Source organism: Bombus impatiens, unplaced genomic scaffold, assembly GCF_000188095.3.
Source record: "Bombus impatiens unplaced genomic scaffold, BIMP_2.2 scf_0640, whole genome shotgun sequence".
NCBI classification, from domain to species: domain Eukaryota; kingdom Metazoa; phylum Arthropoda; class Insecta; order Hymenoptera; family Apidae; genus Bombus; species Bombus impatiens.
In genome coordinates, this window is record NT_177059.1 from 1,445,319 (window position 1) to 1,589,497 (window position 144,179).

The 144,179-nt window shown below is 36.7% G+C and overlaps 3 protein-coding genes across 4 annotated transcripts in view; 2 read left to right on the plus strand and 1 right to left on the minus strand.

Annotated features, from left to right (window-relative positions):
* Positions 1–730, plus strand: part of LOC100747612 — a 2,734-nt gene extending 2,004 nt beyond the window's left edge. The window contains exon 5 of the mRNA XM_012389216.3: positions 527–730. The gene's annotated coding sequence lies outside the window, so the exon portion shown is untranslated. The remainder of the gene's footprint in view (positions 1–526) is intronic.
* Positions 731–1,076: 346 nt separating this feature from the next.
* LOC105681183 lies at positions 1,077–1,656 on the plus strand. The gene is made up of 2 exons (XM_024369809.2): positions 1,077–1,310; positions 1,413–1,656. The coding sequence occupies exons 1-2, from the start codon at positions 1,077–1,079 to the stop codon at positions 1,563–1,565; spliced, it is 387 nt and encodes a 128-aa protein (XP_024225577.1). The 3' UTR covers positions 1,566–1,656.
* Positions 1,657–9,333: 7,677 nt separating this feature from the next.
* Positions 9,334–109,502, minus strand: LOC100740546 (neural-cadherin-like). 2 transcript variants are annotated; one of them, XM_033322514.1, is made up of 24 exons: positions 109,029–109,502; positions 23,720–23,863; positions 22,238–22,353; positions 20,720–20,884; positions 19,328–19,465; positions 18,588–18,774; positions 17,900–18,133; positions 17,508–17,680; positions 17,200–17,349; positions 16,604–16,909; positions 16,207–16,480; positions 15,894–16,102; positions 15,204–15,536; positions 14,908–15,114; positions 14,137–14,408; positions 13,847–14,052; positions 13,549–13,691; positions 12,758–13,369; positions 12,335–12,635; positions 11,910–12,099; positions 11,573–11,814; positions 11,104–11,319; positions 10,872–11,027; positions 9,334–10,720 (listed from the first exon to the last, which is right to left on the minus strand). In XM_033322514.1, exons 3-24 carry the CDS (start codon positions 22,289–22,291, stop codon positions 10,611–10,613), a joined length of 4,878 nt encoding a protein of 1,625 aa, XP_033178405.1. In that variant the 5' UTR covers positions 22,292–22,353; positions 23,720–23,863; positions 109,029–109,502; the 3' UTR covers positions 9,334–10,610. The 2 variants fall into 2 exon arrangements, with proteins under 2 accessions (XP_033178405.1, XP_012244764.1); XM_012389341.3 differs by lacking the exon at positions 109,029–109,502 and adding an exon at positions 96,953–97,004.
* Between the last annotated feature and the right edge of the window lie 34,677 nt (positions 109,503–144,179).

Genomic DNA, 144,179 nt, shown 5'->3' on the forward strand with positions numbered 1-144,179 from the left:
ACTGAACTACAATTTAGAAATCCAGACAATCTAATGAATTTAAATAATTAAAATCATCGTGTACCGTACACGGTCCAGTAATTTTCTTCTTTTTTCTTTTTTATGCGATTCTTCTTTTCGTTTCTCAAATTGAAACTTTACGCGTTAAATTTCCAGGAAAAGAAGTTTCAACAGTGTACGCTATTAATCCAATCTTTATCATATTTTATTAGGAATATTATTTGTCATTGTACAATAGTTATTCTGGCTTACTAGGAGGAACGATTAATACACGTTGACACAGTTCTATAAGTTTCTTAGAATTAGTCAGAAACTCCTTAGTTTACGAAATAAAAAATTAATCAGCGCGAGTCAATTTTATTTAAATCTGCAAATATAAATGTAACACGATGTATTTCGAATACAAAGAGGAGAATTTAAAACGTGTCCCGATATCGCGTACTCGAAAGTCTACACTGTAAAGTTGTCAACAATTTTTCCGATAGGAATAACTTAATCGTAATGATCATACGTCGTTTGTACTTAGGGAAAGAACTAATGGACTATTGGCTCTCTGTAAATGTAAAAGGAAAAGGATCAGTTTCGCAAATCCAGAAGTGACAGATTGGTTTGTATATAAATTTATGTGCAGCACAGATTCCTTAAGTAAATACAAGCAACCAGACACGTAACTTATTGAATTTCGTTGTTTTGTATTCGCCTATTGTATAACTTTTTACATTTATCGATGTACGTGTATATTTCTAATAAAGTGCATTTTTTCATACTGAAATTTTAATAATTTCTCATGAATCGTACCACATATAATGCTTCTTATCCGTATTTAAAATACTCCTGATAAATTTATATCGCCATATCAAAGGTTAAACATTTTTACGATTATTACATTTATTTAAGTGGAATGAATATTTAAAGATCAAAACTGCCATCTGTTTTTTCGATTATCGAACACCGATAATCGAAAGGTGATTCGTACAATACGTCTTGTAGATTAATTTGTGAAATACGTTTTAACGGGTTCTTTTTAATAATCTATTTGAAATATTTATTTTGAGAAAGAGAACTAGAAATAGAAAATGACAAAGTTGCTTCATACCATTTGGGCGCTCTTGCTAAATATTTTCGGACTTCAGATTTTCCGAACATGTTTCGCCAATGCTATGGAAGACGAAGATTGCGAATCGCTTCTATCAGGACCACCGTTTAGTTCGGTTTTCTTCAGCATTGGTATATACGTTATTATCGTAAATTCTACACTCTTTCCACGATCTTTTCACGCACCAAAAATCGTTTTTCTGATACTGTACGAGGTTAGTGTGATAACCAATTTTTATCATTCATCCTCTCAAACAATACCTTTTGTAACAATTTTATTTACCTGCCTAACTTTTCTGTGACTCGCTTATTTTTAGTTTTTAGCCACTGCATTTATCTTGGAATTCGCATTGGCCTGTATTTGGACACCGATAGACGTCCTCTTATCGACAACGTTACCGTCCTGTATCTGTTATGTAATATTACGATTCAATATTCCATACGATATTAGGAAAAGAGTAACATCTTAGAAATGTCATAAACATAATGGTTTAAATAGGTTAAAAATAATTGAAACGAATGTACACTTTACAAAATTAGATGGATATTTACGAGAATTTATTTGATTTTTAAAAAATAGACACTTCGACGGTTTGGATTGGAAGATGCAGCGGTTTCGTTTTTAACAAATAAATCTTGGACCATCGTTCTAACTTACACCGCGTCAATTACGTTTCTTATACTTACGCTTCACGTTGTGGATGCCGTGGATTATATTATTCTCAGGTACAATTTTCATTTATAATTACGACCAAGTTAAACCGATTAAGTTCATTATATCCAATTGATCGATTTGTTCGATTCTTTGCTTCGTTTACTCGGTCTACCTTGACTTTTTAATTTCTCTGATTTTTCAAGTTTCCTTTATTTGATCTGTGTTGCGATTCCCATACATTTTTCCCACTATTTTTCTACATTTTCTTATTTCTCTAGTCTTGTTTCCGAATTGTCTGTATAATATCCTCAATTTATCCGAGTCTTCGCTAATCAGAAATATAAACCTTCTTAAATATAAGAACTCTTAAGAAATTTCTTAACGTACAATTTCCTCGCACTCCGTATAACACAGAAAATTTATTGAAGTTAGTATATAAATCTTATTTTATTGATAGTATCTCTACATATATTTCGTTGTAATTAAACTGGTTTAATATCGAAATGAAAAATCGATTAGAGCTGTTGTAGGATCGAATTGCTTTAGAACTATGAGACGATCTTTCGTCGTGTGTGGATTGTTAATAATAAAAGTAACTCGTACAACGAAATTTTCTGTTCTAATGTTTCTGTGAAAAAAGAAAGAAAGAAAAAAAGAAATGATCAGTAAATGTAGTTAAAATACAATGTTATACGTACGTAACGTCGAATGTGAGAGGATCGAGAAAAATTTGCAAAAATATAACGAATGACATATTGCTGGATTAAATATATCACTTTAAAATTGAATCTGTTTTTCTACAGAGATTATGGAATAATGTATTTCTTAACTCACGTTCGAGAGAAATTATGGGCAAGAATGGAACAAGAATTTCCATTTTTAATCGAAGAAACCAAAGCGTGCCGTTGTAAAGTTCGTAGGAGAAGCAGTAAAAGAAGTAATAGTAAAAGTGGCGTTAATAGCAGTAGATAATTTTAATAATTAATGTTTTGAACGAAGTCACTCTAAGAGAGCGAACTGTAAGAAATATTTTTAGAATTATAAAGCATATTAAACGATAAATCAATCATTCGAATATATTACGCTTATTGACGTAATTTCAACCGGTTCTTGACTCTTAACTACATCCTTTCACTCATCTTCTCGTCATACTTATCTTTCACAGTCATATCCTCTAAACTTTTTCTCTAAACACGCATTTTCGCTGATAGTAATTTATTTTCAAAATGAACAGTTAAACAGTTGCACTGAAACATCGCAACAGTTAAATATCCGTACGATATTAAATGTTTGTACATCGCTAGCTTATTTTATTTTCATTATTTTTGCACGCTATTGTACGTCTATCTTCAGAGACGACGATTTAAGCAATTTTTCGAACTTATGCACAGTATAGGAAAAACATTGTTCGAAATGAAAAACGATGTATTTCAGATGTGAAAAAAAAAAATTAAATATTTGCGAGTGCAAGTATTCGTAAAGAATATTCTTTGTGTCGAATAAATCTATTCCTTCTTCGTACTTTTTCATGCTCCATCACTGCTATTTCCTTGGAATTTATGGAATTTATCTTCTATGAGGATGATCACAAGATAACGTTAGTTAGCGATTTCTGCAAAGCAAGCTACCGAAGCGTCCTGTTTTTTCAGGACAGAAACAAAATAAAAAAAAATAAATAAAAAAGAAAGCTCCGCTCTCCAGAGGCTTAAACCCAAAAACCGCATCATACAACAAAAGATGTAAAGCGCCGACACATAATACAGCATGGTTACGTCGTATCGCCGCGTATCCGTACCTTTGCCTAACATACCATTAGAAAAATTCATGTTTATTGTGAATAATGCACTTAAAAACTGTATTTCTGGACTAAATAAACTTCTTTGTAAAAAAAAAAAAATAAAAAAGTTAGCGATTTCTGCATTCTGCATTCTGACTAGGCAAAAGAAAAATATCGAGTCGAAGGGCGCGATTTCCAAAAAAAAAAGAAAAAACTGAAGAAAATTTATCTAGGGATTTATCTAGATTTGTATTGTTTAAAATACGACGGTTGGTTTATTTTTATGAAAAAGAAGGCATTTATTTCATTCCAACTGAAATGCAAAGTACAAATGGTATAGATAATATAGTGATAATAATGTAATAATTAATCGTTAATAAATATCAATTCAATTAATAATACGGTGTGTACCAGTATACTGTGGAATACTATATATACGGTAATTGTACTACACGGGATGTGTTCAGTGGCAGCGTTACAATCATTTTGTCACCGAAGTGTATATATTACAATGATTTATCCATTATCGCTGACCGACGATAATAAGTCGGCTCCTCGATTGTGCTTTTACATTTTCCTCGATATACTTTCTTTTTTCTTTTCTGTTTCTCGTGTCGCGCCACACTGATTCTTCGTTTTTATAAATTATCGAGATTTCTTCGGGAGGAAGGTCGCAGTGGGGTGGAGCGGTGACCAAGACAATGTGAAAAAGTACTTGCTTGCTCGATGTCCAGAAATATTTTTGTTGGATGCAATGCGACGTTAATTTGATCCTTTGTAATATGAAATCAGGGTAATACAATATTATCGAGTATATTAAATATTACAATATCGAAGAAAAATCGTATTTAAATGAATTGTAACATTAAGAGCAAGTTATATAGGCAAAAGCATGTATCTCGGATCTGAAGGGAATTTTGAAATAAAAATTAACATATTAATCGAAATATTATTAATCTATTAATAAAAAAATGTTAGGATATATTAATTAAAAATATTCTAATTCTTTGACTAGAATTACTTTCAAAGTTATTGTAACTAGATACTCTAAAAAAAGAGAAGACGGTATCGATATTCAAATTCTTGACTTCATATCGAATAGGAAGGAAAAGATACATCAAGTACGCATATGCAACCGAATATTCCCATCCTCGTGAGCAATGTTTCGTTTTTCGACGTTTTTCGCAGACGTGTTTCACTCGGTCGCCATCGCAAATACAAACTGCGTTCGTTGAAAAGCGTTCCGACGACCACAAACGAACAAAGACAGCTAGAAAGAATTCCGAACCCGGAAGAAAAAGTTTCTGTCGTCGCTGAGCATTCGATCAAAGCGGACTAGTGCCGTTGTAGATATTATCTTTGCGTCGTTCCGTTTCAATCTCAATTAGTTTGAGATCGAGGCATGAGCTGCTTCGGTTCTTTGTGCACGGTTAGGCAGTGCTTGGAAAAAAGTTTTACAGATATGTAACGTGAGTTCGCGTGGCTGCCATTTTTTTCACGTTTTCTCTTCTTGTACAGATTATTCGCCTCGATCGGAAAACTCGATACCTACGTTCGTCATTTTCCGATCTCAACATTTTGAGATCTTCTCAAACGTAAGTACGCTTCGCTCTTTCTTTTTCGATTTTTCTTTTTTTTTTTTTTCATTCTCGTTTACTCTTAAATACATTTCGACGTTCTTGTTCGCGTGCTAACTCGGTTTCGGTAAAAAAGTTGAGCCGTGTGTGCCTCAAATGGTACCTTAACTTAATATCGTTCGATCGACGCTGACCTTTGGGTCGTTCAAGCAATTCGACGGCTGTAAAGTTTATCATTTTCGAAATACATGAAATCTGGTGTATAATACAAACGATATTGCTTGAAAAGTAAATCGATCCTGAGAACGCTGTCGTCTTGTCAGGAGTATCCTTTTTTCTCTCTTTCTTTCGTATAAAAGATATGCTGATTCGATGAAATTAAATTCGTTTCGTACAATGAATTGTATTCTATGATCAGTGCATTGGTTAATACATACGTCGTGACGTTAAAAATAGAAATGACACAAGTGTTGGTAATTATCGCGTACATAAAGAAACGTTAAATATTCACAATTATTCTACAAAATTTACAGATTTCCTTTTTCTAGACTCACTTACTCGACATTCGTGACACGCTTCGAACATTTACAATGTATTAAGAAATCCGTTATTGCTATTATTCAAAAGTCAGGCTATGTTACTAATCGTTATTTATAAATATAAATAAACGGAAAATACGAAGAAAACGTTTCTAAATATACGTTAGAAACAGAAAGATTTATAAATATTCGCTGGCTACAGAATTTCGTATTAATTACTAAAAACGAAGCTACTTAAGTTTCTATTTCTTAAAAATAGAGATTGTTTTCGACCAACTACGAAAACGATCTTATGGAATGAGGATAAGGAACGTTTTCGTCGCAACGATCGTTTTCTTCTTTCTTCTTTCTAATCGATCCTTTCTCAAACTCGCGTCAACAGCTTCTACTCTTCTTCTTTTGTACGTTTCGCAACTAAATACGCTCCATCAGTGGCAAATGAAATCGTAACGAATACATCTTCAACGAATCTGACACGTTTTGCAAATATTATATATTTACATCGGATGGTTGGCGGGCTCTGAACAATATTTCCTTTGCACCTTACGAACTGCTTCCGTTTCAAAGTTATATAAAAATATATACTAACGAATATACGATACCGAGAGTTTCAGTTTAACGAAGATGTTACGATAAAAAACACAGCTTGCTAGCCCGTCGATGTACCATTTGTTTCATTTCGATCGCAAATATGAGATGTTTTCATATTGTCGAAGTGAATGTATTCGGCGTTATTTTACATACAAATTTTACTTCGCTTCGTAAGCGAAGGACATGAAATTTTTATAAGAACGAAAAAATTGCATAGGTTTTCGTTGATTTGCTGTTCGTAAGGTTCTGCGTCCTTTTAGGTATCGCGCAAGTTTTTCGAGGTGCCTAGGTCAAGCGAATGGAGATAGACGCTTCTTATCAAATTGTCGAATGACGCTGAAAACTTGCGCATTGTAAAAGTGAGTCTCGGAAGTTGACTTTACTAACATTTAGATCTCTTTAAAATTATGTTACACCATTACAGTTATATGTAATTACGCAATGAAGAATAATTATAGTCTTCGTTTTAACGAACGACGTTCTTACTATACCCACGTTTCTACTGCCTGATGTTGATAAATGAATGTACATACACGTTATGTTTTCGACAATATGTTGAAACGAACGTAATATTTCCTATTATCCTTTTAACGTGTCTATTATTTAAAAAAATGCCCGATAGTTTGATAAGGCTTCGCATTATCAAAGTGTACGTCTAATTGGGTTTGTTTACGAAATAAGGGCAGGTGTCCTAGAATAATGTATTTTCAGGGGACTTATTAATTCCTTCTTGCAAAGCCAATCTCCAAGAAATCGAGGATCGTTCTAATCTCCCGAGTTACTCTTTTCAAAAATCACGCGACAACCGTCTTTCTTTTCTTCTCCTTTTCTTCTTCTTTTTTCTTTTTTGCCACTGTACACACACGTGCGCGCTTGTGCGCGCTATTCAACTCATTATCAGTTACTCAACGATAAACCGTTCGTCCTCCTGTAACGCCAGTCCGTCGAATACTGTCTCTGCTTAGAAACTACTTGGCGGGGTAAAGTCGACGATAGGAATGGCCGGAGAAACGAAATGGTGTACTACGAAGGAGGACGGTGAGATAATGAAACAACGATAATTCAATGGTAAAGAACCTGTCGACATCGAGAAACGTGAAATGTAGCGGTCTCGGTATGTCGAGAAGGATAAAATCTATTTTGGTTGATAAACAGGCAACGAATTCGGATTAACGATCTTTGAGAAACACTCGGCTACATTTTGGAGAGTATAGAATGGAAAGTTTAATCGTTGAAAGAACGATTACGGATAATCGAAGTGATAATAGAAATTCGGATTGTTTGATATTACCAATGTTATGTTATCGTTAGAAACAATTTTATAAGAAGATATCTTAACAATATAGAGATTCGTTTAAGCTGAATATTTGAGAACGAAACGTTATCAATATCTAGAATCTTGTGGCAATCTATCGTAATTTAGTTGAGAATCGGCAGAAAGTCTCGCGATACTTGGACACGAAAAGTACAGGAGAAAAATACGATAAGTACAAGTTTGTTGATTTTCTGATCTTGAAGTTATTTGGTGGTTAAAAAGGGGTTAAAAAGAGAAGGTTATAGATATGTGATTAGTTGAGAGGGTATTGGATTCTAGAATTACTCGTATGAAAAACAAACGTGACTTATCGTTCTTTTCCTCCGTGATCTTCGAATCAAGTAATTTCAATAATCGCAAGAAAAGTGGGGACAGCGATAAGTTATCGTATGTACAAAAACGAATATCTCGGGCGAACATATAGGCTGGTAACATCTAGAGAAAAATAATGAAAAAAGAGATATTGGGGGAGAAATGTACGTGCAATGTGAACGTAGCTTAAAGTGAGATTTCGATGTGTTTCTCGATGTTCTTAGAGGCTCATGAGGAACAGACGTAAACGGACGTCGAAGACAACGGGCGCGGAAAACGTAATATCACAAACATTGCCGGGAAACGATACGCAAGACGACGAATCTTGGTAGGACAATTATACAGAGATGCTCGGTACCGATCGCGACACGTTACGAGCGGCACCGGCACACCGAAATACACGACGTTACTTACAATATTCGTACAAGTGCTTAAACACTACGCCCGGATCACTCGATCCGACGGGGCTTCACCTAATCGATAAATTGACTATTAATATTTCCGTAGAGAATTTTACAAATCAGTCGAGACAGATGCATGGAGATGCACTAGGTTGACGCTATCCTTATTATCGTCGTAGCATAAACGATTTTTCGCTTACGATCAATCAAGGGCATTGATCGAGCAACGAAATTATTTGCGGTATCGAACTCGCCATCGATGCTGCGACGTAGAAGGGACTTTTCGCGTCATTTCCTTTTTCGCACTCTCGCCGATTTTTCTCTTCCCTCGTTCCTCCGCTTTTTCTCCTTTTCATTCCTTTTCCTTCTCATTTTTCTCATCTTTCTTCTTTTTTCTTTGTTCGCCGTACTTTTTCATTCCATTGTTTTCTTTCGTGTAATTGCAACTTGTTGGCCGGTTCGACCATCGACAGAAAATAAATATTAACCCTACGTCGAGACTTGAATCGTGAGCTTTTCTCGACAACCGGCCCCACGTATCGTACCATTACGGTTCTTTTCTCTTCCTTTCTCTGTTTCTCTCTTTTTTTTTTTTGTTAATTTTTGTCTTTTTAATCTTCTTTTCAATGTGATTTCGTGTGTATGCGTTTTTTTCATTTATGTATAATATATATATATATATGTATATATATTTATATTCATATTTATATTTATACCGCTATATAATATTAATTATAATTACATACGCGCGCGGTAATTCTCAATTTGTTTATGCGGACTTTCATGCGCCGCACACGTTGCAGTACCCTTTGTCTTCCGCCGTGCGCTTCTCTCTTTTTTAACTCTCTTTCTATATATATATATATATATTTATTTATTTATATTTATTCATTTATTTATTTATATAAATCCATATTTATAATATATATATATATTTATCGTAATGTCAATAATAATACTATCAATAACTAATGTGGGTGACGGTGACGGCGACGATGACAACGATGAGGATGGTTCACGACTCGCGAACAACAACTAAACGTGTCTCTCTCTTTCTCTCTCTCTCTCGCGCTCTCTTTCTCTCTCTCTCTCTCTCTCTCTCTCTCGCTCTCGCTCTCTTTCGTTCTCTCGCTCTCTCTTAAATAATCCCTATTTTTAGTACGATAGACCACATTAGGATCGTTCGCATCGCGCGAACCAGGAAGGCGTCGCGAATGAACCATTTTACTCAAGATCTCTCTTCCCTTATACTCAACAACGTCAATATACGAATTCATGGTACGTTACACGGCGAGTTCCTATTAGCCGGTGCGCGTTCGCGGAAGAAACGAAAGAATTCCCGTCAGCTAACATCTGAATACGATGAATAAGTTGAGTGGGATTTAGAAGACGGATAAATGAGAAATGCCCTTGAAAGTATCATATACGGCCACTTGATGACCCAATGTAGATGAGGTAAAACGGAAACGATCTATCACGCGCACGGCTGGCAGTAGTAACGTGTTCACGAATATAATTCCAGTAGAACCGATGCTGTCGCGCCGATGATAATTTTAACCGATCGAATACCGAGACATCGAGAACGGTTGTACCGAGAAATAGTAACTATGACTGTGACTAAAAATAATGAATCGTACATATATAATATATATATATAGATTTATTTTATTATAATAGAAAAGTCTCGCGTGCAGGCTGACACGCGCGAATTCACTACGTATACGCGTAACGTGCTATACAGATAGGTATTACACCCTTCGAGAATTATGCGCCACCTACGGTGTGTCGTGACGATTGACCATGATTCGATAGAGATTCTTATTGCGATAGCGTTCGTTTGTTTTTTCTTTTTTTACGGCTGAGGGAAGTGGATAGAAAGCTGTTTTCGTGAAATCGACATCGACATCGACGAGTAGCTTCATTTTTATAAAATTTCGACCAGAGGATGTTAATTCTTCTCTCTCTTTCTCTCTCTCTCTTTCATTTTCTCGTAATCGCGCACACCGTGTGGCCGCCTCGTTCTTGTTCGCGTGTGCACATCGCAAAGAATATGCGCCTGGAAACGTGCACTTGTTTCATCAACAAAACGGAACGTCTTTGTTGCTCGAATAACGCAAAAAACACTGGTTTTTACGGTTTCTTCGATTCTGTCGTATGTCTTCTTTTTCTTTTGTCTTCGTAATAGAAAGTTCGTTCGAGCACACACGTTTCTTAGGGGATAGTCTCTTTCTTCATTTTTCCTTATTTCTTTTCTTCCTTCTTCTCTTTTAAGCTCACGCAAACACTGTTTCTTCGAGGGTGTACAAATCGTGCGAGCTTACAGATTGTAGAGATCCTTTACGATATTCTTAGTCTTCTTCTTCGCTTTCTTCCGCCGGTCCGTACATGTCGGCTAGCTTGTCGAATCTCGGTCCCCAAGCACCTAAGTACTCGTACTCGTGCTGCTCGTCGTCTGTTCCTGTTGATTTTAAAATAATTATTCACATATATCTTTCTTACTCTTATAGGTGAATCAAGCAACAGTCGAGTATCCTTTTTGCAAAGAATCTGTAATTGGTAATCTTAATTTCTATTCATTTTTAATATTAAACGAAAATAGAAGTACTTACCGGAAGCTAACGATGACAATGAACCTGCGATGCTTCCGCCACCCTCGTATGCATAATTTCGTAGATCATCGAACGGTGGTGCGTTTGGATCACTGTCAGCTCTCTTTTTGTGGTCTTCTATAAAGATGCCCACGTTTGGTTCTGGTCCTAGTGTGTCTGTAAAATATTTGCAATGGTATGAATATCCGATTATCCGTTATCTTGGATGTATATAACAACGAGGATTACTTACAGGGTATTTTACATGGTGGTAGCTTCCCGCCCATTTCTGGAATCGGGCCACCAATAGGAATTTGAAGCGGGGTAATGTCGAATGCGGTCATATCATCTTCTCCGCCACCCTCGTCATCGTAGTTGATGATATTTTCTCTCACGTCGTCATCAGGCCCAGGGTACTTAATATGAGATTCTCTTCTTCTATTATAGACGACAAATACTAAGACGAGAACTACAACGTAATACGAATATCATTAATCACTTTCTGTATTAGTTGATTTTTTAATTCTTTTGATGTTTTAATTATCTTTTTCGTAAAGATACATTTTCTTTTCATTTTTAATGGACGAGGAATATTAAAGGAACGATACTGATTAACTATAGTAGAATTCTTTTAGTCAGTGTGTAATTTTTCATTCTAGAAAGTTATGTTTCTTTCTGTAGCTTTTTACGCGTGTAATACATCTTGTCCGCGCGATACTTACCAAGAATAATCAAAAGACAAACTAAAATAGCTGCCAAAGCTCCCATACTGAGTTTCAATGTTTGTCCCTCTTGAACGAGCTCGCAATTTTCTCCCCAGAAACCATCGGGACAAATACATCTATATCTAAAGCGTGGATCTTGATTGATACATCTACCACCGTTCAAACAAGGATAATCTATGCATTCGTTTTTGTCCATGCATCCTTTGCTATCAGGCGATGGAATTCTTCCTTCTCCACATCTAGGAACATAGACAAGATAAGATTTATCAAATCATACGTATGTACACAAACATGTAAATTAAAGATAGCGTTCTTTAAATTTTGCAGTACTTACGTGCAATCATATTCGTTCCAAAGATCGATACATTCGAATGGTTCTGGACAAATGACGTTGGCACAGGGTTTATTCGAAGGACAGTTTCTTTCCAAATTTCTGGCCATTGTTGCTTGACCCCATTGTGTTCCATTCATAGCGGGTGGTAATGGAAGATGTTTGCCCTCTAGTCTTATGTCATCGAGACATCCTGTTCAAACGAAAAATTATATTAACTTCCCCCTCGCATCATCCTATGAACACTGAAGTCTTTTTATAATTGCATCTTATTTTTTGTATTTTATCACGTAATGCCTTTCTAACTATTTAATTCTGCACCTTTCTGTTCAAGAACTTTTGTCTATATATAATTGAATATGCCATTTTCCACAGTCTTTATCTCTATTCTTCTTCAATTTGATTATCGAAAGTTATAAAATGTTTACCTTTCTGATAATCCGCGTACACTTCAAACGTCCGAACTCCAGTGTACTCAGCCTTGCCGCCCGCGAAAACTCCTTCTTGTTTGTCAACCAATAGCCACTGGTGTCCTTCGAAGGAGAAAGTTTCATTGAATCTTCTTCCTTCACCACCATCCAATTCCAAAGTTGCAGCTGATCCGTATCTCGATACTCTAACTGTATGCCACTGTCCATCGTCAACAGCTATCGCAGTCAGCCATATGTCTCGTTCCTCGGTTCTCAGACTGTTCAAATTGTAACGGAAGTGCAGTCTGCTGTCCTTGATCTAGGAATTAAAAGATGCAATAACTATAATTGAATATTTTATTAACTTAATTAGCTAGTTTCCTTTCTTTATTTAAATGAATATTATTTTCACTTCTAAAATGTGATAACGTGAATAATCACCTCCAAAATAGCGTATTCTCTGTTATGCTGATCGCTGACCCTAAACAATTCACCATGGACCTCTCGGGTGCGGAATCTCAGTTGTACTTGAGTGGAATATTTATCCGGTTCGAACGACAACGCGTATTTGACATAACTTTGTGGTTTGAATGTCGTTGGTATAGTGGATGTCATACATCCTGGACCAGTCCATCCTGGGTTACATTGACATCTAGCTTCAGTGAAGCTTCCTACGCAAGTACCGTGTTCCCAGCAACGGAAGGTGGATTCCTGGTTGTTGCAGATTTCCTCGGTTTGAGGGCAGCCAGCTACGCTGTTTCTCGATAAACCAGGATGTGCTAGATCGTAAAGCTTGCTATTGTGAAAGAGGTTCTTGATGCAGCCATCGAAACCTTTACCAACTGGCATATGCTTCCACTTGTAATGAGTTGGATCGAATTGCTCGACGTATAAACCACCGATTTGAAGTGGTGCGTTAACGTTTAGATATTCGTTGAAGGGTGGTATGGTGCCTTGAGCTTGGCAACTGGTGTCGTTGAATTCTGGTGGCGTACCGTCTTCCGGTTCTGAGATATCCGCGGATTTGCAATAATCGATGATTAATTTCACCGTCTGTAAAATAAAATAGGATTCCGTGGAATTAATTATAAGGGATCGTTGTAAACTGGATGTAATCTAGTTATAACCTTATCCTTCTAGAAGAAGGAAATCATTTTAATAATTTTAATTTTATTTTCTCATTTTGACACATATAGAGATATTTAAATTATGATTTAAAAGATAATTCTGACCTCCGTGTTCCAAAAGATGTCGAGTCTGTGCCATTCTCCGTCGTCCAAAGTTCTTTTCGGCTTCACTTTTAACTCTAAAGTACCAGAACCGAAGTCTATCAACAGTCGAGGTATTCCACGTTCCAGTTCAACGGATATAAAATCTGCAAATACGTTCATTGCGTAATAGTATATTATTTCATTCGTTGCTGTAAAAATCGCTGATTTATTAGACTTAAATTCTGGCAAAGACATCATAGAGGCAGCTATTGATTACCTTAAGAAATCTATTGTTATCTTATGATCTATATTTGCTTACCAGAAACCATAATTTCGTCAGCCTCAGGAGGAACAATAGGCCCATTGTATAATAGTAATCCGTCGGGTTTCTTAGTGATGAATTCGAAGCTCAGATGACTGTTATCGCACATTTCTAGTGCAGGATACCAAGCCCAGCCATTTCCACGGAAACTTCTTGCAGTTTGCTGACATCTTGGACCATTATATCCAGCAGGACACTGACATCTACGTAATAAAAAATGCATTAAATAAAATTAATATGCTAGTACAATACATCACATGTTAAATTTCACCAGTTGTCAGACTTACGATAACCCAAATCGGCCTTCCACGCAACGGCCTCCGTTATAACAAGGGCTGTTTCTACATGATTCCCCTTTACTGAAGTTCCGAGCTCCGCATGTACATTCAGCGATTACATCCACCCGCACACCCACTAGGGCGGTTCTGTTTGCATTGACCATGTATGGTAAACTGCTAATATCCAAGGTGTTTGTGCAACTACCCTCGCATACTTCATTCTCGTAATAACACTCGTCGATGCCGACCATCGTTATGTTAATACCGACCTCTTTCTCGATCTAATTAAATTAAAATTATTTTTTAATCAAATTGTGTGAAATATATTTTAGTCTTTATTTAAGTTTGATTAGTTTTGCGATTTGGAGACCTTTCATTTATTACTATAAATTATAAAACAGGTCATTTCATGAAATCCTTGTTTCAGTAAAAACAATATCCAATTTATGAAATATTGTTATTGACCTCATTAAGTATTAATTTATGTAATAATATCGGATTGAACGTTGTTGATAATTTATTCATAATAGGATTTATCCCTAGTACGTAAAAGGGTCATGAAAAGGATGTATCTCTGATACAAAATTTTGCTAAAAGCTGAAATAATCCAATATTCCTATATTTATAATAATCTGATATTTTCACTGATATTCCATTTAATTAGAAGCCAAAAATATTCAATGGGAAGATTTAGAATCTTAAAATGACTTAGATGGCAAATTTTGAATTATTTACACTATAACAAATTGAAATGCCATGAATTAATTCATATTAACTTACTTCTTCACGATGCATTAGTACGATTCCATTCAATCTTACAGGCTTATAATACGGCGATCCGTGGGCCGCGAATCTGACGTCTGTCAACGGTGGATGCATTCTACGTAATTGAACGCTAAACACGTCTACATTTTCTCTATCGATATTTAACAAATGCGCCAATTTATCTCTAAATAATTCTGCTTTGCTACGCGATATAGTTTGTGACTGGAGGAGAAAAAATGAAAAATTCATTAAATATAGATTTCATATAAAAAAGAACGAGTTAATAGTGTACAATTAAATAGAATAATTACTTTATAATCCCAAACACGAATGAAATCTTCGTCTGTTATACCAGATATTCGAACCGAACCAGAATTTAATACAGCTTCGAAAGGAATCGTTTTCACCGTGACTGTCACGTTTGCTGGGACATCTGTTTGCGTGTGCTTCCGATCGTAGACTTTGAAACGTAGATGATATCTACCGTCGTGAATGCCTGATTTCATATAAATCATACCGGTGTCCTCATCTAGCTTGAATTGAGCGTGCTCTAAACCCTCCCAATAGAACTTTTTATCCGGTAGATCCCAATCGTCCAAATCGAATACGTAAACTCTGCCTATTTCTGTGTCTGGTGATTGTCCCTGTGAAACGAACTCGACCAAGTCAAATTATATGAACCTTTAATTATAATTATATATTGAATAATAACTTTGGAATATAATCTTTAACTCTTTGAGTATTCATTTAGCCAGATTAATGTGCTATTTCATTCTAACGTATTATAGTATTGAGTTTTCAAATAAGTACAGTAATTATGTAATTATAGCATAGTAATTATATCACACGTAAGTCACGTATGACAATAGTATCTTGATTTTATTTACATCTTAGTTTCTGGGATAAAAATTGATATTAAACAACACGAATTCCTTTACTTCCAAAAAGTCAAAATAAACAGAAAATTATGTGAAATTTAAATATAGAAATGAAATACATACTGCGTAGTTATATACAAAAATGTCCTTTGATCCAGGCTGCATTTTGTTATCGTTAATATCCCCGATAATAACAGTTAAAGTACTGGTCCCAGACATCGATGGAGTTCCTGTGTCTTTGATAACGATCGGTATCAAGTACTCCTTTTGTTGTTCTCTGTTAAACGATAGTAACGATGACACAATAGCCATGCCATCCCCGTTCGCTCCCTCTGCAAGGAAACAGAAAACCGGCGTTTGTTAGCGAGAACTATCGAACTACAACTAACAACGTTCCACTGAAACGGGAACGTAATGGGATTGGATTCAGACTCACTGTTATCGCTCTCAACTTTGAAACTGGCACGAATCACATCGTCTGCCTTTGGATCCATCCTGAAAGTAAACGGTGGTCCATTGCTCTTCGATCGATCGTCGTCATCCGTCGCTGAGATCTCTACTACTTTTTTCTGTTGCGAGTGTTCCTGTAGCACGGGTCTATAATCTTTCAGAAATCTTGGCGGATTATCGTTTATGTCGTGTACGATTACTGTTAACGTGGCTGTCGCTGTTTTAGGTGGAATTCCATCGTCGATGGCCAAGATTTTCACCTGAAACAAATGATTTTTAGTTTGGTTTGTCTCGAATCTAAGTAGTATAATCTAAATATTAAATAAATAATACAAGTTATTATCCGATCAATATTTTATAAACAATATGGTTTTACGATTTACCTGATGCCTTGGGGTTTCTTCGCGGTCGAGACTCCTCTGGATCGATACCGTGCCATTTTCGTTGATCGAAAATTGCCTCTTACGATCGGAACTTCTATCGATCGAATAGAACACTTTGCTCTTACCACCCTGATCAGGATCGGTGGCTGTGAATGTTTCGAGACTGCTTCCAATGCGAGCATTTTCAGGAACCGTGGTCTCGATATTCGCCTTCTCGAATTGCGGTTGATTATCATTTATGTCGCGTAGCTTCACCACTACCCAGGAATAGGCAACGTGATACTTATCGTTGTCATTGTCTTCGCCCTACGAGGTACAGGATATTACAGCATAGTATCACAAAACAAAAATCGTTGATTGAAAATATAGAAATACAAATAGAATGAGATATGTTTCTGAAAGATTGTAACACAAAAATGTAAGAAAACAACGTGACTCGTACTTTATCTTATAACAAGACGAAGAATGTACTAAATATGCTAGAAAATGATCTCATTATTTATGGAGAATGGGTATGGGAACATAGAGTAGGAAGATAACAGTAGATTTAAAAATATAAGTTATCTGTAGAATTGTGTAATTTTTTAATTAAATACCTTATCGTTAACTTGTATCCTAAATCTGAATCCGTTGCTCTGCAATTGGTCCTCGTAGTCCAACGATTGCACAATTTTCAAGGAACCCGTGCCATCGTTATTTCTTACCATGGTAAATTTATCAGCACCGTAACCACTGCTCTCGATCACCTGCGTTTGTAAATTAATACGATAAACGATAATTCTACAATTATTTTTCTTCGACCGTTATAAGAAAACTTTTTTGTTAAATCAATTAACGTAATTTCTTTAAGAAATTCGGGGAAAGATACGCGAAGGAACGATTCGAGTGACGCAATGAACAGTACCTTATACTGGAATTTATTGGTCTCATCCTCATCGTGTACAGTGACCGTAAGAATTGGCATTTCCGGCAAATCTGGACCTTCCGTTTCGTCTACCTCCGTAAACCATTCCTCCTTTGTGAATTGCGGAGGCATATCGTTTATATCTTTCACTCGTATAGACGCTGTCCCCGTCCCTAAATATTGGAAAAATGCCATCAAAATCTCAGTAGATTGTAATTGAAGCAGGAAACAATTTTAGATGGAAAATTTAAAATATTAAATACAAAAAGATCTTGAGATCTGATTTGAAATAAATCTGATATTTCTATCTTTAAAACACTTTATACTTTATGCGTTAATGAGTTAAAATTTCCAAAGATCTTTCAGAGGTTCCATTTTAATTTTTAACTTACCCTTTAACCCCCCTCCATCCATTGCTACCACTTGTATAGAATAATCTGGCGTGCGTTCTCTATCCAAACAGCATACTGCCGTCTTTATCACACCGGTTTCCGATTCAATTTCAAAAATTGGCGAGCCAGTTTCCTCCTCGATGACATTCTTTTCGATAGAATAAATTAGTTTTGCGTTTGTACCTTCGCTCGGATCGTCATAGTCGACCGCTGTCATCGTCATTACAACCATTCCTGGGGAAAAGTAAGGAAAAAACTGATCTTAATCGTTTGTATAGAAAAAGCAACGTAAATGATAAAATCTTTAACTGTAAAAAACTAAAATACTAAAGTACTTATGTACTATTCTTTCTTTTTTTTCTAGATAAATACACGTCTTACGTATGATGCTTTCTGTATTTATTTCATTTTTTTTACAAACAATGTATTTTTATCAATACATACCACTGAGCTGTCAATTAACAATAATCGTTTTCACACAAACCTTAAATTGATACTTAAAGATGTCCATTTGTTCTAGATTGCCAATCTAGATTATTAAACGTTATTTAAATATAAATCGTGTCTGTCCATTCTCATATTTTCAACAATGTATCACGAATAAATCATATATTGCAAAGACTATGTTAACACATCGTGAAAGAAAAAGCAATATTTCCTTCATAGTGAAAATGTAATCTAACTTTACCTGCCGTTCCGTTTTCCGTGACGTTCCCGAAATAAATGCCTTGTGGGAACGTAGGTGCATTGTCGTTGATGTCCTTCAGGTTCACTTGAACGTCAGCATATCCAACCAAACCTTCTCCGCCTTCATCTTGAGCAAATACAGTGAATCGCCACTGCGGTCTTCCATTTGGTTGATCCCTGTCCAGTGGCTGTGGAGTAACACCGAGATTACGACCCTAAGTAACTTAGGATGAGAGGCAAATCTAATAAAAGAAGCTTCGCTGAAACTTCTGAGCGATTTTTTCCTCTACGATACTTCTTGACGACAAAACGTACTTTCGACCGGGACTACGAATTAAATACACGATTTTATCGTCGAAAATTTAATTTCTTTCTTTCGCTGCTGCATTGTATCAGTTTTAAATAAACTTAAACCGTAACTTTCGAACGATTTAAATAACTTTTGTACAAAAGCAGCAAGAGGTGATTTGAAGTAGAAGTTTTAAGGTACTTAGAGAGGTGTTTTAATGGATTTATGAGCTTACGTAGAAATATTTAATTTGGCACGTGGAGTTTGTGGCGAGCATTCTCCTGTTTCGATAATTTTTTGGCATCCAAGTATTAAAATCGTTAATAAATAAAAAATTAATAAAGACAGAAAGTATTCGTTGTTAGCGATAAAAGAATCAGTAATCGAGAATTGAAGTTTCTACATACACTAATTTTGATTCGTGTTAATTAAATTTGGCAAATGGAACAAACCTTTAGAACGTAAATTTCTCCGCTGGTGCGGTTGATATCGAATTTGCTATTCGCTGGATTATCAGGATCGATACCCTGACCAGTTAAAAAGTAGACGATATTCTGTGGCCTATCCTTATCCCCATCAGTGGCTGTGACCTGTGTCAAAAATTCATTATCGATAAATACATTGTTTCAGCAATTTATTATTATAATTACCAGGTCGTTCTGCAAGCGATATCGTACTTGTACACATATGTAACTTGAAAATATTCCAAAAATTTAAGTCTAATAATTTTATAGTCATTTTTAACGAACATTTTTATAATTCTTCTCTTTATTATTCTTCAATTCCTCTGGCAGGAATTAGTTAACGTTTTGGATATCAAATATTTGTTATTCGTTGCCACATTCAGGCCTGCCATTGTGTTAAATTTCTTATTCTGTCAATCAAAATATACGAAACCCCGAAATATATGAAAACTGTATGAAATCAATTAAAATTTCGTTCGTGGAATAGAGTGGATAATTTCCACTCGTATTATTTTAAATACTTTTATTTTAAATACTTTTGGCTGGATTTGACATAAATATGTATACTTAAACGACAAGTTTAATAAAAATGTCACATTCGCATTTGTTTCCTATTAATTCATCTCGTCATACGTAGGTAATATAATATATACGACGAAAAATTTATACGCCATTGATCGTGATCTGTAGATTTCGTGTTTTACGTTATATTCTATGCATTATGTCCTATACTCTATGCTGCATATTTTACATTTCGTATTATGTATTCCATATTCTGCAATCCATACTTTATGTCCCATATACCTTGTTTTATTCGGGATTTTACGTTCTGAATTCTATATTAGCCCGTAGATACAACGTGCTGCTGTCCAAATACTATAATTTCCCTTTATCCAGAAGTTCGTGATAAAGGACATACAGGGAAGACATAACGATACCCTGGTCGTAATTGGATAAAATAAAAATCGAATTCACGTCGAACGATTTAACGAATCAATTCCATCAATTTTCCAGCTAGCAATTTTCCAGTATAATATCATTCTCTTACTATTATTCTATTTCTTTACCTGGGATTTAGGACGATCACGTTTGACCGAATTATACGTAAAGGTAATTGAAATATACGCAGCTTAGAAAGAGAAGGATTTATCGACTAGCTAGACAATTTAATTACGTTGGCGATTTCTGAAGATAAGAATTTGTCACGGCTCCTTTTTAAATTAAACTATCGTATATTCGGTAACGAATATCGAAGAATTCGTTGTAATATTTATCACTTGTGTCGGTTCTCCGACCCTCAAAGTATAAGATTCAATTATAAAGTGAGTACGAATCGCTTGGTAAATTATGCACCAATTTCAGAATAGATGGAATAATTACCCCGAGGACGCGTTTAGGCAAAGTCCTGTCATCTTCCTCTGTGATCTGCGTTTTGTAAGTCGGGCGCTCGAAGACAGGCGGATTATCGTTTACATCCTTCACGTGTATCACGACCGTCGTGTAATTTTCTTTCAAGTTATCAGACGCGGTCAGGCGAAGCTCGTACTGTAAGATTAAAGCAGAACAAGTGGATAACAGCGTTTGCAGCTGACTCGAGTTACTGCACCGACAGCGGTCTCTTTCTGGGAATAATGGAAATGCAACTTTCGGGCAACAATTTACGGATCGTAAAAAAAATAAGCAGTTTATTGTAGAAACAACGGAGGAAATAAATTATCGATAAAATTTCGGATGAATTCGACGAAACATACGTTTGACAGCGAAACTTATCTCTTGGTTACATTTTATAGATCAGAAACCAGCGGCACGCGAGAAGCTCGGTACGGGAAGTTCTGATAAAAAAGTTTATAAAGATCGAGCGCTGCTGTCTATTTAATGGACCAAAAAAAAGTTCATAAAAACGAGATTACTTTTTTTTTTTAATGGAAGTTATAAAAACAGTGGACTGATGAAACCGTTTTTAAAGCATGAAAGTCTTTTTTGCAGCAATACGTAGAATGGACGAACGAAGTTGAACAACCTTACGCTTTAATGAAACAAGGCAAAAAGTAAAAGATTAATCAAGTAAATTGGTGCTTTAATCCTCGCGAGAGACCATTCTCTTTTCTAATTTTCTAACATAAATTCGACGTAAAATTGAATATTAAGAATATAAAATATTTCATAATCGCGATAAAATATCAGATAGAACGTGAACATCGTGTACCTTGATTAATAAAACGAATTCATTTTACCAAATAATACGTACGACAAAGAACGATAAATCGTACGGTAATAGGGATAAAGCTATTTAAAATATTTCTAAACTATCGAATAACGTGCGATCTCGTGTAATTTTTTATTCTTCTGTATTCCTAATAATTCATACGACCGATTGACTCGATTAAAAGTAATGGAAGGAAGAAAATTAGAGGAGAAACGAAAACGATAAAAGTGGAATGCGAAAAGTTCGGAATTCATGAAGAACCGACCAAAACGAAGCGAATGTTTTGACGAAGCGACCCGCGCCAGGGTATGGGAATTTGATTAAAACGAAGCGTAGAGTGATCTGATTTCTCAGCAAAATTTACGATAATGTCATAGCTACGATACGTCGGAGCACATGAAACGAAAGACTTATTAAAGCAATGACAAATGAGCGGATAGGAAACGTGCAATAACCGCGGAACTTTTCGCACTATTTCACGGTTTTTATTGGACCGCGAGTGATAAAACGCGATGCTTGGGACACGGTTAAAAGGATTAAACAGGGACGTATCGAAGGCTTTCTCGCTCCTCTTTCTCTCTGTTTTATCTATTTCCCTGTGTTTTTGTTACTTCCTTGTTCTATTCTTCTGTATTTTTCTCCACCGCTGTCAGTGTCTTTTCTTTTCGTTCGTGATACCATGATGTACTAACCCTTTTCCTCGTTTCGTAATCTAATGCACCTGCGACGTAAATGGCGCCAGTCATATTCTTCACGGCGAATGCACCGCCTATGTTACCGCTCGTAATCTCATATCGAATACGCGAGGCTGTAAAATGCAGAGAAAGATCCTTTCAGATGAAATTCCTTAGGAGATTGCGATGACTCCGTTACCTGTCGCTCTGTCGTTCGTGTGTCGTTTACAAAACGATCGGTGTACGCCAGAGGGAAACGTCTTAGATTCTTCTGCTTATCAACTCGCTGAACGAACAACGAGTTTATATTCGAGAAACGATATATATTCTATCATCGAACAATTTAATATAACTACGAAATAAAATATTTCATTTGTCTTGCAACGAACTTACGATTCTAACAGTGAGATTTATTAAAATGGTCATTCTTTAAATTTTCACTGGGAAAATTTCCCCAGAGACCGTATTCGATCATAAGTAGCGTCAACGTCAGTTTCCCTCTGACATCCTTTCTCATTTACGGGGAAAAAAGGAAAAGAAGACTGTATCCTTAAGCAGGTTCTATTAGAAGGTAATAAATCCATACGTCTAAGTTCTTAATCGAGGTCTATCGGATAAATATGTTTCGTGACTTTGCTTCAACCATCTGGTATTTAAAGTTTTGTAAGCAGTTTACGTGCCTTTGGATCCGAGTGGCGAAGAGGCAGATGGATTTTAGCGAAACTTGTTAGCCAGGTTAAGGATACAGAACTTCGAGACGAAGTATAAAATCATTATCAGGAATAAAGGGAAGACATACGACGCGAACTTCATCGGTACTCCGTCAGAGCTGATACCTTCGATAAGCGAAGATACTTTTTCTCATTGTTTGGTAGACGAAGACATTTCCATTTATTAGAAAATACGATACTAGATGTGTAGTTAAATATATGTTGAATTGATTAGCATGACATGGATATTTTTATACAAATCGGAACGTTTACGGATTATAATTTTATGAAAACTACGTACGAAATATTATTACTTTAATATACAGAATCGCATCTTACCTTCATACGCGAAATATCAATTTGCAATTTACAATATCGTTGCTTTATAAAATTTTTTCATGGAGAAATAGAAAGAAAACAAACTGTAGCTGTTTTCATACAGCGGTATTTATCTTTACCACGATGCAACAGCGTTGTTTTGTCACTAGAAAAGTAAAGCAAACGTTCCAGAATATTTTTTCCATTCTATCTCTTTTACCATGAAAAGCAATCTTCCCTTCAAAAAACTTTCGAAAACTTACAAAACCAGCGGTACAAACGATCAACTAATTAAATATTGACATGGCAAACGTCTCAATCACTTCTCTTTCTTAAAAACCTCTATTCCTGATACCTAGCGTTCAGACGAAACGATTACACGCCTCAGCGTCCGTTTCTTTTTACGAGCTACAAGCTTTAGAAGTTCATCAAAGTGAAAAATGATCGCGCATTTGCATATATGTTCACTTACACTCGTCGTGATCTTTGGCGGTGACAGTGAGAACCGTGTGTTGTATATCCTCATTTTCGTCTACTTCAGCCTCGTAGAGGCCTTTGTCGAAGTAAGGCGGATTGTCGTTCTTGTCAGCTATTCCAATACGAATGAATTTCGTCACTGAAACAGACAAAAGGCAGGAAGACACGTTTAGGTTTCGTTCCATTCTCGCTACGATACGAAAGTCAGTGAATATGGGTTGCAAAGTAATCCCTCTGAAAGATTCAAAAGCCTGTTCTCGTATTTCCTTATGATATGTCTCTTCAAGATGCAAATTCGTTTCCATCCAGATTTTCCTAAGACTCGTCATATCATTTACGAAGGCTTATATATACTTGCCGATAGAAAACTAGCGAACAGCCTGTGCATCGAGTGGAAAGTTTATTTTGTTCGCTGGATAAAATCGCATATACATACGTAGAATAACATGACATCTACTTTGAAAATTCGCAAGTAATTTCCATGTATATTGCGTGCATATTCGTGGTGCTCTTTGCCTCAGGAGTTCTCCATTTTTATACCGCTTTTTATGTTTGCGTTCTAAGTAATAAGGATGCTGGTCTATTATTTTTCTTAAGAGATGTTACGTCGTTAATTTTGTTTTTAACTAAGTAAATATGTCACGTATTTCTGCAGTTGTTACCTTTTACGTTCCAGATTTGCATACATTCACGCACGCACACATGTACCTTTTCTCCCTCTCGGATGACATTTACGTATATTAGGTCAGTTCTTTCCAACAATCAAACTTTCATTTTACGCAAAAATCGGAAAAAAATTCATTTCTGCAGCTAATGCTTGATTCTTCTCATTTCACTTCATTCATTCTGTTCGTTTCACGTAAATATTTAAATATTATATTGCACGAAGAATACGTTTTTGTCGTATAGAGTAATTTTGAAGTATGTTTCAAGTTGTACGATCGTTGTTGTTTTTGTAATAGTTACGATTTCTACGATCTTTTATATTTTTAAGCAAATAGAAACGTAAAAATGATATATCTACCATCAAGAACGAAAGAAACATCCTGTCAACGCGTTGCAGGCACGCTAATATTAAAAAATAATGTTAACCGATTGTGCCAAACGAGCGGTAAGTTGGTGGAAGATCACACGCGTTTTGGATTTGTTACTAATTCCAAAATTCAATTTCGCGGAACAAGTAATTCATCTCTGTAACGTTTAGCGCAGATAGTAGGTCAACGAAACGCATACATCAGACTGAAATTTCCTACTTGTCGATTTTCATTCGGGTACGAACAAGATTGCGTGGCGTTCTCGACTTGTTCCCAGAGCTTGATATTTCACGGTTAATTTATGCAGATAATTTAATGGAAAATTCATGTTCGGTAATTTATTAGCTTCCGTTGCGGATCGGAGATTTGAGAAACCAGGTATCGATCTTCACGATAAAATAGTTAAACGAAGACAGAAGTTCATTACGAAAGCAGCGACGGGTACTGATTTATCACGAAATCGCAGAATATGATCAGTGAAGCTAATTTTTTTTTTTTATTCATTTTACTAACCTCTCTAAAATTAAGGTAGAAGAGGAAAATCTCCGATTAAATGCTACTAAATGGTAACTTTGTTTCGTTAATTATTACTCGATTTTATACTTAAATGTTCAGTTCATAATATAATTAGGTATATAAAAAGTTGCAGTAAATTAATGACGTTAAGAAAGAACGTTTTCGTAGTAAATTGCTGTATTGTCATCGTATCGTCATTGTATAGAAATTCAAACTTTTCTCGACAGACATCATTAACAGCTCCAAAACACGCTCGTTAAAATTCCTTGCTGTTCGTACAAATTGTACAAATTAACTACTGCAACCATTCGCAGACTTTTCTAAATACAGGCACCTAATACATCGTGAGAAACAACGTTTTCACAACAGTTTGAAAAAAAAGCATGTTTTACGAAAATAGCATGTTTTACGAAAATGATGGTCGCAGAAGTTTAATTTTTATGATTAACAGCACATCGACAGGATCACCGTTATTCGAGTACGAAACAAATTCGAGCGTATTCCAGCGTTGATTTTCACCGAGCTAGAATTCAGAGTGTAACTGGCTGCCATCAGCGAAACGATGTATCCGAAATACATATCTCATATCTGCGCGCCACTAATAGGCGGATTATTAAGATGAATTCTCGCGTCAATTTGCTGAACGCCCTGGATGCAGCATCGCTCCAGGCAATTTGCCTCCGCCTATCTTTGAGAGTTTAACTTCCCTCGATTCTCTTTCCCCGACAAATACCCGTCTGATTAAGTCAATTAGCGCGCCACACCATACCGAAATCGTGCTTCTGTCTTCCTGTCATTCGTGACTGGAAATCCTAAATTCCATTTGCGATTAATCCCGCTAGAAAAACTATTCGCCTCAACCGAGTGAATTTCGCGCGAACCGATATCGTTTTTTCAGGATTTTCACAACCGATTAGATGGCATTGGATGGATAAGACAGTGCAACAAGAGGAGTCGCCTTTTGCGGAAACCAGACTGACAAGGATTGGAATCTCTTTGAGAAAACGCTGTCTTTGTTGGGACGAAGATTCGCGCGATTCTTCGTTCGTGGAATTTGTGGTATCGTGCGAGCGTATGGAGGATGGGACAGGAGTTTGTGATTGGTATGTTGGCTTTAGAACTTCGTAAAGGAAGTCTCATAAACGAATTGCTTACGACGATCGAATTAAAAATAATTTATCACTTTCTTGTTAAGAAGACAGAAGCACAACTTATTTTACGAAACTACGACTTGAATATATTTCTACTCTATTTATGTATACTAGCACGTATACATAGTTTGGACACTAATTTTGTACGGTAAAGATGCTTGAGTTTTATTAAATTATATTAACGAGGAATTAATCTTAAACTTATCGACTCGTAATGTATACACGATTATTGTGTAGATGATTATAGTTAGAGAAACGTAATAACAGAAACACAGAATAAAGATATAATTACACTCGAGGCGAAATAAAAAGAAAGCGAAATGAAGCATCGTTCGTCAAATGTAATCCACCATTATCCTTTTATCTGTGTTTCGCAAAAACAAACGCAATCTCTCAAAAAGCATCGCTACATCAGAATTAGAAAAAAAAAAAAGAAAGGAAAAGAAAAAACAATATAAAATCCATTTCCACCGATAGGCAGCAATAACGTTAAAAAGACGAGAGGAACATTGTCAAACACGTTCCCAATTCTTCGTGCTTTCACCGATTTTTTCATATTATTCATAGCCTTTCATCTTTGTTGTCGTTTCATCAAATTAATTTCCGTCGTGGAGCGATGAAAAAATTGAGGTACACGGTATAACGTTTACACAGAATGAAGAACAGGCACTGAAGGAAGGCTGAGGAATTAATTATGCTGCGAGGCCCTTCCGCAGCGATTACTCTTTCCAGCCGGGTAAAACCACCCCGACTCGGCCGTAACAATTCGACGGTTTTCTTCTCTCGATTGATTCGTGACCCACTTTCGCTCGACCGTAATTCTTAATGCGCGGCTTTCCACGATTTATTGCTAACCAGAGGCGATGGGATGGCAGAGGAGCATCGAGAGGGTGGTGAAAAAAGAGGAGACGGATGCGGGTACGCCTGCAATATCCGGATTTCTCGGTCGAATTCGACCGAGTATTTCATGCGAGAGGAAGATAGCGATTGTTGATCGATGTGCTCGTATGTTCATGAAAATGTAGTTTCAAAATGTGGTCGAATTGGTTGTAGAATTATGCCAATGTGCAAAGGGAGACTTGTAAACGGATATTACATTATTGGAAACAGCTACGCTCTTCTTTTCTCACGCTGTTTCATTTTATACCCTTGGTTTATTTTTTAGTTGGAGCGAAAACTTCGAAATAAAATGCGATAGCGATCTAAAAATAAAAGTACTTCTATAAAATGAAGATTAAATGTCAATTTTGTAGCAATGGCGCGAAGATGAATAGAAAAGTGATATTCTCTACGAGTGACGCATACGACGCTGTCAAAATTTATTTCTATTTTCATACAGCTAATATTTAATTAGAGGTGCCATCCTTTTCGTTTTATTTTCTACCTTACTTTAGGAAACAGTATCACAGTTGGTTTAGTGTTAAACGTGCAATTAGAGTTTACTGTAGTACATCGGTACATTCCGCTTTAGTTGCACTGTGCGATCTGTTTAATGACGTGGAGTAAAAAGTGTATGTACTATTCTGGGAAACGAGGTAACCTGAGATCGAATTGCGAACGAGGAAAAGTAAACTTTCACGCAGTAAACTAATTTCTTTTCCGAAACTTTTTCTTAGACGTATTTTTAAAGAATATTTGTTAGAATAATTCATACGCGTTATTCGATACATATCCAATGAATTAAAAAATTCTTTCCGAATATATCTAAACAGAAAAAATGAAGTTTTGTCAAGTATTAATATTAGAAATACATTTTTTATTTCAAGTTATCGCGAAGCAAATATAATTGCGAAGCAATTTTATATTTATATCAATGATATAAATACGAGAGGAAAATCGTTTACGAATTTATGAAATGCATTTACTATCTTCCAAAGGATATTAGAGCGCCGCTGCGCCGTGTGGGAAGCCAGATTATTATAATTTACCTAACAAGTATGGTAATAAGTAACATTTACCTAGGTATCTAGTAATTAAACATCAAAAGAGCGTAATGACCGGATACCTCATATATCCAACACTAGCCACAAACAATATTAAACCAGTGCACGGTGGTCTATGTATAGATTATTATATCTATACGAATACCACGGAACCATGGTAATAAGTAATACTTATGTGTATATCTAAGCGTTTAGTAATTATAAATCAAATGGTTATAGCAACTACATTTCTCGAATGCGTTACACAAGTGATATAATATTAAAACGGATGTATTAAAATTTATGTTGTTATACCATTGCTGATATTTGTTTTATGCGTTTAGGCAAATAATACAGTAGCTATTTTTAAACTTTTGTAGATATTTTATATAATACTAAATTGTCGTAATTTGTATTATTACGATCTATGCAGTAAGGAAGAAGAATAAATAATGCAAGTATATCTCATAATGCAACAGGCTATAGTTTCGTGTTAAACTTACTATTTTATAATCAAAATTTCATAAAAAAATATTTTTGGAGAGACGTTACATTTTTCTTGTATTTCATAAAAGCATCGATTTTCTAAAATATTCATTTTATTTTATTTATCACATTCTTCCAATATTTCATAGAAAAATTTATGACCGAATTTTTCGCATATATGACGCTAAAGTTTCATGATATTTTCAATATGTCCACTGCAGATCCTTGTACTAAATATTAATAAATAACTTTCACGGAAGACTTATTGCGAAACTCTACGTTTTTCTCTTGGTACTCTGCCAAAATTTCGTGATTTATAATTTTTCGGACATATTCGAGTACCGTTAGAAAAATGTATCTATGTCGATACATTTAGAACATTGTAGATAATTTAGTAGTTCTTCTATCGATTCATGATACTCTAAATCGTCCTATACAGTAGGTTTTGATAATCAGCATAACAGTTAGAAACATATGTATGTATTTAAGTAAATTTATAAAAATCAGCGAAACGTATCTTCGCGTAAATAAAATTTGAAACAGGCTCGTGCCGTTTGAATTCGCTGCATATAGTAACGATCAATAGTAACATGGACAGATAACAATTTCGTTGGAGCATCTAATAATTAAAAGTCAAAAGAGCTTAATGACCCAAACAATTCAACAGAAAGGGCTGATGGAATCGCGACTCTTCTGATCGTGAATTGTGATTCGCAGTAAATATGCCGGATGCAGCGGTAAAATAAATTCGCCTCTCGCACGGCGCGTGCAATTTAAAATTTACGAGGGACAGACGTTGGCGGGGAACGCGTTAACTTTTAACGGTACGGCAATTCATACGGTGGATAACTAAATGGCCAACGTGCTACGTGACTATCTATCCGCGGCAGTGAGTGTTTGGATAGACGTACAAGCTCTCGTGAAATTTATTTGCGATTTAAAATGACTGATTCGCGAAATGTTAACAAGGACAATAAATCTTCGCTTAATCGACCGATGTTCTCAATTTCTTTGTTAAAATTTCATTGAAAAGGAGTATATGTATGTATAAATATCGCAAGTTTTACACAGTTGTTTAGTGATTTTCAAATAATATTCTGTATATCATATCTTTTCTATGTATCGAATCAAATTTCTCAAAATCAAATATAATATTCTTTATATCATGTGTCAGGTAATAAACAAGCTTTTTAAAAGTTATCGTTTAGCGATGTAAATTTTAGTAAATTGAAATAAGAAATATAATAGATTTAGATAGAATGGCAAAGAAAATCATATGCAAGATATGCGTATACCTTTTATTGCATTTATTTAACAAATGATTTATTTGTAGAATATTTTTTAGTTCTGACGACATGATCGATTCCTGCCAATAGGTATACGTAAGTTATATCTTTTCGTTGGAATAATCTTTAGCATTTTATGTGCGTTATCATTTTCATTTGCGTTATCGCTCACTTCACTAAAAGACTGGTAATAAATTATCGATTCAATTGATTTGTTTTACATATTTGAAAGTATCGACAAAGGTAGTATTTGATTTATTTCAAATTTATTTATTTTTTTAATTTGGATGAAATAATATTTTTTATATTATTCGTTTCATTATCGAATTGTTGATCTGTAATACTAGTCGGAATTGATTCGAAATTTCTTTATTTAAATTCTACAAGCGATCGATTACATATTGGGTTTGAAAAGGTTGATTCAAATTCAAATTCTTTGTGATAAAAAAAATATGGTACTCTGGCTTTTGTGAAATTTTTCTCTTGCTTCACGCTCTGCTGACTACACTAGCATGAATTTTAAGATAAACACTATACGAAACCGCAAATTCATCTTTACTATTTGTTCAGTAAATATCGCGAACATATTTTAGTTGGTTATTTTAGTTTTTAAACTTTCAGTTTACCCTTTTAGACGAAAAAGATAAAAAATGAAATTACGTAGTCATAAAGCTTTATCCTATTAATGAATGAAAAAGTTTATCTCAGACTTCCAACGAACAAATATTTTCCTCTTTGCACTTATTAGCAAACTAATAAGGAAAGAAGAATTTTAAGGTAAGAGGCTTCTTAAAATAAGAAAATTAATCTTAATGAAAGAGCTATTCTCTTATTTAAAAGAAATATTTCAAGTAAAATATATCAACGGCCCGAGGGATTACTAGTTTCTTAATATCGTGAAACAGGTATCTGACGTATACTTCGTGTACGAATGGTTTAAATTTGTCATTACTCTTCGATCGAACGCTCTTGTTTTGCAACGCTGTACCTCATCGGCATTCGAATGTGGTCGCAATCACTCGTCAGTGATCTGTAAACTGAGCGATCCTGCATTTAACAAATGCGATCGTTAACTATTACTATTCCTGTGAGACAACGACATATCCCTCTATAGAATTTACGCGCTCTTCGTTACGACATTTAGTCGCTTCTCTGATAACAAACTGAAATTTATTACAACACGTGCAGTCATAATGTACCGAATTACCGGAAAATCTGTCCACCTTAACGATTCGAATAAACAATCGTGGAATTTTTTTTGGAAAAAGAGTTCCACAAGGCAAAATGACGAATCGAGCGAATTACATGGAAAATTTTACTTGCATTTATTTAGTACGAAGTACGTTCGAATTGATAATTATCACGATCGTAAAAAAGCTTTGCTTTTTTTATGAGTCACGATAAATTTTTATTTTCGATAGTCTTCAAAAAGCTCGCTAATCGTTAGAAATTTCAAGATAATCGAAAGATTCAAAACGATCCGACGAGCATTTTTACACGTTTAACGTTTAATATTAAAATTTCGCTGCTTAAGAAACGTGCGAGGTGGTGCAATATGTCGGTATACAGTTTAAACGATACAAAATTTAAAGCAATTGCAGCTACAGCTCGACCAAGCTGCGTAAAATCTTCCACAAGTATCGTTAACTGGACTCTGGAGTTTAAACTATCCAGAGCCAGAAACAACTTTGCCTTTAATGTTCGATCCGACCGGATATCGAGAGTGACATTTAAATACATTCTGTTTTCATGAAATGAAACTTGATCAGAAACTAACAGAACTGCGCGAAACCTCGAGGGACGACGATTTCCCGTTTTTCTCGTTCACCATTTCCGTGGAAAGTCAGCTGCGTGGTCGTGCTACGGGGATCGTGCTACTTTTTGGAAAGTTTTCTGCATAAATCATAACGGGTTATTCAAATGTTCCGCGCGATAAACGCTTCGACGAAGCTTGATTTCCGTTGGCGCCCATTTGCAAATTCCATGCTAAACCCAGAGTCACTGTTATTCCAACGGAGAAGATTGGAATTTGCAATCGTGCGCTATTATCGTTGCGATATTGATTCCCGAAAGAAAGTTACGACGTTGTAAACATCTTCGAAATCGGGGCCGATGTGAAAATTGAAATCGAAGCGCGACGCGGGCTTGCATGCTGTAAAGCACAGGAATCATCTAATGTATATGGTATGTTCGTAGCTCACTCGATTTAGCACTCTTGTTTCTCTGCGAATAATTTTGTAAAAATGTTTTTCCGTTTGCGTGCTATCGAGTTTTTCGTGAAATTAATTCCTTTTCTATGACTTCACAGCTGTTCCACAATTTTGATGGACATTAGAGAATCGAGAAAATGAAATTTTCCATCTTCCATCGAAATGTAAAGTGAGCATTTTCAAATATATTACAAGTGAACGCTCTTACGTATATTTTTAATTCATTTAAATTTAGTTCAATTCTTTTAATTTTAATCACATAATAATTAAATTTCAAGATTGTAAAATAATTTACTATATTCGTAATACGAAATATCAATTTGTTTTATAATATGTCATAATACAATCTATTTATTTTTAATTACAGAGCTATCAGAGTATGTGTAAAAATACAAATTTTATTATTGATCGAATAATTGATCAGTCAAATTAACGACTATGATTTTGTTTGCAACAGTGATTCTTTTAAAAAATTACTATTCAAACGATCACAACGCTACGATGCTACAATACTATAACGAAATGATATAAAAACATGTACACGAAGCCTATAAATTGCTAGGAATACAACAAAAAATAAAAAAAAATGCCCAAATACGGGCAAAAATAAAATTTCAATATCGATAACGATCGACTGATCAAATTAAATCCCATAGCTATGATTTCACTTCCATTCGATTCAATGAAACAAAAATTCCACGATTACAATAGAATCAATTTTCTCTATCTTTCTCTATCCTTTTTTCTCTCTCTCTCTCTCCCTCTCTTTAAGTTCCATCGACGTTAATGGTCTCTCATACATAAAAGCATCGAAGCTGCTCGTCGCGACCGATGGCAATAAAGCTGGATGTCGTCTTGGCATGGCGCGAGTTTACAAATTTATCGGTGGACTTAAATCGTGGAAACGCGCTGCCTCGTCCCGTGTCGCCCATTAAATTCACGGAGGAACGACAGAACAAAAGTTTAACGAGTTCGAGAGGCCATCGGTTATCGGCCGATAGATCGAGGAGTTGCACAGGATGGTCGGGGGTTGTTTTCTCTGTAGCGTGACCAGCAATAGCTACACCCAATGACGCCACGCTGTGGACGTACAAAACGCGTTACTGGGCTACGGTGTAAGAAATCGATAAAGCCCCCAATCCCACTCGCCTTCTAACCCCTTTCCGACCACTTTCCAAGCTCCAACGGTCCGGAGAAGCTTATCCTTAACCGCGCCCTCGGATCACTCGATTGCTTTCGAAAATACTTGATTTCTGTTGCTTCGACTCGCTCTCGCCATCGTTCATTCAATACGAGGTCGAGGGAAATGTGTGCGTCGAGGAAATAAAGAACGGTGACGGGGCACGCTCACACAAAGGGTGAGCACTGAGCAATCGCTTAGAAACGATTTGCACGGAACCGAGGTTGGATCATGGCCAAGGAAACGATTAATGTAAATGATTAGGGTGGTCTAGGTTCAGGCTAATTTTAGTCACATACCACTCGACCAGCTATGAACGTTTGTAGTCTAATAATACCGACGATATTCATTGGAGTACCTTTGATATTGTACGAGATCACTGGAGATATTAGGCTTTCTATGTAATGTATTTTAGAAACGAGTAAAGAGAAAGCACGTACGGGTGTATATTAAACATTAAGCATAAAGTGCGAGATTTCGGATGTTCTCATAAATCATAAACTTATTGTTATTTTCTTCCGGATACATGACATTAAAATTGTCAAAAGTTTTCTGACACCATTTTTTAAAACTTCATGCAAGTTCTATACCTTCTCGTAGCGCATGCAAACAGGATTAATTTTAAAAATATAATTGCAAATAAACAGCACATATACGATATAAAAGTATAAATACAAACAAAAAAAAAAAGTAATTGTATATCGTCAAGAACGCGGGATAAATATCTGGAACTCAAAAACACAGATCTTGGATCTTCCACGTAAATTCTATACATGTTCTCACAGACGTGTTCAGGCTCTTCTCTGTTTCTCCGATCGTTTCCAACATTAGGAGAAAATCTTGGCCGTTGAATCGCATGTTGAATGTAAATCGTATAACGGGGAAGCAGGCGTGTTAAATCGTACGTGCGTGAATCCGTGTTGTAAATTCGAGATTGAAAATTTAAGGCACGGTTTAGAATTTAGGCGAACTTTCGATCGACACGAGAAGGGCCAGGATTGAATGAAGACTAATGGATCTCATCGATCTTTCTTTTTTCCCTCCCTCTTGACTTTCCTACTCTTTTCCTTCCCGCTTCGCCACCTTTCGCGACAGACTTCTGAAAAGAACGAACTCGAAACCTGATTGCCGCGCTTTTCGCTTAATTGGAATTGTTTGCAACAATGATGTAATCGAGTATCCAATCGCGCGGAGATTGCTTGCAACGAAAGGAAGAGCAGAGAAGTTGGACGAGGTGCGAACGAATTTTTTTCGCTTGTCTTGTTAGCGTCGCTCCGGACGACGCGATTGCCCGTGAAGTTTCTCGCGTTTCACCGACCGGGAAATCATTTTCACGTTTCCCATTCGTCCGTACTCGGAAATAGAGATAAAAAAAGAAAAAAAAAAATGGGATGTTCAAAGCGTAAAAGTGGATGCACGATGATCCGACAGAACCGATATTGTATTAAGTTAACTGCGATAATTTGATGATGAACGAATCTAAGCTATTTTTTACAATCTTTCGGCTAACTTGTTCGAGCGATTAAAAGATGACTAAAAGATTCTACATGACGATTATAGGAAAAAGTTTGTTTCTATTTCTGTACGTTTCTATTATTATATCTTCCCCTGATATTTGCAAAATATAACAAATAAACCGTAAAATAGGTGAAAATAACGAATGAACGATAACTCGTTATTTGTCGATGATTTACTTTTGTTCGTCTAGAATTAACCAAGTTAAAGTATACCTGTCAAATCTTCAAAATTGATTTTCCCGAAAACGAAATGAAGGAGTGCTATATCAAACCTTTTTCTTACTTCTGCGCGTAGAATCACCCCCTGCCCGGTTGTCGATTTCAACGATTTCCGCCCCACACTGTACATAACAACTAGAAAAAAAACTTTCCCACGTTCTAATATCTTATAGCCGTCTACGGTTATTTAAAATTTCGATTTATAAATCCGCGAGGCGTCTATCGTTAACATTGAAAATATTCTAACGTAAAGAAATACCTACGGTATATAACCCAACTTATCCACATTTTCACGGAAGAGTTTTGACTTTTTAATCGCACGGTTTCAATTTCCGAGAGCTGGTTCACATTGCTTTAAAGTTCATTCGAAGTGATACGTATTTAACGACCATTCCCTTTCATACGAATCAAGAAGAAATGTAGGTTGATTGTGTCCTTCAGTCTGCTTCTCAGAAAACTCGCATTCGTTATATTTTCCCCTAAGCTTGATGCAAGAGATACGTATAAGCTTTTATACCAATAACTATGTACTTAACGGTCGTTTGGAAATTTATAAAAAAAATAGTAACGTAATTACTATGTTATATATTTAACGTACAATACGTTAGCAACCACTAATTTAATATATTTCAATTATTTGTTCAATTATAATTTCAAATAACTTCTCATAACGTTTAATTTATTTCTACGGCTAACGAGTTCAAAGTTTAGTTATATTTGTACTAGGAACATTAATTATCTATATCTTCTATTACTACGACCGTACAGTAATTATTCATACGTCATAATGATTTGCAATTTAACGATATCTTTCATAAATCAATTACGATAATAGAATTTGTGCCTAATGGCACTATCATTAATAATACTGATGCATACTAATTTATAATATCCATTAGTGTAAACGTTCAATTACTACAATTACTATATTATTGTATTATTTAGCAAAATGTACTATTACGTCTAAATCTACAGTAGCTTTGTAAAAGTTTCTTCACATCCTTCTCATCGTTAGGACGGTAGTCTTTGAAATAATATTCACCTTTATCGTTGGTTGAATACCAAAGCCATTCAATCGTACAAGATATAAAGCACGACCCAGGCATCTTTCATGAAAATCCCTTTTGCAAAAGTATCATTCTTCAAATTCGTGACCTAAATCCCTCAAGTGGCGTAAAAAATACAATTAGATAGGCTAACCACTTGAAGCGGCCTCTGGTAACGTATTAATCCCCGGTCGTAAATCAGTGCAACGTGGCAAGGAGACGAATCCTGCAGATAAGACGAGCGTAACGAAAGATTTATAGCCTCTGTAAGACCGTTTGTTCAACTATGAACCCCGGAGCACGTGTGTCGGGACACGCGGTACCCCGCGATCCACCGCGCGAAGATGAAACCGCGGCCAAAGAGAAAGAAAAAAAGGAGTACATAAAGTTTAGCCAACGAGAAGAAAACGGGGTTCCTGACTTAATTTCCTTCCTGTTTTCCGTAGAAATAAATCTCCGGTGATAAATCCGTGGTAATAAATTGCGCGGGAAAAATAGTGTCACGTGCCGTCCGAGCCAAGTATATCACGTCCTCGCTTACGAGCCCTGCACCTGTGTGTTCATACATGCCACGTATATATAGGGTGTACCTGTGACCGGTCGATTCGATCGCCTTGCCATTTGCATGGGTAAAACTGTTTTCAGATAAAATCTAGCTGGACCGGTGTGTGCTGTCTCTGCGTAAAATCTCGTCGCGACCGGATCTTGTTTCTGCAACGAGGCGGGTTCTCGGTGAAGTTATTACTGCGCGCCGTGTTTTATCCTGTTTCTTTTTTCGTAGAAGGAGGATTGTTGCAGACGAATCGTTTTACGAATTGTAGTTTAATCATGGTTTGTCGTGGTATTGTAGTCGATAGTGGCAAGTTTTTGCTTGGTAGTTTTCGGTGGTTCCAGGGTTTGCGACAATTTGTGGAATTTAGAGACTCGGTTTAATTCTTAGGATAGTACATAGAGTAAAAAGCATACGAAGGGAAGGGATATCTTATCCCAGCTGCCAATAATGTTAGTTTAAACGATAGTCGTTCATTAATTCAAGACTCGAGACGTTTATGCGATTCTAAATACCCCAATAAGAAAGATAGAAATTAAAGACATCTACTAATATGAAATATTTTGATAGATATAATATTAGAGTTAATTGCTATTTGGACATTGTTAGCTTCATTTAGATACTATTACTATTCGCCTGTGGATTAATCGAACTACCATGTGTATGGAAAGAACGGAATGCAAGATAGTTTCAATGTGACTTGAAAAACGATTATTTCTTGTTGGATTTAGCTTTTGTACGTGATAGCGAAGATTTGAAACAGAATAGAATTGGTTAATACCGCGTTGTAAGATAGAAGAGACTATATTTAAGATTAAAGATACCGTTCCCTATTACGAGATACGGCAAGGAAATGTTCTATATGTTAACACAACATGTCATACTATTACTATACAGTGGTTTTCAAATTTTATTTTTCAAATTACTAATTTTCCCGTTATATTTGATATTAAAAATGCCGTTAACGGAAAATAATACAAATTTGTCGAGTCATATACTTTTTCTGTAATTTTTCCAAAATAATTTATACGTCGTTTCAAGTTTTTTAAATTCCTCGATATTATGATCAACCTTATCTTACGAAATATTGGCGATATAGCGATTCCTTTCCGGAATAATGTTAGAACCTCGGGGAATTTACAGAAAAAAATTAAACACGGAAGAAACTTGTTCGACCCACATCTTTCTGTAAGAACTTTCCTTCGACTTTGTGGTTAGCGCGTCTTATCGAACCACTTCGATCTTACTAACATGAAAATTCTCGTTCTATTTCTATAATAAAGTCCGCGAGTATGTGGAACTTCGATAAAGTATTCTAGTAAATTAGATAAAACTTTCGAACTACAGCAGAACGTGTCTTATCGCAAGTATCTGCTTTTCAGAAATTACGATGATCCTAGAAAAATATCTCGTTTTCTTTCGAGAGAATATCTATTAATAGTTTTTATCGCGTTTGATCAAAGATGAAAGTATCGAATCTTTTACTGAAAATATTCTATAGCGATCTGTACATTTAGTATAAAACTTTTCATATCAAATACGCGTGTCCTAGATTGTTAGCTCGTAGCGTATTGTTACTTCTATCCTGCGTATTTACAAGAAAATATGCAGAAATAAAATGGACCTCGTAATAAAGATTCTTTTGTTCTGTTGGAAACTTCAATCAAGACCTTGTTGACCGTTCCTTTTCCTTTATTTCACGTTTTTACGAAATGGTCATTCCCGCTGTGTTCGCTCCTGTCCTTTGTCCGCTCACTCAATACTCTTTGCTTGATTTATTACGTTCAAACTCGTGTATTCTAATCATTCAGAAGACCGTAGCAACTGTAACGTTTCAATTTCGTTGAAACTTTATTCATACATAAAAAAGGGAAAAATATTTGGCTGCCTTCAAAGGTTTGTGCAGTTACTTTGCCGACACAAATATTTTATTCTATATTATAATTGAAATAACACGCGCAAGGGAAAACGTTAAATAAAAGAGATAGGATGTTATGAATGTCGGAATGGAAAAACGTCATAACGTTACATTTTAATATTTGATCAGTTACTTGCAAGTCTCGTACGTTAATACACGTGGACGTTAACGTCATTATGTAATCTCAGTTGGTAGATTTCTTTTATATTTAGATTGTATCATTGATCAAGAGTACCTATGTATGTATATTTTATACACAAATATTATGTAATAGTTGGCTTTTTAAAAAATTGTAAAACTTATTTAATATTCATAGAAGAATTTTTATTTCATCGTTATCCAGCAACTCATCTCCTATAGTAATATCATAAAGTATTCGCACAGAGCTAATAAAGTTGCATAAAGGATTTTGCATCCCATTGCTTAACCACTCTTTTTCCTCTCGCGTTACATCTTTTGAAATTCAAATCACAGAAAAATTTGTTCCAACAACCTTAACGAAGTTCTCCGAAAGAATGTACGCTTTGTTTCATACTTATCAGCGTTTCTCTCGTGAATCATCGTACTGACACGAAATTAGCCGAGACTGAATCAGAGGCATCGTGGAATCAAAGTGATATCTAGAATTCGCAACACATCCCTGTATGTCAGGAATTTGCTCGGAATCCGTGGCATCGGGCGAAGCTGCTATGATTCGAGTGTCGAGAACACGAAATTCAAACCCTCCAACCATTTTGACACACAATGTGGCTCCTCTGCAGTAGCAGCAGCCTATCGCCAGGTAACATTTTATAGGAAGAATTATCGGCAAATTCTGGAATCCGCAAAATTTCGTCCATCGTGCTCCGCAAAATTCTGATATTTCTCGTGGAATTTTTCGCCTCAAAGGTACAGTTATATCGCAGAATATACGTGAAGATTGGCTTCGTTTTGCTTTCCTGGTAGAAAGGTGTGAGCGGAGGCGAAAAATTGTGTTGTAAAAACGAGGTTCTGCTTTATAATCTAATTTATGAGATTGGAGAAGTAACTTGGCTTTGGAACGAATTGCAAAGTTCAAAAGCGAATGATTAGAAAAGGCTTGATTCTACTATGAAACAGTATCGCTTTAGGACAATTTGCTTGATGATAAATGTTGCAGATTATTAGAAAGTTAATATAATCATTGGTATTTGATCTTCAAAGTCTAAGTAGTCTAAGTCTAAGTAGAAGCCAGTAATTTCTCATTGTGGTAAATCGAAGAATCCAAAAATGAACGATTATGTAAAGGATGGCTTAACTGTGGAACAACTTTTGCCACTCTAAGTTGCATTATTTCTTAATAGATTCGCGATAAATGTCTGAAATTGGACATATGAAAAATTTCAAAAATTAGCGTGACTTGTCCATCGACGTTCGAAATAGTATTTGCATTTTAATGGCATAATTTCAAGCGATACTTAACGTCCATATACGTATGCATTTCTTCGACGAATTTACGTTAATGTCGTAATTCTTTAAAATTATTGCATTTTCGTTTTAACTGCAGTTTAGTTATCTACATCTGTATTTTAGAAAATTTCAAGGCAAGCGTTAGAGAGACTGATAGGAAGCGGATAAATTTGATGACAATTACGATTTAATGGAAACGGATGTAACATAGAGGAACGCTACTAAGAGACACAATTTCAAGCTTAGTGTCGTAATTAAGGTGTTGAGAACAGTAACAGCACAATTTATGAACGACACTTCCAAGGAAAGCTAAAGCTCACACTAATTCGTTACCTGCAACGTGTTTAAAGCTCCTGTCGGAGTAATGATTTATCTTCGTTCGTATGCGCAATAATTTGTTTTGTATCTCGAGTGCAACGCTCAACGTAACATTATGTGCTCGTAGATACTTCATTCTAAATAATAAAAAATTCGAAACTACTTTTCAATTTGAATAATAATCAATTTTGATAATAAACATTTATTTATCTATTACTATACAATTGCTTACGTAAAGCGTTGTACTGCAGATACAGAACGAATTATTATGTAGAAATATGAACGAAAATAAGGTTAACTAGCGCCAACACGTTTAGATGAAGTCGCAAAAAGGGTATTCACGATCGTTATTACGTCTCACGTAACGTACGACAAAAAGAAGCTCCCTGTTTAAAATCATATTGCCGTAATACCAGTCAACTTGGAGGACGCGTCATGAATAACAGATATCGGACGAAAAGTAGGAAGAAAAAGTCGGGTTGATTAAACGCAGCTGGTAACCCGGTGAATTGCGGCCACAGCCCTCTCGTTCACGAGACGATTATTTATTCAGCTCGGCAATCGCACGACAAAGATCGTCGACGATTCGTCGAGGGTTCGCCGTTGAATTTCCCGGGCGTGTGCCATCAATCTCCTTCGGGATCCACTTTCGCAAGTTCGAAGCTCGGTCTCCGCCCCGCAACTTCGTTTTCCGCGGCTGTTCGACTCTTTCGTGGCGGAGAACGGGGCCGAAGTTCAACTACAAACTTGACGACTCATCTTGCCGCATAATGGAGCCTAATTACCGGGGCATTGATCCAATGAATTAGGACACTGTAAAAGTGTCAACGGCGCGCTGTCGTAAAGCCACGGGTGCGGTTCTCCGGCGAACTTGAATCTAGGATGGGGGATAAAGGAATGAGAGGAATTGACGCTGGTTACCGACACCGCCTTACGAGCAAACTTTTTAACAGCGGCAATCTGGAATTTTAAACGATCCTCATAGCACGTCGCGAAAGGAGTCGACCAACGAGATTTATGACCACTGCACTGACCTCGCAGCTTTTCTCAACTTCGTTGGAATTACACCGATGGATCGCGTTTCTCCGGAATATTCGTGAACAGAGAGAAAAATGTGACTGTGGAAGGGATAAAAATGGGAAAGGACGATGAAGAGCTGGAAATAGAAAAGTTGGAGATAAGAGAGCAAAAGAGAAGAGATGAGCGAGTAGGAGGTGGCCAGAGATATGAAAGAAATGGAGTGAAAAGGAAGGAAGGAAGGAAAGGGGAACGAAAGAAAGAAGAAAAATTGACTCGGAGAGGGACTTTCTCGGTGTCGTTGTTAACTGCTCAGTAGTAAAAAGCCTATGTTTAAGCCTTTCGTTTGTCTATCAGACACATCTATCGATGACCTCCTCCAGGCTCATTTTTATCGAACCATTCGATTGCCGAAGGAATGGTACCTGTCTCTGTTTTTGCGAATTAAGTTGAGAAGAAAGGAAGGAACTTGTTTACTCCGGCGTGTCTTTATCGGAAATGAACGAGTGCTCGGAAGTGATACAACGAAAGCTTTAAGAATTGACATTCGATGATGTTTATCTCCATTCGCCGACATTCCAACTATTTGTTAAACGCTTGATAAATATGTGTGTAAATAAATTCTAACTTTGTTATATTCCTTTTACTACAGGAAATGTGATATTTTTTCACGAATAATTTGTCGCTATATAATTAATTAAATAACACTATTTAAATACTGTTGATAAAATTTTGCAACAGTAAGCTTCTCTTTCAGTAAGAATCGATATTTTTAAAGAAAGTGGAATCCTGTTCTCTTATCGAACTGATGGAAAGGAGGAAATATTCAGAAAATAGGCAGTATCGGGAACAAAAGGGAAGTCGGCGAAGAAGCAAAGGGGAATCGGTTTTCGTTAACGATGAAAATTTGCTACCTGAATAGGATACACAGGACATGAAATTTCGCGAAACTTTCGAGGCAAATAGAAGGAAATTGCAGAAAAGTTGGTTTCGATACTAGGCCATGGAGATATTCACATTCTAATCGAGAAAATAACCACGCAGAAGCACGCATACTGTCGTCGCGATGGGAATTGCCGAAGACACCGACCATCACCAAGGGAAATAGAAGCTTCGGGACGGGAAGCTGTTTCGATATATCCGTTTTCACTGCTAAGAAGCTTCGGGTAAGATGTTCGATCTCGAGACCAATATTGGCAACGGCTTTTCTGTGATCGCGTATGAGCTTCTATTACGTTCGTCTTACCGTACAACGTAGAAAATTATTCCCGTAATTTTACGTTTCTAACGTTGCTAGTTTTCTGATTTTCAACGAAGAGAAATACGAACTCTTAAACTTGCATCTAGCGATTCTTTCGTAATTGCTATTACCCTGAAAAAGTCATTTTAATTGCAAGTAATTTTGATTAAAGAAGTCTTATTTATTCGTGTTAGAATTTTGACTCGTGTTTTCTGAAACGTCTATTTGAGAGAAGAATTTACTTTTTTATTCCTTATTTTCTTACTTGTACAAATCTTATTTTATGAACCAGTCATTTTTGCTTTTTCAATCTTCAGGTTTCTATTTCCGCGAAAACTTCCAGTTCCATTGGTATTACAGTTCTTATTATCTTTTTAATTATAAGATACACGTGTACGTAGGATCGTGAAAAGACACGGATAACGGATAAACTGCTAATGCAAGGCTTATGTGGATAAAGAACTGTTTCGTTCACGGTAAACGACTACCAGTTCTTTGTTGTACGTACAATCGTTTAGTAGACGGGGTTAATCATGCTTACCTGTGATATGGCATAAATAGGAAGTAGCTAATCTGTCGTCGTACACGCTTGGAATAATTATAATAGAGTAGATAATCACTTTCCATGAAATTGCGATCGTTGCGTTAGCACCGCAGGCTATACTCCTCGGTTTATGGCACGTTATACGACGAACTGATACTCTCATTAACATAAATTTCGACCTAAAGTATTTGGAATATTTATCTGTTTTTAAATAGTATAATAAAAAAAATTAGCTATAAATTATATCTAGCATATCTTTGACTTTGAAATGTAACTTTAAATGAAAAGTTTATCAACATATATTTTGATGAATATAATTGTTAAATTTTCAAAGAATTTTGCATTTAATTACTTTACATGTAGCAATCTTATAAACTTCTGTTCGTTTTTTTCTTTACTTTAAACAATTTATGTAATTAATCTTGGATAAAATTTCAGCATCCTTGCACCATGAAGCATCTTATCAAGTAAAACAGATTTAAAAAAGTTATCCTTTTTTCTAGGAAAAAGTTTTTCCATTAAGTAACAAAAGTTACAAAAGTTCGAGAATCGTGTGTCATCCTGAAGGTACGAATGCTTTAAAATTCAAGGAAAAGTACATTTCATTTCGGCTTAATGCTTTTCAATGTCTGCAAAAGTACAGTTCCAGGACTTACGAATAAAAGATGAAACTCTACCTGACGTTATATACGGTATGTATTTCGACTTAACCTTTAAATGGCCAATTCAATTTCAAACCTCGAGTTAGCCGCCTAGAGCCTTTGTCATTTACAAAGTACCTTCTCGAATAATTCATGATTTTCCGACTGAAATCGACCGACGAATCAGTTGCATTTTTACGATTCCATTTAACGTGCAACAATAGTAACTCGTTTAACAATACATTATATTATATCCAAGAACTTTTCTTTAACTCTCGTTCTTTTAAAGTACAAGGTAATTCTCTTTTTTGATTATTTTATTAATGCGAAAGAAACCCTATTCTTTAAACTTTATGAATTTTTTAATTATTTAGATAAAAAGGTTATCTCAATGGAATATTCTGAAATAATAGTTAGTATAAATTAGCGATTTTTTATGGTATAATAATCTCAATATGAAAAAGTACATTATAAAATAGAATGTTTCAAATCGTGTTTAAAAATTACATCTGTCGATAGATTGTATGGAAGAAATTACAAGTCGAAGCTTATCGTATGAATTATGAAAAATTACAAACCACCAATTATTGAAAAAAAGCATATTATTATTATTATTATTCGCAACTCGTTGCATCGCCGTTACGTTAAATATAACTTTTCTAATTGACAGAATCTTAAAATTTACGTTCAAGCAGCTTCGTCTTCGACATGATATCATGCAAGAACTATGAACTTAAGATCTCATTTACGAAGACGTATTTAGCTACGTGAATCCAAATTACCTAGTTCCATACATACATATTCAGCCTGCGATACACGTAAATACAAATACACGTGTCTCGCATAATACCGTGCCAACTAAAATCGATGTTCCGCTCCGTAAAGCTCGGAAATTCGTGCTTCACGCCATATCATTGTTTACGATTCCTCGAAATATTCTCTGTACCGGGGGTTCATTAAAAGTGGCGTTAAAAGCGTTGATTACAGCGCGATACAATTAAATCGATCACTGAACATGTCGTTTCCCGGTTCGTCCATTTTCAAAGAACACAGATTTAAAAAAAAAGAAAGAAGAAGGAACCAAGAGGAGAAGAATAAACGAAACGAAATGAAAGCAGAAGACAGAAATGAAATTCTTCGTGCTCCGCTACAAAAAATGTTTTTTTTTTCGATGATATTGCATTTTTTTTCGATACACCGATCTTCGACGTGCAATTCGACGAACGAGCGCCAGGATACATTTAATTTGATAACGCGAGTTGTATTCACAGATCGATGCCTTGTAATCTGGTTATATCTGTTGGTGGAGGTACAGAGGCTTCGGAGATAGTCAACATCGAGCATCGATCCCACCAGCTGTTCAAGGGAAAAACATTGTATACACCGAATCCTGTTCGTTGGTCGCGTAGTCACCGAATATGCCACAGAGGCAACCGTACCACTGTACCTTCAGTATCACCAATAATTTTTATTTACCGCAAAAATCAAACTCCCTTTTGTTATTAGGTTTTCCTCTTTTTTAAGTGAATGTTACAACGAGTACAACGAGAGAGATAAGCGAAGCGATACATTTAATTTGCAGTGGTTCCCTTTTTGTCTCTTTGCTTGATACATCCGTGGGGTAATTTGGCAAAGAGATTTGAGATTTATGGAATTAAAGGTGTAACAGTAATAGGATAACTATCCGGTAGCGATTCTTGGATTCATTGAAATTTCTGAATGAAAATTTGTGTGAATTGTTGATGCTTGAAATAATAGGGTAATTGTTTTAATATAAATTACTTATCTGTTAAAAGTAGGAAGAATTATAAGTATGTTCTAAACATAAAGTATAGAAATAAATGTTACGTCTGTTATTTTCTTTTCACATGAGAATTGGTTTTTGAAAATAATTTTGCGTAAAATTTGACTACAAAAAGATCGTGAGATCTCGTTATTTCTAGAAAAGTTAATTTCTGTATTATAACTTCTACTTATTATACTTATAATTACAGTGAAATTCGACAAAGATTATGAAATGAATTTCATCTTTAGCTATTCTAAGCACTGTCAACTGAAACTTCACTGCTTTCTGAACCAGAATGATTTTCAATAATCACCTTTGATGTAAATTGTTTTCAGACTCGTGGTTAGTTCCAACACTTTCAAAGTGTTTGAAAGTTTTAAGATATCCAGCAACTTTACGTAGATATTTCGTAGTTAAATTGCAGAAGATAAACTCTTGCACGTCCTTTCCTTCACTTTGCTTAATTGTATGTAAAAAGGCACGCTTTAATCGTTTATCTGCTATAAAAGAAAAAGTTTTACAGTTTCCATCGTAGCTATCGTACGACTCGTTTCGTTGAATTAAATTAAAAGCTCTCACGCCTCCATAGCTAAAGGAAAGCATAAAATGGCTATAAAAAGCATTCTAAAGAAAGAATTTTTTTAATGCGTGGAAAGAGAGTAACGTCATAAAGTACTTTCAGAAAATTAGATCCAGAAGCACAGAGCCCAACGTTTGACACGTTTGGTTCCGAAACTTTTGAAATTTTTAACGGGCCCTGAAGTTCTACGGAAAGAGTATCAAAGGATCGGGCATTAGTTGGCTCGAAGCCCTCTATGATTCTCAAGACTTTATTCACGAAGGTTTCAAAACGTTCAAGATCCTTCATCCTATTAAAGACTTCGAAGACCTTCCATCTTCCCGAGGTCGGCGTAACTTTCGATGTCCCAATCAACTAGAGAGCTTCGGGATCTCGAGCAGTTGTAGCAACTTGCTACTGTTCGAGATAGCTCGAAATTGCGTATTAATAGAATTCTCTTAGACTGCGTGTCTGACAAACAGAGAACACTAAATTGTTTATACGTATATGCAGCAGGATAAAACGCGTATCGGTTTGTGATATATTCATTCCATTCTATAATATATGCTGATATTTATTGTACCAGCCTCTTAGGTACGAAACTGATCGACTCTGCTTTCTATGAAGTTCTTATTATTCATAGTTAGGAATTAGGATTCGGCTGGGATTCAACATCTTAAAAAACGGAGGATCTATTTTCATAGATTTATTTATCACAAAGAGATGACACGAATAATCCGAAATTCTAAGATAAATTTGGGAAAATAATATTTTTAATTGTTATTTTTCTCTATGTTTCGATCTATGGAACTGGTCTGACCTCAGTGAATTATTACCATTTTAAACGAAGCATTGCGGATCGTAAAAATTGACTATAACTAATAAAATCCTACAACAACGTGAAACATGCCTTTCGGAAAACTTAGTCGTTTAAAACTAATTTATAAACACGCTTATTTTTCTTTTGTCAGCCATTCAGTGACGACATATTTCGCATAATAATTTTATTGGACGAAAGAACACACCGGGTGCGTGCACGTTCGTTCGCTCGAAGTTTGCACGTAAAGCGTTTGGACTGTTTCGCTCAACGAGCGTTGCATTTTAATTTATTTAAGTTGCACCGGTCGAAGACATCCACGAGAGTCATGGGGAGACCTTTAGAGGAGAATTTAATTTTTTTTTAATTTTTCTCGAACAAAAGTCGCGACGCCCAACGCTTTTATACGATCATTATGAACGTCCTCCACTGAAACTGGAGCGCAACGTTTCTTTTCTGTTTGCGTACGCGACGTTTCCGGTGCGCGAAAAGGTCAATGAAAATTTTGGAACCCGCTTCTACAAAGTTTCTGACCGCGACAAATTATAAGATAAGATAAATCGAATGATCTTTGCGTAAATTAACGTTTCATGGACCGATTGAATTACCGGTACATAATTTAGAGAGCACTTAGAAGCTAAATGACGATGAAGTTTACTTTGCAACGATATAACGAATGGTGGCTGTCATAGATCTTAGAATTTTTTAATTATTCATGATACATTTTTGTATTATTTGTATTTTTATAATGCGATACAATTTTTTAACTTCCTATATTATTAGTATTACTAGTGTTAAACCTTATAATGTCACATATAGTTTCTGTTAATCTTACTTTTATCGATGTTGTTGTTCAATTAAGAATAGCAGATTGCATCCTTCTTAAAGTATATGAATTTCAAGTACATCAATTACAATATATGTTCGAATTTCTTCTTCTTTGATAATAATATATGGATATTAAATTGTAAATTTCATGGTATTTAATGTCGTTAAAATTTCCTTATTTTTGTCAAATTTTGATATTCGTAAGAATTTATTAAGTGTTAATTTTTTCTTTTCTTAGTTATACACAATTGTGATACACGATTTAAATTGACAATTAAAATCAATTTTACTGGAAGCTTATCTCTCGAAGCATTATAATTTTCCATTACCGTTCGTCAGATGTTATTGCCCCAACGATAAATCTGTTTTCTTTTAAAGACCCTGCTTGTTTACCGGTAGCAGTAGTACAATTTAATAAATTAAATGAGAGGAGTATACATTTTCCTAAAAGAGCAAGACGGTCAAGACAGTTTCCCAACAGTCTTACAGCCACATCTGTTCTCGTTCCTTCATTAATTATCGTTATTGTTTTTCCGTGACTGTCAGTTTAAAATATCGTATCCCGCATTGGCATTGTTTTTCTATGACAAGCACATGAATCGTCGTGTATTTTGTTACATTTTCTCTTGGGGATCATTAAAATTCAATTCGTAAAAGTTCCTCTAGGGAAAATCTATTGACTTTCGCGATTATTTTAACCTATAACTGTTAAAATATTTATTATTTAAAAATGGAAAAATATGTAGGAAATATAATAATTATAATTTTACGATTTTAAAACGTATTAGCGATTCCTACGTATAATAATTCCGCTCTAATTTCCGATGTTTCAACCGTCGTTAAACATCGTTACGCGTCAAATATTCAGTACGAAGTCATTAACTCCAGATTTTGACATCGGAGCATTAGCAATGGTATCATGATACGGATGTAACTTGTTACTGTTTGTGAGAGGTGCGCTTCAATGAATAGGGCGCGCGAAGCTTTGCTCGTTATATAGAAACAAGTGAAACTTCCGCCGTGCGAATTCTGCGATCTCGCTATTACAGGAAGACAGAAAATACGAATAGAATTTTCAACGTGACGTTTAATTAAACTCCGGAACAGAAAATCAGGCCGTTCAATTATTGCGAGTACGTTTAAGATAAATAGTTGACTTGCCGGCGAATATTTAACAGAAATACCGTATCGCAGATCGGTTAGAAATTTTCATCATTCGTACAATTTTTCGCTGTTTCTATTTATTTTGTAACGTTGTCTGTGAAAGCTTCAAAATTAAATTGCTTTTCGCCGCTTTCACAAGAAGTTAGTCTACTATATTTCGCCATTTCTTCATTTCTTTGTTTCCAGTTCAAATTTCGTCTATTCTATCGTAAACGTGTAACGTCTAACGTTTGGTGTTTGTTACGTATCGAGCCGTTTCGTATATTTAACGTTTTGAACACCGAAGAAATGAATTTATATCCTTATATAGCTGCAGAGAGAAACTAGTGATTCGAAAATGAAACTTATCTTAGAAGAGCACGTTATATATATAAATATTCGACGTGCTCTTTTAAGATAAACGCGAACAAACCTATTTCTCAACCTACTAAATTAAACTATCTTGATATCTCTGACTTTTACAGTCATCCATATTCGTAATAAACTTCGTTACAAGTATAAAGACAACATTTCTCTTTATCATACAAACGGATGTTATCGAAAAACTAGAAATAATATTGAGTATTTACTGGAAATAGCTTTGAAGATAATACTATGTACTTTCCTGGCGAGATTTTAATCAATTCCAAAGGTTAGCCGCCGGCAGAATGCGCCATTCGCATTAATGAAGAAAGAAACGTACTCGAACGTTTACTCTCTTTCTTCCCTTCCCTTTCTTCCCATTGTTAACTTCTTTCGGACATTCTTTATCACTGAACGACTCAAAAGAAAAAAACAAAAATAAAAATTCTACCTGTCTCGAATCGTTTGTCGTTCAACAGTCAGTGAAATTTCTTCTTCTTCTTCTTCTTGAAAAGCGGGATAAAGAACTGGCCAACCGATTCGTTGAATCGAGACTCGAATTTTCTGTTCGTTCACCTGAACTGTTTCGATCAAGTGAGCTCCCGAGGGTATAATCGAGCAACTTCATAATAGTCCGTAATATGTGGAATAGCTTGTTCGTTACATTTGTCATATAATTCGAAATAGAAAGTCGGACAAGAGAATGTATCAGAGGATCGCGTTATTTTACAGACGCGAGTTTGAATCTATTAGGTTGTCCGAAAAGTTTCGTTCGTTTCATAAGGCGATAATAGACGTACAACAATTTCTGTTTTATATTGTTTTATCGAATTAGGTGTGATCCATTTCGTTCTATTTCTATTATTATGTTCGTGCATAATACAATAAACTAATATAAAACAAAAAACATTGTGCGTCTATTACTTCCTTCTAAAATGAAAGAAACTTTTCCAACAACTTGATACGTTCCAAATCTGCGCTCATACGTGTTACACGGCTGCGCTCATCTAACGATCTTTATCATCGCTTAGACGAGCGATTTTAAAGCGCTCGTCCCTGAGTACGTCCCTCAGTTAGCTCCACTCCACTTGCTCTTATTCAGGGGAAACATTTCGCGCGTCGGAAAAGTGGGGAAAGCAAAAAAAAAAAAAAAAAAGAGGGAAGTAGGAAGGGACGGGGCCGCGTGTCGTCAGGAAAATTAAATGTCAGGTAAACGCGTTTCGTCCCGGAAATTCTTTTCTCGCCACGGTGCGGATTTTTTTTGTTCCGGCTTCATTTGTTTATGTCTCTGGTGTCTACGCCGTTTTCCACGGAAGAGAATGGCGCAAGAAATCAAGGCATTGCGAGAGCTTTTTGCCGGATGTTGGTGAGATTTTTGCCACCGATGTCTGTCAATAAAGAAACGTCCTGTGGAAAGATTCCTGGATTTCACTGCCAGCTAAAGAAATTAGAAGAAAGATACGTCGTACGAGACGTCGGAAGGTCGTAATTTAATCTTTCTTTATTTCTTTAACAATCTTTCATTCGGCTGTTTCGCGTGTTTACGCAGTTTTGGTGCAATATCGTTTTCCTAGCAGTTTTAATGATTTTTCCAAAAGATTCGGTACGATGCCCTCGTGATCTGAAGATTACAGCTTCGAAACCCGAAATTGAATAGTTCATCACGAAACACGACCTGTCTACGAACCAGAACAATTCATTTCGCAGTTAGTTCGCTTCCCACATGCTCGCTGTTAGACGCAAGCGTGTCAACTAGACAGAACTGAAATCGAACGACGATTGTTCCTGCAACGAGTCGATTCCTCGATTGAATCGCTGCTTTCGTTCGCAACCCAACGCCGGCTTCAAAAACGTGTGACGAAATAACGAACGATCGTAGTTCGCCTCGACGATGGAAAGAAGAAAAATTAAGAAGAAATATCTGGTTGGAAGAACGATCACGATTAAAGAGTCATCGCCGTGACTCGTAAAGGAAATACGAACAAAAAAGAGACGCATACGCGAAAAGAAAAGCGCGAAGGCTCGATTCAAACCCGAAGAAAATAAGCAAGAATTTAAATTAGCAATTTACCGGTTGGCGCGAATTCAGCCAGGCTTTGTCACCAGCTCGACAAAACGCAAAATTCAGCCAATTAAGTCGAATCGTTGCCGGCTTTCAGTAACCGGTCTCACCGTCTGGATTGCCATTGTCGTTGATTAATTGATCTACAATTACCGGGGTTACGAGCAGTAGCTCATTGAGAAATGTTTCAGACAGAATTTTTCCGCTCGTATTGTGGTTACCTGACAAACTAAAATGCGTCCTGAAAGGATGAATTATCGTTACGAGGGAACACGCATCGAATGACGCTATAGTACGTATCGCTTTAAACGAAGCTTCGATCTGTGTAATTGCGCAGAATAATTCTTCGCACTCTGATTCTATACGACGTGTGATAATTTAGAAACGTTTGATGGTTTTCGATTATCCTTTCGATTATTAGCGGTATTTTACCTAAGAGAAAAAAGTAACGGAGAGAAGATTGTTGGAATAATTTTTAGTAAATTCCATCTTCGCCAATGTTAATCACGGTGAATGCGATAAACTTTCCATTTAATAATAGAACAAATAATATCACTGAAAAAAACTGAAAAGTCAGTTGGAAACAGGTGGGCACGGCCATGTGACACGGTGAACACGAAATAACTGAAACTAAACACAAATGTCAGATCTCTTGAAAAACGCGATCGGAGGAAAATGTATGCGTGTTGGAAACAACATGGAAATTTGTTATCGAGAGACTGGCGATAATTTACAGTTAGCCGACCAATTTCGTTGGTCGTGCCGCAGCTTATGAATATCTATGGACCTACAAATTTTAACTTCAACAGAAACGAAAACCATGGCATTACTCTCCTCGCCGGTGGAATAAATTTTTCTATCCGCTCGTCTGTCGGCCGCTCTCATTTTGCGTTTCGCCGAAAAGAAAAATAGACGGACTCTTTTCATCAAAGGAGAAGAACTCCGGCTACGTCAGAAAATGTACCGGAACAAATGAGCAAGATCCTTTGTGTCTTCGAGACGCGATGTTCGTTAATGTTAAACGTCCAATGTTAATTTGCAAGACAAAAGGAAATAGATAAATGCGGAAACTGAACTGGGAGATATTTTCAATTTTTATTTATAGTCAGACTAATCTATTACGAGATTTTTTAGATCCTGTAATCTTCCATTATTTGCTATTTTAATTATTTCTCTCTGGAACGAAATAAATCTAAAAGAACGCGAAAGAAAAAGAGAAACGTAAATTACTCCATTTGTTTCATATTGTTTGGCGAACGTTTAACGTAGAGAAATGTAATAACAAGTTATGGATACGATATAAGACGAGAATATCTCCAGGTTTTCGCCATCGGAAAATTAATTTCTCACGAATATCAAACCTTTCATCTTTAACACGTTTACTCAACTTAGCGGTAATTAAAGTTTGCTTTATATTAGTTTAAGCCGCATACTCTTGGGTTTAAAGTGACTGCCTGCTGAAGTTGTTGACTGCTGCCGCGATTTAGACGTCGATCGATACGTAATTTACTATTTGATATTGATATAATCAAATCAGAAATTAAAATTCCCAAGTTTGTTTAAAGTAATTGTGCTTCATATATATATATGCATCGAGATATATTATATTATAGTATATTAATGATAACACTAATGGAATTGTGTGTACAACGCTTTAAAACTGAGAAAAGGAAGAGTTCTAAAGTCGACTGTGGTTTATGAGTTTTACGACAAAAATTACTCGATTATTTGGAAAATAAGTCACGGTTGAACGCCATTTGTACAACGTAGAACATTATCTTTTTGATTCTGTATATCCCGAGTGTGTTTAATCTCGAGTAGCTACGACACAATGATAAATTGTTGTAGCGAGCGAAAAAAATATATCTCTGGCGAGAGCAACTTTTAAAAACTTCTGCTTCTGTACACCAATGAATTTCAATAATAAGGCAGAAAAGAAGAGATACCTATTTCGTAGGCAGAAAGTAACACGTTGTATCGTATTTTCGAGGATCTTTTTTCCAAACTAGGTCCTATTTTCAGGTTCATCGTCTGAACACCTGTATACCTAAACGAAAACAGTTATGAACGATCTTCTTACATAATTGAATTTGCTATTTGAAGAGAAACATCGGCTCGAACGTCAGAATAATTCAACCCAAGTTTTTCTGCAAATGCACGAACATACGCGCAGTTTAACTAAACTAAAAAAACTAAACTAAACGGTAAGAAAGTCATAGTTTTTTAAGAAATATTACAACTGAACCTTCTGTAACCTTCTTAAAATCTACACCGGAACGTTTATCCGGTAGATACTATCATCGCCAGGATATTACATTTATGCGCGAGAGGGAGAATAAACAACGTGACCGATTCTTATTACGGCGATGAACGCGTTAATAAGGAACATCAGGATGTTAATGAGAAATCGTTCCGGTGGGAATCGTAACTTGTGCGACTGTCGACCATTCGTTATCGCTGATAAATGTACCGACGGGAAGAAATTTCGTAATCCGAACACGATTCTCATAAACAACGTTTTCTTTGCTTCCCTTGTGACGTTCTGCAAAGGGAGATTCACCGTTCTGCCTCGAAATTTCTACAGTCGCCGCTCAGGGACTTCGTAGCATGTCGTAAACTTAATTAATTTAAGCGGCGTGTGATGTTGGTAAACGCCGAAACTCGACGATAAAGCGTTGGGGACGAATTGTTCATCGTAAAGTATGGAACGTTATGACGCTAACAGCTGATATAGAGCTAGGGTGACAGGATTTAGCCGCAAGAAATATACCGGCTTAAAGGGACCACACGCTCCTTCTTCATTCTCAATCCTCTATCGAGCGTGTTTAACGTTATCGTTATTAGCGACCCGCTTAATGGCTCTTTATTGTAATTTGTTAGGGTGAGTTAACATACGGTTTCATGTTCGGACGGCCAGAGCTTCGCGATAGTAGTTCACGAAGATGTTTAAGCATTTATCGTAGAAAATTTTTATGTGTATATTATGTAGACATACGTATGTGTTTATTAGCACTACAACGAGACGGTTGTAATTATGTTGGTAAAACTTGAAACCAAATTGAAAAAGCATATTAAAAATATAGAAGTTACGAGATATTTGTAGATATTTGTAGAAGATCTAATCAGTGGTAAATACAGTGCATTATTGACATTCGTCGAATTTAAGATGCTTTCTCATAAATAACAAGATTTCGTAAGGTTGCATAAACGGGAAGAAAATTATAGACAAACAATTTTGTGATAGCAGAAAATATTGTAATATTAATCTTCTTTTATTATTTTACGTCTCGAGTTGGTTGCTCACTGGTAACGTTAAATACAATAGAAAATTCTAATAAATAATACACTTTAAACTTGGTTGCTTGAGCGAAGAGTTAAAAAGTTGTAGCGAAGGGAATGGTTTGTAAAAAAAACTTCGAAAGAATATAACGAAACTTAGAGGAAACAGCGGCGATATATCAAATTCTCGACAGAAAATGTTTCTCGACCACGCCTATTCACGATTCACTGTAAACTACGGGCGTATACTAATTTCATCATAACTCATTACGATACGTCTTTCAAATTCATAAGGAGTCTTTATTCCGACATAAATAGATAGATAATTTTCTTCGTGGTAAAAAAGAGAAAGAAATTACACGAGTTTCGCAATCCGTTACGAATGATCATTTTTAGTAAAAAAAAAAAAAAAAAGTATAACAATTACACAGGATACAGCAATGTATTTTTATATAAAAACATCTTATTTACAAAAGACTCGCAGTGCAAAAGAACCAGATGGTGTCAATCATGACATCTATGTCGCTGAAGGATTTTAGGTATTTTCATGAAACTTTTTGAAATATTAAGTGAGATTCGTCGATTGTCAATGTTTCCAGGATACGTGGCGCAAAATCTGACGATCTGCGAACCACGCCTGTTCGCGATTCGCTAGATAATCGAGAGACGAACCATAGTTTGTCACTTGAACGGGGTCATTAAAATCAGCTGCTGTGAACTGCATACTCGTACTTTACGAGGATCTGGATTGTTAGCAGAGCAACTTGGAAACTGAGAACGAGATCTGGCTATGTAACGTAAGAGAAATAGTAAACTATCATTTGCGGCCGACATTAGCTTGTTTTGGGAAAACTAGCACTACTTTACGCAACACTTTACTGTAAATCGAGTAATTTTAAGCAATGAAAAGTACTTAAAAATATCGTGCTTTCGAGTATTACAAATTCGATGTAATACAATTTTGTAAAATTTACAAAACTTAGTCAAGAACAATATTCTACTCTTCTCTACGAACCGATATAACTTAAATCTTATAGAAAACAAAATCATTTTCTTCGCCTAAACGGATAAATAAATAACCGATCACAAATTCACATCAGTCACGTTGTTCCAAATCGATTTTCAGATTTATTCTTCGATCGGTTAATTATCTTGACAACGCAGGCCTCTCGTAAATCACGCGTTCTCTTTTAATAGGTCGTTAGTTTTGCTCGTACGTAAGAAAGACGAAGAAAACGAGGAATGCGGATAACTCGACGAAATTCCAGTAGCACGAAGAATTGTTGATTAAGTTTTACCTATCTATCTATCTAGCCTTGTTTGGAAAATGATTTGGATTTCTCTACTTTCGATGGGATTCTGCCGATCGATCGTCGACGAGATCGATCAAGAATTAATTATTTTCGAAGCGAAAGAGTCGTAACAAGGTTCGATGTAGCAAGCAAAGAGTCTAATTACACGAAATATTGCTCTGAATAGCTGATTTGGCGAAAGAATTCGCGAGTATCGACTTATTCCTTATTTAGGGATACATATGTAGTTGTAAATAAAGGATGATTCCATTTATATTTTTGTAATGAATTTGAGAAATACCGTTTGAATGATAAATTTTTTAAACACCGTAAGCAAATTGCCAGTGAAAATTGTATAGAAATATTTGTTTTCTCCTGCACCATGTATACGGAAAAATACCAGTGACTAAAAGATGATGCAGCAGTTAACGAAATTTAAAAAAAATCTTCGAAAACCATAAATATTATTTGTTTAGATCTAAATCTGTAGTAACCTAATTTCATAGTTTGGATTAAATTTATCCTAGATTATATGTAGTTCGATTCGGTTTTTCAATTAATCTCTTTAGATTTTATATTATTCGTATTGAGAACAATCGATTTATCTTGTTGTTAGTAACAATAATATAGAATTTTATTGTAAAAAAAACAGGCATTTTCGATTTTATTTCAATACCTTTAAAAATACGTTTTGCGTCGAACAGTAGAATGCATTGTTGGAGATGTTAAATATTTTTTTATTGTTTATATTTCAAATTTATAGCCGATTTTACAGTCGAAATGGTGAAATTTCCTCTTCCTGCTGGAAATCCTAGATTTTAACGTAAACTAAAAAAAATTTGTTACGTTCGCGAATCCAATTTTTTCACTTATTCGGTAAAAGAGTGGAACCAAAAATTTTTCCCAGCGTATTCAACAAGACCAATACAACGTACGCGGCACAGTTCAATGTACAATAAAACAATTTAGTAATCGTTTGCAAAATTTCAATATTCCGTACTGTTTGTATAAAATCAACATCCGCGATGTCACGTTGAATTGTTTAAAATTTACTTGGGGCATGATATTTTCTATGATAACACGTAAATTCATTTAAGAGCTACAAAGCATAAGGAAAGCCTTTTAATTCACGACTTTTGAAACCACTGACTTTTCCACATTTATATTTCCTCGAAGCGTATAAAAAACATTAATAATTTTCTTTGAAATTTAAACTAAGCTGAAAGTAAAAGTACACGTGTTAACGCACGAGTACGTGTTAACCTTTATACAAAGAATTGAAGTTTATCGTTGATTCCATAAGAAGATAATAAGCATCGTTTTCCATTGTTATCTTCTCATTAATTTATATTAATATTCATGTACTGGCGGTACGAATCAATACTTATGCGGCTTGCTAATAATATTAATTTCGTCAAAGGTATCTGCACGTTTTCAGTAATTACACGAAATAAAAAATTGATAGGTTTCATAGGTTTGCTAATTTTTATATCGAATATCGCAGTGGAATTCTGCAGAAATATGGAAGTTGAAAGATAATTACGCAAGAATAATGCGTAAAGAAGCGAAACAAAAAGAAGAAAAGTTAACCATTCACCCATTTCTAGCAACTTTGTCCACTTACAATTGCGACGAATCAATTGACAGTCGATTTAAAAGTACGTTGCTTCGTAATACGAATAAAATATAATAATTTGCTACGAAGTGCATTACGGATCAGACGTCTCGTTAATTACGGCTATTTGTTATCAGTATTCAGGAATTTACCTCTTTGTTCTGCGGTAAGCAAACCGGTGTTAACTAAGTAAGGTAAATTGCCATTGCCGTTGCCTCCGCGTCAAACAGGATTATCGATCGGCCATTAATGTCGAATAAAACGTGGAACGCGCCGATACGTACGGTTTTTTGGCACACGTTGTTCCCAACTCTTTAAACTTCCAGCTCGTTCGAGCGTCCAACGATGGCCGATCGAAACTTTATCGCCGCTTTTTTATACACGTCCCTCATTCTTCGCCAAGATATTAAAATTTTCTACGCGATTTAGAGCGCGAAGCCAGTTTACGAAAAGGGGAAGCCGTATTAAAATTCGCTCCTGCAATTTCCAGCCAACTCTACGATCCAACTGCGAACTTTCTTAAACGATGCTTTTAACGATATTGCTCGACAACTTGAAAGAATATATAAGTAGAGCGTTCTTCGAGGATAACCACCTTGGCGATACAAATTTACCTGGCTACGACGAATTACATCGTATCGATAGAGTGTAAATTTAAAGATCAGAGAACGCAGTGTACATTCTCGACGCAGTAGCGTCCTGTTTTGCGACCTAGCGTCCTGTTTTGCGACCAAGTTTTTCAGGACAGAAAAAAAATAAAAAAGAAAAAATACATAAAAAAAATAAAAAAAAAAAAATAAAATAAGCCAGAGGCTTAAACCCAAAAATTGCATCATACAACGAAAAATGTAAAGCGCCGAAACATAATACAGCATGGCTACGTCGTACCGCCGCGTATCGGTACCTTTGCCTAACATACCATTACAAAAATTCATGTTTATTGTGAATAATGTACTTAAAATCTGTATTTTCTGGGCTCAATAAACTCCTTTGTAAACAAAAACATTCTCGACGCCGTGTACAGCACGACCATGTGCTGTCGCTACAATCGAACAAAGTAAACAATAAAATTTGTATTGTGCGTCATGTAACAAGTAACAGAGAGGAAGAAAGTGTAACGAGACTTTTTATAATACTTCAGCGTTGATTCGCGAATTATCGAAAGTTCGTGACTTTCTTCTATCAGAAATTATTGAACAGGAACGATGTCGTTTAGTGATTTAGTCAGAGATTATTAATTCGATACTTTAATACTTGGAAAAGTTTGGGAAGTTTTTTTGAAATATTTTAGGATTGTTAAATACGTTTAAGCTTCCTCCACACCGTGATGAAGACGATGACGACGCAATTATCGAGAGGTTCTTTTTTACCATTTGTCGGAGGTTCCCCGTATACGGAAGTGGTTAAAGCAACTGGATACAGTTTCATTTCATCAACGACAAGATACTCTTTCAATTTTTTCATCCAGTTTCACATTTCTCAATACTCATATAATAATATTTATTCGGATTTTCGAAATAACTGTGATTCGACATAAGATGCTTTATAAATTCCTCCGCTACGATCCGTATATTTGTATTTCCAGTTAATAACATTGCAGTCCTTCGGTGTTTATCTACCAGAAGAATCATTTCAGATTCAATTACGCAGTCGATCGGATACCGTTTTTCTCGAAAACTTTCCACGGTTAGGAACAAACCATTGCTTTATTGGAATACCAAACTTCGACGCTAAACTTTTTATAATTCACGTTGACATTTGCAATGGATTGCCATTGAACTATACGTATAATCTGTAATTTGTAACACATTGATGTGATATTGTCTCTTGCTAAATGTATCGTGCAAGAAGATTCTGGTCGACAAAAATATTAAGAAAGAAAGACATAAATCAACTTACCCCTAAACCAATTATGAAACCACGATAAACACAAGGAACCGTCGATAATAAGGTAAAGGAAAAAAGAACCGCGAACCATTGCTGCTTGCTTGGCCATCAGGTTTAATGACGTTAATACATCACAGGCATATTTTCAATCTTCTCGTCGTATATTCGACGAGCTTTCCTACCCGTTGATCGAATCGGCTTGAGATAAAGATTCTTTCAGTTTGTCGAGTGTCAGAAGTTGGGCCGTCGTTGAAAATGATGATTTCTACAGGCGTGTTATTAAGCACTTCTTGACCCAGCCCCTTGAACCTGGGATAACAAGATTACGCAGCGATGAAAAATGTAGCTTCCGTGAACGCGCAGAGAATGCAGTAACGCGAGTTGAAGGGGAAACACGTTGAACGTTTTGGGATAGTCTGGGAAGAAAGGAGGGATCTTGATCGTGGAAACTGTTCGACGAACGCTGATGCGGACGGCAGCTTGTTCCGATTGTCGAAATTCATGTTGCACAGCTTAGTTACGATGGTCCTGCATAGAAATTGCATTTAGAGAAATTTAGCGAACGATCTAATGCTGCGGTCCGTGCTTCTATAATACTAGAAATTTTACTATCCATAAACGTAAATCATATTTATAATTTTTATTATACGTTCGATTCCATTAAATTCATTCTCTGCAAATTTCGTCTTTAAACGATTTATATTAGCGTGGACGGTCTCGGTCTAGCAATTAACAAAAACTTTAAACGATTGGAATATTTAAAAAGTACGGACAACGATGCTACTACGATTGGCAAGTTTATGAATCTTCCTTCTATCGGAGATTATTCCGAGATATCGAGATATTACTTCTGAAGCTTTCGAATCTTTCGTCCGGTAAAAAGTTTCGACGATTCTTATCGCGAACGTATGTACCAACAACTACAAACTGTATACTGCCATTCACGATCTTTTGTTGCATATGAAATTCACGGACAGAATGCTACGTGGTTTAGAAAGATCTCTGTAACGTCCCAAGTTAAAAATCCGACGGGGAGGAACATTAGACGGTAGATTCTCCAAAAATTAAAAGCAATCTTCTCTGTATGCGAGAAACGAAAGTTGAACACTTTTTCTTAATATATTCCAGACCAGGCGAAAATTAAAAGCCGTAAAAGCTTTAAAATCAGGTTAAGGAGTTGTACTAGAATATTCATAATAATCGTGGAAAAATACCGAGTGTCTCGATTTTTTTTATTCTTTAACATTTTTTTTTTTTTTAAATTATCCAAAGATCAAGAAAACTTATCCATTCGCATCAAATGAATTTATCTATCCACGTTCTTATAAAATTTAATGCTCCTTTAGTTCGATATCAAACTATCCGCAGCAATTAGCGAAGGGTCAGTTAACAAGTATTGGAATGAGGCTTTGCGAACTCGGCAACTAGTTTCTGCATATCATAGACGTATCAAGTTGCCAGGTTTCAGCGAAGCTTATTGATCTGGAAGCAAATTGGTAATATAAGGCCATTGAAGTTTACGTCAAAATGTTATCCTTCGTCAAAGTGTTCTTCCACTATGACGAAAGAGCTATGTACGTAGTACTTTTGAGATAATAGGAAAACAAAGTTTATGACCAGTGTGTCATTTAATTCTCAGTGAGGAGAACTGTCGAATTTAATTGTTGATATCTCGTTCTCTTTCAAGAAAAAAAGAAAAAGCAATTTATTCTACTAATTGGTAGCAAAAAGTTACTTGACACGTATTTTATAAACCTTCATAACAAACTATCGAATTTCGAATATTAAAGGATACAAAATAGGCTAACAACAAATACTTGATTTGAGCAGTCACTGAGAGAAGAGCAAAGAACAAACGCGATGAACTCGACGTGTAGTTCTTACTGAATATGTAATTTGACGAATATAATTGTAAATAAAGAATAACGATTAATGACAAAGCTAGAATTTTCTAGCGATATTCTGGCGAATTGTCGGAAAATGAACGATTAAGGATAGGAATATTTTCGCAACTCGTATCTCGATTATAGACAAAAAGTAATCGACAAACTCTGGAAGACCGCTTCGCAGCTTTCGTCAAACTACCAAATTGTTCGGCGCCGACGACACTTATCGATCTGTCGGCAAGTTGAAAGTGTCAAACTGGTCTCTTAGCAGACCGGAAACCGTACAAGCCATGTTTCAGCTCGGCGAGGAAACGCGCGCAGCAACTTTTGTTTCTATCCCGTAACCCACAGGAAATTGGAAAGAGCCAGAATGGGAAACCCGTGGAAACCGAGGCGACTTCGCTGCTCCGTTGCCTCGAAATTTCCCGTGAATTAACCGGAAAACCGCAAACCGCTGCCACGTATCTTTGTTAGATCGTCCAGTTCGCGTTATCGTCTAACAACGATGAGAAATTTATGTCTTCGCGGAAAGTTTCCTCGTCTTCCCCTCTTCGTGCAACTTGGCAGGCAGAAAGAACAAGAAAAGAGAATTACTAAGCGACTGGTAAGTTTTAGGAAGAAGACAAAACTGTCACATCCACTTTTCGTCCGCGAAAGGCAGACATTACGTCCAACTAATGTATTCGTGAAAAGGACAGACTTTGAAGGGTCCAACGTCACGACGCTTTTCAGTCCCGGATGAAGCTCCTAGAAAGTCGGAAAAAGTTCTATAGGTTTTTCTTACTCTGCCAGTGCTATGAATTTGATCGATAAGACGCGAAGTATTAAAATGTTAAATGATATTCTGAAAATAAATTTTCTCATTTGACGATGAAACATTCGGATAACGAACGTATTATTTGCGTAATGATTTGGGAATAACGATAATTGCTAAAATCTAGCTTCAGTGTACCGTTTGAAGAAGCAGAAAGCGCAATCTGAAATTCTTAAATTCACGATATTTCCATTTTAACATACAAACTTTGAGTATATATTTTCAGCTCTCTACTTTTCTTTCTTATCGTAAAGTTTTGTTTTGCTAATAAACATTATGTTTTTCGCCACTTGCAGGAGAATTTTCAAGAATCTGAGAAACCCTCCTCCAATCTTCGAAGTGCTTTTTCCAAAGTTATCGCCAATAGCTTTCAATTTAGTTGAAAGTTTCCGTCACAGATTCGCTGCAACTTGTTCGAATGCGTATCAAGGGAGAGGAAATTTTAAACAAAACGATCGATCGCTCGAATTTAATTTAATCCAACACTGTTAATAACTGTTCATGATTTAACAACGAAATTTATTGATTTAACATATTCAACTGTATCAGTTTAAGAAGCAAATATATTTACTTTGTTTACGGAAACATATCGTTCGATATGATCTTTCTTCGTCGCTAATCTTTGCATATAAAATTTCATGTTATTTCTGGTTCGGTTTCAACATCAAAGTATACACTGCAGACTTAAAGTTATCGTACTTGCACGCTATTTAGAAGCCTCTTGGCCATCCATCCTGGCTATAGGGTTGTCAACATGCAAACTAGTTCGACCAACTCCCCTGGACCTTACTTGTCAAAGTATAAAAAATGATAAGCCGAGCAAGCGCTTTTAATTCTGAAGCTGATCGTTATTCACGGAAGAAGCACCGTGAAGAGCCAAGTTTGAAATCGAAAACCTCGTGACTTATACTTCGTCCCAAAAATTTACATCAAGAGAAAGATAACTCGCTTTCACCTTATACGTTTGATTTATTTTCTCCGTTGTTTTATTGGTAAAGCGTGGACGTTTGTGGAAATTCATATATTTGTGAATAGAATTATGGAAATGGGAATTAAGCAGCTTGGAAATTTGTTTCGTTTACTGAATATTCTAACAACTAAATGTAAGTACCTAATTTACGTACGTCATCAACGCAAATTAAATTAACGCGAGTGATGTAAGCTTCTTAAAAGGGGCAGCACCGGATGAACGTCGAATCGATGAAATCTAACGAATAAACCAAAGTAAATCGTATACTCTATCCGGTATATCGATCGATCAAATAAAAATGCCTTGATATTTACATTGCAAAGCTTTCCGGTGTCTCCATCAATCACAATTCACGTGTAATTGCGGTCTGGTTTATACGGTGTACTTTTTTATTCGGTACATCGTTCATGCATTTTGCTCTTGAATGAACTGTGGGAATATACATATGTAAAGCAAACTGGATAGAATACACATATATACCTTTTACAGGGTAAAATACCTAAAAGTGAATCGATTTATTATGAGAAATACCGAATGAGATACGACTCTCATAAAATCTAGTATTACAGGAAGGGAGTAATACGAAGACAATGACAAATGAAAAGATGTTTGTGGAAGTTTCACATGAATCTTTCATATTCAAATTAAAATGCTATAAATATGTAGGCTATGATAATTTAATAGCTCGTTAATGATAATTTCATGTCCACAACTGTATCAAATTGATAGATAGTTGAATGTATAATACATAAATATACCTATGTGGACCTAGATATATCATACACTCTGTACGAGTATGTAAAACTTAACAACAAATTTAATAGATAAAAAAATACATCAATTTGTTTACTCGTAATAGAAAGCGACAAAGTTACAAACAGAAAATTTATATTCCTTGACAATTCTCACTTTTGTTTAGCTCGCCAAAGCCCAACTGTCTACGAAGACGCAATTTATCTAAAATTATCAACGAATTAGATTCTCAAAATCGTTCGTTACTTGACTGTTATTTGATAGTTTGGGAACAATGTGGTAATTCTCATTTTTGTTTAACTCGCCAAAGCCCAACTGTCTACGAAGACGCAATTTATCTAAAATTATCAACGAATTAGATTCTCAAAATCGTTCGTTACTTGACTGTTATTTGATAGTTTGGGAACAATGTGGTAATTCTCATTTTTGTTTAACTCGCCAAAGCCCAACTGTCTACGAAGACGCAATTTATCTAAAATTATCAACGAATTAGATTCTCAAAATCGTTCGTTACTTGACTGTTATTTGATAGTTTGGGAACAATGTGGTAATTCTCATTTTTGTTTAACTCGCCAAAGCCCAACTGTCTACGAAGACGCAATTTATCTAAAATTATCAACGAATTAGATTCTCAAAATCGTTCGTTACTTGACTGTTATTTGATAGTTTGGGAACAATGTGGTAATTCTCATTTTTGTTTAACTCGCCAAAGCCCAACTGTCTACGAAGACGCAATTTATCTAAAATTATCAACGAATTAGATTCTCAAAATCGCTCGTTACTTGACTGTTATTTGATAGTTTGGGAACAATGTCGTACTTCCTTCTTGTCAGAGATAGTAACCTAAGAATTCGTAGTAATACATATATGCATAGGTTCGTTCGATCAGTAAGTAGTAGTAGTACGTATATATATAATACATCAGCTGCATTCCATTCGTGTCATAGTGCATACAGCACTTTGCTAAGCATTTTCGTCATCCGGTAAGCTCGCGAAATTACTATTAACGGGCAAGTGTTATACTCCGTTGTTTGCGTTGGTTGACATTCGCAGGACCAGTTTAAACCTGGATATGTGTATGATAATGAAGCGAACCAACAGACGGAAGACCACGCGTCTTTCCAGAGTAGTTAAGACGCTTTCAAACTTGCTCGACACGTTGTCTGTGCCACGTGAAACTGAGATTGCTGGTATGGAAGCGTGCGCGAGGAAAATCGCGCAAACCTGCCTTTCAATGTAAATAGAGAACGTTTAGTTGTGTAAGTGACCGACATAGAACGGTCGATTTGCGATCTGTTATCATGTTCCTGCTTAGTGGACGTTGGTTAATTCTGATTATGAAAAGTTCAATATTTAGCGATGTTCTATATGAGAGTATGATACAAAGGTGGAGAAAATGTTACGTCTTTAACGTTGAAGAATATTCGCGACGTAGCGGGTCTTCTGTTTTAGTAGCTCTTGGAATTATGTGACAAAATAATTCACACATTCTTACGACGCTATACAGCGTTAAAGTTAGTCCAAATCAAAATTTAGAGTCGCGTTTCTGAATTTTTTTCGTCGTATATAGAGATTTGTTATAGTTTTACGTTATACAAAAATGATATTTAAAAAGAAATGATATTTTATATCACATAGAAGGTATTTGTATAAATATTAATATATCATAAAGAATGTTATATCGAAGATTCGAGAAATTATTTGAAACCGTAAATTACATTTGAACAACATTTACGAAATAATCTTACATGTATAATTACTATTTTATTATATCTGTTTGCTTCCATCAGCATCGAGTTCATTCGTCTCGTTTTCCTCCGAAATCGTGAGTACACATCAAAGCAATTAGCGATCCTTATTCAAACGAGCCCATAATTTCCGCATTACATGAAGAAGCATTTACAGTACGCGAGTCTAATATAAGCTATCAACGATACAAGTTCCAAATGCGATGTACGATGGTACGAGCGAAATTGCACGATGATTAAACGCGGATTAAACAAATCTTGGCAATGCGTATCTCAAAGCAATAGGAAGAAATTCAAGCTTTCACTGTTGATTATCGACGCTTTTGAATTCTCCGATGATATATGCGAACGCGCTTGTCAATAAAACGGTCAAACGATCGATAGCTTTGTATAGCTGCATCATGGGATCTCATAATCTCGAAAGCTATCAGCTAACAGCTAACAGCGAAGGAATGTGGCTACGAATTAACTTCGTTCAGCGTGTCAATCTGTTTCCCTACAGTGACGCAATATGATTCCTGAAAAGTTAAACGTAGGAAACGTAACAACTGTGTTATCTTTTTGAACGAAATTTAGATTTTTAGTATTAATTTTGTACTGTGTATATTCGTATTTGTATATTAACTTAAAATATTTTACCGTAGACGTAGATTATCTCGATTCTTTGAACGATTTCGACAAAATACCGTTGATCCAGAACAAGTAGCACTCGTTGTGGTCCGGCAATTGTATTTCAATATTTAATTTTTAAATGTTTAAAAATTTTAAGGAGACATTAATATCTCGATGGAATTATAGCAAAGTCTGAAATGGGTTGCATAATGCGAGAAGTCAATTTTTTTTCTATATACGAATGAGACGAGCGCATCGATAAATATCAACGACGCAAGATGAACAACGTTTATCGAAGAAACAACGCGATACATCAAAGTGCATATTACGTTAACATAGAATGCGGAGGAATTTTTAGCGCTTTGAATTTTTCACGCTATACAGAAAGATAGACGTATTATGATTCTGCTGCGTGTAAATTTGTTCAAAAGTAGAATAAAAATACGAAAGATAGAAAAGTTTATAAATTTGTAAATTCGTTGCGAATGGTGCCCGTCTTTTACGCGTTTCTTATTATCTTTGGCATCGGGCGAGCGATATTTGAATTAGAAGAATATCGTCTCAAAATTAATATATGCAGGAAATTATGTTAGAAGTTGAATTTCGCAAAAGAGAAGCAAAGTAAAAAAAGAACAAGGCACTGTCATCTGCTTAGAAAGTAATCTGTTCATTTTCTAGCGAGGATCGCGTGTTCATCTTGCTCTGCAGTTAACCAAGGGAACAGATTGCAGTTATTTTTGCATGACACACTTGTGCTACGGGCAAATCTCTAGAATTTCGAAATAGTCGAGATTGAGCCACGGAAGTACGACGATTTATAGAAGGAAATTGCAGCAAAATATACCGCGTGAACTTGCTAAACTGACACGCCTTAGCTTTTCGCCGGAAAATTTCCTATAAATTACTGGAAAAAGCGGTCGGAAGGGTAGAGAGTACAAGGAAGCGACCACGTACTTCTACATCCGGCTTATGTTGCTTCCTTCGCTCTGGCAGATGTATTAAAGAAGATAATTAAGGATTTTAGTCTCGGAGAACTGTGCTTTGCGTAGCGAGACAAGCATCCCGGAGAATTATAATTAGCCAGCTCTAATTATTCGGTTTCGCAATTATACCTTTTAGTGAAAATAGCGCTGTTAATTATCCGTAAAGCTACTGCGTCAAGCGAATCGATGGTGAAATTTAACAACATGCAACACTTTTTTAACATATTTTAGTGCGCGATATCGTCGTAAATTTTTCCAACGATAGAAAATTATATTATTAATATACTTTTGTTATTGATTGGATTATTTAAACAATTTATCGTAAACTATGGAGCAAGGATGAATAAAACCGTGTAGATGTGAGATTCTTGAAGGAGAATTTGAAAAATATATTACACGCGTACTGCATTTTCTCTAGATTTGTTAATTTCACACAAGTGCACGATTAGAGAAAAAGATTCTTTAATTTTCAATCCTTTCGGCTTATCGTTCCGGTAATAAAGCTGGCATTTCTCAATAGACGTGATAGGAGGAGAATTTCGTTGGTTCGAGCAAAGTTCAATTACAAATAAAAATTGGATACAGTAAATAATATCCTTTCGCTTATTTTCGTCCGACACGCAGAAAAATATAGCGTAATCCAACTAAAAAAACTAGCGTAATTCATGTTTCGGCGAAACTATATGAAATTTTCTTCATTTTTATCTGTAACGCTGTAGTTTGGAAAAATCTTCAGTCACTTGCAACTGTACAAATATATATCGTACAAAAGAGACAAGTAACGTCGATAAAACAATTTTTGATCATTTTTTTACTTTCTCTAATATCATCAAATTGAACATCTTCTCTGTATTGACTGTATTCTCTGTATCGAACTTCTCTTTATTTGCAAAGCAAATTTTCAAACGCTAATTGTTCTGCCCTTACGAAACATTTATCTATTTATTACGTAGCCCGCTAATTCACCGAAAGAGACATTTCGTTGTAAAATTATGCGAAGAATTACTCTGTAAGTAGGTCCGTGGCGATAGTTCACGAAGAAATCGATACAAATCTGGATCATTAATATTCCACGACATCAATGCAATCGTTATTCTTGGCTCGTGAACGTGGCTTGATTTATCGGTAAACGTGTCTTTTCCTTTGACGGTTTCATTGCGACGATCGCCATCATGACGACATTCCACCCGATTTACCAAACGTTGATTTATTTGCTCAAATCCGTTTTAACATAAATGACGTTCGACATTCAATTCCTAAGCAGCTATTTTTCTTATCTATCTCTCGATACTTATGGGACGAGAATGATATATAACGAAAATATTTAAAATAGCGACAGCAAGAAAAATATTCGGTAGATTTATTGCAAGTGGCGAAATAAAAACTTACTTGGTTATTTTATCAATGTATAAAGATCTTCTAATGCACATTACGATTCCTTTTGTAAATTCTAAGTATCAAATAAATAAATAAATATTCTAAAGAATGTTCTAAATACGTAATTACAATGTCGGAAAATACTCGTAAAAGTGTGGCAATTGTGCGAATGAAAATTAATTAAAAATAATAGAGCGAATAAAGTTCGTTCGATGAACTCAGAAACGCAGACGGAAGCATGCCCTTTAAAATGCATTTTGTTTCAAGTCGATATCTCAATTAACTGTGCAGATGTGTGACTTCAAAGTGCAGGCATTTAAAATTCACAGATCGTTGAGTGGCCATTGAAAAAGCGTGACCTCTATTCTTCCCCTGGAAATGCGTGGTGCTTCGTGGTAGTAACAAAAAGGATGCTGAATTAACGTCTGTCGTTGACCATTACGAGCGACGAGAGAGTTGTAATTGAGAGATTTGAAAGTGCGAGCGTCCACTATAGTCGTCGGTCGTCGAATGTGTCCGCACGGCCGAGCGTCGTACCGAAGAAGTTAAACGTCGAATCTCGGGAACGAAATGACATACTGACACGAAACAGAAATCATTTCACTACCTACACTACCGACTAGGTCTTCGTGTTACAGTTCTATTTATTATCACCATACGAGAGAAGCTTGATAAGTCACGTCTCTTGAGAATGATAAGTTCAAAGCTATAATGTTATACGTTATATTTCGCAATTTGGTAAACACGAATATAATTAATTTTAATATAATTCTACGTAACAATTTTAAAGATAGCACGCAACCAACCATCGTTCGATCCATTGTTCCATTTTGTAATTAGATAAGTACTTTAATTTTCCAAATTCTTTTACGTGTAGTTAAAGATTAAAAAACAATTCGATCGCCATCGCGTTAATTGTTCCGTTAATTTTTTATAAAGCTTTGCGAATTTGTTAACATTTACTTTTGTTGGTAATTATTTTCGTTAAATAATTACCTTTTAGATTATTTGAAGACCTTCTCAGAATTTTCCAACATTTGTAACGAACCGAGCGAAATAAAGTTTCAAAGTTTTATTAGATTCTGGTCTTTCGTCTTCCTTGAATCTGAGAACCGTATGTCGTGTCGTGTCGAGCCGCTGTTTGACCAAGGTCACTTTTACAACCATTGCTTAAAAACGAACATTGCAAACAGTTGACTGAACTGAACACCCGTAGACGAAACAAAGACCAGAAACACCTGCCTCTACTATTTTTCCCATTCTAAGGAATTCATTGCGCAAAAGCGTCGATCATTAAACACGTCTCGATGCGATAGATTGATCTTCTTCTTCCACAACCCTCCGCTAGCCGTGCACAGAATAAGAACAGGAGGAATGAATCGTGAATCATAATCGCGTGGCTTAAATATTAGTATCGAACTATCTGATTCTTCGATCCGTATCCTGGCGCTCAATAGTTTCATTCAATTCAGTTCTACTCGTCACACTCGGTATTATCACAATATTAGTATAACTATAAATGAGAAATCCCTGTCAAAGACTATGTCTCAGGGAATGAAAACAAATTTTGATAGCGTAAAGTGTTCTCAAGTAACTAAGAAACCGAGTAACATATATTTACAGACGGGTAAGGAAGAAAATTAATTAAATGAAGTCCCACAGGCTATACTGAAACTTGCACGATATAACGTAATGAGGTTTCAAACTAGTTTTGAAAGTCGATATCGAGCTATTATACATTTTTCAATTTTAATCTTGGTATTTTAAATTGCGCACAAAGTAGTGAAAACCACGGACAGCCTTGTATCGATCTGTAAACCCTGCATGGAAAAACGAAACAGCACAGATATTTTATTTATTAGACAGAATGTGATTGACGTATTGACACTGTCACGAACACGGCTCCTCCTTGAAAAACGAGGTAACGATATTCCACGCATTTGAAATGCGACACGAATCTGTATGCTCGAAAGCTGTTGAAAAATGATTTGCGTAAAATTCGTTTTAACGAGATCCAGGACCTTTTTCTTTAAAGTTGAAACCTCGTAACCTCCGTTATGACGGATATTTTCGAGCAGGAAATACGACAACGATTTCGCGTTGCATGTTTTATGCAACATAAACATTGACACAGGTCGCTGGAAACTGGATTGTTTTTTAGAAGATTAAATGTGCGGTTGGAAAGGTGGAAGAGAAACGTTGTATAAAATATGCTAAATAAAAAGAGTATATAGAAATGCTCTGTTTTATCAAAATTTGAAGAAACGGTGGAATGGAAATTTATGCAAATCGATGTATTATCTACTGTACACGTTTCGATCGTAAGAGTAATTCTGTGTTTAACTTCGTTTAATATTCAATCACGTTAAAAAGAAATTAGACATATTTTCGATATATGTAAATTTATCATCCTAAATACTGGTATATGAAATAATTTATCTATCGCGGATCTCGCGGCTAATTTAACGTTCAAACTTGTAATTCATAGAATTCATAAATTTCCATGGCAATTTTATAGATTTTCAGGAATTCTCAACGATTTAAAAGATCTTTTATGAGATACGTTGATAAAGGTCTATATCTTTCTTTGCATTACGCACTTTGTTATATATTCTTTCGTACAAATCTTTAACAAATGTTAAAATACATTTTCAAACGATCTTATAACTGCAATAATTTGTGACAAAAGAGATTATGAGAAAAGAATGGATAAGTAACTCTTAACATTTCAAACAGTTCGTACCGATAAATGCAAATAATATTTAATAAATCGTTTACGTCTATAAATTATGACATTTCAAATTATACAGGAAAATAAACCGTTTCGATAGAAGGATTAGACAGGGAATAATAAAGTGACAATAAATTATAGCGTATACAAATTTGGTTGGACGCGTCAGTTGGATGGCATTATTGCACATTCATTCGCAAAAGCCGATTTGTTCCGGCAAAACTGATACGCTTAACTCAACAAAATCCTAAATTCACGATCGTAAATACCTCGGATATCTGGATCGTGTTCATTCCACGGCCAATCGGCTATTGGAACGGGAATTCGGCCTCTGATTTAACATCGAACGAGTCTTTCCTTTTCCTTTGTATTTGCTAACGGAGGGTTCAGCTTTTTCGTTAATTCAAACAATTACAATTTCCGATTTACATTTTCAGCTCTATCGAAGATTTCGTTGTTTCGGTAAAGGAGCTATTTTATCAAAGAATTGACAAACATAATTATATATGGTCAGGTGGTAAATGACAATATTCGAAAACAATTAGATGTAAGAGATAAATCTTATTGAACAAGATCAAAGCGTTACACGATCGAAACATCGATATTACGAGAAGTTAAATTTCTATAAAAAAAAGTTGTTCGTCTTACGGAATCTTACGATAATAATAAAATATAAATAACTAATAATAAATAAATAATAATAAAATAATAATAAAATATAGCTTCTATCAGTTACGTAACAATGTACTTATTATATGTAGACGTCAACGTAAAAGTAGAAGCAGAGAAACGTCAAACATGTCTATTTTTGTATCACGATTTTAAACATGTACTTGTATCGCATTTTGAATAAAATGATTCGATGGTCAAGTATCATAATGCGTTGCGCTCTTCTGTGAAAATACGAGGAACGCGTAATGGTCGGCCCGAAAATCGTATTCCGGTCCAATTGTCGGAGAAGCGTTTAATTAAAACGTTGAACGACGCTTGTTGACCCGTGTCTAATGATCGCGCGTAAACAGGCAACAATGAAACGTATTGCCGTTGTTGGTACAACGAGTCTTTATGATTAAATCACACACAACGCGCCGTCGAATCGGACGTATTCTCGCGTCGATAGACACTCGTCATTTGGTTAATAAATACGCGCGTTTATAAAATGTTCGAACGAGATCGTATAACGAATTCAAAGAGAAAGATGAAAGATCTTTGTTCGCCTAATGATTCAATTATACGAGCCCGAGTTATTACGAATAACGTTTGAAACGATGGTTTCACAGTTTTGTATATTTTGTTCAAACAAGCAGATTTTCAAAGCTTCCGTGGCGATATCATTGCCTTTCGCGCCACGTTTCGTTCATCTTAATTTTGTAACGCTCTTGGTTCAAAGAGTTCGATAAGGTTTCAAAATTCGATAGGAATCTGACTCAGGCCGAACATGTTCTTGGATTTTCTTTCAATGGAACGCGTGCAACTTCACGCATTCAAGATCAACAAAGTCTCGGGGTTGAAGCTGCGTAAAGTTTAATTTCGAAAAGCCAGTGACCATTTATCGCCTTTCTCACGTGTTGTCGACGGCGACCGGAAGAACTTGGACCGCTGCTCGAAACTTGAAATTGAAAAAGTTCACGGGAATATCGGCCTCGAAATTCGCATTATTTTGATACACGTCCACGAATCGTGTACACCACGATCAATCTTTCTGCCTCTACGACCTCCGTTTAAAATCGGAAAGTTACACGAATTCTCGTTGGTGACACGTGGCAAACTTTTTGTTGAAATCGTTCGGGTCAGGTTATACTTTACGGTGGAAAAGTTTAGTCGTCTTATTCCGTGTGAGAAACGATTAAGAAAGTGTCTATACGTTCTTTTCTTGTTATCGATTATTTAACAGTTATCGGTAAATACCGTGTCTATTGTTGCCAGGCAAGTAGTACGAGCACATGTTAGGTCAGACACGCGTAGCACACGCTCAATTCCGTTCTTCCTTATACGTATACTCGTAATATTAACTCTATCTTTGTAGCTTTCTCGATTCTTCGTTGGTTACTAAATTTGTGTTTTCATAATGTTTATTTAGAATTAAAGGAACGCTTTGCTCGTAAAAATTCGACTGTTCGTAACGAGCGAAGTCACAAGGAAGGGTCGTTTATCAACGTCGAGCAGGAAACTTTCCTTGGCTCGATGGTTGGCATTGCCTGTGGTCGCGAGCACGTTCCGCCCCCTCAAAACCGGAATTTGATTTTCAACGGGGAAAATTGTGGTGACACGGTGAATTTCAAGCGTCCATTTCACGCTCGCGCCAAGGGCGAAACACGGAGCTCCGGTAAACTTCGCCGACTCTGATCCTCTATTCGCCGGGATATTAAACGTGAATGTAATTCGGCGCGTATCGCCAGTGATTAGATATAGTACTTGATTTCACGTATTGGGTTCGCTAATAATTTATCGTTGATCGGAAAATACATTTTTTGCTAAATTAAATTTTAATTCTCTGATTAAATAGACGAATGTGGTAATTCTCCCTGTTGAATTTCCACAATTTACCTAATCCATGCCATTTCTCACTTTACCCGAAATAAAATTTCTCCCGCGGTAACCTAGTATCGTTCGTTTCTCACGGAGCGTGTTTCGCAACGATATCGACGATCTGCTTCATAAATAAAAATAGACAAGTAAAGCCAGATCCGGTAACTTACAGACGAGTATCTTATCGACTTGCGTGCCGCCGCATATATATCTCTACATATATTACGGAATGCGCGTTTCGCGCCAACCTTAATGACCGTCACAGATTCTGCAAGGGGTTCTAGAGCTGACGGATTTAACGTTAGTATCGTGCCGAAGCATGATAAAATCGACCGTGGTGCCGTATCCAATAACGAATAAACGTAACGGCAGCCTTTTCTCGGGGGAAAAGTTCTTTTCCTCTCTCTCTCTCTCTCTCTCTCTCTCTTTTTCACTTTCTCTGCCTCTCTCTATACTCCATAGGATTCAAGCGCGATCCTCAAGATCCACCCACTCCAACACCCTTCTCTATTCATATTTTTTTCTTATATTTTTCCTTTTTTGCCTCTTTACCTTTTTTTCATAACGTTGGATACGATCATCGCGAGCTTACTACTCGCTAGATTCACAAGAGGATCTCTCCACTTTGCCGTGACGACCAGCTATCCGAAGAATTCTTTCCTCTCCTCTGTAGTTTTTGTTCGAGCCTCGCTCGCTACCTTCTTCCTCGCGACTACCCTTTCTTTCCTTTCTTTTTTTTTTTTTTTCTTTCTGCGAAGCTTCGATCCTTCGTGCATCGACTCTCTCAAAGCCGCTATCTTCTTCCCCCGTGGGACTTAATCGCTGCTCGTTCTTTGTAATAGCTCCTGAGAGATCGATGGAATCCTATTAGTTAGCCGGCTATTCAGTTTTTCTACTTCAGACTTAATAACCGCGGACGTCGAGCCGACGTGAAATCGCGAGATTTGAAATTTTGTATTACGTTTACGTGATGTTCGGTGTTTAGAGATTTCGAGCCTACGCTATCGCTCGAACTGTAGACGTATAGGCGTACAAGTGAGTTTAAAGTTACGATATTTGAAACTTTTGTATAAACTTGAACGTGAAAATATCTGTAGAAGGAAGATCGGAAGCGACTTTACGATATTTTACGAGAATCCGAATTTCTGATAAAATGAACATTTCAATTGCTTGTCGTGTGTTTCTCTTATGACCTCTATGTACATGTCGCTAAACATATAGATTAACCACGCTTCAATATTTGCAATATTTCGCTGCTTAAGATGATGCGATAAAAAAAGGATATGTATATATATATGTGAATAAAAACGTTGTTTAAATATTGATTTAACTAGGATTAAATATCCGTACTATTTCGCTATTTAATCCACACAATCTACTTTCACTTATTCATCATCTAATCCAAAGAATAAGATATATAAAAATATAGAAATTGTGAAAAGAAAAATAGATCGTTTTATTGAGATAAAATAATTGGAATATTTCACTATTTGAACTTCACTCGGTCGAAATCAATTTTTCATCGTGGTATTATCAAATTATCCTCATTGATATTCGACGCTTTCAAACATCGATGATTAACGTCAGACCGATGAGAAGTCCAATGTCATAGTCGTTCCTCGCCATTCACCGTAACGTTGTTTAACAACGCTGGAACCGACGATCGAAAAGGATCGTTCGTCAACTTTTCACAGTGGATTAGCTGGGGACGTCAGCCACGCCCGACTGATTAAATTAAAACAACGATAATTTAATTAAGCTCTAGCTGGGTCGTGGAACCCTTAATCATCATCGTCCCCGCTTTACCGCCTTTACTTACTTCTCAATGATTAATTACGCGTCGAAATTCGTTTTGTAATCGTCTGCAAATTCACATCCGCAACGACGACTAATTAACCGGGTGGATTGAATTTGTGCACGCGGCGGAGGAGATGTCCGGAAAAGTGGAGAATTAAAAGTTGCCGGAGATAAATAGCGGACGAGTCGGTGGCAACTAAAAGTTAGCAATGCGTAGTGCAACGAAATTTTGGTCCTCGTTGGCCTGTCGCTACCCTCTATGCAGATAACGGCGAATTGTGGAAACTAACGGCGTAGCGACAAAATTGCGACATATCGCTGTACAGCGTTTGGCGATGCTTCGCAAGTATTTTGTTTCGTTTTGTCGATGTTTTGATCCGTATGAAGTGCCTGATTTTTTACGAGTTATATATTACTGAATGTCAAAAGAGATATACTTAATCAGACAAAATCCTTCTCGTGATGAAAAAAAAACAAAGTAATTTTCGTTAGAAAAACTCATAAGCAAAGATCGTACGTAATAAAGAAGCAATCGCAGTTTCACGTAGTTTCGCCGTTGCTGAAACGACGAGAAACGACGTTGTTTCATCGCGTGATAAGGCGTACAAGAGAGATTCTAATCGGATAACCGGACATACAACGAATCGAATAAATATTACCTCTTATCGCATAGGCGTTTCTCGAAAGATCAGCTGAGACCGTTATCACTGTGCCCTTTCACCGGAATTTATCCATGCTCCGAGACGATAATTAAATGCCACCGCACGCTCCGTTTATACACGCTCTCTTCTTTTTATATCTTATTCTGCAACGCTACGTACAGCACGAGCGACTGCGCTGAAACGAGGATTGGATTTACCAAATCTGGGCCACTCCTAACCAGATCCGCAAAAGCCATACACGAACGTTGATTCGTTTCGTCTTCTTTCCCTTTTTTTTTACTACATATATATGTATGTATGTTTTTCTTTCTAAAATTCCTGTAAACGTGTATATAATATAGATATGTATGTATCTACGTGCGTATGTGTACATTGCTGTGGAATTAATTTTCGATACAGATTAAGAGCTGATGGTATTTTTCCGACCAGAGCGAACGAAAATAGAGACAATAGACACGTACAAGGAACGATAAACCTTGTGAAAAGCGAAATTTTGTCGGTGTACGTACACGTATACACGATGTATATACGACGCATAGTCTCGGCGAGATTTCGCGAAAACTCGGCGCGAACTAACGTGGAGTACGCGGTGATTCGGCACACCGGTGCCTGCATTGCGAGTGTAAAATTGGCGGGATACAATTCGCTCGTGAAACAACTTGATTTCAGCCCTAAACTACCGGACACCGCAGCGAATGTTATTGTTCCGCGCGAAAAAGTCGCTTATATTCAGGAATTCGCACAGCGAATTAAGACTTTTATACGGTGAGTAGATATGAATATTTTACAACTTATCCGCTAACGGTGAATGTATAGTAGTATTACACTGTTTGGTATACATTGTATATGAACGTTTCGATATCGAAATACTCGAACATCTAGATTCTTCGAATGTTACAAACGAACTAATACATTTCAATTAAAATACTGTAGGCTATGAAACTCGAAACAATCTAATGATATAACGATTTATAGAATTATAGAAAAATCCAACAACAATAACATTTGGGGTAAGGAAATTACAAGTTACAGATATTTTTCTTTCTTCCTGATTTCTATCCTCTACTCATCTTTCCTTGTATTAGGTTGTCCGAAATGTTTCTTTCGTTTTATAAGGAAATAATAGACGCACAGTGTTCTTTGTTTTATATTAGTTTATTGAATCATGCGCGAACGTAATAATAGAAACAGAACGAAATGGATCATACCTAATTCAATGAAATAATATAAAACAGAAATTGTTGTTCATCTATTATCACCTTATGAAACGAAAGAAACTTTTCGGATTATCTAATACACGAGAGGTCTTACCAAGGCAAACGTGCGTAGATTTAATCAACGTGTTGGATTTAATTAATATTAATTCATTGAAAACAAAGAAAAATTTATCGTCACGTAACTATCGAAGCGAAACTATACAAATCCGCTTTCACGGTGTAATTGCTGCATATCTCGCGTTGTCGCTAAACATAAATGGGATCGCCACTCTTTTTCCTTGCCAGTTCAATGCGCATCGTTCACGATGAAACTGGTCGCTAATTAACTTGTAACAAAGCAATTTGATACAGAATGTTGTCGATAACAGTGATAGTCGAATGTACGGGACATTATTAATCCGAAATCGAAGAGGAGCAAAGTGCGTGTTTCGCGTGTATTATGCACTGGCTCGAGGTTATTATGACGAGAAATTAAACGCAGTCTAAGCTCCGAGAGCAAACTGACCTCGATAGACAGGACAACGAGTGTACAGCGACTCACAAAAGCATCTGAAGTTATTATACCGGTAGAGGAAGATGACAGAAAGTGGTCCATTTTTGTGTAGTCCAGGCACCAAAAATATCTGTATGACGTCATTCTATAGCTTTCAAGGAATTATAAAAGCATAATTTTTTACCCACGATATAATAGCAAAGTTATAGAAATGAAGCAGTTTCTTCGAACAAGCGATAGGAACGGATAGTACGAAGGAAATTAACCTACGCGTGAAAATAAGTAGAAAATATAGAATAAGATATCTTCTCGTTGAAATTCCGTTTTCGACAAAATTAAATATGTAAATTCACCGAGAATGCACCAAGCGAACATTTTATTGTTTATTCGTACATATTCAATCAGGAATTAGTTAAGTTCGTATATCTTTGACAAATTTGCAATTTATTTTCATTGCAGCCGAATTTAATTGATAATTCAATTCGTAGTAACGCGAGAGTTTTAGGCTGGCGAGTTTGCAAACGTTCTATCGACTCAAGGAAAAGAAACGTTGTGGTTTGGTAATAGAAGTCCGTAGTGAATTACTCGAGTTTCGTTGATCCGCCTCTCGTTACAAATTCGATTCGCTGTAACGAGAATTAAAGCACCTGCCACGGCGTTTATTCCAGAGTTGTTGGGGCTTTAATCGAATATTTGTTGGATATGACTGCTCGAAACACGAGAGGATCGAGAGGTTTCGATTTGGCGTGCTGGTCGAAAATACGTACGGTTTGTATTTGGTTTCTGATGTCGATGATATATCCGATTTCGTAAGAATACATAAATATTGCTTTTCGTCGTTCGAAGAAGTAAATATCTCAGGCCTTAGAATACTATTGTAACTTGAAATGATATAGAAAATGATGTAGGAATTCAATTAAAACTTGGATAGCTCATTCATCATCGATATGCGTACTGAAAGCATTTATTAAAAGTTAATTAAAAATATGTGTTTCCATTAAAAGAAATATAACGAATATTTCGTGTCGATTCGCGTATGTTCCCAACCTGACGAATCTCCGAATTTTATTTAATGAATATTATAAATGCGTATCTGTCGAAAGAATTCATTTAATGCTGGATTTCATTTGTATGAAATTAATAAAATTTCCCTACTCGCGATGTATTATACGCTTCTTTCTCTCTCTCTCTCTTTCTTTTTTTCTTTTGTTCTTGTCCAAATATATTGTCTGCTGTTGTTGTATAACTCATTAATACGTTCTCCGGGAAAAATAAAAATTACGAAAGAGTTCATACTCCATTAATTCGAATAATCAGAAAATTCTGCATAACGGAATTTACATGTAAAGCGAAATGCTCGAGTAATCGAAATGACGAGTTTCATTTAAATATACGCAGAATGGGATATTAGAAGACTGCAGGTATTTTATGGCAGAGGAAAAATAGATAAACAAGCGAAAGATTCGTAATCGACTTATAACGGGTGTTGAATAGGTATATTCAAACCCTAAATTAAATTATGCAATGTTGTTTCACTTATCGCAGATACTTCGATTTCCCTAAATAAAAAATAAATCGTTGTTAAATAACTGGAGACAGAAGATATTAAATCGTAAACTGCTGACGCTGTACTTTGACGAAGGAACGAAGACAGATGCGAGGAAATAACGAGCTTGTATGAAATATATCGAGACACGGTTGTGGTGGATGCATGTTCTGACGAATTCGATATATACACTCGAGCATTCAAATACATACATATGTACATATATAGGTTCTTATAAGTAAGTGCATCTCAGTCTCCAGACGTTTCATTCGTCTGAACAACACTTTGTCAGAACACGTTCCACTGTAACTGCAGCCGTAAACTAAAGAAAAGTAAGAGAAATGTGAAAAGAGAAGCAAAAAATCGAAGCAAGGAACGCTAGATTCATTTTCAGTTTCATAAATTCTAAGAAAGAGTCACGTAATCCACGATAAAGCCGAGTCGGTGAAACACGCTGGCGAAAACTAAATTGAAAGTGCAAAAAACAGGCGAACGAAGTGGTTGGTTTTGACGCGAGAACTCGCAGACAGGTGAAACCAGCGAACGTGGATGCTAATTAGCGCGGAGATGTCACCGACGGTGGAAACAGGGCAGGCCTGATGGCAGTGGATAGGAGTCGCCGTAAGTGCCATAATCTGCAAGAGTTTAAGGGGGATTAAATAATAAAACACGCTCGTTACACGAACAACTTTCGCTCATGATCCCGCGAAATTGTTTGTACGTGCATGCGCTCTTCTCTCGTTGCGACGAGAACGCCGCAACGTTTCTAAACGAGAATGACACCGAATCATTGAAGGGGAGCACCGTAGAAATACTGAAAAGAAATTTTGTTTGCTAAGTTAAGCGAATGAAATAGCACAAACAAAGTGGGTAAAAACTCCTGGGACTCCATCGAGTCTCAAAACTGATATGGACACGGCACATACACGAAAGGATACAGGTAGAAAGTAAAGTATCGTCGGATACACATTGGCACATACGAAATGGAATTACGCGAAGATCTTCAAATCCCCATTGTAAAGGAGAAAATTCAGCGAATATCAGACAGTTACGAAACGAGAACGATAAACCACCCATACGTGTTAGACAATATACTGTACGCTGACAGTACCTGAACTGCAAACTGAAAAAGAAAGAGGATCTGGTGACGTAAGAAGAAATATAAATACGTTCTTGTAATAGTGCTGATCCGATGGAATTACCATTAACAATTATGCCGATTGTCCTACAGGACGAATCGCAGGAATTTGTTAGAAGTTATCGACAAAGAAAAAGAAGAGAGTTAAGCAAGAATTCCTCGAACAATGACTCCAGAAATTAGTTAGGTGAAGAGGTAAATAACGTTTGAAACGCAAGAGAAGTTTGCTCGGTGAAGCGAACGAACAAAATCTTTCACCTTTAAATCACTTTCAGTAAAATCATAAAATTAAAATACTAATTCTCGTTTAAACGCCGGTGTTGCGACATAAATATCTTGATAATCATCACGAAAGAAAAAATCGAATTTCATATTGAATCTTGAGATGATTTGGAGAGATTAATTTCAAAGTATGATTAAATATTTCTCTTATTAAATATAGTTGATGGTACCTAAGACATAGCGAACGTGCTTTAAAAGTGATACAACTACAAACGAAGATCACCAACGTAGGAAAAACACGATAAATCCAAGTATCTTGATTTTCTGATCTACGTCGATTGTGATGATAGAAAGGAAGAAGATTTATTATGAAACTGAAATATTAAACGAGTGCACGAAATTCGATAAAATTATTAAAGATATAATCGATGTTATAACAATTAATATCTTGAAAATGTTTATTTTCTCTCTTATTTCGAATTATCTCGTACTGTCAATCCATGATTGTTGATTCGCTTATTATAAGCACGGTAAAATTGATTCGATTCGCGTTAACCCGACACTGAAAATCGAATAACAACGAAATACTATGAATATCGCTGGCGCTGTTTTATTCGATCGATCTTCATTTAAATTCGCTAAATATTATTCCCGATGTACGTATATCGTTTCCACGAATCTTATTTAAGCAATTATCCATTCATGTTCAACGTCCGTGAGCTATGAATGAATAAATAAATAGTCTTGCGGAAGAAACAAGGATACCTTCAATACTTTCACAAAAAAGGAAGCTATTTTAATACCAATTAATCTCACATATCGATATTTAACGTGGTAAAAGTACGATACCGATATTAATATTTCACATGCTGCTAATTGCTGAATTTTACATACATATTGACACACAGGTACCATTTATTTGTGAACATCTGGAGGATGGTATTCAGATCGAAATGATACGAATTCCTTTTTAAATTGTTTACGATCACAGAAGTTGATTACTGATTACAAATAACAATCAATTCATTAGCTTCTTAATCAATTTGCAAGGGAGGAATTTCCTTCTTTTTTTTTTTTTTTTTTTTATCCAACATTAAAGACGTCAAAGCAGGTTTATTCGATTCGAAAAATTTGTTTAGCAACGAGTCAAATATAATTTGTCATAGACAAAATTCGCATTGATTGTACATGAAGATGAAAAAAGTCTTCGGCCAGCTTCTCAACTTTTTACAATTCGATGTAATAAAACCTTTTTCTTTCAGCACACCGGACAAATCTTGCAATAGAAACTGGAACAGTGAAGTTATCGGTACGTTTTAGAGAAGGACACGAATTTCCCGGAATTTTCCTAGTATTTCCCTCACTCGGGGGAGAGGAAATTGCTGGTGCGCCGGCAAATCTCTAAAGGGAATACTGAATTCGAAATCTATAAAGGAGCCAGTCGTTTCGTAACTCGATCGTGTTCGGGCGATCGTATACGATTGTTTTATTCAAACTTTCAAGAGTAGTTTCTCAAAATTAGTTGCTTGTAACGTTCTGGTTATAGGTCCGCCGGGGTATTGATTTCGCTGCTGTAATACCTTCGTAAGAAGAATGATATCGGTTAGTAACAAACCAGAAAGACTGTTCAGCTGTAGTTAAACTAGAGAACTTTGATACGATCGTTTCTTTTTCGTTCAACTGTAGTAGAGAATCACGCGAGTTCTTCTTTTTCACCATCAAACTGACTTTGGACTTAAAGTTATTAGATATCGAGAAAAATTATTTTAAAGAGCGATATCGGTAGTTCTGAAGGTGAAATTATTAAAAGAGAAAGTAAGAAGATAGCGAATTTAAAATAATTTGCTTTTAATTTTAAGCCGAAGCAACTGATTCTGCTATCCATGATACACTTATCATGTTCTTTTCGCTAGATCGAATAAAATAAGAAAAAGAAATTTAAAGATCTATAACCTTTCTTTCTCCTGATATTCGTTCCTTTTTTATCCTCCTATCTTATTGTTTCTCTTCTAATTTTATTTTACTGATACTTCGAATTACTTTCCGATTGTTATTTCGACGGCGAACGTAGCACCAGTTGAGACCTAACGTACTAGCGAAAATAGACGAATGGAACGTCGCTTGATGCAGGTGAAAAGATAAGTCGAAATTACGGGCTTTAATCCGGTAAAGAATTCCGTGCAAGAGCACGGAAACACGTAAGCGAAATGTTTGCCGTTACAATCAAGGGGAATTAACGGAAGCGCTAAACCGAAGTAGCAAATTGCCGCTGTCAAAATGGAAGCTGAAGCACGGAAAACGTAAGAGAATATATTCTGGATTTTACTTCCATTTTAGTTTTTTATTTGGCAACAGGACAGAGTAGAACGAATCTGAATCCATTACATTGCTTTTCGTCGAAATATAAATTCTGTATTCTTCATCGACCGAGAAAAATCGTCGGTTAAACAAACTATTCAACATCGTTTTTGACGTGGTAAATTTCATCGAACGTCAGCTCGTGTAGCAGAACTGGTTAATATTATGGAACGTTTTGTTTGATAGCGGTGACCGATCGATCTACGCGGTGAACGACAAACCGAAAACTCCGCGAAATTAATGAGTTCCCTTTTTCATGGCGAATTAAATGCACGGACATGATGAGAAATCGATGGGAAAAGATAATGCGGCTGAGGAATTGTCGTAATTTCGGAGAATAATGGCCGACTATCGGACAAGACGGCTACGTGGAAAATGAAAATCGCGGAAGAAGTGGTTATTTACATGAGATTATAATTAAGGGCGTGTCATTACGGAAGCAGAATGTTCCTTGAGAACGGGCTTAATAGCTTCTGTAGTGGTTGAATTGTAAACTGACTTTATCATATTCCTGGTACAAATGTACCACGCGGTGCAAATGAAAAAGCGTTTAGCCTATTTTAGCGATTTTTGCCCTATAAAATACTCGAAGGCCTAATAGGGTTATGTTTTCAAGACAGTTTTATTGTTTTCACTGGGGGTCTGTAGCAGTTTTATAGATTTTCTGAAGTAATCATAGGGACTCGAGTGAAATTAACTTTCTGATACTTGCAAGAAGTTTCCCGTTATTTCAATCGTTGGAACTTTCATAAACCAGTTTCAACGACTTGGAGAATATTTCACCTCTGTATCAACTTCCTTTGACATTTTATATATAGTTAACTCGTCCACACACATCTCATAGCATCGTTATCTGTAATTATATTTTTAATATAATCTTTAGGATGTGGAATATATATTTAGCGACCAAAAGAAGGCTAAGACCTTTCTAATTTCCAGCATTTTTATAATTGCGGATTTTCTGAATTTTAATCCTCGATTATCCTTTTTTTTTTTTTGGACGATTAAAACCTTCTCCCGGCGTTCGTCTACTTCCTTTTCCTCTGCGAAAACCGGACAATATGGGCCTCGAAAAGATCCGGACTTCGGATAATGTGAGACGATGGTTACCATTGTTCCAAACGTAAGAGAAAAATGCTGAAGAATAAAAAATTTTCTTTAATAATACGTGAAAATGAGAATCACGTCCACTAAGAGGCTAAATAGTAGCGTAGAATTATTTTTGCTAGATTTTCAGTTAGCTTCAGTGGCAAAGAAAATCGACAATTTTGTTATGCTGATAGTAGAGAGAGAAAATGTAGAATTGTGGAAACTAAACAAATGATGCCATAGATATCTTCGAATAGTCGAAGAATAAATATTATAGACAGACTGCGAATGCAAATTTCTATTTTATGTAAATTCACATTTTTTTGAACAATACTGAAGGGCAAAAATTTGTTTCGCCTACGAGAGATAACAACGAGAATTTTATTTTGAACATTTTATATATTTTCCAACACTAAATGCGTTCTATATATTTTCTAGTCTAGTTATGAATAATTAAATGTTGATATTTCGATGTCGAGACGTATTGCAATAAAATAGTTCAAAGAGAGATTATAGATACTTCCGTAAATATATTAATCTATCCAAACAAACGTGTGTATATAAAGTAATTTTTTCTATGATTAATTACGTATACTATTTATCGTGCGTAAATAGTTATCCTCTCTGCTTCTTCGTTATTAATCGGAAGCCTTATTTCAAAGTTAATGGCAGATTTATAAATTCGTTAAACGTTAACAAACCATAAATAATTCGCCATCGAACACGCGATCACTCCATAAATTTTATAAAAGAACGTTTCTCAAAACGCTAACGAACTACAAAAATTCCCCGCAATTCCAGTAAAAACGCGAGCGCTTCATAAATCTCGACGTTCGTTTCATAAAAGCGAGATTATAAGGAAACTTTGTTTCCATTGCGTAATCTCAACGAATAAAGCTTTGAACGATGACGTCTCTTCTCCTCGCGTGGCTGTCAACTTATGAGAGATTGCAAATTTCTCTCGTTCCCTCTTTTCTCTCCTTTCCACCTGATAAACACGTCTCACGTATAGAGAAAAAAAAAGTGGAGGAAAACAACTCGAAGCAAACTGAAAGCAACAAAGTGAACACCGTGAAAATTCACTTCCATTCCGTTAGGAATTATTTCCGCAAAAATCTGCGCTTACGTAAAAGAAATATCAAATATTTCTTTGGAGACGAACCGATGTTTTCGCGCGAGATCTTCCGTATCTCGCCAGCTAAATTCGTTCTGCTTTTAACGCGGCGAACATTTTTGATGATCGCTGCTTTGATCGGTTTTTTTGTTTGAAACTCACGGCGAAAAGGGAAGGAACAGCGTTGGGAAAGCGAAATAAAATATATACGATTGACAATCAGAGGCAAATTTTGATGAATTACATTCATTGGCCGAATCGTTATTGCTTTTGGACTCGGTAAATTTCTATTCTGCGCCTTGTTTGAATCGCGAATAATTGACGAGATTCATTTTCGGGGTTAAATTAAAAAAGTTTGAATTAATTAACGAACTGAAATTCTTCGCCAACTTCTTTCCACTGATTTTATTTCTGGTAATTTATTTGGTAATTGTACGGTGGGCAATGAGTGGCGCACACAGTAATTTTTTAATCGATATTTCCAACATTTGCCCACGAGACAGTAATCCCTGGAAATGAAAGAGCGAAGTAATGGAAATAATACTTTGTGCTTCTATCATGATGAGGTATTTCTTTTGGTAAATTGTACAGCTCCGTGAGAACAATCGTAAAATATCAGAGTGGATTTCGAATGTCACAGGCGTTTATGACTGCGGCAACAATTTGTTGTATTCTCTTCTTGGATTACGAAATAATCAAATAATTTGTCATATCAAACATTAGTTTTCGATATTTAAAGGAATAATCGCGAATATTTAATCGAAAGCAATCGGACAATTCATTGAAAAATTTTCTACTTCGCCGACGTAGCGTGACGCGATTTGGACGAGAACAACGAACGGTAAGAATTTTTAATTTCGCAAATTACGGTACAGGAATGCGAGTCGCGTCTCTGATTTATATCAACGCGCACGCATACATTAAGAGCACGTGTGTTAATTAAAGAAAGGAATGGTAAAGGAAAAAGCAAGGAATGAAAAGAACAGTCGAGAAGAAATCACAACTCGCGTGTATTCTGTGAATACAAAATTCATCGAAATATGATTTGCGAATTATTCGCGAATCTTATCAGTTGTTTTTCGGGAATATTTAAATTACTAATGCTAGGGGAAATTATATTCGGCCAAACATGGTACAATAAACTTTTCTTTATGAGAAATCGATATTCCCATTATTAAGCCGTCCAACTGGCCGAGTTTCAAGAATATTTTGCGGTACGAATTCGAACGAGCTGTCGAATTACACGCGAAGTTCGATAATATTAATTAATTAAGCGGAAACGAACTACGAAGGTTGCGAGTGAATGTGATTGGAATGGAAGTAATCGAAATCTGTAAAACTTCAAAGATAACTCGCGATGAGCACGAGCCATACTCCAGCGTGTCCATAAAGTCACGGCACGTTCTCTGTGAATTCCTCGTAAGCTCTATTAATTTGGGTTTTCATATTTTCCGGATTTTCAAGGGCTTATGCTAAAGCATAGCTTTTCTGTTCGAGATATTCATACGGACTAAGCTACCTGGCCAAGGAGTTAGCGCTCTATCATCCGACGATAAGGACCGGGTTTAGTTCAAATCTTTGATATTATCATAGAAAGTACCGTATATCTTTAGAAATGGTCTTTGGATTTTTTGATCGACGACATAACATTTATATTCGATAGTCGGTCCAAGGAAAACATTCTTATTAATAGTGTAAAATAATACTGCTACTATTCGAGAAATTTCCCCGTAAATTGCAAATAAAAATGGCACCACCACAATCCTAAGCAATATCTCAGAAAACACATCAGCGAGGAAGCGATAAAAAGTACAGTCTGAAATAATATTAACCAGGAGGACAGTCGTCATCTGCTGCCGTGTCCTCGCAACCGTCTCCATCTTCGAGTTTCTTCGTCACAGTAGGTAAATAATAATTGTAATAAGTCACGAAATCCCTGTTCGTTATTTAAATGTTTCCGTGGCGGACGAACACAGGCGGAGAACTGTTTCATCGTAGCTGTAATTTCCTCGAGACGAACAGCAGACGAATAGCAGACGAACGGACCTGTTCTACGTTCTTTTAACAATCCAAATAATTACAATTTAACTGTACAACTTGTCTCGCGTGATCGCGCTTTACCGAAAAATGGTCAAAGGCGACGAATTTTAGAGAGGATATTTCTAATGTCCCTCGCTATGGGGATGTTAGATATACAGAGTGTCGCAAAGTTTAACAGCTAAATATCGTAAATATATTCCGTAGATATAACCAAGTGGCAAATGTTGTTTATCTAAAGGCAGGTTATTTGGAATTCAATAAACAAGTTAGAATAAAAATACGAAGTAGGAGGGAGTAAAAAAACAGTAATGGACTTACGATTACGATACTATACGACAAGAATAGGTTTGCAATCGATATAATTATTAGCTATCGATATCACGTTTCAAAATATTTATCGCTCCTGTCGAAATGAAACCGACGACAGTAACAAACTGAACCTCTAAAAATCTATTATTCCATGAAGCTCATTTTGCTTCATCTCAATGAATCGATAGACTCTTTGTATCAGCGCCACGCGTATGAACACTCGTTTGATAAATCTTCCTTCTTTAAAACTATTGACACATAAAAATCCAGTATCGTGAAATATTGGACACCAAAGTGTTACTCTCTTTACTATTCCTATTTTTATTCTAATTTTTTCAACAAAGTTTTAAATAATCAATATTTATACAACATCGTTTGCACGTGTATATTATAGTGTATATTAAGGTTAAATGAAAAAGTCTATGTAAATCAATCTCATTTTGTAGCCGGCAGGCAAAAATTAATGATATATATGTACATACATGTATATATATATATAACATCGTTTGCTGGATTATATTCACAAAATACACCGGCGAAGTTTGACTATTAAAGCCGGGTGCATCCTGTATATTTGAACGAACTCGTCGTGTCTCTTACAATAACGGAAATTTGGTCAGCGGACTCTCAGTGGACGAACAACGTGGTTTTCCACGCGGTTGGAACCTTCTCGCCTTCTCTATCGTCTAGTATGCTCTGCATTATTTACGAAACACATACATATACACGCGTGCTTAGCGCACCGTCCACTCCAACTGACCCAGATTAGCGTTATTGACATCCGCGCCAGTACAGCTTTCAAAAGCTCCGATTTCAAAGACTTCTCTGTACATTGGTCAAGTAGAATTAGTCGCAGGAAATTTCTTGGTCATCGCCTAATACCGTGAAATTTCCAATATACGTATAATAATCTGAGGCTAGTCGTTTAAGACGAGTTCAATTTAAATTAAAAAAAGAAAGATTTCAGCTTGTTTCGTTACATTCTATCGGAATTGAATTTTGTCATTATCACCTAATAACAAAATTCGCAATCACATAGTTGTCAGTCCAATATGTACTTCGAATCCGCTGCGTTCGTTGCACAAAGAAACGACGTAGCAATTAAAGGAGTATATTTTCTCGATCCGTTCTTTACATTCGAGAAGCGTACGAAACCACGAAACAAGGAACAAGTCGCGAGAAAAGATCGATAGAAATTTTTCACGTCAGTCGGCGCGCATAACAGGCACGATGCATTGAATTTAAATGCTTCGTAATTCTCGCTACAATTACACGCGCGAAACGACGAATATCTATGCAAATCGCGAACAATTCGCAAGAATTCCTTCGGCCGCAGTCTTTCGAGCGCGTACACCTGCTCCCTCGACGAAGAAACAACCCAATAGAGATCTTTGGGAACGAAAGATAGCTTTAAAGAGACGCATCATGACGAAATCGAAAGACGGTACAGTCAGAATTCTCGGTCGGTTTGCACTTTCGTTATAATCTCACTCTCGTACAAGATGTTCCAGTGATATTTATTTTATATTTATTTTCGATAATCTTCTTTACGAACGCTAGTGTGCTCCTATTGCCAATAATTTGGTAAAAAGCAATTTTTCTCACAAATCGAACGATAATTTAGCTGTGAGAAAGTTATGAGACACCAGACACACGAAGGCAGAACACGATATTGATAAACATATGGATACACAACTTTGTTAACCCCTTAACCTACGATTTACGTTCGAGAATTTTGGGCCAAAAACGTAAACAAGCTATTATATATTATATTATATATTTACGTTTGGTCCGATCATCTACTACGGGTTGTGCTCGCAATGTTTACGTTCGGTACGATCATCGTACTACGGGCTATGCCCGTAGTTGTAGGTTAAGGGATTAGTAGAAAGTGATTCCTGCAACTTCAGAAAGGAACAAGTGCATTCGTCCTTAGTAAATAAGCAATTGAACGAACATATTCCCCCGACATTGAGCATGAATAATCGAAGCAGCTTTAAAGATACGTATTACGTGTTGCTTAGCAGCGAATTCATAAAATCCCTCGAACGAACGATCCGCTAATTGTCTGCATCAGCAAATTTTCACACGAGAAATGGCAAATTCTAGCCGATCAAACAAATGTGTCTACGTAACAACTCTGTCGTCAACGTTTTACGCGAATGGCACGAAATGCATAGGAATAAAAAAAGAAAGTGATTTTATTTCTCGCCGGATAGTAGAGAATCGATTGTTCGCGCGCCGTAGGGAATGGCGTTCTCTTCGACTTGTTTCGGGGACCAAAAAAGATTTCCACCGGACGTAAGTACGATGTCTGCAGAATCGCGACGATGTACACGAAGCATTATTTCACCGAGAAAACCGCTCGTTCACGAATGAAATCACCGGATGTTCGCGATGGCACGGTTTCGGTTTCGGCCTCGGCTAGAATCACCGTACTCGAATATAGAAATCCAGATCAAAGTAACCGGATTATTGGTTGGGATTTTGTAGTTAAACCATTGACGCCGCGTACATAGGACGACGCGACGTCGAAACGTGGCTAACGTACGCCCGCCACACCAACAAGAACTAACCGATCGAATAGTATTCGCCTGAATTAACCTTCGAATCGGATTCGCGTATCAGATTCGTGCTAATTAAGACTCGGAATTGATAACGATCCAAGAGAAAACGGTTCCGTCGCAACCTATCGAATGTACAGGGAAGTTGCGGTTAATTGAGAAACTGTACTGCCTTCGAGCGGTGCGTTTTTATTAAATTTTCATCGTTTAGTAATTGGAGATTTTATGATATTAACACGGACGAGATTAGCGTGAGAAGAATACGTGATAAACAGAGATCATTCGTGGTGCGCTGTATAATTATGTTATGTGAATTTTAGATTAATGGGTGAAGTGAAATTTATAAAATTAGTTGGAAAATCATTATATAAGGCAAACTCGACGTCGACGAAATTTAAAATAGCTTGAAAATAATTTAGGATCTTGATGTAAATTATCTGAAATCTTCGCGTAGCAGATTCGTTAAGTTTTGTCGAATGGAGATGGAGGGGAATGGGGAAGATACAAGAAATCTCCGCTAAACTTCCATTTCTTTAGCTATGTTCATAAAAATATGAATTTGCATAAACACCAGTAGTCTGCTTATCGTTTTCAATCTATGCTCTTTAATTAAATTTTAATAATAACTTACGCTACTTAGACTAACATACGAAAGTAATATAAAGTCATAATTTCTGAGCAAATATCTTTATATATCGCTCGATTACGCATTGTCATGAAACGCGAAAAACAAAGCGGAAGATCCGATGTTCCTTTCTTTCGCTGATCATCCAATAACAATTCGTTGCCGTATTTAAATAAATCTCCCTCATGAATATTTCGAAGCGGCCTTGTTACGGATTCCGCAACGAAACAGAAAAAAATCGTCTAAATGGGTCGGTACCCTCTATTCTTTCTTTCCGAATCAGTTGGTCGCCTTATCATTTAAGTTGGTGGCAGCTCTCTGGCCAGGCATTTACATTTTTCGTTCGAATGTTACCGCGCAACTCCTTACACATGGCTTTTTCCCCCTTTCATTGGCAGAAAAATCCGTATTTTTCATGTAACGTGCTCGTTCGCGTTTGTCCTAGAAAACGGAGAATTATCAGCGTTGTCAAGTGTGAAATATGAACATAAAGAAGCTGGAGGACGTTCGAGCGCCGTAGGGGGTTACTTTTCCATGCGAGCGACAGCACACGCAACGAACGACGCAAGCGACGCGACGCACGAATAACGTTCAATGGCAATGGATGGAAGACCGAATCGATCCACCTTTAAACCGATATCTCTCTTCTCGAAAAGCCTGCTTCCAGCCGTTTCCGGACAAACGCGAGTATATGAATGATTTATCCTGTCGTTTGAAAGTCGTTCAACAGATCTTCCGAGAGCACTTCGCGTCGATTTATCACCAACAAGAAAGAGGTGGTCGATGCAAGAACATGCAAGATAGCGACAGAGAGAGAGAGAGAGAGAGAGAGAGAGAGAGAGAGATGAAAGAGGTACAAGCTTTCTGCAACCTATAGAGTAGCCACCTACACACCGTCACGTACATCTCGAGAGCTGGCATCGATCTCACCTGCTACCAACGATACTGGAGCGCGTATTATCTCCTGTTGAATGCCGGAGCTCTGCACCGTTTCCAATTTCATGAACGTCCACGCAGTTTTGCTCCGTGATATACCTCAGGCACAATGGCGACGGATAACATCTTCTCGATTTGGGATTACCTTTTTTCACGTTTCCTTCTTTTTTTTTTATTAATATCGCGTGTATTCGATGACGTTCCTTTGTCAACACCTGATATCTCTTTCATTCGTATTTCTTTTTTCATACATCGAAATTTAGGAAAAGTATCTCTTGGAACTTCGTAGACGAGGATATTTCGTAAGGCTTGGTAGATACAATGGAGAAGAGCGCGAAGATACATACTATCGTATACGCTGCGTTTCTCATGTCGACAGACTTGATCGCGTGGTTGCAGTATAACGGATGGTTTCTGTGATTCGAGAATAAAGGTTGAGGTAGTCCTGTGGATAGCGCAAAGCGGAGAAAGCGACGTTCCTTGGAGATTTAGAAACTCGACTCTGATCGGTGTGATAACATTAGATCGCAGATGTTTGTCGCGTATCTGTGAGATTCGAGTTTCGCTGAAAGAATTTGACGAAATTTTCGAGTCTCGCGAGAAACCATCGGGTACCACCTTTGACGCAGCCCCAACATCACCGAAGCAAATCGAACAGTAACCGGTACGTTTGCCTACTCGATGTTTCCTCGTCTCTCTCGAATCATCGTCGGTCGCTTCACACTGTCCAGTCACGGGACGATTACTACGACTAGTTTATTCTTTTGTCGATTGTCAAACAGCGAGTGTCTTCGGCGACGAAACGACTGGTTCGACCAACGGAACCCGACAGAAGCGCGTGAAACGTGGTTTGTTTGTTCAATTCGCGGACGATGCAAGCTACGTGGTTTTTGGTATGCTGACAAATGTAAAAAACTCGACGATGCCTGGCGCATGCCAAGATCGATCTTTGCTCGTAATTCAGCTACGAAAGTGTATTCCGGTGAATTTTTCTTCGCTGTTTGGCGAGGATCATTGCGTTGGAACGGTCGGAACGCGTTGCAACCCACGTATTTGACGATATCGAGCCGATTCAACGTGCGCTGACTGAAAAATGCTTCGTAACGGATTAAATCACTCGAACAATGGCGAAAGAGAAACAAACGCAATGATTGAATGCCTTTTCGCTCTGTTCGGTGTAAGTTTTCCATGTATTGGTATGTAAACGGAATGAATAAAAGCAACGTTTCCTTGTCAACGAACGTGTTACAACATTATATCTTCCTTTTCCCCAGCAAATTTTGCAATAACGCGACATTTGTAACGTTCCTGGAAATGTTGATTCACAGATATAAACGAAGAGTCTTGCTCGTATATATGTTAATAAAACGTAGCGTGTAAATTAATTGGTTTATAGTTGAATTTACAGTACGATGAAAGATGAATTTAGAATGAGTAAGCAGTAACACCAACGCTGTTGTTGATGATTTTGAATATTTATTAAAGTTGACGATATTAATTATTGTAAAAAGCAACGCGTCAGCAGCTTATAATTAATAAACACGAAGTTAGTGGTGTATCCTAAATTATTCCTCTCGATGAACGCGTGTAAGGAAAGTTTTCGAAAATAAAAAATTCGAAGAAATGACGCGATAAGAATTGCTTCCATCAGCACTTTCGTACAACCATCTTACGTCATTATATTCGATAATTCAATTTTCATCGTAAATCTTCCCGAGACTTTATCAAACCTGTAATGTAAATTTTATTTCTGAAAATTTCAAGCGGTTAACCTACATTTGCTAATTAGAAAGTATGCGAAAAGTCGAGATCGTATTTGCTATCTCACTCGACCCCCTCTCATTTTCTCATTTTTTTTGTTTTTTACAATACATAGTTATTTTTTCATAATAAATGTCATCGCGAATAAGTCTGTCGCATAAAAATTTGTATACGTACGGTTGAGCGTTTGTCGCGAGACGATTTACGTTCATAAATTGAAGAAAATTACATTGTGTCACATTAGTTGAGCAAATTTTTTCGCTAATGAAGACTCTTTAATAGACTCGTTGTTTCAAATGTCGTATTTGAGGAAATGAATTGTTACAACGTTACACGTCTATTTGTTGGTATAATAGTAGAATACAATTATATCGATATAATTTGTCATTAATATTATAATTTTTATGATTTCATGTATTTGGTAATCTTGATTTTGTATTTTTGTAAGTCAGATAAGAACAACGTAATAAAAATGTATTATTTCTGCAATGGCAAAATTTGCTGCTTCATTATTTAATTTTCAATGTTGCTACCTGGTAAACTATGCAACGATACAATTTCGCGATATAAATTGCGAGTCAATTCTATTAAACATTGGCCAGCTTTTTAATTAAAATACCACAACACTAACTGCGTGTATACGAATACGAACTGTACAAATACAAATTCCATTGACAAACACATATTCGATTCGGAACAGATTTATGTCAAACTTGCAGCTTTATTACACGCGCCAGTTACAAAACTTCACTTTATGATGAAATGTAATGCGTATGTGCAAGTAATGAAATTCAAATGTACTTGACTTTTCAAACAAGTTCATTGAATATCCTAAATTTTACGTTCAGGCACGAAGCAGATAGTTAGTGGCTCTTTTAGATCAAATACGCTACTGTAGCTAGCATTATTTTAGAATATAAATTGAGTCAACTAAAAGATACTTTTCGGTGTACTAAATCGATGGTGAATCTAATTAGTTTGAGACGGAATTATCTTTTATTTCGCATTTCTCATTGAAACATTATTTGAAACGATGTCGAAATTCAAACTATATCACCTTTCAAAGTAGCAAATACAGCACGGTATAATTAGTAAGACACTGTTGCACAAAGGTAGATTGTGCAAATTTTCAGCCGTCGTAATTGACAGCAGTCCAATCTATCTCTTCCAACGACACGAGTTCCCCTCCAAACACCTTGTTTCTGCATAACCTACCAAATTAACACATTAACAGCGTTTGAAAATTAACATTTCCAATGGCATTCCGCATCCAAGAATTACGACGCAATCGCAAGGAAATACCGATTATGTCAACTTTACTTTCATTCAATTTAAAAAACGATAAGATCTCTTCTCGAAATTTGTTCGTTCATTTTCAACATGCGAGATAAATTGAAACATCGAACTATTATGTATATCGAAGAATTGATCGCGGGAGGATGATATTCCGAAACCAAAAATTCCAATATAATCGCAAGAAAATTCTGATTTCCGTACTATTTAAATACCATCGAAATTGTATATTCCCCAAAAATGTTTCCCAGTTTTCAATCCGGATATCAAACTATCGAAGAATTCATCTCGGAGAACCACTTACAATTAGAATTTAACGCTATCTAAAAACAGCTTCGAACAAAGAAGAACGATAGTATGAAACGAACCGACTCTTAATCGAATTTCTGTGAGAAACCGCGGCCAAGAGTCGTTCGTCCGTCGAATGTAACGAAACGTGTATCTCATTGTTTAAACAGGACGCGTTTTACCGGGATATCCAGCGATAAACCGTAGCCCTACGACCGTTCAGAGACAGTACCTAATTTTATCGTCGCGTGGTCACGTTAAATCTTGCGAAGCTACCGTTCATAAGCTAGCAAGCGATATTCTCGCGTTTCTGCCTGCTAAACTGTTCGCATGGAACCGCTGAATGGTGAAACGGACCACGGAAAATTTCGTTGACCGCTTCCAGTGGTACGAGCAAAGTCTTCGTTCGATGGCAATGTCGCGTTTGGCGAGCCGCAACGCGTCGCACGATCGACGAAACGTAAGTAAAACAAACGATCGGTACACGAGAGAATGGCAACTTGATGCAAACGCAACGATGTCGCCGATATCTTCTCCGTCGGCGCGGATCGTAATTACCAGGCCGAATTGATTTTCCGTCGGTTGAATGGAACGATATCCCAATTGTGCGAAGCAAACCAAGCTTGGACCGGCTGTCGTTGTACACGTACAGTGTACACATCGTATCCTTTGAAAATAACAGCGACCTCGATCGATGATTGCACGCGGAAAGGATGGTGGATATCGCTCGTATCGGGAGTGACGTTCGCCAATTGCATCTCCGGTACTTGGTCGAGCAACGACGTAACGAGAATTTGATCGTCGCCGGATGACCACCGTTTCGTCGCAAATGTTCCACCACTTCTCGCCCCTTTTTCGCCTTCCTTCGTCACGGTTCGTCCTTTGAAGCTTTTGTCGAAAAGTTTGTCCGCTGGCGGGAAACAGATCGCGTTTCAAATATTCCGGAGGACGAATAGAGAAGCATCGAATGGAATGGAGCGGCGGATAAGGCGGCTCGCCGCGGAAACTGCAATTGCTTTCCGAAAAACTCTAACGCTGATGCGAAAGAATTTCTCGAGCGTTCTTCTCGACCGTGAAAACTTTCTTTTCTCTACAGGTTTCGCATCGTGTTAAATATGCCGTTCACCTGTTGGGATACACGAAGAGGAATCCATGTTGCGCAACTTGCGGATCGTTCGCACGAATTTGCCCGACACAAAGCTCGTTAATTACAAGACGGGCGATCCTGTAGCGAACTCGCAAAGTCCTCGAGTATCCTAGAACTCGTTGAATTTTCTCAAGATCGAGCTAGTCTCGCGAGTCCGTGATGCGAAATCCTGATAGATAGTATTGGAAGAAACAAAGTCTTCGTATCTTTTTATCGCGAGACTTACTTTACCGTAACTCTTCCCCGGTTCTATCCTTATCTCATTTCCCCTGTTTTTTCCGCTTGGTTTCGCGAGCGTGTCGTGCGTGATCTTATAGCGTAAAAGACAAATAACGATTATCAACGATATTGAAAGCGTGTCACTCGACGTACCTAAATAGGTGCTGTTGGTAATAACCCAGAAGAGTTTTAGCGGATCAACCATTAAACCACGTTCATCACATGAACAACACGTTCCAATGGAGAAGCGTAGCCGGCTGCCGTGGCTGCTCAACCACAGGACACCGTAACCGCTTAACGCGTCGACACACACTATGTCCCTGAATATTCTGGATACTCGTCTTCGAGGTCCACCAGTAGTGCAATAAATCGATTCACAAATAACGATCACCGTGTTGTTAAATAAGAAATTTGAATAAACCGTACACACCGTAAGTTACCAACGAACCAACAAGCAAAAGAAACGAACGAAAGAAACTGCAGGCAGAAAAATAATCACGATAATAAACGCGAATTTTCAATCGCCACTCTCTTCTTCTTCAACCAAAAGAATTCCGATCGAATTTGTCGATTCTTCTTCACAGTGTCCTGCGACGATTTCTTTAGACAGAAGGACCGTGGTGATCTGTCAGATGAGCGATGATCTCTCTTCCTCCCTCTCCGTCTCTCTTTCTCTCTCTCTTTCTCTATATCGCGACGCGTCGTCCCGAATCGGACCGGCACTGACGTTTCGGTACGTTCCGCACGACGCCTGTCATCGACATGTTTTTATCTCGCGGTATATTTCGTCCGGTGCGAGAGAGCGAGCCAGTTGCGCGGCTGTGGTTGTCCGAGCGCCGAACGAAAGTGGAAGGAGTAGAGCGAGCGAGTAGAGAGGGTGAGAGATGGTGGTGGTAGCGACGGCGTGGAGAACGGAGCACAGCGTGAGAGAAGGTGATTGTCGGCGTCGGCGTCGGCGTCGACGGCGCGGCTGCTAGATTGTACGCGAGAGTCGAACGCGGTGTGTATGTGCCACGAGCACGGACTAAGGGTACGAAACGAGTCACGAGGGTACAGTACCCGAGTACGCGGTACCACCAGGCCAGTAGATATACGGAGGCCGCAGCTCCGGAGCTCAGATTTGCGCAGCCGCGGCAAATCAGTCGGCGGCGCACAATCCACGCTCAGTCAATACACTGTGTCACCGCGTACGAAACGTGGAATCGTTGGAACGCGGTTCATAGTCTATGGGACGTGTGGCACTGCGATGTTCACGAATACGACGCCCGGTACATCGTCATTCCCGGTGATACGCGCCAACGCAACACCAAGACTACCAACGGCGTCGTGATCGCTGCGTTTGCACAGACCGCCTATCGCAAACCGCGACTCTCGTCTTTTTAAACGACTACGCGCGTCTTTTCGCCTCTTTTCGCGCATTTTCGTTCGCTCGCTTTTACGGCCGATACCATCTCGCGTCACTGATTTATCGTTTTCGTATGGTCTGGCTATTCGATTCTTTGTTTTGTAATAGTGCGATTAGTTGATTCTGTGGAGCACGGTTCGAGTATCTCGATCGCGATTCAATTTCCGTAGTGGCGAATTCAGAAGCTGCCGGAGAGGCGGAAAAATGTGTAAAACTACATAGGTACAATTTCGAAACTACCTTTACAAGATTAAAAATTTGCGACACTGTAGCCTGGATAATTCAATCAACATTAATCGTATGCCTAACAAGGTTCTTGGAATGTGACATAATATTTTTGTATTTTATTATTCTTGAAAGCAAAGAAGGACGGCACAGCCCCTATCGTTTTGGAACCATCGTTGAATTTCGGCTTCGCGTCGAAGAGGCAGTTCCACGGCCAATTCTTCTCTTTGTATTCTTTAGGCTTTCGACGATATTCGGGATAGCTTCTTAAAGAACAGCACTTCATTGGAATGTACGCGATGAAAAACAACAGAGCTTATTTGATAGTTATCTTTATCGTGCTACAATTTTGTTACACGCAATATTCAAGATTCTCGACGTTTCTATTCTCGAGCTATTTCGCTGTGCGAAAACGCTTATCTTCTTCACGATTTAGAGTTTCAATGGCAACAACAGTATATTTTAAACGCGTCTAATGGCAGAAAAGACAAATGCCCGTTCGCTTTATCGATGTTTGTAACAATAGAAGAGATACAATAGGAAAACAAGCAAGGTAATAGCGGGCTGATGGACTTCCATATACCTAATAAAACGTATTTTAATGGACCTTTGTACGAGTTTGTAATTGCGTTCCTTCGAAGGACTTCAAGCTTCAATAGAAATTCCCATTAAACAGCTATATACGTGTAGCTACTTCGTTTTCCTTTCGAAACCGTAATAGACTACATTCGCTGAAAGCAATCAACGCACGGTTGCAAAATTTTCTACGGAATATTCTGTCGACCGTGATGGACAATCTTCCGTTCGAAATATGTACGTAAAATGTATTGAGATTATAGTCACTGCTGTGACATTTTAAAACCTGTTAAACGTAAAGGAATAAAGAAATGCTTGGTTTCAAAGTCTTCGATTTACGAATCGGTGTTAAATGCGCTTACTGACTCGAGAAACGATCGTGTATTTCGTACTTCCAAGTTTCATCCGTTTCTCGTCAATTCTCTCAGCCTTTACGACTTCCCTTTTTCCTAATTGGTCGTGTACATTTCTTGCCGATACTTTTTCGAGATTTATACAGATCGTTACACCACCGCCAGTTCAAACTTTCATACGAGTTATCGATAGAGATGAAACTCTCGGCAAACAAACGTTCGAAAGCTCTCTATGGTGGAACATTTTATATAAATTTACAACAAAGATCATAATTAAAATTTCTTTTGATATCAATACCCGCCATAACAATGTTTCCAGCAAATTTTAGTCAAATATATACTCGATGATAATACAAGAAATTTTATTCCTACACTTTTAGTTATACAGCAATTTCAACGAACGTCGAGGGCTGTCTGTTATAAATAAATGTCTAGTTATTTCCCTGTTACTTACAATGAATTTTACGTTCTTCTCAATATCGATATGTGACACGAGAATCTACAAGGATCGAACATACGTACAGTAACGATCCAAGAAACTTCACTGCTACGTTTTCATTCATCCGACAAATCCAAGCTTTTAACCAACGATGCAACCGCAATATCGAGGAATTAAAGTCTCGTACAGACAGACTGCTTCCCTATCAGCATCTTATTCGTCGTCGTTCCACTTCCTTGACGATGCCAGACAAGATCGTCGAAGCGTATTAGAGTCCGCGTTGTTAGCCAGCTATCGTCTTCCGATTCGATCGAAAGTCGATCGCTGTAGTAACTGAATAAACGTCGCTAGTAGGGCCAGAGTCTATCTATCCACGTCGTTAAACCATCGCCAGGCCTGTTTTACTCGATATCTCGCCATGTTTACGTTCGATTCAATTTTAGTTAGAAATTGAGAAAGTGACTGTTACGAAAACGTCGAATTTTATCGTAAAATTCGATCAATGTAATCGTAATAGCCGAGTCAGTGCTGATAAAATATCAAAGTGTTCTCCAATGTTATATAATATACACAACAAATATATATAAAGTTATCAAAGAAACGATTAGGTTGCGAGCCAGTATACCTACGCGTGTAAAAACAAACAAAAATCTGTTGAAGCTGCTTAAAAGAATTAAAATAATTTGCGTAAATCGTAATAATTACGTGTCTATGCCCCTGTGGTTCCTAATCTGAATCCGTTTGAAAAGACCGTAACCGAAATGGATAGAAAACTCCAAGAAATTTATCGAAAGTTTGAATCTGTATTGTAAAGTCACTTATAGCGCTCGTGAAACCAAATCTCAAGATACGAAAAAGGAAACGCGACAGATAAACGGTAAAAGAAGTAAAGGATAAAATTGTATTATGTGAAATCTATGAGATTATGATAACATCGAATACACGGGTGCTTTATTTTCTAATACAACTTTACAGCTTCCTTTCGATTGAAATAACAATTTTTAAATGTTTTAATAATTTCCTAACGTTTCTACGAGTTTGCTCGAGTTTTCGCTAGTGCCTAAATTTTATGAAACCGCGAATAGACAAACATGGATTTCGTGAGCCGTTGTACTTGGAATATGACAAGGATGACAGCACGCGGCGTGACATCCGTTGACAGCGAAGACGCCGATGCAGCCGATGAGGAACCGGGTGTTCCGACGCCCTGTTACGTTATCCTGCGAACAATTTCATACACGACCACGAGTCAATGTGGACGGGACACGTAGAATGGCCCTAAGCTATGGTCTGTGATTATCACATAAATCATGGCAGAATGGATTGACCAGCGCGTATTTCGTAGCAGACATTATGCCTAGTGTTGTTTCGCCTTGTGCGCGGTGCCGTTTCCTGTCGAGTGCTGATCGAACTTCGTGTAGAACGCATACTTAAGTGCACTTTGACCACTCCCGAATGCCATAGAATTGATTATCGCGAAGGCAAGACATTGCCTTCGGAGTAAAATTTGCTGAGCTATGGAAATCTTGAACCGTAGCTGGTATGGCAAAATTGATCGATGCTGGCAATGTTTCGTGAGAAATTTCGATAAGTGAGTTTCTGCATTTCGTGATTTCTTGGCGAGTAAGGTCTGGAAAATGTAGGCAAATCGAAGGATGTAGTCTGTCGTGTTTAGGATAATGCAATGGCTGCAACACGCTGGACAAAGTATTCGGACATTTCTGTCTATATCGTATGTGTTTTCAAAATATCCCAAATCAAAATATAAAATATCTTGAAATCTCATTCGCGCAATAATGAAACGGGGCTATCACGTTTACACGTATTGACAAAATTCGAAATCGACCTGAAAATATACACGGAAGTTACAAGATATTTGCTATTATTGCATTCGTGTGTTTAACAAACGAACGAATACACAGCATAAATAGCAATCTTAAGCAGAAGATAAATGTTAAATATGATCCCATTGAATATCATGGTTTATTTCGATATAATGAATTACCGGCTCTTTAAATACGTCTCTGATCTCTGCGAAACACATACTGGGTACTTTGCAATTTATATGTATGTATATTTTCAGATTCGTTTCAAACTTTATCAATATAATCGTGATTGTCGAATCTCATAACAGTACTAATGAAATTTCAAAATGTTCCGTGTAACACGCATAATGTATTCAAAAGAACTACGTACAAATGTTGGAATACTTTTGCGAGCTTGTGTAGAGTCACGAAATATTCGTTTCAAATTCATGATATACGAAGAATATGTTGTTGAACGATAGTACGAAGAATATGTTGTTGAACGATAGTCCGAAGAATATGTTGTTGAACGATAATGCGAAGAATACGTTGTTGAAGGTTGTAAAGTTCATAGGAATACAATTTTGTATGGATTTTTAACTCTTCTGGACGCACGTGTGTAGTCAATGCTACTGTCGTTCTCGATAAACGTTGTATCAGAATATAGATTATGGACGTGTATATCGTGAGTTTTATGAAATGGTGATACATGTAAAAAATCGTCAGTTTTGAAATATTTGCAGAAAATATCTCTAAAAATATTATTTGAAGTAAAACAATGCGTTTTATCTATTTTATAGGACTTTGCCGTTAAAAGCCAAGCTAATGCAAAAATGTCAAACTGCTAACCTAAATATATATTTAATCGATATTTGTGTCGCTCAACATTCCGTACAGTACGTAAAATTTATTTCGCGTTCATGTTCGGAATATTTGCTGTACAAAGAATTACAAAAGCGTAAAAATTTCTACGATATTATTAATCGTAATAGTTTCACGCAACTAGACGACAAAGTATCTAAATACGGATATCGTCAAAGCAAACGCAACAATTTTAGCCGAAATTTAATCGAGCATTAAAAGGAACAACTTTTAATCCAACCGTATTGTTTCTAATTATCCTCTTTGTACGTAATAAAATACACAGCGAAAGAAGTCTTTCACAAACGTTACAAAGCTCGGATGATCACGATGATGATTCGGGGATGTTTTTAAAACCACATCTCTGTTATTTGTTGACTCACTCAGGCAAAGCCGGTGACCGGTTTAGTTCATTTGCTAAACGAGCGACTGGCCGCTGGCACGACGTAGCTTTCAAGGCTTCGGATTTAGCGATTCTCTTTGTAACCCGGTGCGGCAATTTCGACCGTTTCTAAGAGGATATGTCCGTTGCCGACGCGAAAGTACTTTTGACTGTTCGCCGAGAGAGCTTTCCTCTGTGCGCCTTTTTCGCTTTGTGACGGATGGACTGTTTTCAATGGTATTAAGAATACCACTGCGAGCCACGTTCACTCTGTATAGCCTGCCATGATATTCCGAAGATGACTGGCTAAGGACCTTTATATTTGCGATAATCGTCGTCTTCTGATATCTTTCCAACGACGTGATGCTCTCTTCCTTTACGAAGGTTTTACTGCAAAAAGACTTGCCCGCCTTATAAAAGAATGTAATGCTTTTGATACGTTGCGATTCATTTTATGAATGATCGTCGCGAAAGCTGGTATACTTGAAATGCTTTTACAGTGAAACAGTTTGCACTGACGGTGCTGTATTAGCTATAGCTCGTGAAGCGTAGTTGTTCCGATACTTAACCATGCTTCATTGGCACGTTGTTATTATTCAGAAATAGACTTGTTGTGAAAGAAAGCTGCCGCTCGTTAGAACAACTTGTCTCCATCGCCAGGATAAATAGAGATTCGCGATTATACCGTGGTTAAAATTGTTATAAAGTTTCAAAAAATTCTTACAAATAAATCTTTACGCATTCATGGAATATTTAATCTCGTTAAATAATCTTTTCCATTTTTTTTTGTTTTTTTTTTATTGAAAATATCGAACCGAATAGCGCGATATAACAGTCCTGCTTGCTTTCTTTACAATTTGTCAGGATATTAGATATCGAGCAACCGTTTTATTTATTCCAATGCTAGATTTCGTTCACTGTGACGGGTTACGTTGTTGTAAAATAGTTTGATAAAAATATCGCTCGGTTAAAAGCTTCGAGAACACTTTCAATATGCTCGATAAGCGTTAACGCAAGTTTCTCTCGCAAAAGAAATCGTTCGACGCAACCCTTTTCAATGTCTATATCATAATATTCGATTTTGCAGCTGACTAGCTACCCCTGTTGTAGCTTCCAATTTCGTTCTATATGGTTAGAAAGAGAAAACCAGAAAGAAAAGAAACACGATAGAAAAAGAAAGGATGGAAAAAATGGGAAAAATCGAATGAAACACTAGCGACATTGGTCTGCGTGTTGCATCGAGTACAAACATATTTGTGTAAATCCGTCTGTGTACATTGTAAAATTGCTTTGGAAGCTGCTGTATCACGGCTGAACGTAAACAGTACGATTTATGGGTTTTCCTGACGGATAACGACGCTGATTTTAGAACACATTTGTACAAAATCGTTCCCTGTTTCGTGATTATTCGTCGATACGATGAATTACAATCGATCGGTACGCGATGTTATTGTTGCGTGGAATTCGTTTGCGCGAATTTTCCAACCTATTACCGCGGAACGATTATTCTGAAGGGAAAGTGTTCGATATCGTGCAACAGTAGTTAATTTAGATATTACGTAACGCACAATGGTCATTTACGTCTAGGGCTTTAAAGGATCTAAATGGATTTAAGCGATCTATTGTTTCGAAATTGAATAGCGATCTATTATCGCAACGAGGAAGTAATATGTTTAGAATCAGAATATTTCGACGAATGGTCGAATTGCGTTAACAAAATTACTATTAACATTTACGATCAGAGGTGGTTAAACGCTACTTTCCGTGAAAATTTATATTGTTTAAATATTTAGTTATCCGTAGCGCGTACCACTACCAGCCTCGATAAAGTAGATTAGTAGATAAACACAGATATATACAGAGGCGGCAAAACGTTTGGTCCGGTATTTCTGGATTTACTGTTTTCTATATATTTCGAAGTCGCGACATAAAATTCAATCTACGTAAAAAGGGAGGATAGATTACTGGAACGCTACGTTTAGCGATTTCTAGATTAAAAGCAAAACTCACGTACACGTATCCGTCTTCTCGATTCTAATATTTCAGCTGCGCCCATAAAAGAAGAAACTTTCATCAATTTTTTTCCAGCCTTCCAATTTCTTCGCCCACTGAAACGATTCTAAATAATACGATTTTCCTCGACCTACTCGAATTACTGAAAGACTCTGGCAAAAAGAATCTCTTCCGACGTAAGTAAGTTAACGATATAAAATTCCTATAAAATTTCCAATAACGAGGCTGACCTGCAACTCCAACCCTTTAATTTTAACTAGATCAAAATCATTGGCCGGCGTAGGTTGATTGCGCGAAGCAACGTCGTTTCGTTTCTGCGCAATGGGAAACGTCATCGCTCAATTTGCTGCGCCACTGATTGTGAGTGCATGATACCGCGGATCGCGGGAATGCGGTTTCCACGTCTGACGACGTTGACGAGAACAACTGCCGACACAATACGAGCCAACTGATCCAAAACTCCATTACGCAACCCCCAGACAATTTCGGGCCGCGTCTACGCCAGTGTTCGCTTCGTTGTGCATCGAAACACCGGCGCAGCAGAATTAGCCATCGTATCGTGATTATCAGACAAATGGTAATCGGATACCGACCCGTAGGATACGATTGCTCGAATAATCGTTCTCTATTTAATCCGAGAACTCCGGGCCCGCTGTTTGTCCGAACGATTTGATTACGTTTAACTACCACTTAGGCAAATAGTATGCCGTTGCCGCCAGCTACAGATTACTTTTCTTTCGAGGTCTTAATCTCAGTTTCGGGGTATCACAGAGTCGCGATAGACTCTGGCGAATCGAACATCGTTCCCAGATCGGAAACTCGAGAAAAAACAACTCGACGATAGCTTTAATTTATCCTTAGAACGATAATCCTAGAACAATCCTCCCTAAGAACAATTTATTCGCTTCTCTCCTTAACGACGAACCTAGGGTTGCTTCTCTTCTTAAATGGACTGACGCGACGAGTCGAAGCTAGTCGAGATGAATTCAATTGCATCTCGAGTCTCGTCGAGGACTGCTCGACATCTAAAAGATAGATTAGACGGTGTCATCTGAGCTACACGAGAACACGGTTTCTTGCTGATCGAGAGATAAGAAGGTTCGAAATGGTGAGGTAGCTTCGTTTGCAGAGGATTAACGTAATAAGAAATTGAAGAGGGCTTTAAGTGGGTTTCTCGCGAGAAGAGCCTAATAAATTGCTGGGTTTAAGACTGTCTCAAAATCGCGTTTTACCGGTGATTATCCGCGATCGTTATATGCTAAGATAATACGATTGCCAACAGATATTGTTTGCGATAAAAGTATCGAAAGTTGACGAGGAATAAGTTCGCAGGAGGTGAAGAAAAAATATCGATAGTTGCTGAGAAAACTAGTAGGGAAAATTGAAAAAATCCGTGCGCCTTAACGATCTTTCTAAATAAGTAATTTTGATCTTGATAAATTCGCCAAACGAATTAAAGTCTTCGATTTAAATCGATTTTACCATTTTGATCGAGGTAGTATACGTCTTTTAATACATTCGCTGCTATTCACGCGTATGTTACGCGTCGTCTTAATTGCGTAAAATCTAGTTCTCAGCTGTCCTCGTTTTTACATATTTCAATGAAGAGAAGGGGAAGGCGAACAAAACAGCAAGCAGTTGCATTAAGACAAATATTTTTGTTAATGGACAAATTGTAATAGCAAGAAACGCTTTGCCACAGATCTCATCGGAAGGAAAAATTATTTCCAGTAGTTTACATGAAAGTATCGATTTTCGAAGGATTTCATACATATATACGTATACGTACTATGTACAATATATCTACGAGAGGTACACACGGTCGTTCCATGCAGAGTAATCATAAGATTGTTCATTTCAACGTAAATTGACCGTTCGCTGTGAATGGAGCTGCTTGAGTATTCTCTTAAGTGAACTGGAAGTAATATGGAAACTAATGTTTCGATTGAACGTCAGGCATTGAAAGTGCTAAAGTGCTACGTATTACTTGTCAAACGATTTAATTACTCCGCGAGGTTGCTCCGCAATGAATCACGAAACTTCATCAAGAAATGGCATTAATCTTAAAACTACGCAGCCAGCGCGTTAAGCTTATACTTACAATGCTACGAACTTTCTCCATTCTCGTAGCATAGACTAAGTTAGCAAATCAAGGTTTTTTTAATAAATAATAATAATCGTATAACGTGAATGAAACTTTTTATATAAAAGATAACGCTTAAAAATGACAAATGACTTGTTCATTCAGTCCTTTCTTACTTATACGCGCGTGACTGTCGATGTTAAAGAGACCACAATGAAATTTAATTATCAAGAAATGATATCCGGCGTCGTACTTTCTTCGTGAAACAGCGCAACTATGACGAAAATCAATAAACGCTTGTCAAAATATTGCTGCTTTTGCGAAGTTTAACCGTGCGACACGATTTATACATAACGTAAGCGGCAGCTGCGCTATCTTTCATTCTCCTAAACGTCCGAATTTCTATTTCGCGCGTCAGACAAATCCCTATCTTTGACAACGACGTCGTTGAAAGCAGATGCAGGTGCAACTTTTCCAGCAACTCCAGGCAATTTTAGCCACCCCGTTGGAAACGCTTCGCCATGGCCTTGCGCTGAGGTGTTCGAGCAGCTTGCAACGACCCACACCTATAGACGAAACACATTTTTCCACGCGCGTTTTCGTCCAAGCGTCGAGGGATTTGTATCCCGGTCCGAGACTCTCCACCTCGCTCGGTAACGCTCGGTAATAATAGTACGCAAGTTCGGAAGACGCACACGTGTTCGGAATAGCGTACAACCGAGTCGACTGTTTAACCGCCTCGACCAATTTCCAAATAATTTTACGTACAACCACGATGATCTGTATAAGGTCGGTAAAAGTGAACCAACTTGATCGATGCGATGGAGCACCGATTTCTCGTCACGACCCACGAAGAGATTTCGCGTAAACGAAACGCTGAATGTTCCAATGTCCGTCCGATATCCAGACCGTTCTGATTTTACAGTTAGCTGATTTAATCTCGATACAATAGAAGCAAAACCTAGTTTATTTAGAGGACATTTGGTCGCGTGTATTTTTCAGAGTAGTCGAGAATAGCGGCGAATGTTTGAATTGTGGTTTGGTTAATCGGTCACTGAAATTTGCTGGACAAACTGCTTTAACTCTCAGAACAAATATAGATTAACAGCGGGGATAAAAGACGAAGGCTACTCTGTGCTAGCGGCTCAGATACTTTTCTGAGTAATGTGTGCTTTAGCCCGGGGTTATGGGACTACAGCGCCGTTGAAAGTGGTAAATAAAAGCTTTCGATTCTAAGCTTGCTCCGTCCCGTTTCATTCTTCCGACATATCAGGTTATTTCTTACGCGATACCGTTGCCTGGTGGAAATGGTCAACGATTACATTACCACATATTATATTAATATCTGTGCGTTGGAAAGAAATTCTGTTTTATTATGTCACTAGCCGACTCTGTAGAGGAAATAATATCAGACGAAATAAAAGAGAATGATTTGAAATTATATTGTCGTAGATTGAAAACATGCAAACGATACTATGCACTAAATGATGCAGTTAACGAAGATACTCTTTAAAGACCAGATCTTCGACAAGTCTATCTTCCTTTGATTTTAACCCAAATGAAATAACGTTAAATAAGTTGTATCTAGCTTTTACATCGAACTCGATGTTTCCCATTTCTGATCGTTGAATTCATAACGCGTTATTACGCATTATATGCTCAATTTTGTTTCCGCGTCCAATCTAATACAATGACATTTGATTAATGGGCATCATTTACATACTGATTCATCATCGCATAGACCCCAATTGAATTATCTGGTAAACTATGCTGAACCGGTAGTTAGACAACGAAATCGGATATCCTTCGAAATCGTATTTAAAGCGAATTCGTTCGACCATTACGTTAATATCATCGTTGTACCAAATTACGAATACTTGTTCTTTCTTTCATCCTCATTTTGCTTGCCAAATTATGTATCACGTAATACTCTATTCGACATTTTCTAATTAATCGCGTTTTCCAACAATTTGGTTATTCGCTCGTACAGTAAATAGAACGTGAATAATTGATACTAATGAATAGATACAATTTATCGATAACAATTTGAATATAAAGTTAAATAATTCTTCGTCTGATATACGTACATGTTACAATCGGGCCATCGTAATCGCTCGATACCTGATTTAATTATCCAAAATTGGTTTTATCGAAGGTTTTCCCTCGATAATCAAGCGTCCATTAGTTAATTCTTGAAAATTGTAAATACGAACAGCAATGGAACTATCGTTCGCGAGGAAACAGAACGAGATTGGTAATCGAGATTAAAAGTCTCTCTTATCCGCTGCATTTCGTTTATTTTAAACTTCGCTGTGCACTTGTAAGCATTCCAGATACACTTCAAGCACTGGCTGTGCAACTATTTGCCCGTAAACGGTTTCTTCGAACCTGTACTTGATACATACACTTACTAGTGCAAAGTCGAGGATGGAATCAAACATTTAGATATTTGAGTTATAACACTTCGGAGAAAGCGGTTGCGCGTTCTATTCGTCGTTTCTATGTGCATTGTTGCAAACGTTACGAATTGTCTATCGTGTCTGCACATCACTGCGAGCTGGTAGACTGTTAGTTGTCCGCTTGATAAATGTAGTTGGGAGGAGACAGCAGTCATTGGCGAAATTGGATACATACGCGTGTTACCCGTGTGATTTAGTCCGTTCGTAGCTCAACGTTCCAATTGGTTCAATGTCATCGTATTCAGATTTACCGTATGTTAAAGTCTACTTTATCAAACGACTGATATTTTGAGAAATCTTCCGAGTTCGACGAACTTTTCACGAAAATTTAGATTCAGTTTTTTTACAGGCTGGAATTAATTTACCACGACCCTGAGATAAGACAGTAAGACAACATTCTTTTAAGTCGAGTAACGACTTCTCACGCGAATTAAATTAGCGAATTATTAGTTGATATCTCGTGTTCAATCGCTCTATCGCAGATTTGAGGTGAGAAAATGGAACAATCCGAGAAGTTCAGCGATAGGTAGAACGTAGACGTAAATTAAGAGATCGTGGATGTCACTTTCGATTTCATTGAAAGATAGTAACTTTCTTGTGGAATTACGTTGCTTCAGAATATTAAAGGCTACGTTAAAACGTGATACGGACGAAATAAATTGAATGGATTTAACGAAGACCACGAAAAGAGATTCCAGAACGCCTAATACCATCTGGAAATCTACCGCCAGTGAATGTAACATACTCGACCAGTATTTGAATTCTTCGAGTACCAAATACGATACTTGGTGTCGTCAATATATGCATAAAGTTTCTCTAGGATCAGAAAAGTGATACTGCACGTGATACAGAGTGAATTTCGCGTTTTCCACATAGTACGAAGGTATTTTCAATTAAAACTAATTTTAATTAATTTCTCGCGTTCCTCGTGTGCTGAAGTTCGGATGATTATAATCCTGTTTGTTCGCTGAACGCTGACTGCAATGATATCCTTAAGAATTATGCTGCATGAGAAAAGGAAGGTACGCGTCTAGGCAGAAGCAACGAGGTGTCTCACAAAACCCATAAATTCCGTTCCGCTGTAGGTACGGTTGATACCGTAAAATATGCTTTCCAAGCATAAAATACTATGCAATAAATTGCTTGGTTCGACATTCATACTAAACAAACTTCTTGGCGACGAATGGAGGGTCGTTCCTCGGCTTACAATGGAAATCATAAAAAGCACTATGTCAGAAATGTTTCGTTGCTCGAGCGTAAAAAATGAAGGCTTTCCCGCGGTTCCAGATAAAAAATTGCAGTGCACCGCAATGCAACAAAAGATAATGTTTATGAAATTTACGACTTAAAACGTTATTTTACGTTAGTGTCCATTTATCCTGTCTATTTGCTATATTACCTGTCACAGTTACTCTACCTACCGTACGAATAAGCATGCGTACGTGCAGCTCTATTCCAAGAGAAACATCGATGACAATAATTTACGAAAAATAGCGAACGAACAGATTTTACATCACAATGATTCTTATTTAACAAAATATTCGCTTCTATTACAAACGATAGACAACGATATTCTTAGCGCATATGATTCTTTGTTGCAGTAACGACCATTGTTTTAATTGTATTATCAATTCGAAACTGTACGTGTCGTAAATTGAAATTATTTAATAATTACGAATTAAGTAATTAATAATTACGAATCAGTTCGAATAACGTGCGTTGAATAATACGTATATCGAAGATTCCAAGTGCTGATCTTTTTGACTCAGTCCTCTTGCCAGAGGCTTCATCATCCTCCCCTGCATAGTCGGATTCTTCTAGAAAACATTTATCGCTCTACCCAGTTTCCACGTACCATCGGACATCGTGACGCCGAGTGTCCCCGATTCATGGCCATCGTGCACATGATCCTCGGCTGCGGATTGTGAGGCATTAGGGGCTCTCTAAACTATGCACCCCGAAACTATGGCGAAAATATATTCGTGGTATTTCTTAAAAATATTACCACTCAACGTTGCTATCCAGTCCAAACCCTGACGAAACATTTATGGCTTGGGCTATCGGCCATGCAATACTTTTGGAAACGAATCGAAATATACAACATACATACGTATAATATCATCTCACGATCGATGATCACAACTGTTTGATTTTCCTTGTATTACTTCGGTTCTGTAAATTACGTTGTATCGTAAGGAGCGTAGTGTTTGTTAAAGAAAGCTATTTTAGAACACTAGCTTATACCGTGGACATACTTGCCGAGAATTCTTCTAAGCAGGCTTATTTCTTCCCTGTGGAACGAAGACCTAGTTACCGAGGCCATCTTTCGAAGACGAAGTAAGCTTCTTTCACTTTTTACATGAAAATGAGAAAAAGAGTAAAAAAAGCATCGAAAAAATCATAAAGGAAACGCAGTATAATTTGTACGGATGATATTACCAGCGTTGTGAGACCATACAATCGATCATTTCTAAAAAAAAAAAAAAAAACTGAGTCTTGAAGAAGAAGAGGACGCAAGGATGAAATTGGATCATGACGATACTTTATTCTCGTATCGAACAAAAATTGCATGTCCAAATAACGGAGAAACATTCTACCATAGTTACGCTCGCGTTATCACGAAGTCAACAAGCCACAAACTATACTTTTTACTGCGTGGAATTCGGTTAATTTCAGCAAAGTTTTAGTGGATTCAGTTGGCGGCCATGACGAAGATACGCGAAACATGAATTAGAAAAGTTAATCCAATGGAAAGCGAGCATTTAGCTATTGCATCCTATAAACTGTTAATAGTTGTTAGCGGATCCGTTAATTGTAATCGTCTGTAGCTTCGAACGAGCCGTTTTCTGTGACGAATGTTCAATACGTAATACAAAGTGGTAAGTCAGAGTTGTTACAATCACTTTCTGTTAATATTTCCGTGCTCTTGATTTTATGAGATAAATACGAGCAGGAAGCAAATACTTGTACAATACAAAGTGTAAAATTGTCAGTAAATACAAAATATTTTATATGCAAACATAAATCAGCCTATGATATTTCTGCATATCGTGTTACTAGTGCATATGTTATCGTTCAAAAGTTGGAGAAGTTGTAAATTCTATTCCATCGCCCATTTTTTAACATTCAAGATAAGATGATCCTACGATCTTCTTGCAGGCTGCAATTTGTAGCGTAGCTTCTCTAAAGTATCAAGCTATAAACCCTGCTTCTACAAACCAAACATGTTACGAACTTTCAAAGTTCACGGTAACACCGAGAAAGTTGTGTAACCCTGATTACACAACTTGAGTTGTATTTGCTATTGCAGCCGAGATGCAGTAAATAAATCGCTGATTTAAAAAAAAAAACGTCCAAATCGTACGATCGATATTGTTTTCGTATTTTATAATACTTTTCCTCGATATTGATACAGCAACAACAAACAACTCGCTACAGTATAGCATACAGTATCTGTATACCAAATTACCAGATCATAAGATCATATATGTACATGTACTTGTACAAGCGTCAAAATAATTTATTTTTAGCTTTTAGACTAATTATTCGACAGAGCTCGACTAAGAGACAGATGCAATTAAATGGAAGAGCAATTTCATTTTCTTATTTATGCTACGAATTTTTGTGTCAGACACATCGTTTGCTATTTCGACTCCCCCATTAACAAGGGACAGTTTGCATTATTTGTACGAAGAAGAAGAAACAAGGGAACGAAGAGAAAGCAGTGAATGCGAAAAAGGAGAGGTCGATTAGCGCTTATCTTGACGCAAGAATGCGGTCTTAATTGCGACCGGACAAGGAAAAAACGCGCGTTAACCGACAACGTTCCGAGGCATTTCGAGTTTCGCAGAGTTGAAAGTTCGCACGAAAAGCGATGAGAGTTGGTAAGAGCGATCAGGATCAAAGATTTCTCGCTTGGAAATCGAATTTCACTGGGTGTACAGTAAAGTTACTTGGCTTGAAAGTCGCGCGCGCATAGAACAAGCAATGACAAACTGGCTGAACCGAAAAATCGCGTGCAACTTTCGCGACGTAACTCACCGGATAAGTCCGCGGGCCGTCGAATCTGGTAAAATGGGTCGGATGAACAAATAGCCGAAAGCATTTCTCCTCTTTACGTTGGTGGTCACCGTCGTCTTTCGTTCTTACATTCCACCGTTCCCCGAAATGTTTCGCCTTTCAGATCGATCGATCGTTGGCAAACCTTTTCATCGACTGTGAGCTGTGGTACCGTGCGAACAGGAATATGGTGCGACCTTTTACGGAGAATGAGCGAATTTTGGATGTCGAAGATGCATGGGAGAATCGAGTGTCTGAGATTGGAGAACATAAATAGCTTGAATCGTTTCAAGTTACAACTTATTATAATTTTATGATTGGATGTAATGAGTCGCTACAGTATTTGCAAAAACATTTTCGCGTAACGTACGTAACTTTGAAACTCTGTCCAGCTTAAATCATGCTAATCTTAAGTATTACCTAGAAACGTAATTTCGAACGTTCTAAATTTCTAACTCGCGTTCCTTTGAAGATGGTAGGTTTGAAAATTGTCTTAATTTCTCGCGTGAAATAATTATGAGACTGACGAAATCTTATAAGGAGTTTCATTCGCAAATGGTACGAACGCGTAAAAAGGAAGTCCAGCGGTCTCTATGGAAACGCGTCCCTCGGAAAGAATAATTCCACAGCTTGGAAAGAATTAAAAGACAAAGCATTTCCTCGTTGATCCTCGAAAACAACGACCAAGCTGTTCTCTGGACAACCTCGTTAAGAATATATGGTTTTATTTGATATTTTCCGTTCGTATTTTTCTTTTAATTCTTTTCTCCTATTCTGTTGCGTTTCTGTTTTGTGTGAGGTTAACTCGCAACGGTTGCTTCAATTTTCATTTCTGTCCCTTTGTGATGCCGTAACTGACTCGTTACAGCAATATCGTGCCGGAACGAGGATAGAAGCCACGTCGCAGGGGGGTGAGGTTTGTTTTATTTGTAACAAAGTGGCGAACGATACCGGCAGACAACGTTTACAGACGTCAACGTTGATGTACACTAACCAGCATACAACCGATGCAAATTAACACATGTCATACCGACTCTGTACAAATACACTCGTATGTCGTCCAATGACAGCAACATCATGGTATCGAGTCAGTTTTTCATTGTAACAACGTTAAAACAATTGGAATTTTCGGGAGGATTACTTTGTATCCTCTTCAATGTTATGTGCCTAAGAAAAAAAAAATATGTTTTTGTTTAATGATGTGGAAAATTTCAATGACTGAATAAAGAAATTGGAAAATGTCAACGTGTTCGTTTATGTACACGTAATTCAACAAATATTATTCAAGAAAATAAAGGATATCACGATGGCAACTTGTAAATGTTACAAATTACCGTAAATTTTTCATTTTAGCAATTTTGTGAATTAATCTATGCGTGTAAACAAATGATCCACACGTTAAATTCTTTGATACGATCTTATAACACGCTTCGGTATATTAATCTCTTTGATAACAATTTTCTCTTTGATGTTCACGCGATAAAAGATATTTAACACGCGTGAACATAAATTTTCAGGGGCCAACGTACTCCCTGCAAGAGAAGGCGAAAGCTTATCTCGAATAAATTCGTTCGAATTTACTGTCTCGAACTTTGTACCATGGCTTTTTACAGTGTGGAACGTGTACGAAGAAAGAATTCAATTTTATCAACAAGAGGAATTAAAAAGTAAATGTCACCCTTAGAAAGAAAGCGTAACGGAAAATGTACAAAATGTGTAGCAGCACCTTCGATATCTGACAAGTTGATAGAAAAGCAGGGTCGTACCAACTATTAATCTCAATCGAGTTTCGACGTTTTTATTTATACGGCATGAAACGCGAATCGAGTGCAGAGAGTTAAAGCGGCGATAGTCAAAGAAGAACAGTTTCTCCGAAACGAAACTACGACGTCTGCGACTCTATTTCCGGACGTTGAAGAGAAACGAGCAACTTTTACCGAACGAAACGGTATTCGTATTTTCCTCTTTACTTTACACTGGCCGGAGACTAAATTTCAATTTCCCGAAGAACTCTTGTAATTACACGGTGGACCGTTTATTTGTAGAAACGGCGAAAGCGTTGCAGATCCATCTCGCAAAACGCGACTCTGTTAACTTTATTCCCAGCTTCCATGTCCCATTTTCGTATGTGTACGTACTATATATACAGGTGCGTATAGGTGAAAAGAAGTAAAAGTTTCCAGCGGTGTCTTTCTCCGCGGTAACTTGCAGCTTTTGTGACCAAGTTCAGCATCGTTTGACTGCGATATTCTCTGGACGCGACGCGACGCGACGTAACGATAGTTCTACGAAAAGTTATTATTCCGAATTACACGGCTCTCGTGAACCTCTAGCTAACGTGTAAAAATGTAGAGAAAAAGGAAAGGAAAGGAAAGAAAAGAAAAAAGGAAAAAGAGATTCGTGATGTTCTTTCTGAATGGAAGGAAAGGGAAATTGAAGAATTCTGGATGATGGGAAAGAATACGTAAGAGAGATTCAAATGTGAATACTTAAGTTTATCAGAAACGTTGGCAGAAATGAAAATGTTGAAATTATGATTTTGATAATTGAATAGATTTTTCCTAGGACACTACTTATCAGAGAGTCGTAATAATTTCGAATTGAACGTATCGAACGTGTCTAAGGTTTCGAGAGATTTTCATAGGTATAATTTCACTGGAGAAGTATAGCCGTAGGCGAGAGATTGAAAATGTGGAACTTTTCAATTTTCTGCTAGTATGATATTCTTAGTCTTGGCTACGCTTTTTCATATTGGATTAGCGAGTCTTAATTAAAGTATATAAGCCGGGTTTTGCGTCACAGCCAGTAAATTCTCAAGGGACGTTTTAACCGCGAAAGTTTAAACCTGATAGTACTCTTATCTACTAGCTAATGTATTAATTCCAGAAATGTAAATAAATGGAACAAGGAACGGACTTTGCGATTCAGTTCCGACTAAAGCTTGCAGTCTATCAACTGATTTCACAGAATTATTACAATATCTTTGACAAATTACCTTTTCTCCATTTTCATTTGTATAATTGAATAAATTATGTTATATAAAATTCCTTTTCGTTACGATACGAATCTACCTGATACGAATATTTCACTCTCCTTTTCATCGATTGATAATACATTTTAAATAATATTCTTACCAATAGATTGTTGTTATTTCTATACTCAGAGATAAGATCAGAATAGTTATTATTTTATTGAATGGATAAATCTATCAAAAAAAAAGCATCTTAAGCCTATCGATTAAATCTATCGATTGTAACTAGGATCATCCTCTAGTTGCTATTTCTTATAACTGGAAACACCCAACAGATCTCACAAAGGACATAACCTAACAAACAAACACTCGCCACACTAAAGAAATAAATCAATCAAATTCGAAGATGGTATCCCACTGGGGGTAGCCATCCACATGTTATATTATTATACCACTAAACTATAATATTTTACCAAATGTCCTACTGGACAAATTGTAAAATGTAAATAAATAAAAAAAAAAAAATTTCTTATAACTAACGCATCTGCATATGGATGGCGAGCACGAACTCGCGTTGTCATTTTCAACATAGATCTTATGGCAAAATTATCCCCAACGACAAGCTCTTAATACGATAAAAAAAAGGTGGGAAGAAGAACGTAAATTCATGAATTGATAATGTATTTAGACAACAAGGAGAAACAATTTCGCCCGCAAAACGAGGAGAAACGCTGATAATAGGAAAACGTTGTTTACCTCGTTTTCGGTGGCGAGAAATAAAAGTTCCTCCCTTATTCGAGGGAACCTGTTAATCCGGTTACACGCCACACTAAAGAAATAAATCAACATAACCTAACAAACAAACACTCGCCACACTAAAGAAATAAATCAATCAAATTCGAAGATGGTATCCCACTGGGGGTAGCCATCCACATGTTATATTATTATACCACTAAACTATAATATTTTACCAAATGTCCTACTGGACAAATTGTAAAATGTAAATAAATAAAAAAAAAAAAATTTCTTATAACTAACGCATCTGCATATGGATGGCGAGCACGAACTCGCGTTGTCATTTTCAACATAGATCTTATGGCAAAATTATCCCCAACGACAAGCTCTTAATACGATAAAAAAAAGGTGGGAAGAAGAACGTAAATTCATGAATTGATAATGTATTTAGACAACAAGGAGAAACAATTTCGCCCGCAAAACGAGGAGAAACGCTGATAATAGGAAAACGTTGTTTACCTCGTTTTCGGTGGCGAGAAATAAAAGTTCCTCCCTTATTCGAGGGAACCTGTTAATCCGGTTACACGATCCCAGCTTCGATAAACGCGTTAAAAGTGCTAACGTTCCGACGGGATAAGCAGCTAAGAACCACTGCTGTATGACCGGCCCAGGAGAACTTAGCACACGGAAATTTTCGAATCTAAATTTCCCTGCTGTTGCTTGTCCAGCGGAGATTATAGCGTCGTGGTATTATCGTCGTCGGCTTTGCAGCTGCGATTCACAAGTGGAAACTCACAGCTTTTCCGTTCAAGACGTCGCAGAACTTTCTCTTCTGCTTACTTTCTTTCTCTTCGTATTCGAGATTTTCTCTATCTTCTCTTCCCTTTCTTTTCTTTTATTTATTTCACGGGTTTGTTTAACTCACAAGCCACTTCTTTTCGTAAGATTCCTTCTTTTTACTTCTAGGTTTCGCCTCTTCTTTTTCCCAAAACGATTTCTATATATTTTTTTTCATCATTTACGAATATATTCCGACGACCTGTGTACTTTGTTCATGAAATTCGCTGTAACAAAATGTTACAGAAACATACAGAAGCAACCGTCTGGTGGAAAGATCGAAGATAAATAGTAAGGATAACATCCTTATTCCACGAAGCGAATAGAAAGTCTCGGACCTTTCGTATATTCTGTTCCTTATCCTTTCAAATTTGTCAATTTCATCTGTACAGAGAAAAGAGAGAGAGAGGGGGAATTGAAAGGAAACGGATCGTATAGGAAAACTCGACGGAAGACAACGTCTTCAGCAACCATGTACATTCGTTTCTTTACCCTTTAAAAAGAAGCGATAATACAATTCACGTTCGACAACTACATTGTTGCATTCCTATTCGAGGAAGCAGCAATTGCACGTTCTTTGTTACTCTCTTTACATCAAAGAACATTATGAAGAAACGGTGTAAAAGAAATGTACTTTTTTCCTTTCGCAGTACTTTAACGACGTATTATACAAATAAAGCGCAAAATGAAAAGTGTTTCTTTCATTTATGTAACCGACTTTTCTATTTCATAGAGTATTGCGCTACTCGACCTCTTCGTTTTATTAACGTTTAGTACTTGATTACGACTTTAGACTACTTTAGACTTTAGACGACTTTAGACTCTGAACTACAGTCTTACCTTTCGCTACAGTGAAACATAAAATGAATACTTGCATAAATATTCTTTTGAATTTCAATAATTCTAGTCTTAAGGTCTATGTATAAGATTATAGTTTCGGAGCGTAAGGTACACGAAGGGAAAGATTTTCGAACGATCTTCTAGGAATTTAATACAATTTTTTATTTATCTAGCGCTAGGGTTTCAACCGTGGAAAAAAATTTTTAATTAAAATCCAGTTGACCGAAATACGTAAACGTACTCTGGCGATTCGCTTAGTTCCGAAACTATGTTGTAATTTTTCCGATATCGACAAGCTAATTAGTTATTCGTAATTGCATACGGTGTTCCGAAAATATCGTTGCGGAGAAGTTATGCGCCTCAGCTGTCAGTTTTCAAAACTGTACGGCAAATGGGGTGAACTCTGTTTATCGCCTATTTGCTCGAAACTTTCAAATTGCAATCATAGTTCGTTGTTTCCTGAGTTGTTCCAAATTTATTCGCAAATATATTCGGAATTGTCGATCGCCTGAGCAGCCCAGTTAGCAGAATAAACTATTTTGCGATATATTCATAAAAAGTAAGTAGAACAGAAAGTGAACAAAACATTGCGATGGTATACGATTGACGGAACGAGAAGTATTTCCAATTATATTTTTATAAAATCCAACTAAAAGATAAGTTAATGAACATTGTTTATTTCTATATTCTGACCTGTATGGTATTCTGTAGAGAATATCGATAAGAAGCAACTGTTATATAATATATTAAAATTTTATATGGATTATTTTTCTGAACCTAGTATAATCTATAAATAAACAATAGAGGAGATTATTCACGATGGTTACACGCAGGACCGGCGTGACTTTTTGCGGAGCCGGGTTCAAAAATTTTGCGGGGCCTGAATACACATTCGAATCCTACACTTAAATTTTGCAACGAGGAATTACTTACTTACAAATGCTCTTACATATTATATATTTTTTAGAAAATGAATATTAAGTAATAATACAATCCAGTAATAATATTAAATAATTTTTCTCACTTTTTTCGATGCCGAATCTTCGATAACATCGTCAAAATTGATTGAATTTGCTACATCACTTTCTATTGACAAAATAGCCAGAGATGAAAATCTCTCTTGGCTTATCGATGATCGCAGATAATTTTCGTAGACCGTGGAGCCTTTCAAAACACGGGGCCGGGTTCCGGCGAACGCGCTGAACCTGCCTTGCGCTGGTCCTGGTTACACGGATTATCACAAAAATCGAGAGACGATGATTAAATAGTTTGTTCTGTACTACGAGTAAACATAAATTTGAATGAATAAACAAAATTTTAGGTTACGCTAGACTGTAATGTCCAGTTAATATATATACATATTTTATTTGTTCATTTTGATCTTACATAGTCTTTTAAATATTGAACTGAAAGTAGGAAAAGCGCGTACTTCTGACGTTACAGTACTCGTCTAGAGCGCTATATTCCTATAAAACTGGCAGTGAGGCCGCAGGAAAAGTTATAGAATCACCTGGTTTAAACTCAGCTGTAACAATGTACGCTAGTCTGAAAATACAGTCAGAAATGGCCGGAAGAACAGAATGGAGGGTGTGAAACGAAGGGCCATAGAACGTCATTGAGTTAGAGACACCTTAACTCACGAGACAGGCGATGAAACCGCTATTCACTGTTTTAACAAGTTGTTTCCAGGCTTACTGGATAACGTATAGGCCGTTACAGGACAACGAATGTTCCCCGGCAGTTGTCTCCGGAAACTGGCCTTAAGCCACTTGCTCTTCGATCGATTTTTCTTCCGTCCTCTCTACCCGATACGAAGCCGATAGGACAGTTTCCAAAACGTGTAAAGCTCGAACCACACGATATTCTTCGCGTTTGTAGCGCTAGTCTTTGATGAAACGCGTTTTCATTGCGATTCCTTTGCAATTAAGGAACGTATTTCTACGTGTCAGTGTGAATTTTTCAAATTTTTTACACCAGGTAGATATACCAAAAATCGTTTCGTTTTTCGAAGAGAAATTACTTAGAAGAAACTTCGTTTCCATAATGAGCTATTGATAACATTCTGCCAGTGATTGCGCGTTAACGATGTAAAGGACTAAAATATGAATTGAATATTATATTATCGATTGTGTAATACGTTTATATCGAAATTTAGAGGGATATATAATACGTTTGTATTTAATATATCTATGAAATGACGAAATGTTTGACAAATTTTTCAAATGATTTATGCATGTACGTGTTTTTCGTGTGAAACGTTGAAAATTCAACGCGAATAATTGAGATTTATTAATATTCATTTCTGTCCGTTCCTAATAATATTAATGCAAAATATTTTAACCTATATCTCGTTAAATACAGATTTAACATAAAAAGAGTATTGTATTATATAATAGTATATCGTTATTTATAATGTTACATAATTATACTGTAGCATTATACGATAACGTTGACGCTGTTAACAGATATAAACGAATTAATGTAATTTATATTTATTTGGATCTTTACGTGATATCTTTCAATGAAAATATATTAATCAATCTAACTAGCAATTGAAATAATTAAATTTAAACATTTGAAAAATCTCTGGAACACTTATCGAATTCTTTCGCAATCAGTTTTCGAGCCACACGTGTAACAGCATTTTCAGGAAAGAAACTTCGACGTTCATGAGTAAAATTTCATCATTTGGAGCGTAAGCGAATCAAGAGGATTAAATTTAGAACTATGCATAAGAAGTGCACTTCTAACTAATTCTATCGAAAAAGAGACCCAAAGAAGTAAGTAAATGTATTTAAAAATGTATCGAACAACTACAAATTTCTTTATAAAAAAGTTCTTTTTCTATCTGACCAACAAAGTTGTTTCCGATAATCTTCCTCTAACTATCAATATAAAATTAACTGCCAGAAACTCGATTATACATCTATAAAGGAAAAGAGGGACCAGTACTCGTGAAAGACGAACGAGCAGTTTGAGCAGAGAAAATCGCAATGTTAAGATCTTTTAAGAACAAGGCTAGATTTTCTCTACACTTCATAAGATTCAATGACAGGATTACAATCTGGTCGTAAAGTGGAGCCGCCTCGTAATTTTACTTTTCTGCTTCGTCACGATGATCCGCGCAAAAGGGCAATACCGTTACGAGTCGTGAAATAACGACGCGACACCGACATCGCCAACAAGATCTCGGATAACGGGATAATAAAATTGCTACATAAAAAAATACGTTGGCTTTTCGTCCTTTTTCGGCTGTCCGCGTGTGCTTTTTGCTTTTCGATGCTTACGTTCTCAATTTTTTGTACGTACATCTGTTCGATACCTTAGGCCTTAGAATATCCTTCTGTGTTTGTTTTTCGAACAGATGGCAGAAAATTGTTGTTATTATTATTATTATTCAGATATTACTGAAAATTATTGTGTTAATAATTGTTTGCATACCTTTCCAAATTTTATATCTTTCGTCCGTGTTCGAACGAATTATTAAATTGTTTATTACTATCTTGTTAAGGAGGTTAAAGACCAAAGTTGCAATAGTTTTTAGTCATTAAAAAATACCTTGTTAAAAATTTACACTTTGGATTTTAGGTTCGATCGAACAGAATAATAGTTTAAACCATAGAAATTTCTACGATAATCCAATAGAAACATCATCTTTCATTTAAGAGACGCTTGGTAAATATCAAGTCATAGTGTAATTTATAATAGTATAATAATCCTAGATACGTATCGTGAATACATATTTTATAAATATTTGTATTTTACCGAAGTCTAGTATCCTTTGAATAAATAAATAAAAAATTAGTTAATGATACGTTTACAATTTATATTTCGAGTGTTTTTGTGTCTTGCGATATTTTATTATATCTATTGTTTGATACTAAAATATAATGGAATAGGTAGAAGATAGGTTATTATAATATTCCTATCTATAATTTTTTTCATTTTTAATACCGTACCATGTACGATAATCTAGTCCCGGTATTCAGAGAATTAAAGTTGCCGTGGTGGGATTACAGTTAATCAACGGAAATATTGCACTTTTTCAATTATTCATTCTTCTCTGTCATTTAATACCTCGGCATATTACGTGGAATAATTAATCTCTTTTTACAAAACAGCATCATTGAACAGTCTTCGTAAGAAAAAAAAGAAAAAAAAGAAAAAAAGATTGAAAGACGAGCACGCACCCAAGTATTGTAAAAAAACAAGCGATTCGCTGGTCGTGTAATAACTGTTATGACTAATTATCGCAGTTCCTCGTACGTCGAAATAAGCTGTTTGCTAAAAATCGCTCCCTTCATTTTTAATACAGTGCTTCCGAACAAAACTTCCAAAATTTTTATACATTTCTGACATTATCTGCAACACTAGCTTCTAGCAGTTTTAAATTTTCAAATAAAAATAAAACTTAATGATTAATGGCATTTAATACCGAATAAGTTTCGAATACAAGCGAAGTGGAAACAAACTACCGAAAGGAACCATATTCAAAGAATGGTATAGTTACAATTTGCTATATTTATCACTGCGTAATTTTTAATTTCGAGTACGTATGTTGTTCTTTAGCTCGGAGCAATACGACAATTACAACGATATTTTCACAAATAACTGTACTTAGGCTAATAGAATATTTCTTTTTAACTGGTAGTCTTCGTATCTCCTTTATCATATCGCGTTTAATATATCTTCGAGCTTACCAAGTAATGCTGTCGCAAGTGGAATCTTTCTAAATCACGTTAAACTCTCCATGATTTATCGAACGGTCGAACAGACCCCGAACATAGTGGAACGAGTTGGAATAAAAGAACAGCAGCTGGGAGAAACAGCAGGCATCTAACGAAGCACAAAGCTCTGCGTGTCTGCGTATGAAAAACAACGAGAGTCCAAGCTTCGAGGTATAATCCGTAAAAAGGCGTTTCGCGGAAAAACAGGGTTTTAATCTGTGGGCAAAACGATGCACAAGAACCACGTTGATGCTGAGGCCAGCTTCAATCTCCGCCAGGTGATTACAATGTAATATTTTTCCTGGCGATGTCCGTTTTGCCGGAATTAAATTTACTATCTTTTTATGCGCGCCGGATATCCTCTCGCGTTCGATTACTTTTCGTACGGGAAACAAAGGGGTATCTCGGGTTAAAAATCACCCGAGCTGCTGCAGCTTGGCGGAAAATACCAGCGAGGGAGCTGGTGGTCGAATCGAAAAGTGTTACGGGTTTAAAGCTGTGACTCGAATAAATTCTTTATAAAAAATTGATCGAAATTGCGTATCCGCAGTCTTCTGTCGTGGGAACGGTTTTTCGGCAAAATGGATTTGAAAGTCGCTGGTGTGTGCACGCTGTTTATTAATGGCCCATCGCGGTGAATAAGCGCACTCGTCGTTCTCTATTGTCAGAATATAAATTAGATCTTGACGGTTTTATCGTATACGTATGAATCGTCGAGAGTAGTCGTTTTATACCGATCGTATTGCATCCTCGGTTTTCGCTATAATTTCGCTATATAACCGGTTCCAATTTAATGTACTGTTATAGTTAGCTATAAGTTTTTCTTTCCTTTTCGCTTGACAAAGAATATATTTGTCCACTATCTTTTGTATTATAGTAAATATAAAATCACATAATAATATTCTTCGACGAGTGATCATTAGGAAAACAATGAAATTTATCGCGTATTTATGTGAATTTATAAAAATTTAATTATATAGCAAAAGAGAAATTCCTTTCGAAAAAGTCGTTATCTCGTGCCATTAAATTTTCCAGCTAACACATCAAATTGCAGAATTTTCAAACTAAAGCGAAATAATCGACGACCGTAATACGATCACCGAATAATCGAAAACCGCGATACAGATAGGGGATTCGTCAATTCAAAATACTACGTTAAATCTTACAGCCGATAAAGCCGCAATCTGAGCGTTAGCTGGAAACATATCGACGTTACCTGAAACATTTCTTTCTCGCTCGCGCTTATATTTCGCACGTATGTTAGCTGTCTTGCTCTCGCACGCTCGATCAGCATCGATATTGTCGCCGGAATTTATGGATTTCCAGGTCAATACGCGGTGACAGGAAGTACGTGCAATAAGAGGAATCGTCCCGTTGGCACATCTCTCTGGAAATCATTGGAGCCGTAGAGCGTAGTTCTCTGCAATCGGCTGGCGCCGACAGACAACCACAGACTTCGATAATCGTTGGCTGAATTAATTCCAGATTTTCTAGGCCGATCAAAAACTGGGCCACGGCCCTCGCGGTGGAAATTTGCGTCGATTTATCGAACTCGTGAAATACGCGAGTCCAGAGAAACTTGCCTCTTCCTGCCATTACTTTCGCTGCTAGCTCTAAGAATAAAATACACCTAACTATCCTAACTATCTGCAATTGCGCAATTCCTTTTATACATTAAACAGGGAGAAGATTACCTCTAGAAAAACGTTAAAATATCATTTCGAAATATCATAGGTTCGCTATACGGATGAATAGATCTGCGCGTTTTGTCATTTTGTTCTAACAAAAAGAAAAAAGAAAAATAAAAAAGAATACTTCTCACTGAAAAAAGCAATTTCACGTTAAAGTTTAATCGGCCGAAAGAATTATACCACGTGTAAATAAATTGATTCGCAGTCGACCAAAAATATTTCACGATGTCACTTGTCAGTGTTGAATAAAAAAAAAAAGGAAAAAAAGTAAGCCACAGAATGTTCGATACACTATTGATCGTAAAATTAAAATCGGGAAACAAATAAAGTCATAGCAACGATAGAATTGTACAAATTTTTTGATAACATTTCACTAGGTAGGATGATAACGCGGTTTGCTAATATTTCATATTTCTTCCTTTATTCTTCTTTTATTGAGTTGGGAAATATATTCTTTCACGTTCGTTTTGTTTACCCGTATATTCGAATCAATTTGAATTAATTCAATTCTATTCGATCATCCGACCTCCTGTTTCCTAAACTGTTCGATCCTTCGTCCGGACCCGAGATACGAACCTTCTTACCACTTTCGCTCGCTTTTCTCCCGATCGCAATTTGCGTGCCGTTTATCGCGTGCAACCAAGTTATTCGAATTCGGTCGAACATTAACTTGGCGAAAGTTCGTCGACAGATTGTGGCAAATCTTTCCTCGGCAAACTAAGGAAGTTTAGCATTTAAGAGCGATCGCACTTAATTAACCGTTCAAGTGCAATTTTATGTCCTGAAAATTGCGACTATAATATCTTTTACCATCGCTATAACCAGGTATACGGGTAAATATTTAAAAATCCTAAAAATTGTATTAAAATGTTTCGAGATACAGGCTAGAATTGCATTACATTGATTTACTAGAATTTTATTAGAAAAGTCGTTGAAAAATCCTAGCCTGAATTATATATCGTCATATAAATAAACGTGGAAGATAATCAAAGTATAAGATTAGATAATAAAAAGAAAATTATTCCCTTCGGTAATAACAAGCGTTCGACTATTAACGCTTTTTCAAACGAATTTAACGACAAGTCAAATGGCGGCTGAAAGATCCTTGGTGTAAATTCTATTTAACCTAAATGCCGTTTCCCTGGCATTAATTTGTCGACGATGTAGGAAGCAACGAAGGGAGGTCGCGTACCAGTGACGCGCGATCGTCCAATTTTAATGGAGCGAATACGAATAACGACGTTCGGAAACGATTATTCCCGTTAAGCTACGATTTCTGGGAGGCAACGCTGTTTCGTAGCTGTAGCTGCCCCGGGGAAACTCATTAACTACCAATCACGATCAAAATGAGTTAAATAGTTGAACGGTCGCGCGAGGCGTCGGCTTTCATCTCGCGCACGCTTCATTTACTGTAATTTGCCATAGAATCCATATAAATGCCGTCATATAATGAATTTTCCACCTTCTAAATTAATTCTTCGTGAAAGTGTCAACATAGGTGCATTCGACGCATCAAAAACTATAACTTTGTTACTCCTTTATTGGAAACCATGGTTTCCATCACTCTTTTTCACCCTCCAGTTCTTTGTTTTTTTCCATAGGTAACACGCATATAGAGCGCTGATTTAATGAAAACCCGCTGAAGGCAGTTTGTTACAGCCGAATCGCTATGCAAAAGGCCCCGTATCGATGATACCACGTTGTATATTTTAAATAGCTACGGTTTTCCGTACCCTGATCGCCCCTAGCGACCGCCGCCATCCGCGTCCTCTTCTACGCTCAATTCATGTTTTTAAATCTCTCGGACATCGATCAAACAGGAATTAAAAAACTTCCTCGTTTCTTGTTTCTGGCTTGAAAAATAAATAGGAAGTTTCCAGCCTTCCCAGTTGCAACGTTGCTAACATCCATCTAAATTGAGATACCACGCGTTTTCGTTTCACGTTCGGGTGTCGTGAATTTTAACTTGAGTCGTAATACGCGCGATAGTTGGGTTTATAGCTTGTACAAACTCGAAAAAATTGCTTCTCTCGTTATTGTGAAACGTTTATCGAACTTTGTATTTCGAAATAGTTGAACTGATAACCTAATACTTGTTAGATTCATGTGTATTCAGAGTTTCGCATGTGGGTCGATGAAAGAGATGTCTTCTTATTACGTAACGTGGTATTTAATAAAATATTTGCACCTGTAACGTCAAGCTTTTACCTGATTGTACAATTCTCACAAGTACATTACAGAAACAATGCGTTTTCCTAAATTCCAAATTAATGGAATAATTAGAAAATATAAGGTAAGTTTTATTTAATCGTGTAAATACGAGTAGTTACTTTATATGTATAACAACTGCATTTTACGGTTCAATTTACGATTACGTACCTTGCGGAAGCGTGCTCGCGTTGTTACAATATAAATCGATACAACGCAAAATAAACTACACATTTTTTTTATTACTAAGCTATTGTTAGACCACTTTTATAATCAGCGGTACATATGCATATTTTTTTTCAGTTAATTGATTACTTTTACAGGCTTTAGCGAAGGAATAAAATTCGATATTTATTTCTAGGTTTTAATTTATGCTTAGAATATATTACGTTATTAGTTGTTGTTTTGCGTGAGATGTAAGATAATATAATTAAAGTTGAAAAATGGTTTTCATATTTTACGTTTTTAATGCTTTTTATTCGGCTAAATTTTCTGTTTGTCTGTCCCTGGGTAAAATTCCGTAAGCGAAATTTCACCCACCCCCCCCGACCAGCTACAGAGTTGTAATTTGGGACACATGCTCGTTTCCAATGACAATACGATACAAATATACAAAATTGACAACCTTTTTTTCTATTTTAGCTTGCTTTTTTGTTTGTCTGTCTGTCTGTCTGTCTGTCTGGGTGGAATTTTGTAAGCGAAATTTCACCCACTCCCCGAGGAGCTACATAGATGAAATTCGGAACGCATGCTCATTTCCGACGACAATGCGATATGATTTCAAAAAATTGACAACTTTTCTATTGGAAATGATTGTCTGGTTAGTTGAGATGAGATCTGAAAAAATCTTTTTATCTCGCAATGAGATTCAATGTATATTGATGATAGTTAATGAGTAAAAAATAAAAAATCGAATAAATACGTTTAAAAAAAATCAATTTTATTTAAAAATGTATTTATTAAAAGGAAGAAAATACTTGTTTTGATCAGATATCGTTAAGTGATTGAATGTAATAATAATACACAGGAATTCTATATAATAGCCATATAAACAAAAACCACCTTTTCTACGTTTTTTAAATTTATATATTTTATTTCCTTTTAAGGTGATATTCTCGCGTGAATTGACTCGAATGCAAAACTTTGTTCAAATGTGCAACCATAAAAGCATAAATTTTTAATTCAAATAAAAAGGACATTTACCTCGATCCCTGTAGTGTTTTTCGTTTCGAAAATAACATCTTCCACCTTCGTGTCTCTAAAGACCCATAAAAAAAGACATCGTCGTATAATAAACTGATGCTTTTACGATTTGCTGTACACAAGAGGATTTTTCATACTATGGACGCTATAAATTGATCGGTAAGCTTCAGGAGTCTCTCGATTTAATAAAAACTGACTTACTTGCTCCTATACGAATTTGTCTTTACATTATTTCGTGATAAAATAATGCTCTGAAATCATTGTGTAATTATTACACAAACGATTGAACAGTGATAATATCTATTTTCATTTTCTACTGCTGCTCGTATTTGCATGAATATTCTAAAATTTCCTATACGTGTGAATAACGAATCTAATAGTTACCTATAAGACAAACTAACTCGATCATTAGTTAAAAATTACCAGAATTTAGGAAGATGTGACAATACAACAATGGAAATTTCATTTATCTCCTATGCACATGCCAATAAAATATTAATCAACATACGGATTTTTCCTAATCGTCACTATATCCCATATGAAATATTCGTTCGAACGACGAAATATACTTTTCTTTTTCGTGTATCTTTTATTCGAAAGAGGTCGGAAGTTGTTTAATATTTCTTCTATGTCCACCTTTAAAGATAATGTCAACTTTCCTTTCAAATCGAATGTCGCGGACCATAAGCCCAACCTTTCACTTCAACACTCCATAATTCTGACAATCAATGTCACTTCTATTCTACCATTGCAGAGAAAACGTCAGTGGTACCATTTACGTGGCGATATCAACGTGAAAACATCGATCGAGCCGATAAACGTCAGAAGGAGGAACATTTTTCACCTAGTTATCATCTCTTGAGCGCCGCAGTACCTTGAGCTGCAGAATAGAGAGGCTTTTATTGGAAAATACGGAATTTTACCCACGCATCCGGCCAACGAGATACGGTTCCAAACTATAAGAATTCTTCCTATCGATGGAAACAGCATTTTGCAGACGTTTGAAGGATTTCGTAGTTTTCTGGTGCTGACTACTCCCAGACATATTAACCGCCACGCCTGCCAAAGATCGCTGTACCAAACGATCTCCATTTCTGCCCGAGAAAGGCCTCTCGAGCCAAACAGGTGTACGATATTTGGGATACTCTTTGAGAACGTTCCACGTTATAAGGAAGATCGGAGCGTGACGCTGGTCTGTTCGACTCTGTGGTCGGATAAAATTCAATTTTGTAACGTGCCTCTAGATTTCGTTCCATTTGTATCGGACGCTTGTCAGTCGACTGTTTCCGCTTATCTGGCGAAGCTGAAGTGTGAGACAATCTCTAAACCTGTGAGACAATTCTCAGGAAATTGACGAGGTGTCTGGCACCCAGGTGCCGCGTTTCCGATTCTGCTAACGTTCCACACGAGCTGCCAGTGTTTTACAACTTCTTTTTCAAATAGGGTTGTTAGCGTGTGAAAACGAAGCGAACAGCGGAATAGCAAATAATATTATAGTTTAAATGGGATTTGTTTATTGGAGTACGAAATTTTATGATACTTTATTATTTTTACACAGTTATTTAAAAAGGTGTTTGACATTTAGAGAAAAAAAAATTCGTGCGCTTCTTTAGACATTTATTGTGGCGAATGATCGAGAATAAACGTGTACGTACAGTGCATTTAGGATCATTGAACTACGGTTTCTTCTTTATTCGAAAATATAGTTCCTCTCTTCGTATTAATTAAGTTGGGTCATGTTTCGTAAATTTTACAAAATTGAACAAAATGCTTAAAACATGAATCAAATTTATTCGACTGAAAATGGTTTTCAATTTTCTGTCTCCAACTAAATTGTTCGATTGAAAAAAGCAAGTGATTTTGTCCCGCATATAAAATACTATGAAATTTAAATGTATATTTAACTTCAATTTTGTTTAAACGAAATCGTTGGCGTATGAGAATAAACATTCCTTTTCATATCACTGAAAAGATTCAATAAACAAATTGTTATTGCACATTGGTAAACAAATTGTTATTTGTACGTTCCAACGCATACTCGAAACTGTACGTATAAAACGACATATTCGCGTTATCGGAGGAATCATTAAAATTCTACGGGGAGCTTCGAGCGCAAAGATTCCAAAGCACGGCGTTGATTTATCGATAGTTTTCGGTGATCTATGGGATTGAACGAGTGAAAAAAATTTGCTGATCTATCTTCGACCGAATGACCACGAGGAAACGGCGACCTACTTAAATTCTCAGAGGTGCAACGAGAGCATCGTGTCTAAGAAAAACCTGCTGCCTAGACGTTCTTCACGCTCAACCAAACTGTAACGCCTTAAACTTTTGCAAAGATGTGAACAGCCTGCCTAATTGAAACATTTTCACGCGTTCGTTGCTTTAAAAGGCTGCAAGGAGTTTGTGATAAAACTTGATCGATTCAAAGAGTAATCGTCCAAGAAAAAACAGCTTCTGAAGCCGATATCTTCGATCCTTTTCTTTTCTCGTGCAATTACGTTATTTCTTAAGTTTCTTCATTTTCGATTATGGGAATACGATACATAGAAATCTGACGGAAACTCGAATGAAAAGCTCTGGTAGGAATTTCATCAAGTAGTAACTTTTTATAATACTTTCTAACGAAAGGAATTGTTATTATTATTGTTATTATCAGAAATATCTTTAATTCATAGACGACAAATTTCCTATTAAAATATTCCTCGTCATCATCAAAATGATCGCTTCTTTATAAAACGTAATTCGTGTAATTTTGTAAAAACGCAGAAAATGTCAAAAATATAACACGTCGGGAGCATATCTTGGCCACAAATGATATACAATTAAACGAACCAATTCACAGAACGGCAAACATACATACACGCACATACATATACATATATATATACATGACTAAAGTTCAATCAATGATAAACAAACACATCCTACATCACTCGAAACGATAGGGACAAATATGGAGAAATATCGCTAAGCGAATAAGATTATTATTGTTATTATTTTGCCGTAGTGAAGTTGTAAATAAAATGTCTCAAACTTTAAGTCAAGTACTGCTTCAGTGTACGATCGATAAACAATACAAACCCTTCGATGAATTCGTTAACCTTATCGATCGTGCACATAGTTCTGGTGTACACGGGAAATAATGGAAGCGTTTCTTCCGATATTTTTCGTAGCACATGTCCATCATCGATATACAGACTCGATCTCGACTTCGAATCGAAACGCAATCCACGTGATCTAAATACCGAAACGAACGACTTCCTGCATGTAAATGGCACGATGGAACACAGAAAATCATATAGTCGGTGGTTCTCGCGAGGTTGACTCAAGCTGGACTGCTCTCTACCTCATCAGACATAATCTATGGGTAACGCAAACTTGTCTGGATCCGGGTACGACGTGCATTGTCAATAACGCGATCCGTCAACGAAGCTGCCAGATCGATAATCAGAGGGTTCCCTTTCTCCTGGATGGAGAAATGGTTGATGGATACACACAATGGCTGCGGTTTGCTGCGCAAGCGATATGGAAGCGCGACAGTTACGATGTATCCTGATACGTCGCTCGATGCTCTGACAGTTAGTGGAAATATTTTCTTTGCTTCGGTTTAGTACGGATAGACGTCGTTTCGAGTGTCGCGCGCGTCCACTTCGATGAAACGTTGCTGGTGAAAAATTGAAAAGCAACACGTTGTGGTCGAGCTTCGTGAAAATAGTGGACAAAGAGAAGACGATGGAAATACGAGCACCGATTGACTAATAACGAAAACGATTAAGACAAGGGAAGAACAAGACGGTGTGTTGAAATAATTTTAAACACGAATTCTGATCTGCTAAGAAAGGAAATGCAGATCTATGGTACGACTAGCTGTATTTCAGTAGCAACGAATGTATTAAACAATTTAATTTGAAAAATGTTGAACGATCTAGTTGAGAATCACGAAGCAGTTACATGTGACGTATTCAACGACTAGTGGACTAAATGAACAAACTGTACAACTTTTCGACGTATTTTTTCATTCTTTTACGTTATACGTAAGCGAAGGAAAATATAACGGAAAGTTCTAAGTTAATATTTTATGCGGTGCGAAATGCAGAGATCGCACATTTTATCAAACATATTGCCATTGTTACATGTATCCCAGGCAGCGATACTTGTTCGCAATTTTTAGTTACCGTTTTGCTCTGAACACTCACAAGTTACGTAAGTAATAGGTATCGGCGTAACAAAGAAGTGGAGCTGTATTCATCTCATTGTGTATGCCGGAGAACTCACTTAAATTATCATTCCTTTGTTTGCCCTCGTTCCTCTCCATTTAACAACAAAAGAATATTCAACGAATTCTCCAGACTGTCTCGTTTACGTTCCCATCGATTCTTTAAAACACCTGTACGCGTTCGGATGCATAAATCGAATATTAATAAAATACAGCATTGCCGCTATAATATTGCCTCGTCCCAAATAAACCTAACAATTTAACGAATTTTATCTGTTTTAATCTTCATATTCATAAATTCACAATTAACCATAAATCTAGTAAAACCTACTAAGCCTCTATCCTAATCTCTATATCCATACATTTATTATCAGGTAATCAGTGATAAGAACCAAATAAAACAGAAGAGCTATCACAAAATTTCCCTATACATTATGGCAACATATCGTAATAGAATCCATTAAACACGAAACAATCTATTTCCTAAAACAGTTTTTCTTACGTTCTCGATATGAGTTTTCTTCGCGAAATATTCATAATTTCAAGCATTTTGCTGTACACTCTGGCTTGCACGTTGCCAATGATCCACCACAAACCCGGCCAGCGTGCGGTGGTCAGTGGCAGACGTTGAGTAAGCATCTTTTTACTACCGTTGCATTGGTACAGGTTTGTACGTATTTCCAAGAAGAAAAAGTGGGTCATACTGTCTGCGGAATTTTCAATAGCCACTCGATAATCCGTATATTTTAAATGAGACATTTTAAAGCCTCGTGTCTCGGCAAACCAATTGCAATATCGGCTTGACAGAAAATACATTCCCAGTAGCGCGCTTTATTCAATCTCCTACGCGCGTTTGCATTAAGAATTGCGTGCTATTTCAGTTAGATGATATTTTTACTCAAATTAACGTTGCTTCGCCAGTTATTAATGGAGATTCTTTGTATTTCTTTCTAGTTATTTAATTATCAGATGGCAGTCTTATTATTGTCTTATGAGAAATCAATGTTAACTTCATCCGCATCGTATTATCGAGTTATAAAGAACTATGCGTTCGATATTTTTCCCATCGCTACTTTTTTCTTCATTCTTTTACTCGTAATTTTATAGAGCGCAAAGTAATTGAAATACCTGTTTCTAGAAATATGATAAAGTATAGTTTACTAAGTCATGAAAATCTTATTTGTATGTCCGTAATTTGTGCAATGAATTTTTCTAAAGTATCTGATATTACTGCATGCGTTCTTTCTATATAAAACAATAATAAATATTGCACTGATACTACGTCGAAGTACTTTTCACAAAATATTCCATTATTTAAACCTTAATAGTTTAACACTCTCGTAACTAGCAATTTCTTCAGGTCGCCAAAACTGCAAGCTGCTTGATAACAAGTAAGTCTGAGCTTAAATTTCTCGCGCTACGGTAAAGGAGTACCGTTAACAGGGCATGAATTATGTAATTTGATATGAAACATCATACTTATGTTTGTTATACCATGATAAAGGTACATATATGATTCGTTAGAATAGAAACCTCAAATTTGTCTATAGTTTTATATATTACGTTTGCATATCATTTTACTATTTTATAAAATGATGGGTAGCAAACCTAATGAGAAATTAGTAGAAAATACGGACAGTTTACTACAAGAGAGTTACGTGACTATTACTTGGCATTCTTAAACTTTTTCGTCCGAATATTCTTTAAAATTGAATTATTATTTCACGAATAGAAGATCAGGTTTATCAACCTAACTTTTTCAAATGACAACGATAGAGAGAAATACGTATACGATGTAAATTTCTCTCAAGGTAGATTTAATTCGCGTACTTTTTACTCGCTTCGTGACACGCAGTACTTTTACGCTCATAGAGTCGCTTTCAAGTGTTTCAAATGAATATATGACGTCTCACTTTATCTTAGTATTCTTTTAAAATTGTCGCATTGTTTTGAACAACCTACGTGACAGTGACTAATTTAATACGTCTCCGACAACAATTGCTCTTTCTCGTAGGCATTGTTTAAAGTAACAAATGCGTGGCATACAAACGTAATAGAAAGATTACCCTGTCATATATTACAAACATGTTACGACTTACAAATAGCTTGTAAATAAAGCAAACGTAAAAACGAGTAACATAAAAACAATAAAAGTTTCGTTTCGTTTCCACGTAACTAAACATCCTATCGAAATAAAAGATTAAAATTGCAACAAATGCTGCGAAAAAATAATCAGGATAGAAAGAAAGATCAACGAAGGATTCCTTTGTGGTATATCTTAAATTTGAAACTGCTGGTTTCCCCGTTATGGAAATGGCCACTCTACCACCGATGCCGCGGCAGTCCTGCGAAAATACCATCTGAAAATTCTGCGCCCCGTCATTCGTAGCTCGCATTCGCCAGCTGCGTGGGCTTCAATTGAAAAGCGATAGAACACGCCTGGAAAGCTAAGGCTTACAAATGAAAAGCCTAAAGGGGTCCCGGTCGATGGGATTCGCTTTGTCACCGAATTGCACGCCATCCGACCGATATTCGCGCGAACCTCTCAACCCGGGCCACGAGACATCGCTCGGGCACACCAAAAACTCGCAGAAATTAATCCGGCCAGGCAGCGCGAATCCGCGAACGCGTTTCAGCCAGAAACGAATTTTCGACCAGGTGAAATGTAATATGCGAGGAAACCTGACCGCTCTTCGTGGTCGTTCGCTTGATGCACTACCTGCCTAGCTACACTTCCGGTCTCACGCGTTGCTTTAGTCTCAGCTTGTTACTATAGATCAACGCGTTTTCAAAAGATACGTTGGCACATCGTGTACGCCGTATGACCGACGTAAATTTCGAACATCGAATATATTCGATTATTTTTTAACGGCGCTCCATATCGATTTTCGAAGTATTTCCTGACGTTACGTTTCCGTATGAGTAGGCAAAATTGAATAAAATGTAATTTGTTCGCGTATTCAAAATATCATAATAGCTTCACGTCATCTGCTATTTTTAGCGTTCCACGTTGTCGTGAAATTCTCTTTGAAGAATTTAATTTTTCGAAGAGTTCTACGATCAACATTGAAAAGAGCCGTTTACGTTGGTGGACAATTTCATAAGAATATAATTTTTTCTCCCATTCGACAACGACGAAGCTGATTTGATATAAATAGAAAATTGAAATATAATCATTTTGCCACGAACCAACGAGCTGAACATCGATCGGAAACACGCGCGCCAGCTCGTTTTATCAAAAACGAATATCAGAAAACGTATCCCGGAATACCTGGTTTTATCTCTCGAGCTATAAAACGCCGCAAGATGAGCGTACAAACGCTGACCCATATTCCCGCTCCTGTCGCGCTTTCTATAATAATAAAAACGTTGCAAAACGGCTTTACAATGACGCTGGAATATGTTATTGGATTTCGAAACAAGAATTCCTAATGGTTACGATTTCCCGAGTTTCCCGACATAAAACGCAAATCGCTCGAATTTTTCACGTAATTTCGTTTCCACCTCGAGGGTGGTTTGCAAATTCGGAAGAAAGTAAAGGGGGGGGGCGGTGAAAAGAACAGTCGGCAAGTTTAATTCCAAAAGTTGAAGTTCCATTAAATTCAACGTTGTTACGGGTGATTACAGTTGTAAATTGGTTGTGTTATCTTGTATGTGTTTAATGGGACTATTACCGTCCTGTCGCTCGCCGCTTTACTCAGGAACAATTCGCACAATATATGATAATTCGTTATACCCATTAACCTTTATATTGTAATTTGCATTTATAATATGCCGCCAACTTTCGATCCACGATTTCAAGTTATTCGTTCAACGAAACTGAATCGATTTTCACGCGTATTCCTTTCATCGTCTAATGACTCGTCCAATGCATTCGATAATATCTCATTGTTATGGGCTTGGCAACCAAGTGATCGCGGATTTTGTCATTACCACTTAATGATAAAATCCGCAATCACTCGGTTGCCAACCCAATAGATCAAACGTTAGTATTATCTAGCGTTGATTTGTCTCACTCGCTCTTCGTGTTTCCAATGGACTCTCTTTGCACAGCATTACACGGTAATGGACGAGCAAACAGTACTTTCAGTAAGTAGCACGTACGTAAGTGAGCAAACAATTGAACAGCACTGTATTTCGCAGCTAGTATTTATCGTATTGCTCGGAAAAAATGTATCGGTGTTGATATGTTTTCATATCTTACTCTATATTTTTTTCTCAAACATCATCCATCGTAACTTTGTATAGTTTTCTGTTCTGCTGTTTTATTATTTTCAAAGGGTACGCATTTAACCACGAGTAGCTATGAAAATCTACGCACAATTCGACCGCTTTCAACTTTTCTGTGTCGAATCTCTGAAATTTATATTTCTATTTTCTTTTCTCTTTCGAGTAGAGATTCGTAATAATAATTGTATATTATTGCGTAACGATGATATCGTTTTCATATCGAAACAAATTTATTCCATGTTTACGAACAAATTGCGTATCGCATTCACTCCTAATGTATTCTTAATGTGTAATCTCTTTATAGGAAACAGTAATACGAATAATTAGTATCGTGCTCGGTGTAACTTTCGACTCGTAACTGTTAAGAGAAATAATTATTGCAAGATACATGCAATTTAAAATACGTCGAGAAAATTTATTTTCTGATGGAAAAATAAACTGACGTCGTTCCACTTTCCACTCGACAGTAGAACCCTCCACTGATCGGTGGAATATGCGTGGAATAATGCTGGTCGTCGTGTTATACATTGCGCTGCATGTTTTCGATATGCATACGTTAAAGTTGTGCCTTTGTTATGTTAAATAGGGCTGTAAACAGACAATGTAACATCACGTAGAAGTGCAAAACAGATTCCAGTGTATTGGTATCGGGAGTTGTATACTTATTCACGCTATTTTGAAAGTATAATGACCTGGTATCGATTATTAAACATTGTTTTTTTTCTTTATCTTGGCCGAATGAGTATTTCGCATGCTGTACTTTTAGCTAGGTAAACTTTTTTCTAAATTCCTTTGAATTTAATGTACCTATAGGAATGAACAATAGTTCAGCGATTTAGTTCAGTATTTTATAAAATGTTGAAAGATAAATACTAGGAAGTAAATATTTATCTTACGAGAAACTATTATTTTACTAGGCAAAATCGCATGTATCATGGTAAAAAATGTGTACATTCACTGAGAGCCAAGAGGAACGTACAGTACGAACCATTAACTTATTTTCAATATGAAGGATTGATAGCCGAATTTTTATTATCGTGGCTCCTAACTCCGTAATAAAACGCGATCATAGATCCTCTGACGGGGTACGATTTACGCGCGATCAAGTTTTACAGCCATACTTAAGGGTGAAAAGCTTTTGACGTGTTTATAAATCAGAATGTTGTAAATTTTTAATATGAAGTTTCTTCGTAATTTATCTTCGCGTGTCTCACGAAAACCGATACTACGAAAAAATGGAGGCATTGCGTTAAATTTGCAAGCCAATATTTCACAATCGTTTGACAGAGTTCTCGTTCTGTTGGTCTTGAGTTTCGTTTACGAGCCGTACACCGTTCTATTAGATTCTAAACCGTTCTAAACTTCGTCTTTTACGTCCGTTTTTTCGTTCGTTCGATCGTCGATATTCGACATTCGATTCAATAGCGTGGCGATTCACGAATGTTTAATATCGTTCTATTTAATTATCGAAAATTCGAAATACGTTTCGCGTCAGATCTCATTTCCTGACAAAGTTCCGATTAAACGTTCGCTTACCCTGCGATTTCAAAACAGAACGAACAAATTTGATTGATTAAAATTTTTGTAATAGCGTACTCCACTCGGTCCTTTTATATTTATAAAATAGGGGTGGCATTTAACGTGCAAGCTTAACGATTTATGTCGAGCGTCGTTTCAATGGACGATAAAAATTTCATGTAGCCATCAAATTTCGTAACTATTATATTAATTAATTGGAAAGCTATACAATTTTATATTTGTCGTTGTATTTAAATGCGAAATTAAAAATATTTATATCTGATATCCTAATGAATCGCAACGCTGTAAAATTCTACATCTATCAATGTAATTAAATCTTACGCGATGGATAAGAGGAAAAACAGAAAATGCTCGATTTTATCGTATCGTACTTCATTTACATTGATTTTACCGCGCAGTAGTGTATTTTCTTGGTCGCAACTGAGATTATGAAATGTACTTGCTTCTTTCTCTATCTAATTAGCGTTAAAACTAACGTAACTTTATGTTACAAACAATGCGATATAAGATTTATCGAACTTGGTTTCCTTACCGAAGAACTGAAATATTCAAAATTATTATTTATAGAATCAGATAATTAAAAATTTTCTTTCGATAAGATTCGTTCTACGATGCTTCTAAATTTCTTCCTTTATCGTCTTATCGCAATTAATCGAAAAATATCGTTACTTTTTCTTTTCAAGACAACTTTATTTGCTCCGTAAGCTTGCGATGTTTTCGTATATTGTTCGAGGGATTTTCTCCTAAATTGCTATTTTCTTTGGATTAAACTTTGCAATGCTAATAACCGTGTGATATATTTTTATTTTTGAATTGCCATTCTCCGTAATACTTTACCCGTGAATTTTCGCGTGAAAACACGATGAAGTAATTCGAACGGTACGATGCATTTATGCATTTCTGACGAAATCCAATCTGTGCACGGATCTTTGCAAAATCCGCGCAAACACGTATTTTCTGTATTACCGATTAATAAAACCTGCCACGCGGATACGCCGTTATTCTTTCACATTAAAATCCCAAATGGAAAATACAGAATTATCGGTCGTAGGAAGAACGAGCACGAATAGATACGCAAATTAAACGTACACTTTAAATATCGATTAATTTTTACCGCCTGATGTTTTTCGTCTTTGGCTGTAAACTTTCGTAGCAAACATAAAATCCTACATTGCTTTGTGATTGTCAAAAGGAATAAAAAAACAATCGATTGACGTTTATGAAATTAATAATATAACGATTAAAAAAATAACTTACAAATTTCAATGATCAGAATTACAAGAAAATTACTGAAAATTTTCATCACTGACCTGAAGAAAATGAATGTTATTTCTGATGTAGTGCGATAAAAGAAAAATTTTATCGAACATCGTCAGATGAACATCATAAAGTTTACGCATTTCGACAAACAATATGAGACAATATAAATTCAGAACGAAACATGGAACAATATTATTCCGTAAGCGTACGAAAGCAACGCCCAGTGTTTTTCAATAAATGAAAATTACGATTAATCTTCGTATTACAAAGTCAATATACATATTTTCAATGATTATTATCAGATATTGACATCGAGTTAATTCTATCCTCGTGAAGCATATTTTTCGAATTTTCTGCATCGGAGGAAGAACGTGTAAATAGCGACGTGCCACGGCATTGTTTAATAACGTGAACGTTATTGAGAAAGGAACGCATCTACGAGAGTGGAGTTGTTTCAGCAGGTTGTTTCTGACAAGGTGTTTTCATCGTTGTCCGATACAGTTGTTTCATTAATTATTCCAAAGGAAATGCATAGCGTGACGCACATTCGACGGCCAACGAACGTAATTTGTTTCTGTGGTTCCTGACAACGCACCGTACAATTACAACGTGTAACTGACATTGCGAAACTTCGAATCCGATGATGTTCAACTAATAGCGATGGCCATTCATTGATCTATCTGGCAGAGAACCATCACCGTAGATAGTTTATTCCTACGATCCGTGCACCTGACATTAATCGGTAATAACCCGTGACAGCTATTTGATAATGTATCGAATGGACATCGTGTTGGCGTAAACAAGCTACTTCATACGAAATTAATTATTGTTTCTACGATTTCTGCCTGCTCTAATCTTTACATTTTCTATGATATCGATGTAGCACAATATCCACTGTATTAACATAATTTCAGTATGAAAATATAACGAACAATTATTTTGGCGATGTCTGTAAAGTACGTATACGATCATCTCTTAACTTCCATGTACATAATGAAATTTCCAAGCGTTTTCTATTAACACGCCTGATATCACATATACATTCGTGAAACGGAATGGAACGTAAGTTAAAACGAAGCTTCTAAATTCAATTAAATTTCGAAAGGAACTGTAAAGCCGAGTAATTTTATCCAAACACTTGTGGATCGTCTATGATATTGTACTCTTCGTCCGGTAGATCAAAACGTGTCATCGAAAAGAGGAACAATCTGAACAGTAAAATTCAAAGCGCATTTCACAGACAATAAACGTCACGTGAGCCCGGGTCGGAGAACAACGGCTCGGTTTCTCTTTGATTATATTTCCAAGAAGCGTAAGAACGATCGAGTTCACGCGAACGTTACATTTCGATGAGACGCGAAGGGAAAGGAAAAAAAAACGAGCCGAGATTATAGCATTCGCAGAACGAATCATCAGTACGCGATGAATAAAGGGTGAAAAATTTCCGCGTGGTGTTCCCGTTGCGTCCCGGCAAGGGATGAAAAAAGGAAGACAGGAATTTCCGAGCGAAGTCGCTGGTATGCAACGTTGAAAAGGGACGAAAATCCCCGAGTGCTCTCCTGAATGTGTTAATGTAAAATTTCTTTCGTGCCGTGAAAGAAAATTACTTTTTCATCTCTCTTCGTTAAGAGAGAGAGAGAGAGAGAGAGAGAGAGAGAAAGAGAGAGAGAGAGAGAGAGAGAGGAAAAAAGGAGGGCGTTAAAAGCGTATTCGCGAACGCATGCGCAGCCCATCTCGCGAAATATGTAAGAATAAGCGAGAGACGGAAGAGTAACAACGAGAAGGGGAGAGAAAGAAAATAAAACGAAAGACCGAAGAGTATTACCATAAGGAAATATGTACCGACGTTGTTTGAGTTTCTGATTTTTTCAGAACGTCTGTACTTCGTATCGCCTCCTTCGCGAAAATTGGAAAATCCGTTTACACGTGGCACCAGAACAAAGTGGAACGTTCATTCCCTTCCTCGCTCCAAATTCTCTCCATCCACGACTTGATTCTATTCTCGTTTGATAATCGGGTTCTTATTCGAAAATATCTTGCGATATCGCGATACATCGAACCATTCGACTGTTTCGTAATTACTACGGTTTTATAAACGACGTTTCGTATAATTGGAATTATCGATAGAAGTAATGACACGCGTCTAAATTATAATTTGGTGTATATTTAGTCGGCGATCGATTACGATATGTATATAATTGTAAACGAAAAGGCGAGTATCACGGAAGAAAAATGAACGTGGCGATACCTTGGTACCAAAAATTATGCTTCGGAACAAAATCCGAGCGAAAATGTAGGAAGATTATACTTGGATGCGAAGCGACGGGAAAATGATAGAGTTTTCTTGCGAGCTGCGTGTTCACGCAGCTTTATGCAAAGTAGCTCTTATTCAGTTTTTCGCTTTTAATGGAAAGTGAAACGAGCTGGCGAATTTTAATGAAAATTTCCAATAAAATATTCTTCTCGTACTTAATGAAAGCGACGAAACTGTGTTATTTATCGTTCAAGATGAAACGAAACGATGGCCTGTGAGGGGAACCTTAATATTCCTCCATTTCCCATACACAGGCTGTGATTTCATAATCAGACGAGCCAACAACGCTACACATCGTACTTCGCTCGCGATACGTTTCTGAAAGAGACCTGTTTCTCAAATCGCGAAGCTCCATCAAAGGTTCTACCGTTACAACGTATGAATTCTTTCAAGTTGGAACAGAAAAAGAAAATAAAGACCTACAAAAGCTTAGTTTTCCTTATATCACCAGGTTATAAGAATAGAGCCTTGTGTCTTTTATTTCATTATCACGATGTATTATATCGATTATACGAAAGTATAAGAAACATATATCGCAAAACAAATTAGTTACGTTAGAGCGACACGATGATCTATTAAATAAATTGGCAAATAATCTGTGAGAGACTACACTTCCTCAAAAGTAAAATAACAATTATATCGAAACGTTAAATGTAATAAAAATCGCTAGTGTGTCTGCGTTCGTATTAAAATTGTAATTAATTAATACGAGTAACTGTGATATTATTAAAATAGGGCTATTCATCGATCAAATTTTGTTGAAACTGCTAAGGTGTCTGTCGCCGTTCCGACGAAACGATACAAAGGAGAATTTCGTAATCGAGCAAGAAACTTGCATCTTATCTCGTGAGACATCCGACGCTTCAAAAGCGTTATAATTAAACCAAGCTTCGATACATCTATTAAGAAAGTAATTTTCGTTCAACGTTCGCTCAAATGTTTCAGGCTTAATTCGGTGTCTTCCAACTTTTATTTAACTCGGAAATAGCGAACGGACGTCAGATGTATTTTATTCGTCAGTTTGTTTCTAAGTCAAGGGTTCGCCACTTGACCGTTCACTCCTGAAAAACATTCCGGTCGTTATTTTACGTTTTAACGACGTCCTAATTTCACCTTCTTTTTTTCTCATTTCTTCCCTGCCTTCTTTTCTCTTTAATCGTACCGAGTGAATTAAAATTGAGAATTTTTATCAAAAATACATCGATAATCCAGAATATCGTTTCTCCGCTTTATGGATATGCTCCATTTACCGTTTTAATGCGATTATTCCTATGAAAATTATCTTTACTCCTAGTTTTATTTCGCTCCACAAATCAACCGCTATTATTTCGTTCAATGTCCAATCCATTAGCAGTCACGGGACTGTCGCTCGATCCTCTTTAACCAACGAATTCCGTCAAATTATTCAGGAATTTCGACGTCAGTGGAGTAACAGCGAGGCGATGGCGGTCTGCAACTATCAAAGCGTAGCATCGTGGGGTACAGTGCCTGGGACAAAACCGGCAACATAATTATCGTCGTACGATCAACGCCAGTTAGCACCTTTGCGTTTAATGGCGCAATCCTGTTGGGTGAAAATACCACTTTCGAGGGCGTGCTCGACGCACTCGTACGCGTATCCAACAGCAACCGTTGTTAATGCTACCTTGCGTGCATCACAATGACAATTAATAACGGCAACTGGACAAGTACCATTAAGCCTCGACGTTACGAGGCTACACCAGCGGCAGTGGAGCAGCGGTAGCAGAGGGCTCTGAGTTTCCAAGTGCATTCACGAGTGTACCAGCAACCAGCAACGCCGTTATAGCTGGCCGTTTAACATTTGCTATGACCCGCTTTCCCGTTCCAAGCTGGCGTTCACATCGCGGGAGAGCGCATCTTGCAAACGAGCCTCCTCGACTGTTGCTCGCCTTTTTCGTCTCTTCTCTTCTCGCTTCAACCCCGTG

Bases quoted from the DNA above. Each gene is read 5' to 3' on its own strand.
- LOC105681183 (XM_024369809.2), top strand. From the start codon at position 1,077: ATGACAAAGTTGCTTCATACCATTTGGGCGCTCTTGCTAAATATTTTC. The intron at 1,311-1,412 runs GTTAGTGTGATA...GCTTATTTTTAG, and splicing joins TTTTTCTGATACTGTACGAG to TTTTTAGCCACTGCATTTAT.
- LOC100740546 (XM_012389341.3), bottom strand. From the start codon at position 97,004: ATGGTTGATCCGCTAAAACTCTTCTGGGTTATTACCAACAGCACCTAT. The intron at 16,910-17,199 runs GTATTTAATTAA...TGTACCTCGTAG, and splicing joins GGATACAAGTTAACGATAAG to GGCGAAGACAATGACAACGA. The intron at 12,636-12,757 runs GTGATTATTCAC...TTTAATTCCTAG, and splicing joins GAGAATACGCTATTTTGGAG to ATCAAGGACAGCAGACTGCA.